The sequence below is a fragment of the Tachysurus fulvidraco genome, chromosome 17 (genome assembly GCF_022655615.1).
Source record: "Tachysurus fulvidraco isolate hzauxx_2018 chromosome 17, HZAU_PFXX_2.0, whole genome shotgun sequence".
NCBI lineage: Eukaryota > Metazoa > Chordata > Actinopteri > Siluriformes > Bagridae > Tachysurus > Tachysurus fulvidraco.
In genome coordinates, this window is record NC_062534.1 from 7,020,888 (window position 1) to 7,165,066 (window position 144,179).

The 144,179-nt window shown below is 37.8% G+C and overlaps 5 protein-coding genes across 19 annotated transcripts; 2 read left to right on the forward strand and 3 right to left on the reverse strand.

Moving 5' to 3' along the window:
• The first annotated feature begins 12,968 nt into the window (after positions 1-12,968).
• Positions 12,969-17,196, forward strand: phox2bb (paired like homeobox 2Bb). The gene is made up of 3 exons (XM_027154532.2): positions 12,969-13,883; positions 14,565-14,752; positions 15,278-17,196. Exons 1-3 carry the CDS (start codon positions 13,643-13,645, stop codon positions 15,704-15,706), a joined length of 858 nt encoding a protein of 285 aa, XP_027010333.1. The 5' UTR covers positions 12,969-13,642; the 3' UTR covers positions 15,707-17,196.
• A 202-nt stretch (positions 17,197-17,398) lies between these two features.
• limch1b (LIM and calponin homology domains 1b) lies at positions 17,399-103,356 on the reverse strand. 11 transcript variants are annotated; one of them, XM_047802395.1, is made up of 28 exons: positions 103,051-103,356; positions 72,701-72,768; positions 66,846-66,915; positions 60,117-60,214; positions 54,726-54,756; positions 51,879-51,989; positions 48,816-49,014; positions 44,366-44,618; positions 35,312-35,347; positions 33,968-34,094; positions 33,232-33,386; positions 32,183-32,603; positions 31,125-31,493; positions 30,654-30,735; positions 30,455-30,567; positions 28,359-28,464; positions 28,148-28,222; positions 26,473-26,498; positions 25,913-26,026; positions 24,175-24,267; positions 22,688-22,834; positions 22,371-22,432; positions 22,131-22,240; positions 20,475-20,589; positions 20,229-20,309; positions 19,857-19,965; positions 19,530-19,632; positions 17,399-19,427 (listed from the first exon to the last, which is right to left on the reverse strand). In XM_047802395.1, exons 1-28 carry the CDS (start codon positions 103,147-103,149, stop codon positions 19,402-19,404), a joined length of 3,399 nt encoding a protein of 1,132 aa, XP_047658351.1. In that variant the 5' UTR covers positions 103,150-103,356; the 3' UTR covers positions 17,399-19,401. The 11 variants fall into 11 exon arrangements, with proteins under 11 accessions (XP_047658351.1, XP_027010326.1, XP_047658358.1 ...); XM_027154525.2 differs by having other exon boundaries at positions 22,131-22,237; positions 103,051-103,355; XM_047802402.1 differs by lacking the exon at positions 103,051-103,356 and adding an exon at positions 83,570-83,711.
• On the forward strand, positions 94,090-108,261 carry LOC113647684 (transmembrane O-methyltransferase homolog). 4 transcript variants are annotated; one of them, XM_047802418.1, is made up of 5 exons: positions 94,090-94,611; positions 104,730-104,998; positions 105,098-105,294; positions 106,083-106,240; positions 106,421-108,260. In XM_047802418.1, the coding sequence occupies exons 2-5, from the start codon at positions 104,740-104,742 to the stop codon at positions 106,563-106,565; spliced, it is 759 nt and encodes a 252-aa protein (XP_047658374.1). In that variant the 5' UTR covers positions 94,090-94,611; positions 104,730-104,739; the 3' UTR covers positions 106,566-108,260. The 4 variants fall into 4 exon arrangements, with proteins under 4 accessions (XP_047658374.1, XP_047658376.1, XP_047658373.1 ...); XM_047802420.1 differs by lacking the exon at positions 94,090-94,611 and adding an exon at positions 103,944-104,256 and having other exon boundaries at positions 106,439-108,261; XM_047802417.1 differs by lacking the exon at positions 94,090-94,611 and adding an exon at positions 103,946-104,256 and having other exon boundaries at positions 106,421-108,259.
• Positions 107,197-111,107, reverse strand: LOC113647686 (L-selectin-like). Its single transcript, XM_047802421.1, has 3 exons — positions 110,711-111,107; positions 108,192-108,283; positions 107,197-107,860 (listed from the first exon to the last, which is right to left on the reverse strand). Exons 1-3 carry the CDS (start codon positions 111,030-111,032, stop codon positions 107,756-107,758), a joined length of 519 nt encoding a protein of 172 aa, XP_047658377.1. The 5' UTR covers positions 111,033-111,107; the 3' UTR covers positions 107,197-107,755.
• Positions 111,108-134,521: 23,414 nt separating this feature from the next.
• On the reverse strand, positions 134,522-140,040 carry LOC113647787 (macrophage mannose receptor 1-like). Of its 2 annotated transcripts, none has more exons than XM_027154718.2 (6): positions 139,940-140,040; positions 139,642-139,688; positions 137,218-137,607; positions 136,093-136,245; positions 135,547-135,641; positions 134,522-134,879 (listed from the first exon to the last, which is right to left on the reverse strand). In XM_027154718.2, exons 2-6 carry the CDS (start codon positions 139,673-139,675, stop codon positions 134,775-134,777), a joined length of 777 nt encoding a protein of 258 aa, XP_027010519.1. In that variant the 5' UTR covers positions 139,676-139,688; positions 139,940-140,040; the 3' UTR covers positions 134,522-134,774. The 2 variants fall into 2 exon arrangements, with proteins under 2 accessions (XP_027010519.1, XP_027010518.1); XM_027154717.2 differs by having other exon boundaries at positions 135,907-136,245.
• Between the last annotated feature and the right edge of the window lie 4,139 nt (positions 140,041-144,179).

A 144,179-nucleotide genomic window follows, 5' to 3' on the forward strand; every position in this document is an offset into this window, starting at 1 on the left:
GCTTTAAAAAAAAAAACAAGTGGCCTAGTAGCATTGATATTAAATATAATATCCTCAAATAATCTCATTAAAAAAATTGTTAATGCTTTTCCTACAACCAGACATGTGCAAACTAGAGATGACAAAATACCACATTTTCTTTCCTGATATTAGTAATGATGCTGAAACCTCGAGTATCAAATAATCAAGATATTCATCTGATATAGTTTTCTTTAAAAACTGCTGAGCTGTAAATGTTTTTTTAAAGTAGCACTTTACAGTTAAACTCTTTCAAATAAAAATCACTTACAGATTAAATATAATAACTGTAATAAAGTGTAAATACGATTAATTAAATTCATACAAAAGAAAAACCTTCAAGACTCTAAATGAATTGTATTTCTTCTAATAAGGATTCATTATTTTTTTTGGTGCAGGTCTAATGTTAATACTGGGTATCAGAACAGTGCCTTTATATATAAATCACAAGTGGCCTTTATACCTTTTAAATTACAAAATGTGTAATTTTTCTGCCATATTGTATACAAGTAAACACATTGTTTTGGGTCATTAGAACAAACTATACAGTATATAGTAAATTGTTTGTACTTCTGCCTATTAGATGTGTGTGATAGGGAACAAATATAATTCCTTACAGAAATTTCACACAGACTTGATGATTTGTGTGGTTTTAGACCCTTAAAATGTTATATATCACACATACTGTATGTGGTGTTATTTTTCACATGCAACTGGGTCAGGAAGTTTGTACATTATTGACATATTTTCCAAATTAATCATTCCATTTTGTGGTTTTATTTTTCACATTTGATCACATTCATATTATATCATGTGTTCAATGTGCAATGTTAGGGAATAACATGGGGAAATGCAATTTCATGTTTTTGTAAATTGTAAATACTCACCAAATCCCATGCGATAAATATGATTATGTGAAATGTATGTGATTTTCCATGTCATAGTACTTTAAGGCTGACATGTATCAAAATATTTATGGCTTAAAAAACCCAGGAAACCCATGATTTAATAATACTTTTGTTTAATGTCTACAGAATTCATGGAAAACAGTGAAAATAAAATATATGGATCAAAAATACACTATACCCTACAATCAACTTCCTGCTACTGTGAGGTAAAACAGTTTGTGTAAAAAAAGTACTGATAATACCATGCTTGAGGAAAATGGATTGTGGCACACTTTATTTTTATTTTAATATTATATTAGCGCTGTGTACTGAGGTGTAGTAAACAGTTAAACATCAAATTTCTGCAAATACTACACCTTTGGTGTTCTCTGAACTCTAAACACCAATTTGACAGAAAGCAAAGAGGGGACGATGACGGTTGTGCTTTCACCTGTTCTGTAGACTTCTTTGCTTTCTCTGGGCTCCTGATGTTCCAGCTGCAGCTCTCTCAGTCCCAAAGCCATCCATCCACTCGCCGCAGCTACTCTCTCACTTTTCATAATTATTGAATTATGCTCTGCGCCTCCCATTAAACTGGGGACATTTTCTTCTTAACCACCTGCTCTTACCCCCTCCTCCACCCAACATTTTACACCATCAATCTTTCAGCGTTAGTGTAGCCCTAAAAGCTTTCTGAGTCCCCTATAATGGCCCGGCAATGTGGGGTCAGTCTGTGAAGGGGGTGCTGGTCATTTTGTGGGTGTGTGTGTGAGTTTTGAAGCCTCAGCAATGTGTTGGGGGGCATATTGGTCATTCTATCACTAAGTGTGTATGTGTGAGGCGTTGGTGGTAATAATAGGTCACCAGCTCTGACCCCACAAAAAAAGGAGGGGGCAGCCAGAACACACAACACACCCTTTGAGTTGTTCAGTGTTCATGCCTTAAGACTTGTGTGCCTTGGGGCACGTTGGGCGAAGACATTGACCCTTGGTCAGTTAAGCTAAACAAGGCCAGAGTTAATGCAATCACCATGCAGGGGAGTATACTTCTATTTTTCTTACTTATATTATTCTAAAATGTACAGTGCAGCTGGGTGTATTCAGCATCAATTTCCATCCAGGCTACCACTGACTACAGATTCAAATTATAGATAAAATGTCAAAATGTTTTTGAAGGCAACTGGGAAGATTCACTTTTCAATGTTTTCTTTAATTATTAATATACAGGAGTTTTTTTAATAGTTTCTTTTCCTATGTGCTTGAGAGAAATCTGATGCAAGAACAAACCCAGAACTGAAAACCATTATACTAAGATACAATACTTTCAAAATAAAGCCAAAAGAAGTTTCACATAAAAAAGTCAACTTTTTTAAGTAGACTTTTTCAGTTAAAACTTTCTTAGCTCTATTTGTGCTGTAGTAAATAGTTACCTACATTGCCCACAATGCCATTTGTCTACCTGCTGATAGTGGTGTCCCTGGGATTTAGCCATTGCCATGAATAGCTCTGTTACTGAGCTAGTTATGTCCACCTGGATGTCAGTGCAGTTGATAACTTCTAATTTTACACAGAAATAACAGAAATACAGCACTAATCAACAAATTAACATCAGAATTGCTAAACACCAGAAATATGTTTCATGATGGAATTTGGAAAAAGTATCGAGCCTTGTGACCAAATGTCACAGAGTGGTTTCTAAAAAAAACAAGACATTGACGATCCACTGATCAACTTTGCCATCTTGGTAATTTATAACTTTTGAAATATTCGTCTTTGTTAGGACTGTCTCATCAGCAGTCCCATTTGGAAACCCGTTTCTGCCACTTTAAGGAAAAAAGTAAAACCTTAAACACATCTTGACTGCTTCTCTGATAGTCTTAGTATTTTTAAAATAATGACAAAAAGATGACTTAGTATTACCACAGTAAATTGGTTTTGTATTCAATATCTGCCACATTTTTGCTGCAAGGCTCCACTGCCAAAGTGCACCTTGTTAACTACATGTTATGGTGAATTTCTGATAGGATCTATTCCAATGATTTGAGCACTTGCACAGTTTGATTTGGTTAGCCCATGGTCATATTCCGATGAGTCAATATGAAACAAATAAGCCATTCATTAAAGCTGGTTTGGCATTTGCACAGAGCTTGCATTTAATGAAAAAAGAGGGTGAAAGAGTACTTTGCAGATCTTTCCTGAGACACATTGTGGCCCAGCAGAAATTGGGCTAACCTAGTCTTATTTTTCTAATTTTGTTATTTTTACATTGTCTCCCTTCATAAAACATAGGGAGAAAAGTGGGGCAGCGTTTTCAGATATTCACAACAGTGATATAATATCTTTAGAAGAATGGATATTTTAAAGGTTTTAAGGGTTTCCTACTTTTATATATACTGTAATGATGATGTAATACCCTATTATACAAATTAAAATGCTGATTATTTCATAGAAAAAATAATTTGTAATTAACTATAATGCCATGATTTTACCAAATGTCCATTACAAAGATAATGACTGCTATTTCTATTTTACCTATTAAAAACTTTACATTGTTTTATTATTTCAGCAAATAAATCACATTGTCATTCATTGTGGCTTCTTTGTGCATGAATTTATAAAGACTAGCTAGAGATTTATGTAGTTATACCATACAATACCACAACATAGAATAACAAAGGTAATAGCAAACAGCTTTATTAAATCATAATATACATTTACAGCATGTGCACATGTAAATATATAAAAAATAGTATTACCATTAAATTTACCGCAGTTTTCATTACAAAATATTCATTAGATCACTGAAAATTACAAAATTACAAAATAACAGATTATCAGAGTCCATGCTACTGGCATTCCCTTATAAGGTAGACTACTACTTTTACTATTTACTGTGAATTATTATACAGACGTACAGTATATACCAAAACACAAATGTTATTCTTTGCAATAGCTTCAGGGCACTTTCAGCAGTGTTGTAGTAACCGTTTATTTTAACTCATCAAAGTGTTCTGTAAAATTTGAAAAATTTGAAAAAAAAAAAAAAGATCTGTGAAAATTGATGTCCAAATGAAACAAATTAAAGCAATTTGTTATTTTGCTGTATTTGTTATTTGTTCATTCTTATTTTGTGTATGGGAAGCTAGTGCGTGTGTGTGTGTGTGTGTGTGTGTGTGTGTGTGTGTGTGTGTGTTGTAATCACTGTGTCAGCACAGATGGAAGACCCCTGTGCAGAGAGCTGGTGCTGATCGCACAGTTCCCAGCATGCTGCTCATTACTTAATGCTCATAAAGCCACTCATATTATTCATCTGTGACAGCAAGCCTGCTCTGCATAGCCTAAACAAATCATTCATACATGCATACACACACACACACACACACACACACACACACACACACACACACACACACACACACACACACAAACAAAATGCAGATGTACTTACAAGCAACATCAAGTCCACACAACCATGAAACTGTAACATGTAAACAGACATGTCATCGACCTGGGCATGCAGCACACTCACATAGAGGCATATTATTCAGAAACATTAAAACGGCTGCATAAACACACTGCACGGTCGTGTTTGAGAGATGAACAACCTTAATAACACCTTAAACTTTTCTCCCTTCCTCTCCTCCCTCCCCAGCCTGCCTTCACTTCCCCCTTTAACGTGCAGTAATGTGATTAGCGCGCAGCTAATGGCCTCTCCTTCTGGCGCTCGGAGACATTCTGCCCAGACCTTGGAAGGCACACCAGGCCTGCTGCAAAGAGCCTACATCTGCAGAGAGGCAGAGAGAGAGAGAGAGAGAGAGAGAGAGAGAGAGAGAGAGAGAGAGAGAGAGAGAGAGAGAGAGAGAGAGAGAGAGATCCCCTCCTCCTCTCTCAGCAAATCTATAGGGAGAGAAGGCAGAGACAGGTGCATTTCTGCACAAATCGAGTTAGCCCAGGCATGCCACATCCAATTGAGCTAAATTGATGTGAGAGTTTGTGATGTCTGCCGTGGGTTCTACAGCAAAGGTCAGTGTGCCGAGACAATGACATCAATCTGGCCTGCACGTGGCCAAGAGAAAACCCTCCTATACCCTTACTCTATCCAGCACAGACAAAAAAGCAAATTATGGAAAAAGCAGTGAGCATCAGGGGTGAAAAAAAACTAAGTACGCTACAACTCCTGGGACTATTATTATGAGCGATTAACAATAACTTTGAGTTGGAATACTTCTAAATAACTCACAGTGTTGATTTAGCCTATAAGTACTACTTTTGCATAATTTTTGTGTGGGCTGTAGTTTATACAATAATTCATACCACTACAATAAGCTTTATCTGTAGCTATTTTAACATAATTATTGATGTTTTTTTCTCTTTTTCCTGGAAAATTATGAATGCCTGGTTCCGTTGGTATACAGCACAGAAGTGGGCTATAGGTCTAAAGTTTCTTGGGTGCCCCGAGAGGACAGGCACTCTGCCGGATTGGCTTTCCGTCACTTCTATCACTTCAGGCCTCGGTCTGGAAATAGATACGAGGGGGTATCGCTTCCAGCCCACCTATATTCAGAGAACCATTTTCTTTTATCACATTAGCGTTATTGCCTCTCTCGGCTTTGCTCGGATACTGCAACTCAATACCTTACCTCAGGCCTGGCCCGAACTGCGACCTCATCCCAGCACATGTGTTCTCCAAAATTACACCATCCACATCCACAGGCTGGACAGCATCTGGGTACTTTCTCACGTTTACTAGGATCAAAAAGCGTGGAGTTGATTTGACACCTAAAGTGCACTGGAAATTTTTTCTCTTCCTTTGTTCAATTTGTGTCCAGGTGTACTCAAACAACTGCTCTAGGCTAGATGTTAAACAAACATGTGAGTTGTGATGTGCTTTTAAACTCTTTATGAGTTATGAGATACATTTCTTGTACTGCTTTCATGACAAATCAGCTGTAAACAAGCAAAGCTTTTTTGTTAAGGAAATCAGTGTATTTGTAAAATATCTAACAAGATAAGATAAGATAAGATAAGATAAGATAAGATAAGATAAGATAAGATAAGATAAGATAAGATGAGATAAGATTTGTATTTTTAAGGAATCTGAAGGATTAAAGTGTCACAGCAACATGATACGAATATAACAAATATTACACAAAACAAGTGGTAGTACTGATGTAATAGTACATAATTAACTAAGACAAAGCTATAGTAATAAGACTAAATACTTAAAAATGGTTTGAAAACCTAGCATATTATATTTATTAATTTCTAGCTCTCTTTTTTCTTTTCACATATACATAAAAAAGTGTTTCTTTCACCAGTAAACTCTACCACACAGAGTCCTGTGATCACTTATTGAATTAGTTTTAGAATTCAGTTATAGACTAGACAAACAAACAAGCAAACAAAAAAATATAATAATAATAATATCAGGAAAGAACAAATTGCCTTGCTACCGCAAAGTGAAAAAGTACTGATCTATCATGGCTCCCAAGAGAGCCACAAATAGCAATACTGCACTTTTTCAGGAAAGAGAAATGAACCAAACTGAGGTTGATTTGATGCAGTCAAACCCCAAAGCAGTATTCTAAAGTATAACACTATTCATTCTGATTTGGGGGTGTTTTGTAGTCAATACAGACCATACAGTCCTCATTTATTGGACCTGATTTATCAACTGATTTTAGGTCAGGTTTTCCACGCAATCCCTGGTTTAGTTACATCGTAATCTTGTGTGCAATGTAATGCATTAGATCTGAGCACCTGCTAAGCGCATCATGTGAATTTATCTCTGGACGGGATGGTGGAAATGGCAGGAAAATTGGACCGGTGAGTTGTCAGGTGTCACCCTGTTGCTTCCAGCTGGCAAACTACATAAAGGAGCCATTCCAGTTCACCATTACCATGATTAAAATACACTGAGCTATTGACGGGCGGTGTTTGGAGCGCATCATCTTGAAAGTAACAACTGGAAATCGAATCCTGCGAAGCCTTTAAAATCATGTAATCAGATTCAGATTGTTAATATTATAAAACTTGTATTATTTAGACAGTCGGATTGTGGATAATAGGGAAAAAAAAGAAAAAAGATGTGTTCGGGTAAAAAAAAAAAAAAAAACGCACAAAGACGTCCACAATGTAGCTGAGTGCACATTACAAAACAACGCAATAAACATACAGTTCAACTTCTCTTAAAAAGCCCAAAAAAATATTTCTGAACATTTTCCAGGCTACCAGACCTTGGGTTCAAACGGTCATGCGCGTTGTTCACTGACCCTTGATATCCGCTTTCATTCATCAGAAACATTTTCTCCATGGCTAGAAACGATGTGTTCACCAAAATATGACAGAGGTTGCACGTGATTTATCGTCCTTCATGGGTGCAGAAGAATGCCGTTCTTTATGGCGTGGCTGGGAAATTCAGTGTTCAGCTCTGGTTGGTGCAGAAGCTGAGGGTGCAGAAGCCAAGATGTCAATCCGCGTGTATTCACATGAGTAAGGAAATTAGATATAGTATACCCAATATTAACGATAATAATAAATAAGAAAATAAAAAGTTGCTTAGGAATCAAAGTCTATTCATTACGCCCCGTTCATAACAAGTTTAAAAAACTGAATGCACTAATCAAATATACAATTAAGGAACATGAGATGGTTGAAAGGTGGGCGTTATATTGGTGGCTAAGCTAATATTAAATTTCAGATAATGCCATATAAGATGGTGTTGTAATTGTTGTAATTGCTGGTGTAAATGCGTTGCAGTATTGTGAGTGGTAATGCCAGCACCTTAGGAAAAAAGCTAGGTTATAATAGGCTAGAGTTGTTATAATTTGGAGTTTTGATATGATATGATAAATGAGAGGGAGTCTACTGTAATTGCAAGTCAACTTGAAGGCCAACAACTGCGGCGCCTTGAGAGGCCATGAAGGATTTTTCTTTAAAACATTAAAAAGCGCTCAATCATTCTCGATGCGCAGCGGCGTCGCCTGTCGCAGAGCTGGTCATTAATCGCTTAATTCCAGTAAAACCTCCGTTTCCTCACAATAGCCCGCTGTCTGCCCCGCTAATGCATGTGTGATTAAGCATTTAGCCCCCCGCGCACATGCACGCCGATATTAGCCAGCAGGTCCTACAGACCCAAATGCCTTCGGGGGGCCGAACACACCAGGGCGGAGAGAGAGAGAGAGAGAGAGAGAGAGAGAGAGAGAGAGAGAGAGAGAGAGAGAGAGAGAGAGAGAGAGAGAGAGAGAGCTCTGTGGTTAATGACAGTGACCCTAGCTTCCCCGGCCACTCTATTCACCAATAATAACAGCCCCGCCGACTGATTTATGGGATCAGGCCTAATAATTGTCAATCGCTATATGCAGAGCATAACTTGCCAGTAGCCAGTGCTTAAACAAAAACAATAAAATAATAATAATAATAATAATAATGATGATGAGGGTGATAATAATAATAATAATAATAATAATAATAATAATAATAATAATAAGTATTTATATTTATAACTATTATTATTATTATTATTATTATTATTATTATTATTATTATTATTATTATTATTATTATTATTATTATTAACCCCCCTGCCCCAATTCTGGTTCGGTGTCTACTACAAAGCACTGTAATCCTCTACTGCACATTAGCCATGCACTTCCTCTCTAACATGTCTAAATTACTGTTGTAGTTTACAAAGTATGTAAAATAGCAAAGCAGCAAACAGGACATTACACTAAATTCTACTGTTTAATGAACTCCTCATATTTTCATTAGTGGTCATGGGTATAAGATTAACACTGTGTCTGTTAAATCGAAAATGTTAAAAGAGATAATATTTATTTAGCGTCAGATGATTTGTTTGCAGGCTTACATACTGCTAGGGAACACAATAAGCTGTATATAGAGTGAGCCATAGGTTCCAGTAAAAGTGGCTTATTGCCCTACGATGGAGATTTGAGAGTGAAGATGTGCCTATGCGTGAGTGCGTGTGTGTGTGTGTGTGTGTGTGTGTGTGTGTGTGTGTGTGTGTGTGTGTGTGTGTGTGTGTGTGTGTGTGTGTGTGTGTGTGTGTGTGTGTTTGTGTGTAGCAGTCTTGGCAGGATCTAATAAGGTTCATCGTTAAACCAACGTAACACAGCACGAGATGAAACGATGACAGGCGGACACCGATAAGAATTTAATTCCATCTCATTTTAGACAATTTTATGAATCAGATTCTTGAACACTGGCAAGAGATTAAATGATCGCATCTTTCCGAAATCTTATTTTGTTCCGGTCGATACGGCATTTCTTCTCCCGTTAATGTCGACTTAGAGGTTGGAGTAATTTAGTAATTGATTCCGAGCACAGTCTCTCGGCGGGGCCATGCAGAGCCGCGTTACAGAGGGTAATATGTTTGCTAATGCCGTCCGCCTGCAGAATAAGATTTTTATGCTAATCTACTTCTGTGAAGGCCAGACCTCGTGGTCACTTGGCAGGGGTTTTTGCCACACGATGGGGTCTCTGAAGAACTGCAGCCCTCAATAGGGAAAAAAGTTATAGATTTTCGTATGCCGCAGCTTTAAAATGGGTTTCATCCCCACTTATTTTTCTGCAGAGAAGTAAAAGCCGGCCTAAGAATAGACGACGTTATACAGTAGACTCACTGTAACCACGTTTAAGTGGACAGCAACCTGTATTTTTCACAGGAGGAATTATTATTATTATTATTATTATTATTATTATTATTATTATTATTATTATTACTACTACTACTACTACTACTACTACTACTACTACTACTACTACAACACGAGTACATTCTTTGGTCCACCATCAGCATCATCATTTGCTTCTTGTTCTTGTTCTTCTTCTTCTTCTTCTTCTTCTTCTTCTTCTTCTTCTTCTTCTTCTTCTTCTTCACATTGTTGTTGATTTTTATGTTTTCTGCTTTTATGTTTTGGTCTGGTACCGTCATCTTTAAGGTAAGGTACATAATTAGAAGAGGTCACTACTCGAATTAAAGGTACACCACTTTAACAATAAAATCTGCCCCATTATAGTATAGGAATTATTGGCTATAAAAAGGGAAGGGGTGTGTTATCGGGATTTCATTATTATATTCTATTTTCTCTTGTCATCTTTCACATGCACGACCCCAGAGCTTGCTATGTGTGACGCACTTGGTTCCAGAACACGTGCCAGGTTGTTATCAATTTACAATGGCACAGTAGACGGAGATTACTGTTCGTGATATCTAATGATGTCAAAATACAACTGTACAAAAACAAACAAACAAACAACAACAACAACAGCAACAACAACGGTAAGAACAAAACCCTTTTGGTGGAACATAGCTGTTGAAGATGCAGTGATTGACAGAATTGACAAGTCTTATTGGATGATTGATTATTGCAGGGTCATTGGGGAGCAACCTCGCGTCTAAAGGACACGCTTTAGCAATGTTTTCTGGTACAATCTACAATTCTGTCCAACGCAAATTCCAGCTTTAGCAACTACAGTCATGTGTCTGAAATCTGTATGCCTTGGACAGTGGTCGATTTTAATTCCTCCGGTTTATAAAACATTGTTTTTTTCAATTAGTTCTGATTTTTTTCTACACACACACACACACACACACACACACACACACACACACACACACACACACACACACACACACACACACACACACACACACACACACACACACGCCTCGTGCTTATTACAGAATTTGTTAAAACCGAAGACTTCCTAAGCATATAGTGAGACATTATGTTAAATCTGACACAGCGGTCCCTCTCCTCCGCCTTTTCTCTGTTTTTCACGCCCCTTTTCGCTTTCTGATGACTCCCATCCATCTACACACAATGGCATTTTTTTTGTTCCTCTGTTTTTCCCCTCTGCAAGCCGCATTCCGTGGAGCGACCACACGGACTTCTCCTCTGCGATTTTTTTTAACAATAATGTCCGCCCCTATTGTCAACCACTTTGGTGGCTAGAAATTTAAGGTGCACTTTCACTGATTTATTTAACTGAATCCACATGGACTCCGTTATTTATGAGTCATTAAATCACAGATGAACTTCGAAATTATATGCCTATTATTAAACCATTATCATTATCGCAGCCATAACGCGCAGTTTTTACGATTTATGGAGCAGATAAAAGTTAATTTAAAGCGCGACATGCTATTGACCTATTAGGCTTATGTGCTTCCGCACTTAATCAGTTGATTTACACACAACAACAAAAAATCATCTTGCAGGACTGTGTGTATCCTGGTGCGCGTTGTGGACAGGTGTAACGTTCAACATTAAATGTCCAATGTTCAGAGGCTGACATTTTATTCCGCCAAACAGATCATGGAACCAGTTAATGGTATAAAAGGAGATGTTGAAAATATAATAGATGGGCGTTTCAATGGTTGGTGGACTATAGAGCACGACAAGAAAGAGTCATTTGAATGGAAGAAACGGATGGCCAAAAGCTATAATTCCATTTGCCTCGGCAAAAAAATATCAGAAAAGACTTCTCGGCCCTTTGTGTGTTATTAGATTAATTCCTTGGGATGGCTGCTTTTCTCTGCCAGACGCGTGGAGGGAGGACGGTGGGCCAGTTGGTCTTTGGTTTCTGTAATCAAATTAACCATTTGGTACAACTCGGAGCCACAAGCTCGCGTGTAGAAAAGAAAAAAGAACATTTACATAAGGGCGACTGGGTTGTATCAAGAAAGAATTAACTTTAATCGTCGTTTATCTTTCTAACAATAGAAGCCGAGCAACTGAATTAAAAAAATAATTAAAAAAAGAAAATGGGCAATGAAGAAAAATCAGCAGTGAAACCTTAAATGTTTACGCATGTCTTTCTTACAAACCTCAATTCATTTTTTATTTCAGGAATAGATGGATAATCATAGATTCTCCATCATAGGTTTAAAAGAGTGCATATCACATAAAATACCTTTGTTGAGGATGAAAATCTTTCAACAGGTTGTGACCGGGTATTTATTTCTCCTGTTGAAACGAACAGAGAAAAAATGTTTATTATAAGTACTTATAATATTCCATTTATTATAAGAAAATATTCATTGCACGTTATATTAATATATGAATACTTCCATTACACGTGGTTATTCTTGCATTGTCCCAAATTTAACTGCGTGTATGTTTATTATATATATATATATATATATATATATATATATATATATATATATATATATATATATATATATATATATATATATCATGCTTTAAAGTAAGATGTAATACAACTGTGAATGGCATACCCGTTAGCAATATCTAAAATAATTGTAAAGCTCAGTATACGATAAGATACTTTGCGCAGGAATCAATAATTGTATTAAGTGAACCCAAGAAAGACACGGCGAAAACCAGCGAGCAACTTGTTACCGTAACAAAATTAAGCACTTGGGCAATAATATAAAGATAAGAGGCTTGATGATTATTTTACGAGTTTGTTACCCTCATTACCGAAATCTTATTTGCCCTTTAACGAAAATAATAGCCTAACTGCAATAAAACCAATTAGAAAATGATTCTCAAATTACTAGGCGGCATAAAACCGCAGCATGGAAATGAAAGACATTGGATGGTTTAAGAAAAAACAAAACATGGACCATCCATTTTGCCAACATCTGACCTCTTAATAATAATAGTTATGATAGTTATGGCTTCGAAAATATCAGTTAATAATAATAAAATTATTATTATTATTATTATTATTATTATTATTATTATTATTATTATTATTATTATTAACGTTAGTGCTGGGATAGCTTTCTTATCCACATCTTGATTTTATGGCTGAGTTGACATGCGAGTAGTATTAATCTTCTGGAGCCCCTACCATACCCACTGCTAAACTGAGGATGTGACATTTACACTTTAGCAACAACAGGATGCCTAACTCTAGCAAAACGACCCAAACAACTAAGTAAAATAGCAGAGATAGCGATAAGAAGCGCGGAGAGAAAGAGAGAGAGAGAGAGAGAGAGAGAGAGAGAGAGAGAGAGAGAGAGAGAGAGAGAGAGAGAGAGAGAGAGAGAGAGGGGACATGCTATCGAAAATTCAGCCCAAGGTGTACGGTCGGTTAAAAGGCTTAAAAGCTCGGGGAAAATTGGATCAGGGAGAATCGTCACCCAACTTTCATTATTTCCAAGTGGTGTGATTGAATTAAAGGGCAAGATGGCGGTTTGAGCGGAGAGGGCTGTACGCGATGGAGGGGGGGGGGGAGGCTGGCGCGTAATGGTGGGGTATTAAATTCTAATTAGAGATGCAGGGGATCAATGATAGGGAGGTTGGACAGCCCGATCCCCCCAGTGCCAGCCCAATAGACTGATGAGTTATTGTCATGTAAAAAAGCGCTAGCAATAAGACCCAAACGCTGTGCTATTGTCCAAGCGGAAAGAGCCAAGTTTATTATGAGGACTATATGCTCTAGAGACCTGGGGCTAGGCGGCTCCTTGGGAGGCTTTTCATAAAACAAGGCTCAGCTCCTATAAAGGAGGGCAGTTTTGGAGCAGGCGCCGAGCAGTGCACATCTACCACGGCACGAGTCTCCTTCAAACTAGTCAAAAAATATCAAGCTCCCCAGCTCTGCTCGCTTTTTTTTGCTTAATTTCGAACTTTTTTCTATGCATTTGCCGATTTAATTCAATTTGACGTTTGTGTGTGCGCATATATATTTTTACTCTTTCTTTTGGGAGTTCAGATTTCCTTCTACACAGAGCCTTTTCAAATGTATAAAATGGAGTATTCATACCTCAATTCCTCTGCCTACGAGTCCTGTATGGCCGGGATGGACACGTCGAGCCTGGCGTCAGCATACGCGGACTTCAGCTCGTGCAGCCAAGCCAGTGGCTTCCAGTACAACCCGATCAGGACCACGTTTGGTGCCACCTCAGGATGTCCGTCTCTGACCCCCGGCTCATGCAGCCTGGGAACGCTGCGAGATCATCAGAGCAGCCCCTACGCCGCAGGTAAGCCCGTGATCACAAGCCATACCGAGCCAGAGCGAATCTCGGCCCGGTATATAGCCTTGGACGACTTGATTGCATTTGAAAATGGAAATGTGTTTAGTATTTACCAAACGAAATCTGCTTACACAAATGAAAGAATTTATCACGTTAGAAGCGATTGCAGGCAAGCGGTAATTCGGTTACGGGGTTACACTATCCCAGTCACACCCTAACCGCCAACAGAATTATCTTAAGCTGCCAAAATGATAGGCATAATTTATTTACTTTGCGACGAGACATAAACCTTCGAAAATAATGAAATAACGAAGGACTTAAGCTCATTATTGAAACTGGATTGAAGTTACAGTGATACCAGCTGTGGAAAAGGATGCAAGTATTTATGACAAGTTTCCAATCCTGCCTCCAATAACATTCAATTAACTACATTTCACAGATAACGAGATTACAGCTGAGTCGGGATTTTCATAACATTATCTTTTATCGTGATTTGATCTTATCGCATTCCAACTATGATACAAGCATCTCTCTGCTTACATTTTCCTGCAAACTTTACTTTATGTATTCTCTTTTCACTGAAACAAGAGCTAAATAGATTCTGATTGGAATGTTGCCTAAACATTTTAACAGAATTTATGCTGTTTTGACAGTTATGTGTATTGTCTGTATTTTTATTTTTGACAGTTCCCTACAAGTTGTTTACCGATCACGGTGGCCTAAACGAGAAGAGAAAGCAGAGGCGCATCCGCACCACGTTCACCAGCGCACAGCTGAAGGAGCTGGAGCGCGTTTTTGCAGAGACCCACTACCCAGACATTTACACACGCGAAGAGCTTGCACTGAAAATCGATCTAACCGAGGCCAGAGTACAGGTACATAAACACACAACAAGTCCTGTTAGATTCATAGGCTACTATTTATCTACAAATTAGCGTTATAATTGATAACCGTTACTAGACGAATAAACAAGCTCTTAACACGGACATTTATATCATAATGTATATATATATATATATATATATATATATATATAAATATATATATATATATATATATATATATATATATATATATTAATTTATCAACATATTTAAATGTACATTAAATATATAATAATTTGATTATATTATTTTTATACATTAACTGAATTCTATTTATAAACCAAATGATTTTTTATTACTTTATAAGTCTATTTCTATTGACCGTATATAACCTAATTAATATAGGTAGAGAATAGAAACGATATAGAATTAAATTCACATGTATATATTCAACTGAATAAAATTTGGAAAAAGAAAATAATAAAAATGTACTTGCTGATTATATGTGTATAGACTTAGATGTTATTTTGATGTCATTATTAGTCTGAGTTGTTAAATATTTCTGGTTTTCCGCAGGTGTGGTTCCAAAACAGACGCGCAAAATTTCGTAAACAGGAGCGAGCGGCCGCCGCCGCTGCCGCCGCAGCCAAGAACGGCTCAGGCAAGAAATCAGACGCTCGCGAGGAGGACAGCAAAGAGGCAAAAGCCACCGACCCTGACAGCACAGGAGGCCCCGGACCCAACCCGAACCCTGCATCCACCTGTGGTGGTCCAAGCCCTACCGGTGGGTCCCAAGTCAGCGCGAGTGTAAACGGGCAGGTTGAGCAAGCTAAGACGACTGTGGGTGGAATGGGAGGCACAGCGCCCAGTCAGGGCTGGCCATCCGCCCCGGGCACCATAACCTCCATTCCGGACTCTCTCGGGGGACCGTTCGCCAGCGTTCTGTCATCTTTACAAAGACAGAACGGAGCCAAAGCCACTTTAGTAAAGACCAGCATGTTCTGAAAGAAAGGGTCGTCCGAGTAGAGGAAGAGAGAAAAAGAAATGGAAGAGAGAAATAAAGTGAACCGATCATTGACTCATCAAAGGAGGAATGCCAAAATAATGAGGGTGACCAGTTTTCCCTGCTCACTGTTGAAAAAAAAAAAATGAACACATAAAACCAGGAGATCCAGTGCAGGTCTCCATCACCTGACTTTTTCGATAGCCATTCGTTTACACAGCTGGCTGGATGATTATATTCTACAGACCTTACTTTAGCCCAAGCTATAATCATCGTTTTGGTTTTGACATCTTGCGTCTTTTCTGTTCTAGTTGAATAGCTGTGATCGTCGATACCATATATAGATATAAATAACTGATAGACTGCCTCAGAAGTATTTCATCACGGACTCGGTGCGACATGACGTCATGGCTGTTTGTTTACACCGACTTTTAAGCATTCATGTACCGTAAATTATAATATGTCTGTACACACAAATTACTGCCTCTGTTATATATTTCTAGATATGAAGTTACAAAAGCATTAGAGCCAGGGGTTCTAAAAACACTCATTTAAAAATATCTATGAATCTACGGCAAATTATACCTTAAAATGGCACAAACGTACATATTTCACTGTTGACAGGAATACTTAAACGTTTTGTGTGTCTTTCTACGGCTGTGTTTTTGTGGCTCAGATTGTATAGTGTTAATACGTATAATATCGTCCTAGATAAGCATAGACACCATATCGCCCCTCGTAGTTCAGTCTTTTTAATGTTTTACAAGAAGTTACCACTGGCAAATTCATTTCAGAAAAAGGGAATGGATGCAACGCATTGTATTTATTTCTTTTCTTCTTTTTTTGCATGTTGTCTATTTTGTTCAATTTTATAATAATTTGACCTATTTTGTGAGCATTATGTAACACGTTTTGTCTGGGATTTGAGAATTATTTATATGTAGGTAATGGATGCTTATATTTAAGAAGGAAATATTTCTACATGTGCACATAGTTTTTCAGGTGTACCATTGACATGGTTGTTGATGATAAAAACAATAATAATTATGAAACCATACTGGTCCTGATTCCTCTTCAGCGTGGATGTAAATTATAGTCAGAATATTCCTTTATATTAGGAAATATTTACGATTTGAGTAAGTTAATATGCTTTAAGCGTATATGTGGTTGGAGAATACGTTTTGATTCAATGTAACTTATCTTTACATTCATTCATACTGCAATAAGTATTTTCATTTATTTTAAATAGTACATTTATTCAAAGGGATTCATAAATAATACATGAATTTATGGTTCACAACAGATTATAAAATGTCAATATCAATGTCGCAGTCAGTTTCAGAACCTTGGACAGCAGCCGGACGGCATTTATGTGGTCCATTAACGCAAAATTTGAATGTTACATAAAGCAACCTGAGTAGTAGTTGTACATTCAAATAATTGTACTTGTACTACTACTGCTACTGCTACTACTAATAATAATAATAATACAAATCAGCAAATGGTTAATGATACGATAACCTATTTTTCTTATTCAAACATAACAAAATACTCTATTTAAATACCTGAATAACTTTTCTGATACTATAACAATCCACACGTCTATGTTTTCCATTTAATATTATAATAACACCAAACATATTTTGATAGCCTCTGCTGAACGTCTGCTGAACAAACGGACCCAGAATCAGATACTCTTTTTAAGGAGTTTTATTTAAAAACATAGAGTATACTGTAAAGCCATCGCATTGGAACAACAAAGTAATCTATGTTCGGATAGTGTACATTTGAAGATAACAATAAATATACCTTAGATTTGATTGCATTTCCAAGGTAGGTCATTCATCCTAGACCATATCAAACTGCACCTGCTTTGTATGTAGCCTCTATGCCTGTTGTGACTAATAGCTACACATCCAGAGCCAAAGCGCAGAACACCGACTATACAAGAAATTATGAGAGCATATTTAATGTTCAGTGATCAAAATTCTCAAAAGCTTAACATTAATTGATTTTTGAAGCTTTTGAGCTTTCTGCCCTTATGTTCAGGTACATATCGTGGAAAAAGCTATGCTAAGCATTGCTAGTGGAGTGGTGTCTAGGCAGATTATAAACCGTTTCTAAAATAAACATAAGCCTGGTGTTGCTATTTGTGTGCAGAAACCCTCAGGTGTTTTTTCATTCATTCATATACAGATCACCGGGTTTACAAAATACGTCTAAAGTATACTCTTAGAAATAAAGGTTCCAAACTCACTTTTCCTTGTCATTGGGTTGGAACAGTCAAAAGTACATTATTTTGTACATTAATATGTTATCTTTGAAGTGGAAAGGAGTATGAAATTTACAACAGTCAAATTATGTTTTATATGGTGTTATTAGATATTATTAAGCATAATATATTCATGTGTCCCATTGAAAGTTACTGAAGGTAAAAAAAAAAAAAAATCAGTGCTCTTTATATTACCATTCCAGACAAAGGAAAAGTACACCCTTGAAACCTTTATTTTTGAGAGAACAGGGGTTACACATTGCAATATGCAGAGAGCAGAAAAAGATATTTTGTTTTTTAAATTTCCCTCTTAAATGTTCCTTCTCTGTGGCCAAAAAATGTTACTTTGTCCTGTCTAAAGACAAAGGCCTTTGGATTTGATATCTCAAGCTGCTTTTTGTGCAATCATTCATTCTAAGGCACATTGTTTCAATGCATTAATATACCTTCCACTAATAAACCAAAATTATCTTAAAATGACCTTAAGACATATGTAATTGCTTTTGTCACCACAAAAGCAGTTGGTATACATGAGCTTTACTTAATCAGTCGAAACTACGAAACCTTTACTTGGTACATGAGGACAATTTTCCCCTTCAGCCCAGGAAATGCAAAGGGGGAAATGGATGTCTATCGATCAGGTGCAGCCACGATTATGGTCTGCTTCCCAGCTATAATTATGGCCAGCTTCCCGCCATTATGAAGACCATGATAGAAGATGAAGGAGGAGCAGCATCAGAGGTGAAGCATGATTCAGATTAGATAAACCAGCTCTAAATCCTCATTTTTTACTGACATGGAAGGATTTTAAAAAATGGTGTGCTAATGTTGGTGTTTTTTTCTTCTGTATTTTCAACAGTTTGCACTGGCTTACATTTTCTTCATGGTATTTTCCATAAATAGGCACCCAACTAGTACAGACTGGATTACCACTGCACCAAGTAAATCCTGCATAATCAAGATAAACATTGCAATCACAGAGATTTTAATGGTATACACCATATTTTCACATAGTGATGGATAAAACATTCAAAGACGTTAGATTTGTGATTCTTTTCAACATCCAAAAATGATGATAGGCATCTCATTGATTTACCAGCAGACTTTTATCTATAGTGTGCTGGTTTTAGTGTGAGCGTGAGTGGAATGTTCTGTATTAATTTAAAACCCATCTGTTTTCTAAAAGGTCTACCATTTGCAGAACTTTATTGACCAGCTGGGTGGACATTGATTATTTCTTCCTTGAAAAAAGCACCAGGCTTTTGACACACTTATCAGAAGATATATAAAATAGCAAATTAGCCTTGACTTGGAAATCTTGCATTGGTCTCAGTGAGGGTGAAGATGCGAATAGCCCAACAAGCACTGGATGATTTTTAGAAGCTGTGATGGGTTGTTTAGGTTTTCCCAAATCATAATACCTGCTCACAAGTTGGTGGGCTGACCAGCAGCTAAAAAAAGAGAATACATAATATGACAGAGATAATTTTCAGTTAAGCTATATGAAATATATAGAATATGAAAATGCCTGTTTGTGTCTAAAAGTGACTCACAGCGAGAGCGGATGTAGCACTGATGACAGTTGAGCAGACCGTTCCTGATCCTTACATCTGTTCCTGTAGAGGTGTCACCTAGCTGTCCCTTACAGACCCCACACTAAAAGTTTGTGTATGCATGTATGTGTGTGTGTGTGTGTGTGTGTGTGTGTGTGTGTGTGAATATGTGTGTTAGAGGGAAAAACAACATGACACAAAGAGTGCTTAGTGTACATAATCTATATAATATTATATAATATAATGTTATATTCATTTAAGAGTATATTAATGTAACACTATACTCTTAAAAGGAAGAACAGGAAGAGGTACACACAGTATACATACCTTAAAGCACTGGATGTGGAAGTAAAGGCTGAGAGTCTCAATAATCATTGCTGCTCCTTTACCAAGTGGATGACCACAACTTGAACACAGCTTCTTCCCACTCACAGATCTAAACACACGCACACACACACACACACACACACACACACACACACACACACACACACACACACACACTAGAATTTAACACATGAAGCAGACATCTGCAGTGGTTTCAATACTTACATGGCCGCACAGAAAAAAAAGAACGAAAAGAAAAAAGACATGGGTGTGGTTGGAGAAAAAAAATGTTAAATCTTGAGAAAGCCTGCCCCCTTGTGGTTGAGAAAAGACAAAGCGTGGCAATGAGACAAAGAGAGCGTGCCCATGTACCTGTTTGGTGATGGAGGTTGTGTGTCTGTGTGTGAGATTGACTGTGATGACTTTGCACCAGCATTTTCAATGGAACCAGACCTGAGAAGCAAAAGCCACACTCTCACTCACACTGATTTCCATGCTTACAGCTTTAGCAATGAAAATGGAATCTGAAAAGCATCCGTGGTGATGAAGGTATTTCACACGATAGTGGATGCACACATTTTAAAGACATAAAAGCCTAAATACTTCAAGCACACACACCTTCTACGACTACCAGGCGCTGGTTGGATATTTTTGTTACTGTCCTGAGGAGCAGCCTTTTGCCAGGGCTGTGATGAAGCATGCTGCTGAATCTGCTTGCTGCTCCATGAGGCATCTATTCCAAACACAGTCATGCATCATTTATAATACATACTGTAAAATATGTGAACCTTCTGTAACAACATAAAGATAATGAATACATTTTAGCATAATTCACTGAAGTCAAGAAAAATTTTAAAAATCTGTTTCATGATTTTCCTTCTCTTAAAGACACACACATTAAATTAATTTGAGCATGGACTCCACCAAGATATAATGGACTCTGTTTCTGCAGAAGCTGCAACCTTGAATTAATGCTCACTGCCCTCTAGTGTTGACAAAACTGTTCTGAATTGGTCACAAATTCATACACTACTCTAAGCATTAGTATTAAACTATACCACATAAATGAGATATACAGTATTTTATTTTGGTTGTTCCTTTGGCAGTATTTCAGCATCTTTTAAGGCTCACAAATATTAGCATAGAAAGGCCTTTAACATGTTCTGTACAAAGTTGTTTTGAAATCAGATGCTCATGAATATACACTCATTGGCTAATTGCTCATTCAAGCAAATATCCATTCATGTGGCAGCAATGCAAATCTTAAAATTATGCAACGGCTGATTTATTTGTGCTATTAACAAAGTATATGCAGGATGGCTGCTGAAGGTATCCTGCAGTCATTTGATGCATCCGTGTGGTGCCATAAATAGTGGAGGAAGTGTAGCTCCATGCAACATTATGTACATAACTGAATAAAGAATCGAACATCATCTTTTAAATAGCACACTTGCGTACTATTCTAGACTGAATCTTGAGCACTAACACTAATGATTTATCCTTCAAATCTACTGAAAGATGTCTCAGCTTGTCAGAGTTTTTAACGTAACTGATTATGAAATCACTAAACAGTTTGACCTGGAAACTAGGAATGTTTGCTCTAATAGACACTGCATTAAATCCTCCAGATAAAATGAGATACATCAGCAATTATGTGAACAATGCTGCTCAAATAGCAGCTGTGTGCGCATGTCCAAGTGGTAAAATGTGAGGTATGAGCATTTCTTGACTGCTATCTGAGCATTGTTGCTGACCATGAGTATCCCTTTATGTTCACAATGTTGACTGACCTATATTATATATTATAATGGCCACATCCAGAATGGTAATGTCTCATAATGTTGTCTCAAACTGCTTCCATAAACATGACCTTGAGCTCAATGTACTTCATTAGCTACCAGATCTGGATGCAGTAGAGCACATTTGCGATGTGGTAGAAAAGGAGATTTGAAGCACAAATCTGCAGCAATTACATGACGCAATTGTGTCAACAGGGAGTTAGAGGAACTTTGGGGAACACCTTGTGACATCTGTGCCACAATGTATCTAGGCTGTTCTGAAAGCAAAGTGGGTCCTACACCGTATTTACTGTATCTAAGTAACAAGGGGGTATACGTTTGGTACACATTTTGTGATAGTGATATTTCTACCATTTATTTGACCAATTATCTCCAGTATCATTTTCTAGAGGCCCAGAACATTTTATTGTGCAATGGTTTTTGGCTTGTTTCACACATCTTTCATGCAGCAATGAGTGCATTTTTTTGGACTTACCCTGACTGGTATAGGGGTGTTCAGGAACCTTGTTATGCCCCACTGCTCCTCCTCCACGTTGTCCATTAGTCTGGCCCAGTAACTGGTCATAGCTTGGCATTGGAGAACTGCAGTAATACAAGACCACAAGCAAAGAGACTGACCAAAATTATCAGGAAGAAACATACCAACAGATTTAATGTAGGTTCAGATCAACATCTGTTTAGCAGGACTGACTGTTTTGACACAGAGCACTCTTACTTTGTCCTTGTTGGTTCTTTCCTCCTATTTTCCATTTGCCTCCCATTCTCCAAAGTTTCCATCTAAATGGAAAATAATTAGTATGTTTAATATTCATGCATACTCTCATCTTCCTATCCTCCTTCCAGGCATCCCAAAATTAATTGCCCATACATTATCTATCATGTCCAGTCTCCTATGAATTCTTCTACACACACCCCCCACCCCTAAAGCACTTTCCATGCAATTTTGCACACACCCTCCCATACAGCCTCTCATGTATCCTTCAAAGCATCTCTACTCATCTTCCATGCACATATCTTCTCATCTTTCCTTACCATCTGTTTCTCTAACTGCATTTGCTTGTGTTCCCAGTCATGAACAATGTTTTTCTGTGTGAGAGCAGATTTCTTATAACAGGGAGAGGATGGCAGAGGAGAGTTGGGCGTCAGAGGAGCCACTGTTTCTTCAAGAATCTTACGCTCCTTCAATAGGACAATAAAGACACAAACTGTTAGAAAAAGCTCTACATGAAAAATGGTGTTGAGAAATGTTTAGTGAAGGAATGTGACATTTACAAAGTTATTACTGTATTCAGTGCCACATTCACTTCATTTTTGCTGTGCTATATTGGCTTGAGTGAGGAAAAATAAGAGCAGAGGAGTCCAGAACTACTGTCTGAGAGTTTAATGAAACTACCAAGGAGCAATTCATGTTCTGCACTGTACAGTATATACACACATATAAACTACAGAAAGCCTAACAAAAGGCCACTATTAATTCATTACTTAAGTCATTAATTATTAGTACAGCACCTTTAAAGTCAACAGAAAGTTTTCCCTAACACAAAGGACATAGGAGAAAGCGAATCGTAATGTAATATCGTTTTTATCTCAAGAACTGAATTATTATGGATAACATTATGAAAATCACTATCTTCTTTAAGCTTATTGAATATATGAATTGTTTATATTTCATTTTTAAATAGTCTCTGTTTACATTTAAGATACAACCTCACTTCATCAATCTGCATTTTCTAAAAAAAAATTTTTTTAAAAATTTCTTGTTGGAGACCTTGATGTTATTGAAACAACCCATAGCGGATGCTTTTACTGGCAGTTTCAGAAGAGTGAGCTACACACAGATGATTTCCACAGAATGTAATGGAGCCCCAAGAAAATCGACTTAGCAGCTGATTAGCCCATCTGTAAATATGAGTATATATAATACCATATACAAAGTATGTACTATATACAAGTCACCAACTCTGAATACAGCCATTACATTTACATTTACAGCATTTGGCAGATGCCCTTATCCAGAGGGACTTTGAAGACAGAAGTGCGCTGAAGTCTCGATAAATCAATACATTCTGGTAATGGTTCACTAGGTCACAGACTAAGAATATCATCAGTCTAAAAACTTTGTTAGGAGGTAATATATTAAGAAAAGCATGCAGACAATACATTTTTTTTTAAAACGTAAGTGCTAATTTAATTATTTCAGCGAGAGTTTGTTCTTTAGACGTTTGAAGACAGCAAGTGACTCAGCTGTTCGGACATCTAGTGGAAGTTCATTCCACCACCCAGGTGCCAAAACAGAGAGGAGTCTTGATGCATGTCTTCCTTTCACCCCGAAAGATGGTGGGACCAGTTAAGCAGTGCAAGAGAAATCAGATGGTGTGTAGTGCCTAAGCAATAAGTGCTTTGAGGTAAGTGGGTGAAGGTCTGTTTTTGGCTTTGTAGCCAAGCATTAGTGTTTTAAACTGATACAAGCAGCTACAGGAAGCCAGTCGCAATGGAGTGGTGTGGGAGTATGGAGTTACCTCTTCGTGGTATCTTCTCTCTTCCTCCTCCACTTCCTTCTGGGCTCTCTCCCACTCCTGCTTCAGCCTCTGCTGCTCACGCTGGTACTTCTCCTGCTCAAACAGACAAACACAAAAGGAATGAAAAACATATCTCAGTAAATAAAAATGCCTTCACATAGCCTAGTTTCCTAATGTAGAATCTCCACATAATTACTGGATAAAATATGGTTATAGCAATAATGTATTTAGAAGATTATAAAGGAAAGGGTATTGCTAGTGGTACAGCTAGAGATGCAGCAGCCCAGGGACAGTCAAGATCAGTAGATATTTTAAAGGCACAATCTTTCTGGGAACTTCTGAATCATATGTTTGATTAATTTGCAACACACTACAGGCTACATTTACTACAATATACTAGTAATATCATTTGGAAATGACACACATTACTTCTAGATTATTTCAAATTAAAACTACTCTGAACTCCGGTCTCATCCATAACAGAAAACAACTGCACATTTAATGTTGGTTGTAAATTTCAACATAATTTTAATATTATTACTTGTCACACTGTACAAAATGATCCCAATAAAATCTTAGGCTGAATTATATTATCAGACTGTGTGATAACGTGTTCTCAACATCAAATTATACAATGCAAATCCTCACCAATCAGTCATCAATCAATGTGATCTGGGCTTGTGCTAAACGGGGTTGCATAAGCAGAAACAAACTGTCTGTATAATAGTTTCAGTGTTAGGCTTATAATAAAAATATCTTTAAAGGCGAAGGAAAAAAGCTTGAAAATATTTGTAGCTGAGTAAAAGAGAACAACATGGAATGCCCTTGATGTAATGTGAGCTTTGATTAACAAGGATATTTCTTCTGTCCTGTAGTATCCACTGTACTGTAGCTCTGTAGCTGACTGTGTGAAGCTAATGTTACAATAACAGATATTTTTCTTGGACCAAACGGCTGTACATAATGTACCTGATTGTGCATTTAAATTTTGTGTCATAAGCTTTAAATGGTGCACAAACACGCACACACGCACACACACACACACACACATACACACACACACAAACCTTCTTATCTTAAGCAACATGGCCCATGAGCCAAGCAGAGTTTAAGTCAAGATATTGGAAAAAAAAAGCTCCAGCCCTGAAGGTCCCAATGTCTGGCATAATTTCCAATTTTCCAAGCTCCAAACACATCAAATCCATCACCTTAAAATTACACAGAACAGTGGGAGTAGAGCTAAGAAATCAAGGTTTTAGGTGCAGTGGCAGTGACTTTCACAGTGGTTAAGAAACTGAAACATAGCTCGGGCTCTCAAGGTTGAAACATACCATGTAGTTAGTTTAATTCTAAGATTGGTGATTAGGAACGGCTTACAAAGGTTTTAATACTTAAATTAAGACTAAATGTGATTTCTTCATACATATGACTGATGCAGGCAACAGGTAAATCCAAGTGATCAAGACATACATGCATTTTACCGTGATTAAGCAATGCTTCATGGTAGTAAGCTTGCTATGTGTTTTAAAAGTGTTAATTATAATTATACATAAAATAAATACACACAGACAAAGCATTTAAATCTATCTGAAGCACCACACAATTAAAATAATTAGTAGACTCTGGAGGAAAACATGCTTTAGCAAATGCTGCTGTTGCTTTTTGCAGCCTGCTTGCCTTCAGAGCTCCACCATGCATCTGGCCGAAGCAGGGGCTCTGGATAGCAAAGCTGTTGTACCTGAAGCATGCGTTCCTGCTCTTGCTGCCATTTTTCTTGCCGTTTTCGCTCTTCTTCGGGATCCCATGAAAAGTGCTCACCCCGCTTCACCAGATTCAAACCCATAGGAGCCACCTGATCGTACCGTGTTCACATCCACACATAATCGAGTCCACACACATGCACACACATACACACCATATGGAACGGGAAGGAATGGAGGGGACAGACAGAGTTGGTCTAAAACTACTCCCAAGCCAAGACTGTCCCTACTCTACATAAAGAAAAGAATCCACGTAAAGGAAAAAGAAATGACAGTTCAGACAGCTCCTGCTATAACCTCTTCTGGTCAGTAAGCCTAATATTTTATGGTACAGGAAATGAAAACCCATTATCCTGTTGATTATTTTATTGAATAATGCTATAGTTTATCTTCAATTTATATTCCTATTGAAAGTTTAAGTGTTTCTGTATACTGCTAATTACAAACATATTTGTTTTTTCAATACCAGAGAAGAAATAGCAAGAAAAGTCATCTACAATGAGGAAAGAGTAGAGATGGCCATCATAATGTTACTTACATTTCCATGATGTTTCTCGACAGGTTCTGCAGAAAAATAAAACAAAAGTCTTAAAATATGCAATTCATTTAAACAGAGAAAATAAAATTACTCAAAAAATAAAAAAATAAAGAATGACTTGATGAACACTGAATAATTACAGTGAGTTATTAAGTGTATCCAAATGATTTATTTAGATGGTAGTTGCGTTTGTTCACAGTTCACAGTTTGTTCACTAGTTTGTTGTCTACTGTCTGTCATCACTGGGTCTGCAGTGAGGTGAGGAGCTCCACAGACCCGTCTTAAAGACTTGCCTTAAAAAGCTGCCATAGAGACCTGCCTTGAAGACCAGCTTTAATGACCTGCCTAAAAGAGTTGCCGAAAAAGACCTGCCTTAAAGACCAGACATGAAGACCTGACTTAAAGACTTGCCTTAGAGTTGATTAAAAACCAAGAGTTGATTAAAAACCTGATTTAAAGACTAGCTTTAATGACCTGCCTTAATGACCTTTCTTAATGACCTGCCTAAAAGATCTTCCTAAAAGACCTGCCTTAAAGACCCGCCTCAAAACCCTGCCTAAAAGACCTGCCTTAAAGACCTGCCTCAAAACCCTGCCAAAAAGACCTGCCTAAAAGACCTGCCTTAAAGACCTGCCATAAAACCCTGCCAAAAAGACCTGCCTAAAAGACCTGCCTTAAAGACCTGCCTCAAAACCCTGCCAAAAAGACCTGCCTAAAAGAGTTGCAGTATAGACCAGCTTTAATGACCTGCCTTAATGACCTTTCTTAATGACCTGCCTAAAAGATCTTCCTAAAAGACCTGCCTTAAAGACCCGCCTCAAAACCCTGCCAAAAAAACCTGCCTAAAAGAGTTGCAGTAAAGACCAGCTTTAATGACATGCCTTAAAGACCCACCTTAAAGACCTGCCTAAAAGAGTTGTTTAAGAGTTGCCAAATGATCTGCCTTAATGCTGGTTTTATGCTGTCACAAATTTCTGTAGTGAAGAAAAGTCTTCAGAGCAAATAATAACAAATGGCAACAAATACAGTTTGACTGCTCCAGAAATCAGAATTTTTCCTTACCTTGCTAGATAATGTCCAAGAATGTTATAACAATTATACATAAGTAGATGGATAATGACTTAATTATACACCAGTACATGTATACTTACTTTGAATATTAAATTATTTATAAATATAAAATATTAATTTATGATTAGTATGGTGTTAAATCCTGAGTAGACATGAAACTAGCAGAAGTTCTTAAATGAATTATTTCTTCTTTTATTAGTTACATGACTGATTAAAGTTTATTTATAATCAATGATTACATTTTTGGAAAAATGTGTAGTGTGTTATTTTTAATAATATTAATTAAATAATTATTTTATTATTAATTACAACAGTAGCCCGGTCATGTTTAAGTCAGTAAATAGAAATAAAATATACATAGTATAGTTTAAATCAGTAAAATGACAAAGTTGCCAGACATTAAAATCTTGAAGGTTTGAGGAAATGTTTTGGGAACACAAAATTGTGTCTCACTCAAGACATAGACATAACAATACAGAGCGTAAAACCAACAAACAGTCAGTGTGGTTAGAGCAACAGGACATACAGTGGTTTTTAGCCAATGAAAGCCTAGTGATAAAACTCCACATCATGGGGCAGGGCAAAGCTTAGCCAATCATTTTACCTGGTGAAGTGAAGAAGTCCCAGCGTAACTTAGGGTTACTAGACAACCTTGCTAGCTGGGCACTGTTGGCCAGCTCTACACAATGAGCCAGAGTCAGGGAGAAAGGAGAGGATGTGTGAGCCACTGCTTTAAACAGTTGCAACCTTGCAACCTTTAAACAGGTGTAAAGAAAAGCAGCGGATACACGCTGTAGTCATTTGCAGCGATTTACCTGTTACAGGGAGTCCAGGGACAAATTTGGGTGTTGTGTGTTCTAGACTGGATGGGGCTGGTGGGTTTGCACTTCTATCTGAGGGTTCCAGGATTGGTTTACTGGCCTAGAACATAAAGCACATTACACAAAACATATTACTGTATATAAATAACTACTTTACATTTTACTTTTCTCATTTAGCAGACACTTTCAATCCAAAGCAACTTACAAATGAGGAAACTGAAGCAAGGCAGGGACAATACAACTAGTACAAGATTTTTAATTGAGTGCTAGATGAGTAAAGAGCAGAGGTAGAGTAAGTGCAGATTTATTTCTTTCTTTATTTCTTTCTTTATTTCTTTTTTTCTTTTGGAGTGGATACAAGGGTTCAAAGAAGAGGTTTGTTGTTTTTTTTTTAAAGATTTTTTTAAAGAGATACCCTGCAGTGATGCGTCATTAGTGACAAAGTGACGTGACATACAGCTAAGTACGGTGACCCATACTCAGAATTCGTTCTCTGCATTTAACCCATCCAAAGTGCACACACACAGCAGTGAAAACACACACAACGTGAACACACACCCGGAGCAGTGGGCAGCCATTTATGCTGCGGCGCCCGGGGAGCAGTTGGTGGGGTTTGGCGCCTTGCTCAAGGGCACCTCAGTCGTGGTATTGCCGGCCCGAGACTCGAACCCACAACCTTAGGGTTAGGAGTCAAACTCTCTAACCATTAGGCCACGACTTCCCCCAAGTAAACCTTAAGTTGACTCTTTTAGTCAAGCATGTAAGCTGACTCACATTTCATTCTTCTCCTTTTAATAACAGAACAAGTTTCTTTAATGATCTCACTGAAAATGTACCAATATTCTATACTGATATTTCTGTAATGCTGTTAAGCACACACAGAGCAACCATATTCAAAAAGTATCTAATTGAGAATCTGAGTTGTTCAGCACACTATATCAATTTAGAGGCAGTTTAAGTTCAGATGTGTAATTGACTGTCGCATGATATGGTAGTTAGCATGATATAACTTTTCACCTAAGTGAAAGTTAAGTACTAACACAGAAGGTACAGTAATATAACTGTAGACTATTTAAACATAATTATGCAGTGCGTTGCTGTTTTTAAATATATGTGTACATTTTTATAATAAAAAAACATGTCTGATTGCCTTTAATCATGATTATACTAGAGTTTAAGTTTCACTCTTCTGGGAGTCTCTCTGTAACATCCCGCAGCTCTTGAGAATAATTAGCACACACAATAACCTCATTTTTATATTGTTTCTTCCCACTGTTTTTCCTCCCACTACTTTGCATGTCATTTACCCAAGTCTTCTTTGTAAATCACCCACAAGACACCCACTAACTGCGTGCACAAATTATCAACTTATTTGCACGCGTAAATTTGTACTGGTTATTTGGGATCTTAATAAACCAAGGCCTGAAAATGTAAAAAGATATACAATGAATTAAACCAGATGTTTTAAAACTTTTCCGTCTGCAGCCTCCTTCCCAGTTTAAAAAAGCTTCTGCCCCTTAGTGTTGTCTTACAGTGCAAACAAACAGCATTTTTAATCAATGTTCAATTATCCTTAGCATTAACAGTATTTGCAAAGTGACAACTCACTTTGTTGTAGGCTTATTCCATATTTCATTTTTCAAACATTGTTGACCTTTTTCAGCTAAACACGTGTGATCTCAAAACATTCTCCATTTAACTTGAAAAAAATCAATCAGTGGATCTCTTAAGCACCACAAACACAGAATAAAAGATAACTCCTGAGATGGGAAGAAGGGGACGGAGCTTCCAGAGAATGTCAGTTAACATGGAATCATTTAAACCACAAACGTCAGTCGACTCATCTATCATCTATCTCATCTATTATTAAAAACAAGACAGCTCTTAAGGCATATTTTGTAGTATATTTTAGCATACTGGTGTTAAGATGCAGAGCTGCTAAGCTAAATATCCAAAGGCATGTTGTTGTTTAGTTTTGAAATTTTCCAACTAATCTTGCAATGTTCTTTTGCAGTTCTACCACAGCATTATACTACCAATGCTGTATCATTAATCATTCTAAACTATGTGTTTGTTATGTAGGCACAAACCTGGTTATCAGTAGTGTTTATGAGAGTTGAGGCTTGTGGGCCGAGTTGAGTTGGACTGACTGCTACGGAGTCAGTGGTCTCCACTGGAGGCTCTTCTGGACAGCTCTCATTCTCTATACATGAAAAGCAAATGAGAAAATATAAGAAAAACAATGTCGAGACAACCTGGACTAGAATATTTCCTATCACAGTAACAGACCTTCTGCTTGGTGCTCCTTTTGTTTTTGTGTTGAAGGTATACCCTCGACTAGAGGAACTGCCTCTTCTTCAGGCTGTGACTGCTAAAAATAACCAGCCAAACAATACTATTAATATTTATATGTAGAATTTAGTATTCTGTTACTAATTCTTAGTATTCAGCAAATTTAGGGCTCTAAAGTATTCACCACATACAGTATATGTGACTTCTGATGGTAACTGGCTGTAATATTTATGTGTCTTTCTTGCAAATAAGCTTGTCACTAATATTAATTTCCACATATGGTCTATTTACTGTAGATTTATGTCATACATACAAGTACAATTCTGTCCCTGATTGTAATACTATAAAACAGGGAAAAGTTCAAGTAGAATGAATACTTATCAAAGGCACTGTAATAAACTGTAGAACTCAGAAGGCCAGAAAACCCAAGCATATAGCATAAAAGACAATAACAGTGTGTGTACAGACCATAGGTAAGAAGGTGGGCCGACTAAATGTTTCTTCTTGCTGTGTGTCCTCTTTTTCCTGTCTCTCAGATCCTGGCACCAAGCTACTCTCCTCTACTGACTCGGAGTCTGCTGTGTCTACGTCCAGAGTGTGTGCGGGCGTGTGTGAGACTGCTTGTTTGTCTGAGGACAGACAGCTCGACGCCTCTATTTCTGTAATGTCAGAGTCAACGTTCTGGGAAGGAGATGGATAAAACAGCAAAGAAGACAAATCTCCAGTGTGCTCTTTTTCAGCATCATTTTTCCTTTCTGTTTTATTCCCCCATTCTTGCTTGTCTTCGGGATTGTGGTCGTTGTCCGTTTCTCCATTAACTCGCTCCATTTCATCCCGCTGGAAAAGAGAGAAAGAAACAGACTTTATAGAAAAAAAACTCAAGTACTTAGAGCGAGAGAAATATATCCATTTTAACATTCACCGTGTTCAAGTCAAACGTATTAGCCAGTCGATGTGCTTAGAACAGAAGAATGTGTTCAAATAAATTCCCGTCCTGTGTGTGGAGGTTGTAACTGTAGACATCATCAATGCTGAATGGGGTATTTCACTAGGACTGATCTACGCAAATCGTTTTTGTCCTAGTGGAGCCACTTCACACAGTGAGAGCCCACACACTTGCACACAGTCAGGCACACAACAGTGAACACTGCCAACTATTCAGTCGGCTCCCACACTATACACCATACATTCCATCCACCAGAGAGCGACGAGAGCTTGTTTATTGTCAGAAGAACTCTCCTTTAACTCTATTCAAAAACATCTTAACCTAAGCAGTCCACTTAATTTTTTAAACGCTTAAAAATTTCTGCTGCAGATAATGACAATACATCATTATTATTATATTGAGAAGAAGAAGAAGAAAAAGTAGTAGAAGGAGAAAAAAAGAAAATATACATGTACATTCATTTTATATTAGATTAAGAATTTGTTCATCCATTTATATTGATCTACTCTATTAAACATGTGATATGCTCCTTTTTCCCCCCAGGTACACAGCAATTGTTTGTAAACCTTTCTAACTGTACCTTGGCTGCTCTGTCATGGCTGAAAGTTTTGGCACTAAGTAATGGGATGTTCCTGCTTGAAAGAGTTGCCCCTGAACCTCCTCCTTCCCGTCCCACAGCCACATGATCTGCCCTGTATCCTGCCACCTGGGCCTCCACAGTTGTGGTGAACTTTTGTGCAGGCAGGGATTGCTGACGAAGGTACTGCAGTGGATTGGAGGATGAGGAGGAAGAAGAGGTGAAGACGGGGTCATTGGAGGAAGATATAGAGTGCGTGGGGTCAGCAGAGATACTACGCTCGAGAACACGGGGTAGTTTGAGGTGCTCCAGCACTGTTTCGCTGATACTGAAGCGCTGGGCGTAGTGATGTAGTACAGCAGCTGCCTCCTCTGGAGTTCGAGCTTTCAGGTAAGTCTCATGAAGTTCTCGCTCACGACGCTCCCTTACAGAGGAAGAGAGGGCGCGAGCGAGAGAGAGAGAGAGAAAGAGAGAGAGAGAGAAATAGAAAACTAGAATAAGATATAAGAAGCCAAAAAGTACCACAAGCTGGGTTTAGGGTTTTCTGCTTTATCTTCATGACTTAAATAAAACTACAATCCGTTCTACAGTCAGTTTTATACTGTTCTTTTGACCATGTCACTTCAGAGTTTGAGAGAGTTTCAGAGCTACAGTACTCTGTTTATAATCCCAATACCAGTGCATACAATTAGATCCATAAGGAGAAATCCAGAGGTGATATTGGCAAGGAAAATCTCCCTGAAATGATATCAGGAAGAAGCATTGAGAAGAAATAGTCTAAGTTTGATGAATGGATAGTCAGTATGAGCATATTGTAAATAAGTGTCCTGAGCTCGGAACAGTCTCGTTGACTACAGCAGCAGTTCTTAGGTACAAGTTTATAGTATCCAGGTGAGATTGTGTATTACTGTTTTTAGGAAGTCTAAGTCTATAAAGCATCTGTAAGTGACCATCGATAACAGCAGAATGTGAGTCACTCCATCAACAACAATGACTAAAACTACAATGACTGCAAATAAATAAATAAACAACATGCAAAAGAAAAGATGTACTTGTCTTCCACTATCTCCCTGTAGGTCTTAAAGCTCTTCCGCCTCTGCGTGCCTTCAACTCGGCCCAGCAGTCTTTCCACCGTCTTTCTCTCTTCCTCTTTCTTTATCAGGTCTTGAGACACACTTCTCCTGCGACTCTTCCACCGTGCCAGGTCCTAAATACACACAAATGCATTTACATTTTGTACTGTATATAGCTCTTATTATATCCGTATATAATTCAAGGATTCTTTTCAAATCTAGCTTTGCACACAAAACATAACAATCACTTTAATGGATCATACAATTATTGCTATTATTATTATTACTATTATTACTAATTAAAATTTTATTGTTATTACATTACTGTTATATTTCTATGTTTTGCTGGCAATATAATAGCTCATAGCTGTTTTACTTTTCATTCTGAGACCTGTAAAACCTTCGGTCTAGTATACCGGACTCCTGTGTCACTATGACTGAAGGAAATAATTTGAAATATTTCAAAATAAGTTTTTAAATCTGTATCATCTTGATTACAATGACTAAAAATTTTGTCGGATATTAGTAACGTAGCATGTGTTGATGAGGTCTTGCCAACTTCACTACTTGATGAAGCTGACAGAGGACTATAAATATGTTTGAGTCCTGATATCTATATCTTCTCTAGAAGATCTGAACAAGTTCAATCAGGTTTCTTTCTGATGTTCAGCATCTACAAAGCCATGGTCAGTCAGTTTTACTCTGGAACACTCACATCCTGCCACTGGCTGTCCTCCTCCTTTATCCTGTTATACTGGCCGTGCATCAGCTCGTGTCGAACCTGACTGTGAGGAGAGAGCAGGCCGTCATCCTCAGTCCTCACGTCAATCATACTCACACTCCTAAAATGAAGACAGAATGCGTTACAAAACGATTCATTTGTGTCTATAGAGATTCATTCCATTTTGATGAATTACGTTGACAAGCATGTGCAAGGCCATTGTGATACCCATGTGCCCAGGTCATGCAGTTTTACACATAATGCAGGAAAACAACCCAAAAGAATGCAAACGCCACAAAGATACATTCAAATGGAGAAGCAATAAAGTACGTATCATTAAAGTTAATATAAATTGTTGTCAAGTCACTCAAGCTGGAGTCAGATGCAGGAAGATCATTAGTGAGAAAAAAGCAAGCATTTACCAACCATCAGGATTTATATTGAGAAAGAGTAGAGACGTTTGTGGTTAAGAGCTTGGCACATTGAGTCTTGACTGGCCTTCAATGAGAAATATATCAGATCTTATTCTATGAGACCATGAAAACATTGGGGTATAAATGACTGGTCTCGTGGCTGAGAACGGTATTCCGACCCTGACCACGAATCGCAGGTGAGTATTGTTTTCAGGGTACTCAAACAATAAAAGTCATATTGAGCAAAACCCCAGTGCTGATTAATATTTTGAGTGGAAGCCATGAAGTATGGAAAAAAGGATCTGATTTTCATATCTACGAGGACTGATCACCATTGAAAATGTAATTAAATAATTGAATAATATTTTAAATCCTTTATGTAATTTTATTACTTAAAGTTGCAATTAGAAAAGATTAATAATAATAATAATAATAAAATATGATTATTATCATTATTATTATTATTATTATTACTACTACTACTACTACTACTAATAATGCTAGCTTCAGGCTTGTGTAAAGAAAATGAATATGGAAATAATCCCTTAGAAATACTTACTGCACCTTTACACTTTAATTGCATATCAGATTGAATCTGATTTTTGTCAGTAGTCCAGTAGAGCATTGAACATTTTGTATCATCAGAGTCATTAGCAACCCGGCCACAGTGTTAAACACTTGAATCAGTAAAAACATTAATTATACCTGTATGAAGATGTGTGCCACTGCTCTCACTGCCACACTGAAGCATTCAGAGCCCAGTGCAGTGTGTTCACAGCTCCTGTACCGTTAGCCAGTTGTGTTTATGCTGCTTTTAGTGAGCTGACTCAAGCGCATGCAAGCACAAGGCTTCAAATAAGTGAATGCACACAGATAAACGACTCAAAAGTGTGTGATAAACGACTTGGTATAAAAAACGACTTACTCAGGGTCATCAAATACACTATCACTGCAGCCAAATCTATAGCAGATAAGACATGAGGGAGAAAAAAAAAAACAAATGCAAAGTTTCATCATAAAATCAGCTCAAATATGGACACCGGTGTGTTCAACAGAAAATGAATCATGTCCTTATCAAGTCCTTATTAAACTGTCAAATCAAAATATAAACCTATTGCGTGTGTATGAGAGTATTCAGGTTATACCATCAATCAACATAATTCCCCTTTACAGACACAAGAGGGCATCCTAGGCAAAGCAGAAGCCAATGATAACATACTTTACAGTCGTGGCCTGCTTTCCTCTAAACCAGTGACATAGAGTGCGGTTCCATCATAAAATCTGCCACAAGAAACACACAACATGTATCCAAAAAAAAAAAAAAAAAGGTAAATTGTGATATATCAGCCAAATCAACATTGTAGCTAGACAGCAGTTTAACATTCTGGTATTTATGTATTCATTATTTATTCAATTTTTGGACAAATGATCACTCTGTCTGTTCTCAAAAAAGGCAGAAGCCAATGTCGACTGATTAAATGTGTTTAAATCCTTATTAAATCACCGAATTGTTGAATGTTTTTTTATAGTGTGAAAAAAATCTAGACCAAAACATAATCAACAACCAAATGAAAATTACATCAGCTTCAGCTGTTTATATGATACTGGATTAAATCAAAATAATGCTGATATTTATTTATGACGCTGAACCTAAAGTGTTTAAAACTAACACAGCAATACTCAACCACACAAACTTACCATGAACAAGAATGCTCACATTTCTCTGTATTTATCATCAAATGAAATGTAAAATCCTAAATCCAAGTCAAAGGGTAGTTACTGAATTCTATACATAACTATTTATTATATGCAGCACAGAGCAAAAATGATATCTTAGCAAATTATCATGTATGTAATCTAGTCATACGTATCCAGCTTTTCCTATGATAAGATTACAATAACCCAAATATATAATTATTAAACCTATTTCAAGACAATAGTATAAAGCAGAATGATCTACCAATAGAATAAGAAAATGTGAAACTTAAAATGTTCTAATAATATTAATAATCTAACAATATATTTCACTTATCACATGATAAGAAATATTTATGAAATATTTAGAAATAAGAATATTAATTTACCACGCATTTTATTCAAGATGATTTTACCTAGCATTCTTTGCAGCATATTTTACAATATGTTGGATTTATAATATAAAAACAAATTATTGTATCGTTTTAATGAACTTTCCAACACTAGAACATAAATACCGGTACTTGGAGGGAATTTATTTTTGATCAGTGAGAAACTGAGAAATTTGTTTGTGCTTACTTTGAACTACACTAAACGTTTTTCTTCAGAGAAATCATAAGTATTTTCAAATAACTTAAACCAAATAATTCATTGAATTGTTTCTATAAAGTTAGGAGTGTGATTTACTGATTAAGCACAACACCTGCCCTTTTTAGACTTTCATTAAAAAGCAGCACTGGGCAAACAAACATCGTCTCAATTGTGTCTTGACCTTTCTAGGGTCCACCTAATTCAACTTTTCAAAATGCTTTGACATGATAGATTTCATTGCACAACAGAGAGAGGAAGCAATAAATAAATAGCACTGGAATTTTTCATGGGATTATGGGACTATGGTCTCCAGGAAATAGATAGCATGTACACACATGTTTACAAGCTTTAACAAACCCCACAAGACATTAGAATGCCAAACTTGCTTCAGCCTTAAAAACTGCAGTACAGAGGATAAAAGGGCAAATGACAAAAAAGTTAGATATAAAGTATAACTAAAAATAGTTTAAGAGACATAGGTTTTGTAAATAATAACAATAAACATTTAAACAAAGAATGACACAGACAACTAAAAAAAAACAAATATAATAACAAACAAACAAGCAAATAAATAAACAAATTAAAATTACAATACAAAAAAAAAATCTAATTAAAGAGATAGGTAACCAGGGAGGTTAGGCACCTTTGTCCAGCTGAAAAAGGGTGACTTTTCAAAATCTCCATCTTCCCTGTATGACTCATCTAACTGGTTTATGCAAGCACTGAAAGAAAAGTAAGTAAGTAAGTAGGTCTTGGCCATGTTTATGTAAAGTTTAGTTACACCATGCTTACATATCAATCCCATGCATCTCCTTCTTTGTCTGTGATTGATAGAGAAAGCGGACCTGGCACAGCTTGTGGGACAGAGGAGGGCCGGTCACTATGATTCTCGTTGTCATAGAGTCGGTAGTCATGGATGTGTGGTGGAGTACCTCAGAGTAAGAGTGGGTTGGACTACTGCCAAGAGAATGATGGGATTATCACCCTGGACAACAGTGAGCATGATGAGTCTGTAAGCCAAGTGGTACTCATCAAAGCAGAATGAACAAAGTTGGTTGTGCACATTATGGTGTTAGCAGAAAAAGTGCACTAGTAAACACCCATTTAATCTGGCCTGTGTACTGTCTCTTGTGGATTGATGGCAAGTCCATGGGTTTAAAAGAAGTCAAAGGTATGAAGAACTACTAGTGTAGCCCTGCAAGACACTGGGGACTTTTAAAGTAAACTAAAATAAATAACACCCAATCAAACTTTTCCATTTATTCTTGCACACAAACTTATGCATATTGCCTGCAGAAGATAAAAACTAAATGCAGACATTACTGTCCAGACTTTTTAATGATCTGCGTTAGATAAATATTACAGCATTGAGCTGTGAAAATAGTGTCAATTCTGAGCAAGACACAATGCTGTGCAACAAAAACCAAGTTACAAAGCTCTAATGCTAACACACACAGTCAACTCTAAATACAACTCTAAAGACAGTTAACCCTCAATTGCTCAACTGTATAAAACTAGTTAAAAATGTATCACTGGATAACAGCATCGGCCAAAATACCATAAATGTAAATGTTAATTAGACATAGGACTATGTGAGGTCAATACAGTAGTGAGACCAGCTATGCTGTATGGTTTAGAGACTGTAGCATTGAGGAAAAGAAATGAGGCAGAGATGGAGGTAGCAGAGATGAGGATGTTGAGGTTCTCTTTAAGAGTGACGAGGATTGACAGGATTAGGAACAAGCACATCAGAGGGACAGCTCAGGTTGGCGGTTTTGGGGACGAGGTCAGAGAGGATAGACTGAGATGGTTTGGACATGTACAGAGTACGGAGATGGTTATATTGGTAGAACAATGTTGGAGATGGAGCTGCCAGGTAGGAGGTGAAGAGGAAGGCCAAAGAGGAGATATATGGATGTGTTAAATGAGGACATAAAATTAATTGGTGCAAGAGTAGAGGATGCAGAGGATAAAGTTAGGTGGAAACAGATGATTTTCTGTGGTGACCCCTAACAAGAAAAGCCAAAATTGGAAGAAGAAGACGACGACTAGGCTAGATCAATGGAGCTTGAATGTATGATTTCTCCAGCTGTGCATGAGTCTTAATTTAGCCTTAAAATATACAGTATGTGTGCACAATGATGTACAGTGATAATGAACAATTCACCACTGTAACCATTTTAGAGCCTAACTGGAAATACAAGACAATCATGCTCCCATTCACATGTATGGTCAATTTAGAATAAAGTTTTCAATCTACTTGCATGCATGTTTGTGAGAAATTCAGGCAAAAGGAAACACTTGTGAACAGATGAACTGTGGTGAAACCATGGTCTATAATTTTCTCTTTGGGTTACCTAACTGTTAAATGTTAATAACAGGATGTTAGTTGATAGTATTCTTAGACCATGACCTTTCTGCATTAGCATTAGTATATGTTGTTATTGGAGAAATCAAAGCAAGTCTCTAAAATAATTTGACTATACAGGCACCAATCTTTCTTCTCATCAAAGCTATAGTATGTTGTACACACATTTGACATATTATATGTAAGCACAGCAACACTTGAGCAATTATGATTTATAAAGCTAACAGACTAGCCTCCTTTAGGCTCCATCACCATGTCAAGAGAGAAATATAACCAGGAGAAAGCTTAATATTAAAACTGCATATGGATGATAGCAGGGATATACTGTAAATGTCTGAGAGAGAATGAAACCTTTCGTGTCTCAGTAAAAGAAGATGGTTCTTTTCTGGCCCTAGTACACAAACGATCCTCTGTAGCAATCAACTGAAACACAGCTCCAAAATCTCTCCCTAAAACCAGGATGGCATATGCCTACCACAACTGAGGCAGACCAACAAAAAAAGCCCAATGCCAGTAAGAACAGAGTAGAGGCAGGGTATCAAGGTAAATGAAATTATATCATGAGACTTAATATAAATATGATGAGACACTGGCACTACAGCATGCTAAGGATGCTGATCCACAAAGGAGGCACTCTATTCATCTTTTATATTTTTTAAAAAGTCATGTGGAGATAAAGTTTTTACATTAATCCCAGAAGAAACAAACATAGATCAGATTTCTAATACTTTTGGAGTGTTTATTTATTAATCCTTAGCTTAACTGTTTGGTCACTGTCACAGGGGATTCATTTAGGCTATTAATTCATATTTTGGGAAACAGAACCAACTAAATAGCCAAAAGAAAATAATTAATTAATAAATAAATAAATAAATAAATAAATAAATAAATAAATAAATAGTTCAGGTACAAAAAAAATTACATAATAAAAAATAATAACTACAGAAAATGGGGGAAAAAAGACCTGCATAACAAAACTGAACCAACTTCAGATTTAAATCTGAAAACGGATAGAAACATTTGAAGCACTAAACAAACATTACAATTATTTTGCATTTTTTCTGTTTGTTTTATTTCTGCCTTTTAATTTTTTAACCATGAAACGAGGTCTGCAATGATGCCTTGGTCTGATTATGAGACATTTTACTTAGACAACATTAGTTCCCAGTGATCACATTCACTATTGTATCATTCAAGTGTTTTATTGTGTTGTGTACGGAGCACAGGGTCATGTTATAATTTTCTTACATTGTCCATGCATGGGCAAGTCCAACTCAGCCTAGCAATGCAATGCCGAGGTGAAACGCAGGAAGCCTGATCGTTTCCCGTCTTCCTCTGGGTGGAGTGTGTATGTGCTTTATGTGTGTTTATTTGTGTTTGGGTGAGAGTGAGTCTGTTTTTAGAAAGGAACAGAAAAAGCACTATTAATTTTGTAATAGTCCATGGATGAAAATATAATGAGTAGGTGTGTAATAAAATGCACAGAATAACAAGCCACACTGTATGAAAGCCTAAGATTATATGACATGAATTCTGGGTCTTATATGCTAAACAGAAAAAAAAGCCTGATGTTACAATGGGTTAAAAAGATTTGCATCTAAGTGAAAAGAAATGCATTTCTTCAACTAAATTAACTCCTATGGCACCTTTGGGCATCTGTTTCATGTTTTTGGGCATCATGATTTAGAAGGGGAAATCATTTTCTGTTTTTTTTTAGTTTTAGACTGAATTTAAAACTTTTTTTGACTGAGTGTTAATGGGAAACAAGCAATTGATCTCCTCTCATCATCTTACCATGGAACTACATTTCCACAAGTGCATTTCTATGTTTCCACAAGTTCATTTCTCCCGTGTCACTCTGAAATGACCTAATTCAATTCGTCTCTTGTAAACAAAGCTGACATTTTTCTATATCCTGCTTTGAGCCCATTAGGTCAAGCGTTTTCATAAATGCCACCCCAGGGTCCCTGAATAGCCTTATCTGAGATGATGAATTCAAGAAGGCTTTTTACAGAAGCAGACCAGTTCTTCCACAACACAGTAAATTAGACTGCAAAAGTTCTTAACAACAGCAACTTGGCCAGGAGCTCCAAATAATAACATCTGGCAATGAATACTCCTGTTTGTCAGAGACCAAGAAGGAAGCCAGTACCTCAGCTTAAGGTCTCAGAACAAAGCTTTATTCCTGGAAGTTGAGAAAAAGCAAGTAAGCCTTCTTCAGTTTTGTACATCTAATCATAAAACAGCTAGCATGTGAGAAACAGAGGTACACTCCAAATAGGTTGCAAAGATAAAATCAAGCTTTTTTAAATAAATACCTGTAAAATTTGTACACACTATAAACTAATATCCAACAGAATTAATAAGGCCATCTGTAGGACATTTCTGAGATGCCAAAGCACCACCACACTGCTGCAATTGCAAGGGTAGGTAGTAATACAGCTTTAATCATTTCAATTATGTTTGACATTTCTTGAAAATAAATTTGGTGAGATGGTACATTTCAGTATGGAGCCTTTTTTAAATTTTGCGCTATAGATAGAATGTAGGGCTATAAAGCATTTATGGAGACCTTCGCCATTATTATTTGTGTTCAATTTCAAATTGTGTTGCATGATGTGATGCTTAAATGTGTGTTCTCCTTCATATCTTTTTATCATATGTGTACCTTATCTGTTGGAGATCTGGGGTTTGAGGTGAGGTCTCCAGTATGAACTATCTGAAGTAAATGTTCTGGTGCCGTGGCAAAGTTATTTTCAGAACTTGAATATGGACATCAAGGATCTGCACTGCTTACAGTAGGGTACAATCGTACAGCACAAACACAATGGTGGTCAAGACCTAAATACAGCCAACCTCAATTTATTAAGAACACCTACACAACTGCACATTCTTGCCAGTTTATATAGAATGGTGCAAAAAAAAAAACATCAAGTGAACAATTGTTCTAGAGGTGAAAACCTCATTGATGATAAAAGAAATCCAAGAAAAATGGTTAAACTAGTGTGAGTTGAAAAAAAACATTCATTCAGACTGTGGTGATCAGGGAATTCAATAAAACACAACCAATCATGAGGTAGATTGCCTACAATATCAGAAGACCACATCAGGTTCTACTAAAGGCAAGAGTAGGAATCTGAGGCTACATTGGGGAAAGGTTCACCAAAAATAGACAGCTAACACTGGAAACCAGATGATGTATTTTTTCCTAATCTGCACCTGCCCTGCACCTGCCCATCATGCACATATCATACACAAGAAAAGTAAAAATAAACACAGGGTAAAATACTGTCCTTTGTAGATTTTACATAGTAACTGGCAGAAATAATCGTCTGACTTAGCAACTAGAAAATACACACAAAATGTGCCTAAAAATGTTCTCCAAGAACATTCCAGAACAAGCTGAAACAAAGGGGATAAATAAAATCAAACACATTTAAATGTGCATTCAGAATTGTGCTGCCTGCCCTTACACTATCTGTGTTCTCCCACACAATTTCATGATCAGTTAGGGACAAATTGGAATCTTCTGGCTTTCAGCCCTTTACTCAATTACCACCCACATCTGGTCTCCATCAACTGCATGAAAAATAGGAAACGCCCATACTTTCCATTGTTAAAGTCGCCACCATAATGCCAAAAACTGACCCCCAACAATGATGCCAAACATATTCTTGAAATATTTGTCCCAAAATGAAGCAAAGTTGGCTAGTTCAAAATTGCTACAGTATGTGTAATCTGGCAGTGATTAAGGGTGCCATCATTTTGGGAGAATAGACTTATCTTCCTTAAATGTGCTGGCAGCTGATATGCTTGCTGAGTCAATATTTTGTCTAAATGTTTTTGGCAGAAGACAAAGCACTGGCAGTAGTGCACTGCTATTGCTGGGAAACATGAGCTACAGACTCATATAATAAAAAGGACAGGCTCTAATTCCTGAAGTAATAAACATTAAGAACTAATGGTGGCCTATTTCCCCTACAAACAAACAAAGAGCCAAAGTCTTGTTTAGAGTATTCACTTATCCCAGGATTCTTAGCTAACAATTATCCTCAATTCACAAATACTCCTTTGAGAACTCCTGAGCTCAATTTTACTTAATACTAAAGCCATACAGAAAGCACCCATCCTTGTGCCATTTTCTGCCAAAAGAGTGGACTAATTTTACTATAAATGGTCTTGAAAAGCCAGGGGGCTTTTTAAATTGCCATTTACCAATAGCATAGTTGTCACCTGTCTATATCATTATTAATAAAAGGTCCCCACTTTACACTTATCCTCCTTGTCATTACTGTCTCGTCCTAGGTTGGAATAAGCGTATTAAATATTTTATTATAGCACTATAATCCTTTGTTATCTTTTGCACAGCTTGGGTGATAATGATAGACAGTGATCGGTGCCCAAATTGTTGGAAAGTAGACCATTGTTAGCTTGTTCAAATGTGCATTCTGGTGGCAATGGCAAATGAATATTTGCTAAGATTGAGATAAAACTGAGATAAAAGCTACACCACTGGCTGATGAGGTCACAAAAGAACCAACATAATGGTTCATATGACCTATAATGGAATGGTGAATATGGATTACATTTCTACAGCTGAGCCTAGTCCTTCATGAAAATGCCCACTGCAGAAAAGGTAGTGCTAAAGGCAGCCTTCCAAACAAAGGAAAATGTAGCAGTAGAGAGCTTGACCATGAAAATAAATGTTGAGCAGTGGGGACCTTTTATAGATTACCCACTTGAGCTCACATTCACAAATTATTATTATATCACAAAAATAGCACACTATTGGTCAGGGGAATTATCGCATGGGAATATTCCACTAGATCTTAAGAAACACCCTTAGGCAAAGAACCATGGCTGCATCAGACATTTTATAAAAATCAATGGTTTTGAAGTAAAACCCGTGTTAATATAGGATCAGCTTTCCAGCGCTGGAGAGAACTGAATGTCTAACGCGTGAAACAGAGCTAAACCTTTCAAGGTACAACACACAGTACTACAAAAACACATTTGTATTACCATAGTATTACTCATTGAGTTCATTTATTGATAAAAATATACCCTCGTCAGGGTCCCCAAAAGGTTCTGCCATAATACTTGTCTGGGTTATCCTTGTCTAGTGTATGTGTGGGCCAGAGCTATCAAAACAGGGGTGGGACCCATTTGGGTTAGGGGCGTGTTTGTTTTGGTGATTTCAAATGTCAACATTGGCTTTCAAACAACAACAAAGACCCCACCTATAATGATCCAATAAATGTAATAATAGTTAAAAAAAAAAAAAAAAAAAAAAAAGCTTTAATCAATAACCACAGTGTTCATTACCTGAAAGATCTCTCTCCTCCTATCGGTGAGGTGGCACTGCTCCAGCTCTTGCAGCTCTCCTCGCGCTCTGTGCGCTGTCTACGCAAAGGAATGGGCACATATGATGACTGGTTGCTTTTGTTAGGCAGGTACTGATTAAAGGGCACTGCGGTACGCGGTTCACTGTATGATGTTCGCCGCATCAGCATGTCATCTCGCCGCATATCCGGTAGCTTCCTGTAAGGGATGTCACACTCCGAGTCGCTGCCACGGCCTGCATAAAGCAAACATGTATTAAAGGATGTTACCGGAAAACAAAAATGCTGCTATCAAAAAGAGCACAACTTATAAGTGAGCAGTTAGGGGCAGTTGAGGTAATCCCTCAATGTCCTGGTGGGAGACAAGATCAGTCAAGACTTCCCTGCCTCAAGTCTCAGATTGCAGTCCCTCCTGGGTTATCCCCAGACATTCCCAAGCTAATTGTGTAGTATAATGTCGCCAGAGTTCCATGGTCTCTATCCAATGAGATCGTAAATAAATACAGCTCTGCTAGCATTTGCGTGTATGGTGCTCAAGCCCCTCAATTCACCCCTCACAATTTGGACATTTAGTACTAGAGCACTTACTGCCTGGATGTAAAGCTATGTAAAACTATATCTAGATCTATATCTATATCTAAATCACAGTGACATTCTCCTTTCCATATCAACCAGAAAAGCTAAGAAGGACACCTCTAGCCCCATTCAAAGCCAAAGATTTCAGCTCCTCCTGTGAGTGGCACACATTTTCCCAAACCATCTTTGAAATATAATCTTCCCACTGATTCCGGGGTCTGCCCTTATTGTGTAGATTGTCAGTCCACATATTTCCATCTCACGCCTTACCAACTCAGGTTCTTCTTGACTCCTCTGACTACCACCCCAGCAAAGTGCTTTTCATTAAATAATTAACAAAATATGAACAACTAATAAATATTAGAAATAATTTAAAAGGTTAAAATATTTTAAAAGGTTCATGTCCAAATGATTTTTTCAATATTTTGGGTGTTGTAAGGTAGTATTTTATACCACCAGCCACAAACTGCACATCCATAAAATGGCATGAACTGTTTTACATTAAAATTGCATTAATTTAAAAACTGCATTCTCAAGAAGCACCTTGATCACCAGGTTTTAAGGGTGGTTTTAAGGTTCTTAACCTCCTTCCTTCATCTTGGTGCATTCTTTATGCTCTACACATGTGGCTTCAGCCCTATCTAAGCCTTTTGATCGTTTCCATAGTTCCGGGTAAACACACACTGTAGTTCTTCTACATTCCATATGTCTAAAACATTATTTCTTAACCAATGTGATTGACAGGTTCTTCACTGGGGAAAGTACTAGAAGATGTAGGCAATCAAACTAAAGATGACCAAATAGATATCAAAATAAATCTTATTAGATTAGAGGCCAAGGAGTGTAGGTTGTTTTTTTGACTTATACTCCTGAAGACACTTTATGGATTCTTTGAACAGTTCTTTGAACAAAGTTCGAGCCTAAATGTTCTCATCTGAATATACTGAAGCACCCTTTGGGAGGCAGATGAAACTCTCCATTCTAGGAACGTAGCATGAACTCAACTTGATGGATGATACTGGATAACTACATTCTTCCCTTAAGTCTAGCTTTGTTGTTTTTTGTTTCCAGTAATGCATTATAAATATGTTAGTTCTTTGAATAGAAAAAAGGCTTTTTTCTTCTTTGTTTTGAATTCTACTTGGAAAAGGTTACAGCCTTCTGGTCTGTTTTATAATTATTTTAGTGGACTCGACATAACTGACTCTTATACTGTTTGGATAAAAGCAGATTATATGCAGAAACACACAAGTTGAAGGTTAGCGGGCTAACAATTTTTTGGGTAGATGCTCATTCAGTTATACAGTCATATTAGACAATCTGCTGTGGAAAGCGTCAAAACTTCTCAGGCTTCTTACATAAAACCCTAACTACTCACTGGGGTGTATTCCACAGCAATCAACAGTTTCCCAAGCTCAGTAATGTGTAGCCTGGCCTTATAAAATACTCAACTGTCAGCTAATTATGTCCCAGTTTTCCTTTCAAACCTGCATATAAAAAAATACAAGTAGCTGTTTAAGATTCCACTTCACTTTTATTAAATATTTACAAAGCCAGCACATTTGAAACAGCATTTCTGTGAGCTCAAGCTTTGAACATGGACTGAGGCAATGTTTACTCAAAAAGGAATTACTGACACTCCCATCTGGAACTGTTTCAAAGGCGCTAAAATTACAGCACAAAAAGGGCATGCAAATGTTTTATTCCCACACGTAGGGGTCCTTAGAACGATATGTTTGATATTCAAACCATACTTTGATGTCATTGAATGTCAACAGCACTAAAATGAGCAGAATTCTTTGTGACAGTTAAAGCATCGTCTTGAAAACTTTGGGGTTATAGTGTATGGTCTCTTTGATGTGCTTCATTTTACTCTTCATCCAAGTACAGTACATGAGCTTCAAGAACTTTGTTGTAAGCTTCTGTCTGACTTGTCTGGTGTTGATCAGCTGATTCAAAATGACACTGAAAGGCCAATGCATTAGGTATCATCCACAGAAAAAAAAGAGGTGATAGTCCATTAGTAGATAGAAGCTGGTGTCTCTGTGTGTGTGTGTGTGTGTGTGTGTGTGTGTGTGTGTGTGTGTGTGTGTGTGTGTGTGTGTGTGTGTGTGTGTGTGTGTGTGTGTGTGTGTGTAGCCAAGCCTCATTGGCTTTAACAGATCTGACTCAGCAATTAAATTTCCTGCTTCATTCACAGGCCTGCTTTTTACTTGGTCTTTAAAACCAACAATAGATGAAAAGTAAGTAGTTTGTGTGGGCATGTTGTTGTTTTTTTTTTACTTTAATTAAAAAAATAAAATCTTGTATTACATGGCTACATCAATAAATTTGTCACTGTACGGTCCTTACAAAGATAGTAAAACAAACATGTTAAGAAGGATTCTCGCCATCCACTACTAAAGATCGCTGCAGAAGTATTTCCTCCATCTTTCTTTCTTGCCTTTCAAATTTATTTCTTGAAGAAATAAGAAATTGCCACACATAGAACCGGCTGCAAGTTTCTCAGATAAAGAAAACATTTGGTATTAAGCTTAGATTCAGAGCTACCAGAAATACAGCACAGATATCAATAACAGATACCAGTACTTATCCATGCCTGGCTATAGAGGATGATATCTTATCCACCATGGGGACATATAACTTGTGTGCTAAGGGCTGTGTAAAAAGCTAATAAAAAGAACATCCAAATTAAAATCACAGCCCTTAAATGAATAAGCAAATTGGGAAGAATGACATGCACCAGTTTAAAAAGTCTTGAGTTACGATTTTGTTGATAAAGAAGGTTGTAATGGACTACCATTGTCATATGATATGGAGTAATTTATCCTGAGCTAAAAAATAATCTCTATGGTGTACATGCTTACATCAACATATTAGGGCATTTACTTCTTGATGAAAATTATACTCTCGCCTCAAAGACTCCCCCTGGAGCTGTTCATCCTTACAGACTCAGAAATCAATCATTTCTATGGCAACGCACAAACGCCGAAATGAATACACAGCATGCTGTGAATAGCTGTCATATCCAAATCATGTTTTAACATCCATGCTCACTATATCATAACAACTACACTGTACATTTATTACGAGGTTATTATAAGACATGTCTGGGGAATGTGTGATGGATGTAGAGGCAACATTTGCACACAAGTGATCATTTAGTATGTTGTTTCATAGATGCTTAATCATCATCAAAAGAAAACAAAAAAATGTGGTAAAATAGTGCACAATAAGATATCAATTCTAATTTCTTCCCTTTTTGTAGTGTGATATAAATATCATTCTAATGATATTTATATCACACTACAAAAATATCATTCTAATGAACTGTATGCATACTCTTTGCTTCCATCCTCTTTTTTATCCTCTGAACGATCCATCTTCTTATGTTCTGACATATCTGCTCTAACATATCAGTTTACTTGACAAACATTTGTCCATCCTTCCTGACAAATCAGCAAGTCATGTCTCAAGATTGCAGATATGTTTTTTAGAAGGAATATGTTTTTTTGGAGACTGGACTCACAATTGAACTGGGGACCGTGGTCGCAACACTACCCACTACAGTGCCATAATGTCTTAACAAAAAGCAACATCCCTATGAGCCCCTAATGACAGTATCCTCAACTGACCTTCAAATGCTTCGAATCCAGAAAATATCCTCGGAATAATGAGGAAAAGCAGGAATATACTCTACATAAAAATCCAGTCTATTTTTACCAACTTTATTCATTTCTATGCTTCATTCTTCCAGGCTTTCAATACTGGAGACATGTGCCAAATCGACTAACACAAAGATGTAATGTTCTGTCTGAGACATTCAGTGTGCACAAGCATGCGTATGGGGGGCTCACCATCGCTGGAGCTGCGAGCAAACAGGCCATCCGGAGAGGGCGTGTGGCGTGAGCGAGAGCCGATGGAGTCCAGACTGTCAAAAGAGTCGTCTCTGGTGTGCCTGGGCGGCGACAGAGAGTCACTGCGCTCTGACTCCCAGCAATCGATGTAACCACTATCCCTAATGCTGCGCTTTGGGCTGTCCCAGTCCTCTACCTCCTGAAAAACAGACACACACACACACACAAAGTTTAAATATTTGTAGTTTCCCTTAAGGAGAGCTAAAAAGTCTAATATCTGGGCAGAAGTAAAAGCTGTTATGACCATTCCTAAAAGCCCAGCTAGCTGTTTCCCCATCACTCGACACTCATCCTCTTTCCAAGTTTCACTCTGTCGTTCACTCTTTTCAGTTCAGTGCTTGTGGCTTCCTGTTTCTGACTTGCTCCCATTGTTCATTCCATCATTTTGCAAATCTTCTTACCCCTGCATAAGTATGTAGGTAACCCCATAAATAATTTTCTAATCACCTTACACTTACAAAAATATAAGTCAGGAATTTAAGTCATTATCGGCATATTTTTTGTCTTTTTTCCTTGTTGCAATCATACCCAGATTATATTGGGGCTTTGTGAGCTCATGTCTGCAGAGAAGGGCAGACAGTGCTTCCTTTTGATTGTCATTTAATTGAAAAATTAGCTGGCTTCACCTCTTTTGTTGGGGGCGTGAGTTCGCCATCCCACGTCCTGGTCAGTAGCTGTTGTACCTTCCACCCAGCTCTCCTCTCCTATCATATTGTATTATGGGCAAAGCTGGCTGGAGGCTGGGAATTGGCAGGTGACCAAATTGGCAGGTAACCAAATTGGGGAGAAAATGGGGGAAACACTGGAAGCATATCATTTATCGATTTTTTGATTTTCAAAATCAAATGATTTATAGAAAACTACTTTTACTTTAACCTTGTCTTTAAAATTTGCATTTTGCATTTCTTGATGGCATTTTTACTGGTATTTCTCAACTTGTTCCTTCAAGCTACAAACAAGAAATTACGAATACGAAATGACAAAATGTACCTGGTTATTTTTAGTGGTAACTGTGACAATAAAAGGGTAGCTGAGATGTGCCAGTGTTGAGCAAGGGAGCTTTGTGCAAGACAGGGGTACTTCAGTAGCAGGGCTTAAAAACAAACGCTCTAGGAGATCATGTTAAAGAGGATGTGACGTCTGATTTGGCTGAAACTCATGCAGTATGTCCCTGGGTACAATGGCTCACTTTGATGACTCTCACTGCAAGACACATTCCTAACTGCGACTAAATCTTCTCTCCAGCAGCACTCGTGCACACACACACGCACACGCGTACATGCACACCCGCACGCACAACAAGTTAATTTGCTGGTGTTCTACCCTGACAAAACAGACACACTATATTGAAGCAGTCACAGAAGTGAAGTGTGGGGAGTCAGCATTTTTCCAAACTAATTTCTGCCATGTCAACAAAATGTAGACGGCTTTTCCATTAAAGCTGTGCACCAAGTTGGCATGTCCTGTGAAAGGAGGTCCAGTTCATAAAACTGAGAGAAGACTCCATACCACTCGTTGAGAGAGTGGCAGTGACCTATTAAACAGGCACATGTCATGGAGGAGAAATAAATCATTCCTCGCTGACATCATTTCCCTTCTTATGATTGCAGCTTCACTCTGTGTATGCGTGTGCATGACTGCATCTATACTATATAAAGATCTGTGCCTGTTCCCTTAGTAACTGAGCAAACCTCAGCACTATTTAGATGTGTGTTAACCAGCATTTTTTAAATAGCAGTTGGGCTCAAATTCACAATGTATATGGGCAAAGCTCAAATCAGCTCTTCTGCAACATTCTGCAATATTCAGCATTAGAACAAAAATGTATAAAGATCCAATTTAGTAAAATTTCTAGTAACATTTCTAAGCAGCTAACATAACTGACATAAGACATCAGTTAACCTTTAAAGCTTAACCATTTATTAAGACTTTTTCCACTAATCTGCCTATTCCTAAGGGTTATATTAATGGTAAGTTGTTTGTTTCATACTTTCACTTCACATTACATATTTGATTTAACATACAAAGCATTTTGAATCTGTCCAATCTGTTCTTATTATTGACTTTTATTTAAAAGCATGCTATCAGTTCATTAAACGCTAAAAGAGTGGGCAAAATCTATTAAAGTCTGCCAAAATTGTCTCCTTACTGATCTTATGTCTTTAGCCCTGCATCTGGTCTCTCTTACGATGAACTTACTGCATCAATACAAGTCATGTACGCAATCAGAATGAAAGCAATAACAACCACATCTGCATATGCCTGTGTGCATTTCATCAGTGTCCTCACAAAAGTTTAACTTTACTGCCCAGGCCTGACTGCTAAGGCCAGCGGTGTGAGCTCATCTCTGGAGAGCATAAGCCTTATAGAGCTCTCTGACCCATCTCTATAAAATCACATGCCCTCATAAGCACATTCTCAGGAAAAAGTAACTCAGGGTCCTATAAACATCCATCCTAAAAAGTCATAAAATAGCTGAAATTATGCCAAGTGATGATGACACTATAAAAAAAATGTCTGTTTTCCAGATGAGAAATGGTTCAATACAGCGACTGTAATGCTAATCATTATTTGTGTCGTGTTAGTATTAGAATAAGTAGAATAAAAAAACTGAAAGAGCTACAGTATTGTGTATGATACATGGTTGAGGGATAGTTTGGTGTATAACTGATAGAGTGGTAATATAAAAGACATAATGGTACTACAAGAATTGGGAAGTAATATTAATTGTACTCCCTTTTTATTTCAATAGTACATTTCTTTGAAGGAAGCCTGAAGCTTCTTAGACAGCAATTTGAGAAAGTGCCTTGACTCACCATGCTAAGAATGCTAAAATATAATGTGCTAACAGTGTTGTCCAGGCTGAAAGCACCATTTTCAACTTTGCCAGAAGTGTGGGGTGTGAAATTGATCAGATTTATACTATACTGTAGTGTATGAGACTGATAGAGATGTATGATAATGATGTACAGTGGTGCATATGTTATACAGTACTGTGTTTACCTTTCGCATCTGTGAGAGCAGCCCTTCAAACTCACTTAGATCCAGAGTGGGCCCGTTATATGTGGCACTGCTATTGGCTGCCCGGCCCAGCCAATAGATTGTAATCAGAACCTAGAAATAGAACAAAATCAATACACTATAAAATTATAATCCACTGCTTTTTATTTTGCTTAAATCAACTATCTATCAAGATGTTTTGCAACACGTTATTAAATGCCAAATAAAGACAATAAATGTATGTATTCAAATGAACAATGTTGAGAAAATCAGACACCCATTTTCACAGTAGAATATCAGATATGACAGCTTATCTAAAGATCGATAACCTGACGGGCAAAGCAAACAACCTTTGTTTTTATTTCTCACCCATTCATCCTACAACAAAAGAGTGTTTCTTCCATGGTAATGTGGAACGCAGTTTGGGCTGTTCAAGTACTTAACACAAATAAATACACACAAACACAGCCAGCACATAGACCGCACAAAAAACCCAGTGGTGATTGTACAATGCTACCAATGTGTTACTACAATACACAACACTGTATGTAGCATGTGTTTGGTGGCCTTCTGTACAAACAAGACAACGGCTGCCTTATGGAGGCACCATAAATAATCAGGAAAGTGGAATGTCTTCTAAGAGATAGAAAACGATCTGCACAATCATTAGCCATAGTTTCAGACACAAAAAAAAAAACACAAAAAAAATCCTAAATCTTTATTCAAAAGGCTGTTTGTAATACAACTTGTACTCATGATGTATCAGGATCCTGAATTAGAAATTTCAGCAATGCAACCCTATAAAGTCCCAGTGAGCTTGTGATTTATGCTTAAATCAGCATCCTTGGCTGAGGGCCACTTGAAAGCACTAGTCACCAGACAGGACACAACCATAAATAAACTTTTCTAGTTCTTGGAGCTGTACATTCAGGATGTGGGCCTTCAGCTATTTTCCACAAAAATCTATTTAAAACAACCTTCTCTTTGATCAATGTCAAATAACTGACAGATTGTAATATAACGTACTGTTAATATTCAATCAAAACACATTACCTCTTGTTCAACAATACAGCCACATAATCCTCATTTCAACCAAAAAACTAAAAGCAAAAGGGAGGCAAGAAGTGGTGTAAACTAGAGATATTTATCTACACAGTCAGAGATTATTTCTGTTGACAAAACATGCCAAGCAGGAATGAGCGTGTTCGTATGCAGTATGCATGTGTGTGTAGTTGCTATCATTCTGCAAAGTTGCAAAAGACAGAAAGATGCATGCTTACATACTGTAGTTTCAACCAGTTCCGTAAGCACTGAATGGAGACTTAGTAATGAAACTGATCACATTTAAGGCTTTATTACCAAACTTCATTAGCCGTCTACACAGAACAAGCAGTTTACTTCAATATATAATGGTATATGGTAGTGTAATGCAGCCAAGCCCAACATTGTTTTTTTTTTCCACCTACAGCTAACAGCATTCCCAAAGTGGAAGATCCATATTTCTATAGTGTTATTTATAGTGTCCCTCACTCACAAGTCTGTTTTTCTCTCTCCTGAAGTTAATAAAACAACAGCTTGTGATCTTATCAAGAAACCGCAGAGACTTTTCTTAGAATGCGACAACTTTCTCATATCAGAACATAATTACAGTACTACCTCTGACTGTTACTAGGCACCAACAGAATAATAAGTAAATAAACGTCTCCTCAAGTAAACGTTACCATATCGAAGAAAACGCGATTTTATAGGGAGCCTCCGTGATACATGCCAAAGTGTGTATTCTTATTATAGAACTGCTCACATATCAGAAAGAACATATTGATATAAACCTTGCAGCTGGGAATACTGTCAAAGCTGCTGGTATAGGAAAATTAATCACCTTCTGGATCAACATTCAACAGTGCTGTGGAAAAAAAAACAATATGACACTATTTATAATACACAGCACCTGAATTCTCGATTCAGAAGGTGTTGATTCATGTTCTATGTTCTATAACAGCAGCTCTGACAATAATTCCAACTTAACAGCAACGATTAAAGGTTAATATCGATGAGCTTGCTGTAATATTTTATCGTTTCCATGCAACACGTCATATTCAAGGCTCCGCTTAATGAGAGACTAATAATTTATGAATTCAAATAAAAATACATAGATTCAAATATTTTTTATTTAACAAACTTAAACTATTGTTGATACAGTAAGGATTTCTGTAAGGAGACATTAAAATTTAAGAAAGGTGTTATTGCTCTAAAGGGGGGTTTTCCGCCATGGCAAAGTCTTAAAGGAAAAGGAGTTTGCATTTTGTTTTTCTTTATCAATTTTTAGTTTAATATAAAAACATGATGTGATGTGTCATTTTTTAATTAACTAAAAAGTGTAATCTTTACCTGTGGAAAAAAGTGGAACAACCACTGTTATTATAGGAAAATAATTTACTCTGCGGTGGTAACGGCTGGTATCGCACTAACACAGAGTAGATTATTTAGTAACCATAATTATTGCTCTATAAAAGTATAACCAATAATCTCTTATTCTTTATTTAATATACCATAATGCATAATGAGATCATGCATCAATAACTCTACTCTGAGATCTCTCTTCATTATGCGCTCAGTCTAATCCAGCTAATCCAGTACGCTGAATATATGTGTGACTGCGGGCAGAACTGAATTTTGTACTCTGTAAAAGAGACCTACAGGAAGAGATCTGGAGTTCACTGTGTTAAAGAGGGCTTGCAATAGAGCAAAGCAACGTTCACTTAAAATCTTAAAGAACATTTCAATTTGAAAATATAGACTTATGGGTAGAATTCGATATAATTGAATATTGAAACAAAAATTTACACTTACATTTTTCAGCCTCTTGTTGCAGTCTGAGCCTCTGTGTGGGGAGAGGGAGAGAGGGAGGGGGGGAGAGAGAGAGAGAGAGAGAGGGAGGGGGGAGAGAGAGAGGGAGGGGGGGAGAGAGATTGAGAGAGAGAGAGAGAGAGAGAGAGAGAGAGAGAGAGAGAGAGAGAGAGAGAGAGAGAGAGAGAGGGAGAATAAATACCACTTTTAGATACAAACATTGATATATACACTTTGGTATCTAAAAAATTAGTAAAAAAATGCTTATGCTCTGCGTTTGTTTCTATTTTGATATGACAAGTTTCATCACAAATAATACTGCTTTGACAACTTGGGCGAAAAGTTGATTGTTTAATAGAGTTTCTTAGAGTACACTTGAGCTGGTATGGGCTCCATACGTTTATTTAAAACCTTAAGATCCATTTTAGATCAAATTCAGCTAGTCATCTGAACACAGGCTTCAGAAGACAAGATTAGGCATGAAAAAAAAAATCAGATCTTTTGTGCAAATAAGTTAACTTAATATACATCACACATCTACTTTTTTCAAAATTTGAAAAGCTTTAATTTGTTTCTACTTTTGAATGGAAACACATATCTAGCTTTCTTGAATTTGTAACAAACATACAGCCATTAACATCCTTCTGAAAGAACCTTATTTATACTGATAATTGGCTTAAAGCAATGATCAGTGCTACTTCTAACTACTTACACATCTGTAATGTTCATTTGCAGCAGCACAACATGTTTTCAGAGAGCTCTATCTACACAATCTTGCCTATATATTCAATTACACCGTTGAAGAACAGGAAGATTGTAGTGAATTGTCCCTGCCATCAAGTAGCCAAGCAAGTATGTAGGAATATTCCACTGGGAATGGGATGGAAAATGTTATTTGTTTTCAGGTGCTAAGCATGGGAAGCAAATGAGAGAGTTCTCTTCATTCCCCACAAAAGTTAGGAAATACCCAGGATTCTTTATTTTCAGGATTTCAGGGTTTTTTATTTTCAAACTGCATGATAAACTCCACCTCTTGCTATTATTTGTATTCAGTCTGAAAACAAAACCAAATATCATTCGAAGAACAAAGAGCTAAAGAGGAGATGATGGGCATCTAAAAAAGGAAACAGTCATGCTTTGTATCTTCAGGATGTCATGATACTGGTTAGGAAATATCAGAACAAGACAAATTATTCGTCTTCATCCTGAAATAACAGCTACAGCTTTTGAGATTCCTAATTTAACTGTCAATAATAAGAAGTGGCACCAAGAGGCATGGTCAGGAAAGAGAGGGAAAGAGGAGGAGGAGGAGGAGGAGAGGAAGAGGAATAGATGGAATGTTCTGATAAACAGTTTTGCTCCAAAAGCTCAAAAATATTTCAAACTTTCCAATATTGTGTCTAATAAAAAAAAAAAACAGCCATTGTATACAGTCATACATTCATTCATCTCTGTGATTTTAACTCTGGCATGGTTGTTGGTCCCAGACAGACTGCTTTTAGTATTTAGGTAACAATGTTTTGATGAAAGAGGTCAGAGGAGGAAGTTTGCAGTTTATCTAGATAGTTTACAAGACAAAAACATCTGGCAGATCTGGCAACGTTGTCCTCTTTTTTCTCCACCTGACTGCAAGTAGCAGGAACATTTTTATTTGCTAAAGTAAGCCAGCGGTGACAAATTCCAAAGCGTATTAGATCACAAGTCCCGTTAACACAGATAACCATCCTCTCTCCCCCTCTCTCTCAATACCTGTCAGAATCTGCTCTGTGTTTCCATCATCACACTGCCAGGCTGCATAGTTTCTCTCTGTGTTCACTTTATTGACAGCACCACCAGTCATTTCAGTGGAAAGACTGATGCTAAGGAAAAGATATGAGAAAGACAAGGTAATAGGGAAAAAGATTTGCATTGCATTTTAATACTATTTGCATTAAAAGATATCGCAAGTAACTCCAGCCCACTCCTAAAGAAACCCCAGCCAACTCATAAAGACATTCCGGCCAGCACCTATAGAAACCCCAGCCTGCTCTTAAAGAAGCACCAACCCGCTCCTAAAGAAGCCCCAGCCCGCTCCTAAAGAAACCCCGGCCCGCTCCTAAAGAAGCCGCAGCCTGCAATTACTTGCTAACTAATATTGAGGACATAAAATTGCGTGCTATTCAATGCTAAAAGACATTTTCAAATTGAAACAAAATAGATGCATGTTTAAATTACTTGTGGACTTGTGAAAATGAAAAAAAAAAGATCTAACAGAGAAGTGTCCATATAGTCTATGACACAACCAGCCTCTAGCTACTGCTAATTAGCTGTTTAAAAAAAACAGATGAGTGTAGGCTAGTACATGTAAAACCTTATAGTAAAAACCAAGCCAAAATAAAATCAAACACGGTAAACATGTCAAACCTCGAAGATGACACATACCATCACTTATCCAGAAATTAGCTAGTCAACATTTTATTTGAGCTACAAGTTAAATAGTAGAACCTCACTAAATGAAAACAGAATAAAGGGCTAAAATCAAATTAGTGTTTTTTTAGGAATTTTACTAGTACATTGAACCCATTTTTTCATCTATTTCCTCATTTTCCACCCCATTTCCAGTGGAATATTCCTACATACATGCTGGGCTACTTGATGGCTCAGGGTAATTAAGCTAGTGTGTGTTTCATTTTTAACAAGCAAACAAACGTGACTGTCTCTGTTTGCACTGTCGCAGTCTCTTAAAAAACTGTGCTGAACTGCAAGAAGTGTTCCTGCAATTCAACACAAAAAATATGCACAAATGCACACATTCAAAAGTGTACAGAAACCAATAAAAGCCTGAAACTCTATCTTTCCACCTCGGCCTTTTCAGAGTGAACAAACCAGTCTTGTAAGCAGCACAATCTTCCCTTTCTTTTCTGTATGTAGCTCCACGATACACACAGGACACACCCCCTCATGACTGACTGATCTATCACCGGACAAAACACAATCACTATGACAACAACTCTAATCCTGAGCCATGTGTTCACACACAAACACCCCGACATTTGTGAAGTCAAAGAATGAAAACAATAATTCCTATAGCTTATTAATTCTACACCTAAAAAAAGATTTGTTTAAGGACAGGTGATTGTGAGGACATGTGTCCTATAATTGTGAGGGAATTTGGTCCTTTTTGGCCCTCACGAAAGACTAAAAACGTATATTCTGTTGGTTTTTAAATAAGACCTGCATAAAGCTGCAATAAGAGCTGCACACACACACACACACACACATTTTTTTTATTAATTAAAAAAAAAACGATATTTTTGTGAGAACCTGCACTTTTGACACTTTCCAATACTTGTCATGACAATTTTTGGCCCATTTTTGGTCAAACACACGGACACACACGCTTGGACAAGCACGCACAGACACACACACACACACACACACACACACACACACACACACACACACACACACACACACACACACACACACACACACACACACACTCACGGATACAGATGGTGTACAAATGTAGGAAATAAAGGAAACGTAGGTCAGAGCACATACTTTGAGGATGTGGATGATAAGTTAAAGTTAAAATCTGAAAGGTAATATTTAGAGTGGGAGAAAAAGCCCTAGTGGACATAAGGGTATACTGTAGAAACAAAACTGAAACATGAGAATAGAAATGCACAGATCATGTGCCCTTCCACCAGTGACCAGATAATTCAGGAAGGAGAATTAGATATTATCAATTTGCCACAAAATAACTAAAAGAAATTTCCCAATGTACTTTAACAAACATAGTAAATCAGTCGAGACATGTTCAGTGTCTGATGTCTCTTTGTTTTGCATCCGAGCCACACAACTACTGCAGCTACAGTAACAAGTACAGGAAGTCTCTAACCTGAAACACTTTACATAATGACACTGTAAAATCAGTGGAAACCTTAAAGCACAATCCTTACCTTATGAAATCTAACTGACATCTTCACAATGTTTATGTGGCAATTAAAAATATATAAATATGTACAATGTTCATGCTACATTCACAAATCACCGGCTGTGAAAGTAAATGATCAAGTTCACTATTATACAAATTAAATATACTTATACAGCACCTAAACTGAAACCAAATACCTTACAAGCTGTTGCATGTTATTAAAAAAGCTGTAAATGAATTTTGACCTGAAAAGATCTCACATTTTTTAACTATGTCATTGCTAAGATACCTATGATTTGTATATATATATATATATATATATAAAATTTTGAAAACAAGCTGCTTCAAATGAGATGTTTGCACGACAGCACTGCTATTAGTCTCGATTCAGAAGGTGTTGATTCATTTTCTATAGCAGACACTCGGACGTTAGTGCCAGTAATGTGTTAATTGTTGGGTAACAGATCGTTCATAGAGACTTGAATGGTGGATTCACCACAGAATTTATATTTAAAAAGTTTACTGATATATAGATTAAAATTAGGTTGTCATTTAACAAAGAAAAAATATAAAATCATTGAGCTCTTTAAGGAGATTTGTAAGAATTTTTTTTAAAGAATTTGCAATGCAATTTGAATCTTTTGTGCTTAGATATTTTTTATTTTCAGATAATCAACTGAATTGGTGAAATTGCAAGTACAGGAACCTTCTTTCAAACTTTGTTTTATGATACTTGTGCTGTTCTTGTATTTGACACACATGAATCTCAGAGAGCTTACATATACGTTTACATTTATGGCATTTGGCAGATGAGAGTTAATGATGAAAACAATTGGGGGTTAAGGGCCTTCTTCAGGTGCCCAGGATTAGCAGCTTGGTGACTGGGATTCGAACTCACAACCTTCTGGTTAGCAGTCCAACACCTTAACCACTGAGATAGCGCTGCCCCTACAGGCTCCCATGCTCCCCCTGCTCCCACTGCCCCGGGGTTTGGCTGTGTGTGTACTTTGTTGACATCACACACCATGTCTTTGCCATATTGTTGATTATTTTCGGCTTTTAACTGCACACATCTCTGTGTTTTACTCCTTATATAGCATCCACAACAATATAATTCATAACACTGCAACTGTACGCTACACAATAATGTACCTTTACCAGATTAGAGGTTACAGTAAGATGCTATGCCCTAAACCTCAGCATGCTGGATTCTGTTTACAGATTTTGGGGACTTTACTCGAACTTTACAGTGTTACTCATTAGCTACATTAGTCTTTTAGATCACTTCTAAATATGGACAACAAGCATGTAGCTGATCAATAGGATTTGATATAAAGGAAATGATTATGTGCATTTTTTCAACAAATTCTACTAGCTTTCAACAAATTCTACTAGCTTATACTAACTAAGAGGAACAGATTAGAAACCACCTGAGCAGGTCCACAGATACTGTATGATGCTGAAATGGCTCTTACCGGGTGGTGCGTGTGTCCTGTAGATCTCCTGGGTCAAACAGCTGAGAGCCTTTCAATCCCAACTCCTCACAGCCTTTCAAAAAGAGTGCCAAGTTGTCCTAGACACACACACACACACACAGAGAGAAAACTTGTGGATCAAGTACAAGCTCGGATCTCAAAGTAAATGCTGAGACACTTACAACGAGCTGAAATGAAGCAATGTGACGGTACAACCCCAGAGTACTCTCGCTCTCTCTCTTGCTCTCTCTCTCTCTTTCTCTCTCCTCCCAGTTGTTTAGATGCTGAGCTTATGCACCTCCTCCTCTCATTTTAAGAAATTCTATCTAGACTATTACTTAACATGCTTCTCAGGTGCTGTAAATGTGTCCTTTCTCTCAATTTCTTACTGTGTTTGCTACCTTTCTCTTTTTCTCTCTCACTCGCTCTTTCTCACACAAACATGCACACACACACCAGGTGCCTTTTGTTCCAATGTGCAACCTGAGCTGTGTTTCCTCCACTACTCTCCTTTGCTCCTCTCTGGTTCCCAGCTCCTCTGAAAAGCTCCTGACTCCCCCTCTCCCTCTCTCTCTCTCTCCCTCCCTCAGTCCTTCTCTCCAAGATGTGGAAGGGTGGCACAATTTCCTTTCCCTCATGATTGTTATCACACTGTTGTTTTGGAATGACAGGAGGGTGTTTGTTAGAGAGAGCGAGAGCGAGAGAGAGGGAGAGAGAGAGAGATGACCATCCCCTCTGGACTGAACCCAGGCTGTCTTCCTGTCCGTTAGTGAGAGTTAAGTTACATTTTCCCAGGAGAAGGAACTCTACCCAGCATGACCACCTCGAGGACAAATCCCAATAAGCCCGAGGTGACAGTCTCTGTCTATTAACACCTGAACATATAAAAAAGTGCATTAGATCAATTCTACCACTTGAAAAGCTGATCACATCAGATCCTCTGTTCAGGATTATTCCCTGACTACTAACAGCTACACATTAACACTTAGCCTGCTTAAAGAAAGTGAGCCTTCTAATTTTTAAGCCTTCTAGAAACAATTCCACAGAGTTTAGTTCTCATATTATAGTTTCCCCTGATAGTCTGGCACAAATTTTGCATAGATTTTTTTTTCTGAATCCTAAATGCAGGTGTTCAGCTAAACAGATGAAGGGCAAGGATGAAATTTGCATTAGCTCCTTCTGTAATTTGTATAGAAAAATAACGAATAATTTATTACGTTTTCCAAAATTATATAGAAAACAGAAAAGAAAAAAAAAGAGTGGTAGAGTTAACTTCATATTACATACTATATTTCTAGCCATTTATTTAACTGTTAACTTGTAGCTAACAGTAATAAGTGAATTGAAATAGAAGAGGAAAGTATAAACATAAAGAAATTCAGTCTTTGTTAGCAGGACCAGATCTAAAAGAGAAAAGGAGGGCACCTGTTTTTTTTTTAAGGAAACTGCTCACACAATGCTGTTTTCTGTTAATCTTTCTCCTACTTTGATAATTAGCATTCTATCCATCAACTCTATAACTGCAGTTATATAACAGTTTTTTGTCGTTATATTCTAACTCTATTCATCAACTCTATAACAGCAGTTATGTTTTAAAACAATTTTATCAGCATCTTTAAAGTTTCATAATTTGTCCTCTCATTTATACACAGATCAGAGATTCTTACTGCACAAAGGATTGTGGGTAATCCTTTAACAGCACTTCATTACAATTAAGTTCTCTAAATATGGTTATTTTTTCTATCTTCAGCCACGGAGAAGACAGACGTGAGAGGCAGATCTTAGAGATCTCAGTTCTCATTGTGTAATAAGAAAATGTGGTGTTATTGTAGTCAAGGGAATTAAATGTGTGTGTGTGTGTGTGTGTGTGTGTGTGTGTGTGTGTGTGTGTGTGTGTGTGTGTGTGTGTGTGTGTGTGTAATTATCCTCGCTGTGAAAGGCCTAAGGAGGGGTAGCAGTGCTGATTAGTGTACGAGGAAAGATAAGGCGGCTGGACCAGAAGGGAGGATAAAGCTACCCAGCCAAACTAAACTTCCTTCAAAACACTTTTACTGCAGCCTCAATCTTCAACATTCAGCCTGTTATTTTCAGTTTTCTCTCCCTCTTTTGAACTTTCTTTTTCTCTCTCTTGTCCTTTCTTAACTGTTGGTTGTTTTTCTGTCCCTCACCCTCTTCTTGGCCTTGCCAGTGCACTTCACTCTTCTTCTATCCAATGAAAAGCACATGCACCCCCTTTCCCTCTCCCTCGGTCTCCTCTGATGCTTTTAACACTCACTTGTGTTCATTCACTCAAAGCAAAAACAGACCAGAGCAAGGATTTCTGGGTAAACCACCCTATGACAAATGCACCATTGACGTGAGCTTAAAAAAAAAAAGGCAACCTGAGGTGGATTCAACAAGGCTCAAGAATAAGTCTTAAATATCACCCACTGACATTATATAGTCAACCAGCCATAATCTTAATTATACTCAGATTACATGCAAAACAAAAACAGTGAATACTGTAAATAATATGCACTTCCTTCTAGAGAACAGAGGGCTGCCTGCTTCCTCTTTACGTTCTGTTTCCATACTGCTCATCCAGCTCCACCTTCAACACCTGACTCTCAGAGCTGACAGATCTCAAGCTTCTTTCCAGATCGCTGACTTATTTCTGACTGTCCACTGCATGACCTCGTCAACTGTCAGGAGTCCAAATAAAGACACCCAGCATCCTGAATGTTCTTTTCTAATTTGCAAAGCCCACTTTAGATTACAGAGCGTAGAAACCCTGAGCACTCAATAGCAACCAATGATGTCATACAAAATAAAACATATATCCAGAATGGTTGTAAAGTCTGTATAACTAAAATAAAAATGAACGTGTTGAAAAAATCAATTAATAAACGATAAGGTGGTTATTTTAATGTGGTGACGAATCACTGACGATGCTGATTCCCAAATTTCTAACTAGTCTAATCCAAACCATTAGGGATGAAGGATAACACGTCATTCCTGAAGCTAGCCAATTGCATCTTTATAATTCCTCTAGTAGTTAAATAGTTCTATTTTACTTCTATCACTGATTTAAAAAACAACAGTTAGCAAGCAGCATGAATATGAGCAATATAAATATTTAGAAAGGAAAGCAGGATTTCAGTGGAGGTTAAATTAAAAATAGCTAAGGAGTCGCTCGTCCAAATGACTCCCCTGTAAGGATAATGTTTTCTTTGTTCCTCCATTTTTATTTTCTGTTGACTTTTGTCGCAATAATGCAATAAAAATGATTTGTCACTAAGCTTTTCTAATAGGAGAAAGGCAGATCAGAAAATACAGATAAAGTCTGCTAACATGGTGGGTTTCTTCATTAGCTATTTAAATATCCAGCAACACACACACACACACACACACACACACACACACACACACACACACACACACACACACACACACACACACACACACACACAATTGCAGCATTAATTTTAATAAAATGTCTTAACTTACAATATGTGTAATATTTTGTTTTGTTTCCTTAAAATGAGTAGCTTTCCATTGTTAGAGCCCCCTACTGCCTATAGTGAAAACTGCACCGTCACTAGATAAGCTTTTCACTTCCTGCTCTCTATCACCACCCTGTTTGGTTCAAGCTACACAGGCTTATGAGTGTCATCAGAATATGTAAACAGAAGCCTGTAATACTAGTGAAACCCTTCGCATGGCATTTCACAGTTAGATTTTCAGTAAAACAGCAATGTTCTGTTGGCACATCGCACCCTCAGAGCTACCAGGTCTCACCATCTCTCAAGCAAGAGGTAAATATACTACAAGACTCTTTTCTGTTCTGGCACAGAGGTGGTGGAATGAACTTTCCCTATGGGTCCAGACAGCTGAGTCACTGGCTATTTTCAAACGACTTCAATCTTCTTCATAAAATCTAGCACTTTCTTCCCTGTTTGTTGTATAAAAAAAAACTTTGAACAGTGATTAAGGTTCATGGTATCTTAAGTCTGTAACCTAATGAACCAGAGTTAATGTATAGAGACTTAAAAGCACTTTTGTACCTCGCTCTGGATAAGGGAGTCTGCCAAATGCTGTAAATGTAAATATATAGAACTTTACAAAACTACAGCTCTCAGTAATTTTTTTGAGTCCTGGCTTTGTGTTCTCTTTGCATCACCCTGTTTCTGACCAAAGACTGAAGGTTTTTTCCACCCAACACACCCCGAGACAATTGTTTTTAGTTTGTTTCATTGTTCATAATAGTAAAACAAAACAAATGTATGAACTAAAACGTCTGAAAGCACGGCCAAGTTTTCTTGCTTTCTGGTTCAATAAGTTGCATACGGTGTGAAACTAAACCAAACAATACATTAAATAAAAAAGTAACAATTTTGCTAAGATTTGGACTTGGAGGTGTGAAAATTCCCTAACTGGGCTGACAGCAACAATTAGAAAAAGATTAGTGGTTATGTTTAAAGACCTGCATGTACATTTCCAACATTTCTACATTTTAGCTAATTTTTTATACTGAGCAATTGAGGGTTAATTGCATCCTGGTGGACATGGGATTCAAACTCACAACCTTCCAACACCTCGACCACTAGGCTACCACATCTCCAAAAGCTCTTTACACTTACCTGCTCAGCTATAGTTGGACTTGATTCTGATTCACTTGGAAGGTGCACGGGATAAAATAAATAAAAATGTTAAACCTCAGTAATAACAGTCACAGCTGGTCTGCAGATTCATTATGAATGTGTGGCTCACCTACTGAGTTATTCCAGGTTCAGAAAAAGGGTCAGGGCTTGCATTTCTTTCTGATTACGAACAGTATGTGTTCCATATTGTGTTTCACCAGACCACATACTGGTTTCAGTATACAGTATAGCGCAGGAAAAATAGTGGCAGAAGTATATCAACATACATAATTCCCAGGGTATAATATAATACATATTGTAGTGGCTTGATGCTGTGATTAAGGTTTTTTGATTTATTTCAGTTAAACAATGGACCATACCTTATCTTATTTTCTAAACTGTGTCAATTTCCATTGCCAAATGTCAAGCTGCATTCTACTGGCCATTTAGTGATGTACAGTATGAAGGTTAAACAGTAGCATTATGGCCCTTCATATATTACAGTATTATAAACTGAGCATAAGAGAAAAGTCTGGTTGGCAGCAGTTGTGAGCTTTTATCCCCAGCCAAAGAGAAAAGGGTGAAGAATGAGAATTCAGGAAAGTGGGAAATGAGAGAAAAACCAAGAAACAGATCCTTTGAGATGGAAAGAGCAAATACAATGATGGAAAACATATGTGAGGACAAAAATGTGACAACAAAAATGAGACTGTAACAGGCGACTGAAACTGGAGATAAGAACAAGCTCCAACCTCATTCAATTTCTACCTCCTCCTTTCCTTTGATATGGGATATTTTACAATGACAATGAGACAATGAGAGAGACGGGGGAGGGGGGGGAGAGAAAACCAGTGTTTCTGATTCTATAGATGATAACTTGGATAACTTTAAAAATAGCATTTTCTTTCAATTTAATTGATCAAATTGACATTAGAGTGCTTTTGAATATTCGAATCTGATTCGTTAGGAGGTTTACTGACAGTAGTGCTGACTGTAATTCAAATCACAGGTTTCTATTAACACAAGTTGTGCTCCACATATAGAGATGAAAATCATTTTTTAGAAACGTTGTTATAAACGTGTGTGTGTGTGTGTGTGTGTGTGTGTGGTAAAGCACAAGCCATCAAAATGAATTTAACTGTTACACTAGCTAAATGTATAAATTTTCTGCTTTAGAAATCCCCATATGTTTTTTGAGTTCACTACAGTTGAGCGTGAAGAAAATAATAGGTCAAGATAAATTAAAATATCACACCCACCACCTAGTGTCAAAACAGAATCTGGGGTATTTAAGAAAAAAAAAATTGCTAAAAAAAAATAGGTCCTAATTGTTTTTAGGTGGACTAGATAAGCAGAAAAGCAGCACTAGATAAGCAGAAAAAATGTGCAAGCACTTAATAATGCCAATGAAATGAAAACTGATATTAAAAAAAGAAAAGAAAAAAGAGAATTTTTATTTCTCGTAACGGATTAGATTAAAAAGAAAGCCAAGTCTCGAACACATCCGGTTTAGGCCATGGCTACTAAGACTTTATTTATACTTGAATTTGCATGCACGTGCAGAAGCTGCAGCAGCAATGCAAGTACCACTGTTCACATAAGAGTATGTGTATTTCACATCCAATATTACCCCCCACCACCCTCAAGGTGAACATGGCGATTATTTCCTCTATCCATGAACCCATCCTTGACTCTCTAGTCTCTCTGTCCTTCTGAGGCTTTCCTGTAGACAGAAAATTCTCTCCTGGGATCTCTGTGTGTTCCTGTAAATGGTACCACAACCCCTTTTGAGCCCTTGGATCAGGCCTTTCCCCTTGTGTGGTGATGTTGGTATTGAAGTTCCCAGAGTCATGACGCAGCTTTGGAGTTCCCTTGAAAGGCAACGTCTCAGGTTAGGTAAGTAACCCAGTTCTCTGAGAACGGAACGAGACTCTGTGTCGCCTGCCACACATGGAGCATGTCTGACAACTTGTTTACACCTTTAATACAGTAGATTCTTTAGCTCTCTCATACTGATAAAAATATATCTGTGGAGAGGAAACATGCAGATTCCAGACCTAATGCTTTCGTCAACAAACAAACAAACAAACAAACAAATAGGGTCACTTACTTGCCCAGCTAGAGGAGTAGGCAACCTGTTGATCTTCTTTACAAGGACAGGCTTAATCGAACTGAGCAACCTGGGGGGGAGTGAGAGAGAGAGAGAGAGAGAGAGAGAGAGAGAGAGAGAGAGAGAGAGAGAGAGAGATGAGAATGTCTCGTCATCTTGACAACTAATGTCAATCTCTGTTAATAAAAGGCGACACAGTACCTGAAGCCTTGAGACATAACACTTCAACAGCTTTCATGCACACACATAATGACTACATAATATTTGAAGGGATAATAGGAATGCACTTGTACAATATGGCCTGAATACATGTGTGAATAACATGTAAGGATGCACCTGGGTGCGCATCTGTGTTTATGTGCACCCTCTTTTTTTATCATTTGTCTGTCTGCATGTCTGAGTGTGATGAATGAATAATATTTAGATGCAACTGTCTAGTGTCCAGACGTGACCAGACGTGAGGAAGCAAAGTACACAGAAAAAGTCACATATCTTCCTGTAACCAAGAAACTCTACTCTGTAAATTTTCCAGAATTCAAACCATGTGTCTATGTGTGTGAGTGAATGAATGAGAGAGTGAGTGAGTGAGGTAGAGAAATAAGAGGAGAGAGAGAGAGAGAGAGAGAGAGAGAGAGAGAGAGAGAGAGAGAGAGAGACAGACAGACAGACACACAGGCTGTGCTAATGTTTATGAAGGAATTCTCTCTTCCTTTCTGGAATTCCATTTGCTCCTCTAATATAGGTCATATCAATTAGATGAGACCACACACACACACACACACACACACACACACACACACACACACACACACACACACACACACACACACACACACACACACACACTAATCACAGCAGTACGTCCTTTTATCTAATAGGCAAAAAAATATTTAAAGTTTAATAAGCAAGAATTAAAAATAAGTCAACGGAAATATTTTACATAAATAATAATACCTCTGTGTGTGTGTGTGTGTGTGTGTGTGTGTGTGTGTGTGTGTGTGTGTGTGTGTGTGTGTGTGTGTGTGTGTGTGTGTAAAACACCACAGTTATAACCAGTGTGTTTTTTCTGCAGATGGTATGATGTGTGTTTAGTTGTGCTCTGAACTTCGCACACACACACACACACACACACGCACACACACACATTTTAGAAAGTGTAGATCATTATCACAATGTGCTATGAATGATAAACTGCCTTCAGATCTGTAGTTAAAAGCACTTCATAATCTCTTTATCTGTTAATTTAAAAAGGAATGATAACAGGTATACTGCAAACCAGTTTTTATCTGTGTACATGTGTGTGACCCTTCACTCACACTCTCTCACACACACACACACACACACACACACACACACACACACACACCCATGACATGCTAGCTGCTGACAGAAAATAAAATTTTTTTTAAAAAAAACTGCACAAACTGCTCTCACTACTTTAACAGATGCAAGACGTAATGCACACATGCACCCACATTGTACTGTATAATAATATTTGTGGCAATGGCAGCTGGTTAAAATTGCTTTAATTCCCATCATATTTGACAGTGTTATTTTAAAATAGTTATCTTCAAAGGCTCATTCTGATAAAACTGGTGTTTGGGGCAACACGGTGCATTGTGGTACAAAAATCACTTCATATGGGTTCTCAGGTTTCCCAAAAACATGTGAGTGGACAGAATGTGTGAATTGGTGTCTGAAGGGACTGGTCTCTGATCCAGTGTGTATTCCTGCCTTGTGTAACCATTATAGAAATTATACTGTTAAATATGTATAGAATCCACACAGATTTGTACCTAAGTGGTGTTTGAATGAGTGTTTTCCCCTTAAAACCCCAGAAACAGGGGTTGCAAATTAGTCATGGCTATAAACCTGTATGCATGGCATTTACTTTGTATTTTATAAAGCAATGTTTTATGCATTTGTCCCTGTCAAATAAACATCAATTAAAAAAATAATAATAAAATAAATAAATAAAATTGTCATGGCTCTATGTAATTTCCTGTTCCTGCTCCACCGTTTCCCTTGCTATTGTGTGACTGTATGAGAGAGGAAGGTGCAATTTGTGCTCTTGATAATCCTATTTCATCTTTAAATTATTCACCACTTATTTATTTATTTTCATCTTAGCTTATGTAGTGAACTGTGATATTTTTGATGGTCGAGGCGACCAAATAGTCGAGTGCATTCTGATCGTCTACATTTCTTCAACACATCGCAGAAGGAATAGTTTTTAACTGGTGGTTCGAAGCAGTCTACAACTGTGTGCATCACCGGTTACACTCGCTTCCAGCATTACCTGAATAAACTGTGGATCCACCACGACCCTGCTCAGGATAAAGAGGTTACTGGTAAATCATCGGGGAAGCTTTATGTACTGTATGTCTTCCATTTGTGAGGTCACAATATAGCCACAATCACTCACTGAGAATCCAAGAAAGTAAATCGAGACTTAATTCCATTTGTAGGTTATATTCTAGTAGCACTTAACTATTTGGAGAGATAGTTGCTAGAATTAGTTGTGAACACTAGCACTGGATCTCAAAATGGGATCTTTTTTTTACATTCTGCTACAATGGCAGAAATAACCATAACCCACAATAAAAAATCATTATAAATAGGGGTCCAGGAGCAAAAGTCAGCTCAGACCTGTGTTCATTCAGTTTCAAGAAGAGAAATGTGTATGGCTTCGAACAAATTATCTAAAGAATACAGATTTTGAAAGTTTTTAACAAGGCGTTTTTCCATCGCTAAGATATATACACATGTATGTGTATATATCTACATAAATGTATATGTACACATTTAAGGTTAAAAAGCATTAAACATAAAAGTCCAATGCTAGCTTTTTGTACTCATTGTCTCATACTTCTGGTAGATTGTTTCAAGTGTTTATTTCTAGAAATCAGAAAGCTTATCTGCAAAAAGAATAACACAACTTTAGCTTGCTTTTTCTTTACTCAAGATTTAAACTGCAGAATTTGTGAGCCGTAGGTCTTTAAGCTTCTACACGTTTTTTTCCTCTTGATAAGTGTAGCTAAAGAGCCTAACTACAAATGTACAAATAGAAAATATTTTCTTTCCATGTAAAATGTCTATTCATTGATTCATTCATTCATTTTCTACCACTTATCCGATCTACCTCAGGCGTCATTGGGCATCGAGGCAGGATACACCCTGGACGGAGTGCCAACCCATCGCAGGGCACACACACACACTCTCATTCACTCACGCAATCACACACTACAGACAATTTCCCAGAGATGCCAATCAACCTACCGTGCATGTCTTTGGACCAGGGGAGGAAACCGGAGTACCCGGAGGAAACCCCTGAGGCACGGGAGAACATGCAAACTCCACACACACAAGACGGAGGCGGGAATCGAACCCCCAACCCTGGAGGTGTGAGGTGAACGTGCTAACCACTAAGCCAGTATGGTTGCACAGGTTACTAAACAAAACAATTATCATTTACTCTAATAGATAAATGTGTAGAAAGCAAATTTCTAAACACATAATTTAGGTATTACGGAAGAAACAAAGAGCAAAAAAACTAAAATAAAACTTAAATGAATTGGAATACTGTAGTTAATTTTGTCATATAAATGCTAAAAATGACCTAAAAATATATGTAATTAATTTTTATAAAACACAAATAATGTTGGTCAGTGACTCATTTCGGTAGGAAGTAGCACCATTCTCATTTTCTGTTGGATTCTTTGAAAGGTTTTTTGTTTGGTTTCATTTTTTAAAAATGCACTCACACTTTTTTAAATAATCCGAGCACATTTTATGACAAACAAAAGTCTCCAGTTATTATGTCTTATTTTTACCCATCTCTGGAGTAGGTACAGTATCACACTGGCTATCACAATGTCAGGTCAGATAAATCAAAAATGTTTTCGTTTTGAATACTGATTCATTATAAATCCATATTCAAAAACTCATCATAGAAGAAAAGTCATAGATGATGCCATTGCTGATCAATAACAGTACTGAGTAAATGGGCTGAACAACCTTTAAACAACCTAAATCTTAAACGTGGTGTTTGTCGTGCCACTTGGTGGTCTAGGGACAAGATCCTATGCTCTCATTGCTGTGGCCCAGGTTCGATTACCAGGCAGGGAGATAACCTTAGTGCCGGCCCAAGCCCAGATAAAACGGGAGGGTCGTGTCAGGAAGCTCATCCGGTGTAAAACCTGTGCCAAATCTAACTTGCTGACCATGTGATCCGCTGTGGCATCCCCATACAGGAAGCAGTCAAAAGAACAACAGCAGCAACAACATTTAAATGGTTTTTAATGTATAATGGAAAAGGCAAGAAAAGACTTGCCTTTTGCACCATGGCTCTTTTAACTTCTGTACAAAGCATCATGTCTTAAAACACGTACTAAACCTTTAGTAACTACCTGCAAATTGCTGAAAATTTTATTACACAACTGTTATGTTACAACACTGCTTTTGTACTGGGAAGTTCTTGAGCATTAACAATCAAATTTATGACGAAGCAGTATCATTCTTTTGTCATTATTTTTTTTCATAAACTTTCAAAAAGACCTTTAGAATGATTCCTTTTTATGTTGCCCATGTCAGATTATACAGAGAAGATCCTCTAACAATAGTCCTGTGATTAAATAAAAGCTTAAATTACATACTAAATCAATGTGACTATGGGTCAGGCAAAACCAGGGCTGTGTAAACAGGTAAACATGCTCGGTATAAAAAATGGATAGAATAGTTTGGATTATAAAAGGACAAAGAAATGAGACAGTCCATTCTTAAAAGTCAGCTGAAGAAAATGAGGATACTGTATGTTCTCTGTTCATTAGAATGAGTGACAGCTTTGCAACTCACTATATGAGGAATGAGTAGGCTGGTAATGTATTATTTAATATAAGCAAATGAATATTTTAAATAAATCACTTGCTTAAACAAACAATTCAAGTTACATAAAAATTTGCATTCTGACTCCTAACATCTGTCTTCTGTACATTTACTTATCCTTTATGCTACCTACAGTAGGGTTTGAGGGAACCTGGAGTCTTTTATTGGACTCATGGCACACAATAGGGGACAACCTAGACAGAGTGCCAACCCATCGCAGGGCACACACACATTCAATACCCATTCACAAACTAAAGACAATTTAGAGATCCCAATCAGCCTTCAAGCAATATCTTTGGACTGAGAAGGAAACCAGAGTACCCAAAGGAAGCCCTTGAAGCATAAAGATCCAACCCTCATCGGTATCCAACCCTCAGCCCTGAAACTGTTTCATCTATGCCATCCTCTTACTCTTTAGAAGAATATAAGCAAAAATTACTGGCTAAACGTGCAGAAAAAAATCCAGAAGTGTCCTATTGCTTCTTGGAGACTGTGTATATATAAAGTACACACATACCATACAGTACATGCAGGTTTAGACACACAGGTGCTCTCTGCTAGAAATATGCAGACAGTTATAGTTAGTGATGTCACACTAAGCATCAGTAAATTATACAGGACAGGAAAATGAAATACAGATGGGAAGAACTCACTGCCAGGAATTTCGCATCTCACCCTATTCATCTCTCTCATCACCTTCTTGTTATGGTTAAAATAAGTCACTTCTGCGACTGCTCCCGATGCTAACGTTTAACTTTTGAACATTCGAGTTCTCATGTTTGATGCATTGTTAATGAATCCATTCTCGAGCGTTCATCATACAGTCAACTTCGTAAAAAAAGGCTCAAAAGTACACATTCATGTTGTGCCAAAACCTCTTGCTCACATGTTTAACAGTTGTTCAGTGGACAGTCCTGTAGTTGATAGATGTGTGCAAACAAGAGTGTACTTGTGAACAGAAGTGTACTCACTCGCACAACAGGATTCCGTTGTCCAGGCTGCCTCTGAAGTCCTCACCGAAACTTCTGCCAGTGACTGCCTAACACACAAACACACAAGAATACACATCGATGAGTTCCTTACAAAACTTAAATACATCTGAATATTCCCATACATGTTTAGTATTTTCTACATATTTATTTATTTCCTATGGTGACATTATAGCCGGACTCTGTCCTGATGCATACTGGGATTTAAGTGTTACATGAACAAATAATTGTCCTGTTCTTGTCAATACACCACTGAATACACCACTGAACATTCAGTGACAGTGTAGGTTTAGGATTCCAGTAATTGAGATGAGATTAAAAGGTGTGAACTAGAGAGATGCCCTGGCCTGTACTGAAAATATTCCAAAGACACAAACACTGATAAAATCTCTTTTCAAGAAAGAGCTGTTTATGCAACCATGCTCAATCGAGACTTATTTCCTTAGAAATGACGATATGCTTGAAGCTTAAAATGGCAGAAAAGTATGTCTAAAGATCTTGCAGTTCACCAGTCCACAAAAAGATCAACAGAAAAGTGAAAAGGAGATTGCAAGTCCCGACAATGCCACAGGAATCTGTGGTCAGGATCCAAGGAAGCAAAACTAGCCATACTCTGTGGGTGGGAGGAATGGCATACTTTTTCACTCTCTCTCCTGTCAATCACAGTAGCACTGCCCAGTTATGGTGAGCTCATGCATGCAGAAGAGGGTCAATATCTAGAACAGAGCAAATGGTAGAAATGTAAGTTACACCAAATCTAATCCTAACTGTGAATTGGCTTCAATGTTTGGAGTAGATATCCTGGAAATTTTACAAACAATCAGTGAGCAAATTCAAAGTTTATTGCCTCAAACCACAAAGTAAATATCGTATCAAATTACTACACTGTCAATAGTGACATTAGTGTAGTAAACATACCAGTTAATACTTTCGATTTATTACGGTAGGGTTTGTGATAAACAGGTAAGCACTTAAATATACATCGTACAGTATCCACTGGCTAGTTTACAGACAAGAAACCTGATTGGTACTGTATATGATACGTGTCATTTATCTTGTCTTGTTTTCATCATTATTTCATCATGTAGTAGTAGTACCACAATGTGCTCTCACCATGTACAGCTGCCCTGTGGACAATAAAATAGATGATCTAATCATGTTTTAAATGGTGAACAATGAATACACGTAAGAATGCAAAACACTCTCGAATTCTGCAACCTCCCTTTCAACAATTCCCAACCTGAAAGTTTTAAAAAAAGCTGAAATTTGGCAACGCAAGAAAAAGTTGGACAGTGGCTCACTCTGCAAACCAGGTATTTAGCAGAAATTTACTTCAGACATAACAATAATAAAGAGACAAAACCTCCAAGCAAGTGTGCAATACAGTAAATGGGTCTGAATGCTTATTTTTGTGAGTGTGGGGAAATGCACTATTTAACTACTGGAATACTTAAACACTGGCATCACAACAAAGATATTTTAAATGCAGAGCCAAGAACTCAAAAGAGAAAAAAGATCTGACTTCTCTTGTGCAAGTTTCACACAGCTACTTCAGAGATTAGGGAGTGTCACCACTATCTCTGTCAACACAAAGCTGACAAGCTTGCTCTAAACTGGCATACTCTTAAGTAAATCTCTGTCGTGTGCTAGGAGCTAATAACGATGGGATTTTCCCTTCAGGAAAAGTCTCCTGTCAGCATAAGAGGTTGTAAGAGGGTTATACAGGATTTCACAATGGTGTTAGTATGACAATTAAATATGGGTCATTAATCTCTGGGACAAAATCTTCTGATCAGATTTTTCTCTCAAAAGAACTTGTTTAATAAATAAACGATAATCTGGCAACCTTGTATCTTGTAATCACAATCTCCTGAGGCATAGCACAATGGCTTTAAACCCTAACGTGTTCTGTAAATATCCATTTTAAGCCATCTTAATCTTTGAAAACATGTATGTTTTCCAAATCTTTGAATCAATGAGTATCTCATATATCGTAAAATATGCTGCTCTCACAAACACATATGCATGCACACAGCCACAGCCACACACACACACACACTCACACAGTGTAGCTCTCACAAACACATATGCATACACACAGCCACACACACACACACACACACACACACACACACACAAACACACACACACACACACAGTGTAGCTCTCACAAACACATATGCATGCACACAGCCACACACACACACACACACACACACACACACACACACACACACACACACACACACACACACACACACAGTGTAGTGTAGCTCTCACAAACACATATGCATGCACACACCCACACACCCACACACACACAATGTAGCTCTCACAAACCCATATGCATGCACACAGCCACACACACACACAGCGTAGCTCTGACAAACACATATGCATGCACAAAGCCACAGCCACAGCCACAGCCACACACACACACACACACACACACACACACACACACAGTGTAGTGTAGCTCTCACAAACACATATGCATGCACACAGCCACACAGCCACACAGCCACACACAGTATAGAGTAGTAATGCTCTCACAAACACATATGCATGCACACACCCACACCCACACCCGCACTCACAAACACACACCCACACACACCCACACCCACATCTCTTAAGAGCACGGTAAGTGGGAAAACGATTTAAAACTGTTTAGTTCTGCACTGAGAGATGAGATTAATAACACACAGCTCGCCAGCCTGAAATAATCACAGTCCCAGACACACAGCAGTGTGTATTTGTATTTTCTCATTCTCTTGGCTGTTGTTCCTCAGTGTCTGGAAGTCACACAAAAGAAACAGACTGCTACATGTTCGCAAAAACACTAGACAACCTCAGCCGGGTTCCCAGAGGAACCAGAGGCCTCCTGCTCAGCATTAGCGACTGAAAAAAGAAAGCGTGTGTGAGGGGGTTATGCAAAACTACTAGCTGCTGTTAAACTACAGCAGAGGGGTTACATCACCACTGTTGTTTAAGATAAATTTGATGATTACCGATGATTTTGTGATCAATTCACAGTTTCTCATTTCAGAAATTTCTCATGCTTATGTCTGCATTATGAGCTTTGTAATGAACTGTTCAAAAGTCTCTCAAAAGTTTCACAATTTTTGGGGGGATTGCAGAAATGAACACAACATTAAACCACCCCACAATATTTGGAGGAGCTCGCAATTTTTCCAAACTGCCAATGATTGTTTACAGATTAGTCCAAATACATTGTTGTGTGACATCATCAGCCAAAGCCCTCTTCAATTCATGTGCATCATACATGAGTACAACTATCACAGAAAGTAATAATATACAGTATATGTTTTCACTTTCAGCAGTTTAAAAAAGAATCATGTGCTTGCAATTTCACCAATTCATGAAGTTCATTCATTCATTCATTCATTCATTCACTTTCTACCGCTTATCTAAACTTCTCGGGTCACGGGGAGCCTGTGCCTAACTCAGGCATCATCAGGCATCAAGGCAGGATACACCCTGGACGGAGTGCCAACCCATCGCAGGGCACACACACACTCTCATTCACTCACACACTCACACACTGCAGACAATTTTCCAGTGATGCCAATCAACCTACCATGCATGTCTTTGGACCGGGGGAGGAAACTGGAGTACCCGGAGGAAACCCCCGAGGCACGGGGAGAACATGCAAACTCCACACACACAAGGCGGAGGCGGGAATCGAACCCCCAACCCTGGAGGTGTGAGGCGAACGTGCTAACCACTAAGCCACCATGCCCCCCAATTCATGAAGTTTTTACCCCAAAAAAACACAAAATCTCTGCAGTAAAAATAAATAAATAAATAAATAAATAATGCTGCAGCAAAAGCAATAATTTCTCGAAGAACAATAAGAAAAAAAAATTGAAGGGACACATCAACATATTAAATATACATTTTTAAAAATGATCTGTTGTTCAGTTATATATTACAAATTGGAATGGTTGGCAAGTGCTGTGTTAGGAGGAATACAATTTTTTTTCAGGATGTTGATTGTATGGATAGATGGATGGAGGGTTGTATGGCTGGCTGGATGAATATTGAATTATTATGGCCCTGAAAATCACCTAAACCCAGAGATCAGATGTCATGAGAGAGAGAAAGAGATGGTGTGTGCCTGCCTGTGTGTGTGGGAGAGAGAAAGAGAGGGGGGGAGAGAGAGAGAGAGAGAGAGAGAGAGAGAGAGAGAGAGAGAGAGAGAGAGAGAGAGAGAGAGAGATTGGAGGCTGTAGCTGCATGAGTGCAGATGTAAAAACGGCTGAGTCATACTGTTTCCATCACACACTTTCCATGCTCACTCACGCAAACACACTCTCTAGTCCTGCGGCACTATATACTTGTGCCTCCTTTGGTTAATATCTAAAAGTACACCATCATCAAAGCACAGATGTTTGTCAAAAACACTGTCCATGTCAAAAATACAATAATAATAAAATAAAAAATAAAAATTCAATTGTAAATAAAGATGGATTGAACAAGCAAATGAAAAGATGTGTGTAACAGAATGAGGATCAGAATGGCCTTCAGGGAGCAAAAGCACATACAGTACTGATGCCAGTCTGTTGTTTTTTAATGCCTTGTTCCAGCACCTTAATATTTTGTACTATTTCAGAATATTATTGAAGTCATTCACGCTATGAAAGAACACATCTGGAATAATGAACAAGACGGGAAAAGCGTTAGAAATCTAGAATCTGTTTACAGTTAACATTTTTAATGCTTTCTTTATGTTGTTTTCTATGTGATTGGCATCCTCTCTTCTTCACACAAGAGGCTTTACTTAAACTCCCCTAATAGGCCTAGCATCTGATGGCCGCTTCCTCTAGCAGATTCTACCTGTTTAACGTTAGACATAATTCCCCCTCAGTTTGTGCTGGATGTGAGGCGCTAATAAGAAAGGTGTTTAATTTTTAACACCATGTCAGGATCAAGTGCCATACACATGGCAGGAGCAGGTTATAAATAATAAATTACTACAAATGTATAAATGAGTACATGGGGAGATAAACAGACACACAAAACTAAACAAAGAAATTAATAATTCAATTTTAAAAATATATCCTGCCCACTGCTTCAGAAATTCAATTTACATTATCGTTACCTTCATTTGGATTAGTTTACTTTATTAATTTATTGTGAAATATGATCATTTTTGTAAATGAAAAATGAAAAATCTCCAAACCTACAGTTTGTGTTTTGTACATAATATTGTACAACAATATTGTAAAACACACAAAACCTGTAAGATTTTATATGGCCGTTTAGTATGGATCAATTCTGTTCAGTTCCTCCCTCTGTATTACCCTGAATTTGTGCATAGGCATCAAAAAACAAACCAGAAGAAGCTGCATCTGCAAACATGCACAACAGCAATATAATATGAAGGATCTAAATGAGTGGCACATGCACCCACAGAGGGCAACGACAGGGAGTATCTACATCTATATTTGTCTAAAATCAGTGGTCATAGCAGCAGAAGTGAACGTTCCAAGAAAGGACATTTATCTCAAATCTTAAAATTCCTCTCTTAATGAAGTACTGTCAACATCTATGTAGCTACAGTATTAGTGAAGTAGGACACAGAGCAAAAGGCCCACCCTCGCATTCCAGCACCTCAGAAAAAAAACTTAAAACATTCACAGTAGCTTATGACTCATGTGCTGCATCTCCATGTAGCCTAACAGTTCAGGTCACTCCAGGTCGCTCGTTTAGACTCTGGAATTTGTCGCCTTTGTTGTCCGAGTTGGAACACAGCCCCCGTGCACGTCTGATGCGATTGCTGTTGCCACAAACAATTGAAAGATGTTTCCTTTTTTTCCGCACAAGCTTGCCAGCAGGATATTTTAATTACATAACAGAGGCCATTCTCATGCCTCTGTGTCCGAGTTTACCGCTTTCACATCTTTGTTGTGTTATTTGAGCAGGGCTCCGATTGAGCACATTAGCAGGAACACTACGAAGCAGACGTGAGCAGCGGATGTTTTCTTGTGAGAGAGTCTTGTTTTGTTAGTCTGAGAAGGACCTGAAAGCTAGGTCTGATACAGTTTTCAAACAATCCTGGAATGTGCAAAACAAATCCACTTTTATAAAAAATGCAATTAATCTTAGACGTTATATGTGCCAGGTCCTGGCCAAGAGGAAAAGGAAGTCTGGTTTAGTTTGGGCTTCAATTGTTTTGGCGCTACTCTGATAAATTATGGCTGAGTGGCACATTCAGTACAGGGAATGTGCTGAACGTGCCATGTGGGACAGTGTATACTGTAGCGACGGTGTCAGAGTCCAGCACTGGTAGTATGGATGATTAAGAGGCTTGTGTGTCAGAGAGCAGGTTGCTGCTCTTATTGAAAATGAGCTTATGGCCTTGGCCAATGAAAACAGCTCCTGCCCACTGCTTATCTCGAAAGCCTTACCTCTAAGCACAACAAATGTCTAAAACCAAAAAACGCTGTACTGCGAGATTCTAGGACAAGGCTATACACGAATAAATAAGGAAAGTGCGTTATCCACAAAACTAAGGGTTGCTGAGTTCAGGAGTACAAAGCAGTTTCTCCTGGCCACAAGAGAATATCAAGACAACCAAAACTATGGTTAACGTTTTCATATGTTAACAGTAGACTTATATAGTAGCAATATAACCTTTTCTTTATAAGGACAGCTAAAAGTGGACAGTGGACATGGATAGCACAGTGTGCTAAGAGAATAGTTATATCACAGCTAATTTAACATTTAAGAGGGAGGTAAAAATACACTGCTCACTATACTGTACATCTATATCCACTGGATACATAAAGTCATGACGTTACAATACAAAGCATAGCTAGTTCATACCTGAAATGGATCATTATATAAATATGATGTAAATAATGATTTATTCATCACCATTAACCATTGTTTATTCATAAATTTGAACTGTACTAGTACTGTTTTTTCATATTTTTTGCTACTAGCTTTCAGTCTGAACAGAATCAGTAACACCAACATGGCCCATTACACACTACATTATAACACAACACTGCTGGATACTCTATTCTGATTGGTCAGAATGTTTGAACCTTTATGGCAGATTCTGCACAATTTTTTAGAATGTCATTGTTAAAACATTTGAATTATGTTCATTTTTATTACTATTCACTATCCACGTGTGTTTTGACTGTTTACTGGCACTTACAGAACAGATTTTATTGAAACTGTCAAGTTGACATTTGTTTTAGAATGATTGTGGTTTGGATTAAACCAATTCATTTCCATTCGCATTTGGAAGACAAACTTATCCAGTGCAAATGACTTTTTTTATCTCATTTTATACAACTGAGCAAAATCACCTCATCTTATTCAACAAAATCAAATAGCCAGAACAAGCACATAAAAGAGCACTTCACTATTCATATACAGTATGTAACATACCACTGAACATACTAACTCAATTAATAAAGCTTAAAACAATGCACTTTAGGCCTATACACGTATACATTCTTTCCACAAGTCTTAATAACTGAACTGAACTATACTGAGCACAAAATACACAAGCACATCAACTGTATGGACTGCCTAGACCTACACCAAATACACACACTTCCAATGTATATCCATCAATCTGTTTACATGCTGTTTTGCACACTGTTTTTGCTCTTTGCACATGCTGTCTCACATTTCAGTCGTTTGCTGTTTTGCCCAATACATATAAAATATATCTCAGGGACCTGCTGCTATAACACCGTGTTCATTCTAGTATTTCTGCACACGCAATATTGTTTGAACATACAGTATTTACACTGGTCAGTGCTGTTTCTGTTTATTGTCTTTTTTTGTATTGTCTTAATTTTTTGTCTGTCTGTCTTTTGTCCTACACTGCCTTGTCTGTCTTGTTTGTCTTGTCTTGCACTGTTTGCACCAGGTTGCACAGTTGCACTATACAGTATGTGGCTAGGACTAACTTACTAAGTCCTTAGTTAGTCTTTGTTTTTATGTAACACCCTGGTCCTGGAGAAACATTGTCTGATTTCACCGTGTACTGCAACAGCTATATATGGTTGAAATGACAATAAAAGCTTCTTGACTTGTGTTAATAGTAAAAGTGACTTTTTCCCCCACACTGTGCCACTGTGATGTGATCACTGGGAATAAGTGACGGTAGAGGCGAGCCTATTCTTTTCTATGAGTGGCTCGAGGCCAATACTTGGCAAAGTAGTGAGATTAAATGTAACAATGGGAATTAACCATAAAAGAATATATCGTAACATTAAATCAGTAGCTACTTCATCTGGTGCTAAACACAAAGTGATCCCTCTGGAGCCATTAACTTCTGCTACTCGTTCCTTTCTCAGACCAGACACAAAATGTTCAAAGGGTTTTACCATACATTTCTTTAAACTACCATTATGCCATTTTACTTGCTAGACTAGGTTTTGTTCCACTGTAACTGAATAACTGATATCGAGGGACTCTTACTATGAAAGCTGCAGTTTAATAGAAGCCAGAGCTCAAGTCTCTAACCTGATGGGAGAAAGGCAGGAGATAGCAAGGGAGACATCACTAAAAGCAAGAAAGAAAAGTTTATTTGAAGGTAAAAGAGCTCTCAAATACCAATACATGTTTTCTTGCTTTAACCCAGGGAGTAGAGAGACTAGACTCTCTAGGTTGAGGGGAATACCTTGAGACTTGACTCTCTAGGTTGATGCGATTCTTAAATATTACACACACTTTATTATTATTTAAAAAAAAAAAAAAAAAAAAAAAAAAGATTTTCTGCAGAATTGGTCCAAGATGAGTCAAGTGACATCTTTACAATATGCATTCAGCTAAAATACACTTCAATTCAAAACAGACTGTGTATCTTCAGTTGTTTAATAGTTTAAAAGAAAAATTACGCACTTGAAATTTTAATGCAAGTCATTTTAATGAAGGAGGTCCTAAAGGGTTAAAATACCATACAATAACAACTCATTATTACATTATTCATTCTTTATAATGTGAGTAACAGAATATCATTTTTCACAATTTTTTTTACATTTAAGAACTAATTACAACTCACGTTTTCAATCCTCCAAAAGTCTAACAATAATAATAAAAAAATTAATTATGAATTTGTTTAATGTCAACTTCATTCCAGATTCACTAGAGAATTTCCTCACTTTCTGAAGAAAAAAAAATAGCTTGATCTTCCATCTGGTTTCATCTAGTCCATTTTGCAACATTTAGACTAATAGTCTCGAAAAAAAATAGTAAATATGCAAAGTTCTTCAATTGCTGTAATTCAAAAGAAGGTATGAAGAGTGCAGATTGTGTGCATTGGTGATTCACACAAGAACAAAGACACAACAAGATGCATGTTCAGACATACTCGTGTGATGCAGGCATGTGCTAGCTTGGGCAAGTTTTTCAACATGACAGAATAACATTGTTGGAATGGAAACTATGGAAGTCCTTCAAAGACAAAAACATCAAACTTTACAGCTCGTTTTTTTTTTTGGATAGTACTAGATAATGATGGCAGGCATGGAACCATTAATTATGCTACAGCTTGAGGATAAATGCAAGCTGCAATCTGCAATACTGACATGATGAGCAGACAGAAGCTGTTTAGATTTAGAAACTAAAGGTTACAACTAGAAGATACGATTTAAAAGTCCCTCAACTCCTTAACTGCTTCGGTATTCAGATTCGGCTATGGATAATTGTTGCTAATTTTTGCTGATAAATTGACTGCAATTAACTGTGACGTGAAAGTGAAGAGCAGAACGTGACAGCACTTGAATGAGAAACAAACACTTCCTTTCAGCAGTGTCTACTGCTTGCTCATGGTGCTCGCTACTCAGGCTGGCATCTTCTTGCTCTCTGTAAAAATCATGTTTCAACAGCACAACCTACTAGACATAAATCTCAGTACGATCGGTTCATTGCTAGCAGCATTGATGCCCCCTGTCATATTAAGCAGGTTACTCATTTCACATCTCACCATCAGTGTCGCTACCAAAAACATGTACTCAGTCTAAATAAATAAATAAATAAAAATTAAAAATTAAAAAATGCACCCATACATAATTATATCGAATAATAAAACGTAACAGAAATTCAGTTAAAATTGTCATGTTTTAGTGAATCGGTAATTCATCATAATCCTGAACACACATTTTAACATGTACTTCAGGCTTCACATACTGAAAATATGCAAAACATTCAGATCTAGTTTTTTGATTCCAGATATTTTCACAACAGCTTTGAATGCGGCTTAATGATTGCGCAACATCGTGGCACCACAACCAACAGGCATTGTGCCACAACTCATACACACACAGAGCTGTCTTTACAAAGAGTTTGCATGTACCAGCTATCCTCATTACACAAGTCCATAACTGCACGATTATTACAAATCACTTTTCTTTTATATCAAATTTGGTAATACAAACAGACTATTATTATTATTTTTTTTTTTAAACTACCATTGCTTTTTGCTACGTAAACATACGCTGGGCTGTTATGTAAGTCCACATCCTTGTAATCACAACAAAGAACACTGCCTACGGTATTTTTTTATTTTACAACAAAGTTCAACGTTCTAACAAGACACCACAGCTACCTGCTTGACTGGTTTCCAATCCTAAATGTATGCTCACATATTACACACACACACACACACACACACACACACACACACACACACACACACACACACACACACAAAAAAAAAATAAAAAAATGAATATAACACTCATTAAACTCAAGACTGCAAATCAGGGTATGATTTAAGAGCTTCAATCTTAAAAGTGGCTTATTTACATAAATCACTCACACTCACTTCATACTCATACTTACTCATGCATCGCTTACCTATGGGATGTCTAGGGTGCATTGGGAATAATTGCAGAAGGACCAGAAATGCATTTTAAACATCCGTAAGAGAATCTGCCTAGATTTACATCAACCATAAATCAAGAGCTGCTGATGAGAAATGCAGACACCAACGTGTGTGGTGGGAGAAGTCAGAGAGTGAGAGGATGAGAGAGAGAGAGTGAGTGAGAGAGTGAGAGAGAGAGAGAGAGAGAGAGAGAGAGAGAGAGAGACAGAGAGAGAGAGACAGAGAGAAAGATAGAGCACTCCATAAATAATATAACACAATGCCGTTCATAGATGTTAAGAAGCAGAAGACCGCATTTCACTTTCCACATTTCTGTGGGCTTTCTTCTAAAACTCCACATTTTCTCTTGCCGCCAATTCTTACTCCTCCGCACTAACAAGTCCTCTAATGTGACTGACCATATTTAGAAGGGAAGAAGGAAAGGAAGAAGGGTTTATGTAATTGATATGGAATTATGAAAGAAAGAAGGGTTTATGTAATTGAGCTTTTATATAAGTTTTTTAGAGGATTGTTCTTTGCAGCCTCTGCTATGTCACACACACTGTGCTCTGTCTGTGTGTATTACTATTGGTTATTAGGGAACCACCTCACACTGCAGGGAGGTATGATACGAAGGTGAATGCATGAGTGGGACGGCACTGCGGTTCTTAGACAGGGTTGTCTCCCTTATTCAGCTGAGACACACACTAGGGATTTCATATAGTTTGTCTATTGGTAGATAAATTCTAGTCATGTGGATGCGGACTAGTCGCAGCAGTGGAAAAAACAAGAAGGCAGAGGGTAAAGAAATGCAGACAGTTGGTAGTGAATGTAGCCATCTATACTTTGTTAACACACACACAATGAAGCCTAAGAATAAATGGTATGCATCACATGACATCATCTGAATGACAACACTGACATACACAACCGTTACAGAAAAAGTCCACCATGCACCACCACCACGTTCTCAGAGACTGCTCATGCATTATATAAAACCACACTCACAGCTTACTCAGTCTCATAGCAATTCAAAGATCTGCAGTCCAAATAAAACAGAGCTACAGAACACAAGGCATCTCAGAGAGACTTGTCTCAAGCATAAGCTCCATTGAGATACATACAAAAACTGTTTCTAAACGATATCCCCAAATTGGTCAAACCACCCCCCCCCTCCCACCTGCCCTTTCTTCCCTATAATACAGGAATAGTTAAGTCTAACACATGCTTTGTCTCGGACAGGCCTCTGCATTATCTGCTGCTCATACAGTTCCACAGGGCAGCATAACACACGAGATGGAAAACGCAATCCATCCTCCACCACAACAGTTGTACTTTGGCAGCATCAGGATTCAAGCACATTCTCCCTGAAACAACAGTCAGGAGCCAGAGATGCTTCTCTTAATGACAGAAACTTAGTGTTTTTAGTACTTTAGCAATCATTAATCTGAATTTTAATTACTTAAAATATTTCGTTTTTAAATGCATCCAAATATTTCATCCTCTAAACATCCACTTTCTGCATTACTTGTCCTCCACAGGGTTACAAGGACCCTGGAGTCTACTCCAGTGGGCTCAGGGTACAAGGAGGGGGACACCCTGGATGAGATGACAGCCCATCAGAGGGCACAATCACACACACTATGGACAGATTAGAGATGCCAGTCAAGCTACAACACATGTATTTGGATTGAGGGACTAAACCACAGAACCCAGACAAAACCCCTGAAGAACAGGATGAACATGCTGCACACACAGAGGAGGGAACCGATCTGAAAACCCCAGAGGTATGAGGCAAATGTGCTAACCACCAGGCCACAGTGATCTCCACATCTAAATATTACTAAGCCTAGAATTCTTATACTGCCAAAGACAGAGCAAATATCATCTGCAGTGCTTCACACTACCATGCATGGACAAATCACCAAGGCAACAAGCTTGATTTCATGTGCAGTTTATTATTATTTTTAATTCACATTTGGCATGCAGACTAGTACTTTAACTAGAAAGAGAGAAAAACTTCTGAGTGGTGGTATTATATGTAAGGAGTATGCAGCATGTAAAAAAGTCAGAGAAACAGGGAAAATCCTCAGAGGCCAATGCAGGTGCTTGCTAACATGACAAGCTACAAATTATTTTGACTATCAACACGCAGAAAAAACAGATACATGATCTGAGAGAGACCACAGATCACATGTGTTTTGCTCTACAACAGTTCTGTTTAATTCCAGAAGAAAAATCTACTGTAGCTAAAAACTAGCTTTCAAAAAAGGTACAAATCCGGTGTGTGTGAGTGAGTGAGTGAGTGAGTGAGTGTGTGTGTGTATGTGTAAGATTGGTTTCCAGTTATGTCTATCCACACACTGTTTGGTAATTCAGACTAAATACCTGTATTTTTTTTTCCAATCGGGGATAGATCGATTGATTGATTGATAGTTAAATAAAGGAAATAAAGGGTGGACGGAAAGATAAATTCAGAGATGGCTTTGGATGGATTGGGTTATGGGAATAAACATTGAGTGGATATATGGATGGATGGATAAAAATTGTGTTTGTGGGTGGGTGGCTGAATGATTGTGTGCATAAATGGTATTGTGGGTGGATAGATGAATAAATGGAGGGATGGTTTAATACTTGGGTGGGTGGATAGAGAGATGAATGGATGGGTAAATGAATACGTAAATGGTTTTGTGTGAATCTATGAATGGATATTGGGATGTTTGTTTAATTAGATGTGTGAAGTGGGGGGTAAATGAATGAATGAATAAACAAATAAACAAACAAATAAATAAAAATTAAGAACTTCACAGAAAGAAAAGTCATGCGAACAGGATCACAGAGTCATCCTCGAACACTTCACACGTCATACACATCTTAAAGGGTAGCACTATATACACAGCTGAAGTGACCTCTGTTTTGAATATTCCTGTACCATGTGGAGTTCATTTGGATTCAATTATATGCTTGGCAGAATAGCTCCAGGATCAGTAGTGAGTCCCTCCACTTTGAGGGGAAGAATCAAAAGTCTTCCTTTATCTTTTGGTTACTGAGGTTAAAGTTAGGGTGAGATTTATCTTACATTGTATAGAAATCTTGGTTAGAAATTAAATCATGCTTTCATACTCGGATTATATTTCTAAAATTGAGTCTCCATGAAACTGAAGTACACAAAGCTTAGCACAGAGCTCCATGAAGACATAATGTCATGGTTCAAGGTATAGAACTCTAGTGCACTGCATAGAGACCCTCCCTCAACCCCATTTAACACCTTTGTGATGAACTAAAACACCGACAGCAGCCCAGATCTTCTTTTCCAACATCTGCGTTTGACATAACTAATGGTTTTTGTATTCTAAATAGACAAACTATCACAAGTCCAAAAAGTCTGTGGCAGTTATTATAACAGAAATAAGGGTCTAATTCCGAAGTAGTAAATAATCGTTGAGTTCTCTAATATTCCTCAGCCCATTAAAAAGTGCTGAGTAAGTATCGAACAGATAGCACATGCACAAATTCTGCCATTGCACTTCCAAGACAGCTTCACAGTTACAGACTGCATTCTAGCAGTTCCATACCTCCTACTGTGTGATCTGTTTAGTTTTGTCAAAATAAACCCTTCCATCAACACACAAACACAAGCCCCAATAGATGGAAAATCAGGTTATGGGTTGTGTGACCCAGCTCTAAAACAAAATTGTTTAGCACCTTTGCTACTGCAACAAAACCAAAAATGGCCAAATCTTCAAAAATCAATAAAATTTAAACAAGTTCTCTCTATATAATGCGATTTGTTTGTGCTGAAGAATAAGAGCTAAAAATGCTAGAGGCAAATGTAGGTGGCAGATGGTATTATCTAACCATCTTCAGAAGGACATCTGGCTCACAGTATCTGTAGTTCATTGACCGCTAATGACTCATGACACAAACCCAATGACTTAACAACCCGGATGAATAACTACAAAATGGTGTGTAAGCCATTATCCCATCTGTCCAGAGTGTCGTAACTGATGAAACTCTGAAAATCATGTTCATCTGTTAAACAACAGAGCAAAGGCCAAAAGTGACTATAGCCAGAGTGAAGTCCTTAACTGCTTAATGCTTACATGTTTAACAATAAATTAAACACAGATATTAATGACTGTTGACAACACACAGCTTATTATATTTCATTTGCAAAAAGTTAATTACTTATAAAAGGTATTGTCAAACACTAATTATTACCAACACTACTCTATTTGAGTTAGATAGTTGAGAATGCTTAAACGATGATACTGGGTAGATTCTCCTATGAAATCATAATCGCAAAGGCAAGGCACACCCATAAGGGCTTCTGAAATTTCAGTAAAGTGAAACTGAATCTGATGGTAAGTTTGTTTACCTTTTATTTCATGGAATTATTTGGTTGTAGATTTGCTGTAAATTTAGGAAAATAATTGAGATAATAAGCAATCTACAATCAGGGCCAACAACCCACTGGGGGTTACAAATGGCATTGCATGTTTATATTTTGTTGCTTACACACCTTTGTTGCTTATACTTTTTTTTTAAGAATGCAATCAGCAGTGTTGCTTGCTAGGTGTGTTGAACAGTGGCTGACATCCTTACAGTTTAGTTCAACTGGTGTTGAATTGTTTGCCGTTCATGATTATGCTAAAGGCCAACATTATTATTATTATTATTTTTTTTTTTTATTCAGTTATGTGTATGATGTTCACACTGTGAATCTCTCACTGCCAAGAATGACAAAGCAAAAAAGACCTTGACCCAAAAACCTATTGCTTGTCATTACAGATGCCAGAAAACATGTTTGTAGTTAATCATTTGGACATATCTCTTGTTGACAAGAACCTTTTGTGAAGTTTTGCACTGACCTTCCACCAGCTAAGTAAGAAATAACTACAGAAGACTCTTACTTAAGAAAGCTGTGGTATTTTGATAGACTAGTGTGATAGTAACTTATTAAAAACAAACATGCACTGTCTCAGGCTTATACAGAATAGGCAAGGCACAATCATATTACTGGTACTTATACACAATATTGAAGACTTGATTTCGTCGTTCCACGGACATAAGAATCCTTTACAGCCAAAGTGTAAATTTGTTTTAAACCTAAAAATGGTAGATTTGTAGCTGATTCTGAAGTAATGCACAGTAAACTGTAAATAAAGGATAACAGGACATTTTTATATTGTCCTTTTATATACAAATTGCCTAATGTCCACATGGCTGATTCACATGGAGGAATCGCTGTCTAATCATCACCATTAACATTAAATGTAAATTGTTTATATGTCAATTTGTTCTATGCTTGCTTGATCAAAATTTCCATTCTTTTTTAAACATTTTTGGTTGAAATTCTTCAATGATATCCCTAATAAACATGTTATTAAATGACGTTAACTACAGTACTTGTAGTACAGGGTTTAAGTCAAAAGTAATATCCTATATTAATGCCCTGTGAGGCTTCCAGACAGTGTCAGTTATGCCACATTTATGTGATTTTGTGGAACTTTGCAAGCTGTAATAAGCTCAGGATGTAAAGTGGAAAATAATGCAAGTGCCACTCTGAAAGTATATATTTTATTTATTCTGCCAGTAAAGCTCATAAAAAGATACTTAAGTGCACCTTCACAGTTATTAACTTTTATATGTATGCAACATTTTAGATCAAAATTAGCAACAAGCTAGCTAATACCTCTAATAGTAAAGAAAACCTTCTCAAAACAGTGATAAGTAAAGTCAGTTTAGCTTTAACCAAGAACTGTGTCTGTACATTAATTAATGTAAAGCCAGTACGGTTATAAACTTATTTGAAAGTACTAAATACACTAACATTGACATTCTGTAAAAGTAGAAGGAAAGGTTGACAAGTTAGCGAAAGGGTTTTAACCAGTTCTTGGCAGGTAATTAGGAACTTCCCCTCAAAAGCAGCATAAATATTAATACCCATATAGAACCGTCAGTCATCCAAGATTAATTTTGTCAGCTAGCTCATCTCTGCTAAGACAGGCTCTTTTACCATTGAGTAACTCAAACTAGCATACTCTAATGTTTAAAATCTTAGCTCCTACTCAAAATGCATATCTAATCAGAGTAAATACCTCTGGATATTGTTGCTGTGTAAGGTCATGTAGAGATGATTCAAGTATTATCGTTTACAAGTCTAAACAAGGGGTTCAAGCAATACAATTTGTAAGAATTAAGTGGAGATTTGAGTAAGCAAAGTGTACAGACTGTAAACCTCTGTACAAACTGAAGACACTGAAGCCATTAAGAGGATAAGGTTATCACTATTCCCCACAACATATTAATCACAAACCCACAGAAAAGCTTAAGAGCCAAAACATCCATTTGGAGTCATAAGAACTAAAAGTGCTAGACAAAAGATGATTTGGTTTCTAATGTCCCAGTGCTTGTCCTTCTTAGGGACAAACACATTGCCATTTTAGAACAGTGTGAGGTCTAGAAGCAAAGCTTGCCTGTTTATGTGGGGATAGTTAGCTCATTTCCATTGATACTTCACTTTCTGGTTATTATGAATGCAACATGTGCTGAAAAAAAAACACAGACAGACAGACAGGCAGACAGAGTGGCAGAAAGCTACACACATGCCCACATATACATACACACACATACAGACACACACTCTTACACACACTCTCTCGCACACACACATACATACACATACATACACACTCTCTCTCTCTCTCTCTCTCTCTCTCTCTCTCTCTCTCTCTCACACACACACACACACACACACACACACACACACACACACACACGCACATACACACACGCCTGCAGGCTGTTATGATTGCACCCCCTGTGTTAAGAATAGGGCTTTGAGAGGAAGAAAGGGAGTGGCATGACCTAGAAGAAAAGAATGAAAGCTCACTTTCATATAGAGGAAAAAAGAAAGGCGAGAAAGCGAGAGAGTGACAATGAAATGACAATAATGGCAAGATTAATGAAGAGGGATCAGCATCTAATTCATGAGGGTTGCAAGTAGCAACTCTGTGTCAAATCAAAAGGGGTATATTATACACACACACATGCACACACACACACACACACACACACAGACACACTCCCATGTGTTGTATAAATTCAGCAAAATGTATCAGTAATATACAAATATCTCATCCCCCTTGACCACTCTTTTAGTACACAAATCCCCTGCAACCCTAAACGAAAGCATTAAACTGGTTTCAGTGAAGATGGTCGTGAACTCTACACTATGTATGAGTGTGTGGAGTGACTGAAAATAATTCCATCCACTGATCCACACTTATATTTCATACCCCACTCTGTGAGCCCTTACTCAGGATCATTATGAGACCCAGGAGTCCTGCTCTGCCAAGAAAACAATACAGGATTATTTGAAAAAGGCATCTCATAAATGCTTGGGTTTTCATAAAGTCTGTAAACAGACCTTTATAGTCAAAAGTAAACTTCAGAAGTTATCGGGATCAGTCAAGTAACTGATTATATCCATCATCTACAGTGCCTAGTTTTCTTCTTGGTCAATGAATGCATATGATTTTCATATAGTGCAAGTTAGATCTTTGAGATGTTTTCACAAATTGTCATTGTGGAAATGTCCAAGTGCATGAGTTACTCAGAAAGCCAGAAAGCAATGAAGTAAACCTAATGACAGCCCATTTATCAATTAAAAAACCTAAACAGAAACAGTAGCAAAGAACTCTGTAACGGCTTTTATTATTTCATCACCCATATAAGTCTCCTGAGTTTTGATAACAAAGCATTTTCAAATAGATTTCTCATAATATGGGTTAGAGAAACAATTAACCTGACTCTGGTGTGTCCATTGTATGCTATGGTTGCTTGGTAATAATGATCAGCTTAACACATGGAGTCTGTCACTCTGCAGTTAAAAAAAAACCCAGTATGCTTTGTCTTTTTATCATAGGAAATATTAAAACAATATCGCATAGTGGGCTCTCATTTGCCTATCCATTAGCCCCTAAAACCGCCCATTATGGTGGAAGTCAATGTCTTTGCTTAAATACAATAAGTGTTTGATTATTATGGGTTATGTATTTACTGTACAGGTTGTATAGGCTAGCAGGTGTTCGCCAGCATCAGCATGTCCATGCCTACAATGCCTACAAAGTTTTCTCTATTGTTGCCAGTTTTGTGGATAACCACCAAGCTTGAATTGGGATGCAAGTGTGTGTTTACCAATTAGAGAGCAAAAGTACAGTTCTTATCGTGCATTCTGGTCAAGCTGCCTCCTCACCAATGTCACACTGGTGTCAGATAAAAAAAACTGGTCACTAGTGAAACAACTAAGACAGATTAACGATATGTTTTCCAACAACAGAGAGAAGAGGATGGCAGCATGGCATCTTGTGGTCTGTGTATCTGGGTATTTATGCATACCTACTGTACTTTCCTAGCCACAATGGCATCCGAGCTGGACCAGAAGTCAACAGAACCCATACTCAGATCTCAGGAGACCACTGGTCCAGCTCAGATGCCACAAAACCCAGCATTAGAAGTAAAGATAATCTCTGAAACAGTTCATGGACGGTTGATCAAACTCAGAACAGCCTTACACCAGTGCTTTGGCCAGGTTAACCACCCACACAGCTACCGTTCATGAAGAGGTACAGCACAAGCCTGCCTAGCTGACATCTATCCGACTTTACTTTTGAGATTTTACCCCACAGGGAAGGTCTCCTGTTCTATAAAACGCCTCAGTCTGTCTTTATTCAGACTTTAGCACAGTGAGTCTAAAGACACCAAAGGCAAATAGTGCAAACTAGGCTTAATCTTGTATTCTATTTCCCATAATCCAATCCAATTATATGCTGAGTGCACTAGAACTGCTGGACTGCATAGTCTTTTTCATAGAGAAGTTGCCTGGCTTCCATGGGCACTATCCCAGAATCCTTAGAGATGTTCAAACACACACACAATATATCATGAAATAGATTAAAGTGTAAGGCTTGACAAAGCCACTGAAAGAGAGAGAAAGAGACAAAGAAAGAGAACTTTTCATTTGCATACTAATGGGCATAATATATGTGACAGAATGCAAGATCAGCAGATGAAAGATGTTAAAGAGATCACTGGAGAGGCATCAGGTTTTCTTCCTCCTGCATCTGGTGTACATACCATTCCACTGAATGTCCATGGGAAATTATTTTGTTTGCCGGAGTCTGAACTGTCACAAGTGTAATCAACAAAAGACAGATGTCTAGAAACACATAAGATATGAAGAACACACTTTGAATGTACTGCTGGGGTTTATCTTGATGTTGATCAATCGGATCAAGGCCGTCAATCTGGGTTGAAGGGAGTTGTTGGATTTTTAAGAACATAGAATATGGTTCTAATAACAGTTGCGATGCATTTTGCTACTAAACAACATTATGGCAACAAATAAAAAAAAATTTTTTTTATTAACACTTGCAATATAGAACAATATAGATGAATCAAAAGTCTTAACTTTTCTTTGTGTTACTATATCACAACTTCAGTTACATACACTAAAACATGGCTAAATTCTTGAATCAGAAGGTGTAGATTACTTTCTATAAAAACACTGCTATGAAAAGTGCCAGCTGTAACATAAATGCTAGCAAATACTCTATATAATCTAAGCAGAAGAAGAAAAAGATTTTTTTATTGTTTTTAATTAACAAAGAAAAAATTCTAATTATTAATATGGTAACACTTTTTGTTAGAGCTTTGTAACATTGAGTAAGATTTCTTGAGGATAAACAAAACATGTGAACGTAAGAAAGTACAGACAATTATTCAGAGGATTGCAGAGCCGCCTGTGGCAGCAAAGCATTTTCATTGACTTGAATTTTGAAGGAAATTTTACTCGCTCTATTAAGCATCTAAATGAGAGTGAAGTCAGAACTTTGCTTCGCCAGCCCAAAAACGTGATCTACTCCTTTGTCAGTCATTCGGTTTATTTTTTTTTTTGTTGTTGGCATGCTTGAGTTCCTCATCCTGTGTCATGGCTCAGCTCCAGTTAGACTGCACTGATATAAAGAGTTCATGGTCAACTCGATCACTGCAAGGTGCCAAAGTCCTGTGGCGGCCATACATACCCAACATTCCCGAATCATAGCAGCAATTACTACAGCAAATTCTTATTTAGCGACTGGAAAATTGTAGAGATTTAAAACTCTGTACAACATATGAATTATGTAAAGAAAATAATCAAATTTGAGAAAATAATAAATAATCTTTTTTGGAAAATACAGTACTGAGCCACTGTGCCCCATGCTGGATTATTCTATATGGAAATGTCATCTAAAATGTCTTTTCAGCTTGACACGATGTTTATACAAACCCGAATGCAGTAGACCACGAAAATGTCCTGCTTTTAATCACTAGCTTCCTGATCACCAGGTAATATAGTGCTTGAATTTGCAGCTTTTGGTTGCAACTTTATTAATCACATATTTTTTCACCCTCATGGTATATTATAATCTGCATAATAGACGACTTCTCTGTAAATAAATAACAAGAGGGACATAATCTGTTATGAGATGTTATGTGGTGTAAGATTTCTTTAATGTTATTTGGATTTGAGTTTTGTTTTGTTATTCATTGAAAGAGGGTTTATACTACATAGACATACAACCATGAATGTGGAACATTTAAAAGTAACTTCCCCCCAAACAAAGAGAAATAGCTGATGCCTGTGGTGAAGGGACAGGTTGGAACACAACATAGAAAGGGTCCACGCCTGTGTGTTAGTGAGGATTATGCAATCATGTATACCATTGTGCTTGAAAGGCTAAATAAAATATCTATGAGACATGAGCGTATTTGAACCTGCTGTAAGAAAACAACTCCTAAACTACTCCTCCTCAATTTCTGAGTGGTGAAAGAAATGTCTCACTTTGTGATGAAGCAAGTAAAGGAGACTGGCCACAGCAGCAAACTGTGTTTTAAGCATTTGGAAGACTTTTCACATGCATAATATACAAAAAGAAAAAGATAATAAAAGAGGTGGCTGATGGACGAGGACACTACAAGACATTACCAGGTACAGTACCAACCAAACAGCTGAGCTTTTGTTTTTTTTTGTTGTTGTTGTTTTTTTTTTTTTTTTTTTTTTTTGGGGGGGGGGGGGGGGTTGAATTTGGAAAATACTCTGAATTTATTTCAGATTTAATTTAAAGAGAGCATGTGTTTGTGTTTTGTAATTAGTATGTAACTGATCAGTCTGCATGTGTGTACGTGTTTCTGTGTCTGTCTGCCCGGCTGTCTGTCTGTCTGTCTTGGTAAATACCATCTGGCTAGAAACCGTGTAGGCCTACTGTGTGTGTGTGTGTGTGTGTGTGTGTGTGTGTGTGTGTGTGTGTGTGTGTGTGTGTGTGTGTGTGTGTGTGTGTGTGTGTGTGTGTGTGTGTGTGTACATGTGTGTGTGTGTGTGTGTGTGTGTGTGTGTGTGTGTGTGCGCGTGCATGTGTGTGTGTGTGTGTGCATGTGTGTGTGTGTGTGTGTGTCTGCATGTGTGTGTGTGTGTGCATGTGTGTGCATGTGTGTGTGTTAATGTGTGTGTGCGTGTGTGTGTGTGTGTGTGTGTGCGCGTGCGTGTGTGTGTGTGTGAGAGAGAGACAGAGAGACAGAGAGACAGAGAGTGAGTGAGTGAGTGAGTATCTGTGCCTCTTTCTGAATGGCTCCATTCATTCACCATTGTTCCTGATATGGGCTCAGCATAGAACAATCCTGAAACTCAAATTTGTGTGTGTAAAAATTAATGTGTGTGTGGGGGGGTGGTGTTCTCTCTGATAGAAACGTCAGGATCGGTAATCTGATGACAGCCCTTATCTTACTGAACTGAAAATTTAAAACCATGAGAACATTCCTCAAAGACAGCTAATCTCAGTCATGAGTTTTAGGATATTTAACAGAGTCATTTCCACACACACACCTTCAAAATGTAAAGGAAATTGATAAAACCACATTGTGTGTGGTGTTTAGCTTCAAGCAACTGATTATGCCGTAACATCAGTGTCAATAATGATTCAATACAACAACTAGTAGAACTCAGTACAATACTCCTTCAACTGGACAAATGACCCAACTTGCATGAATTTCGTAAATCAGTATTGTGTATGGCCCCCACATGCCTGTACGCACTCCAGACAGCGTCTGGGCATGCTCCTGATGAGATGGTGGATGGATCCTAAGGGATCTCCTCCTAGACCTTGATCAGTGCATCAGTGAGCTCCTGGACAGTCTGTGGTGCAACTCGGCAGCTTCAGATGCTCCGATAATTAATGTTCCAGGTTCTCAACTGGATTTCAGTGTGGGAAATGTAAGGGCCAGTCAACAGCCAACAGTGTTTTCAGTGCATATAAACAGGGCAGCAAACCTACTGTATATACTATTACATCATTCTTATTAGTGTCATATGGCCCAGTCCTACTCTGTACATTACAAATCAGATGCTAGTTGTTAGTCCTCAACTCTGTATGCCATGTGTTCCCAGCTCTAAAAGATACAGCATGTACAGTACTGCTCTGGTTCGTATTTAGGGCCTTACTTTTAACTCTCTGACTTCTCATTTTCCAGTCAAATGCAGAGCTATGCAAACTGGGTTAGGCAGTCAATAGGAAGTAAAGTAACTGTAGGCAGAGCGTTAGAAGGCTGTTGATAGGCAAGTGTGTGTGGCAGGCATGTAGCCACCAGTATCCCCTGATAAGCAAAAGGAGTCCAGCTCCCAAGAGACCATTGCTGACCCTGAACACACTTTCAGAAAATTTCAGAGATGGAAAAACGTCCTAGTTCTACTCCTCATGACCCACTTACAGAATTAGCAAGGGATGGTGGAGTCTGTAACACGAGGCTGAGAGTGTGTACTGAGCTAAATACACCAACTGACAAAAGAAGGATAGCATGAAAGATACTAGCTCTAGTAATTCAATCTTTTCACAAGCAGCATAACATACTGTACATGTACTGTACTGTTCCTGCACGTTTTTCACTCATAGTTTAATTCACAAATTATAAGTTTACTATTAATGAACAAAATGTTTTTGAACAGCTTGAATGCCTCATGTAATTTCAGTCAGAGTTAGGTCACTAGCTCACACACACACACACACACTGTACTAAAATGTTACATGGCTTCATATTTCCTCAACAGAAAGTCTAATTGAATAAAGTGACACTTAGCTGCTTTAGACAGACACACAGGACTGTTGTTGTTCTGAGCTAGCTACCTCAGATTACCCATGGGATTTGAGCCAGCTAGCAAGCAATTTGCTATATATTTTGAAAAACAGGGAAATTGCTTACTCTATTGACAAAGTGTAACTCTGAATCTGTCTTTTTTTAAATCAAAATAGACAACCTCAAATTATTATGAGTTAATTCTTACTTTTAGAAACCAAAAGCTTCCATAGACTCTGTAATGTGTGTGTCTGGTAAGCTATTAGCATGTTTTTTATGAATAGAATACAACACTATTGCTGATAATTACACCTAATAGCATTCCCAACCAAGTATTTTATTATTTTAGGCCTAAATACGGGATTATGTGAAAACTTCTAGCATTAACTGTTTTTTATTTTGTTTTGTTTTTTGGAGTTGGAATACAAGAACAGAAAAAGTTAAAGTATTGGTTTTGCTCAAACTGGTTTTGCGTTGGGTTTTTGTTTTGTTTTTTCAAAATTTCTGAACCCATAAAACAGACTTTGGGGTAGAATGGAATTAAACCCAGGTGAAATAGGCCATCTGGACTTGTTTTGATTTGGCAGGTCAGAGACCTGAAGAGTCTTCAGTACAGTGTACTATGTCAGAGTCCCATGCTTTTTAACACTGGAAGGAAATTTTAAAAAAAATCTATTAAAAAGTGAGCCTAGTTCACCTGTGGGTGCTTCATAATGTATCATTCTGCTCTCAGACATAAATACCTACTGGCTTCTTCTACTGTGTGTTTGACAAAATCCTAAATATGTCCTCCGTTTTAAGAAAAGTATTTACACAGGCACATTCAGGAGGTTCTGTCAAGTGGAGAATGTGTAAACTGGACTTAATCCTCAAGAGCTGTAGGAGTTTCCACTGAAACCACAACAGTTGTCCAAATTCTCAATTCAGGGCCCTGTACAAACTATTACAATGTGTAAGGAACATGAAGGGAAGTATTTGTTTCAATTATTAGAGAAAAAAACCACACTTAATCCTTTACTTTTCCATTAGCTATAACAGACTTGAGATTATGCAAACAAAATTATATACAGATGAACAATACTGTTTTACTCTAAGAGTGAATATAATGAATTCACTAGATAATAAATAAATAAATAAAAATTCTACAGGGGCATGTTTCGATTGTCTAATACACAAGACTTATATGGTAACTAATATAATGTGCGATTAGGTAGTTAATACAGACCAAGGGAAGTGAAGGAGTATTATGTAGCATGTCATGTGTGCCTTTGACAAAATTATTGTTAGGCATAAGCTGTGCTGTTCTGTCAGCATGTTGTACATAAAACATGTTGTACATAAAACAAGTCTGGTAAAAGTGTATTTACTTTCTCTAGATAAACATGACTGCATGCAGTCATAGCAGGAGAGTTACAGTACATGGTGGATTTGAGCTGGACACATCAGCGTGTATGATAATTGAGCTGCCTAGTAAAACGTGTTGCACTGACAGCTAGATCAGACCTCTGCTGATGTGTATAATTAAGTAGTGGTAAGTGGTTTCGGAAGTATACAGTACATGTACTCTAGCATTGTGTTTAAATATGTCAGTAAATAGTAATCCTTTCTTTCTCTGTCCAACTTGTCCAAACCTACTTGTCCAATAGGGAACTACAAATTAAAACCTAATAACTCGACCTGAAATCTGTCCCAGGCACCCGAGCTACTGAGCTGTCCCTGAAGGAAAATGATGACATGAAGTGTATCAACAATTGGGGAAAATACTGCTCTTGATTTCCACAACCAGTGCAGGGGAAGCCTTTATTCTCACTAATGAAAATTTCACCACCTTCCAACTCCCATATAAAGTGAGATTACAATAACTGCTTTGCTCTTAAACAATATTAAACTATAGTTCTGATTGCAGTTGCTATGTGCAGAGAGATCCATCCAAGCCTGAATGAACAACTGGGCAAGCATGAACATCATGTGCTAATTAAATGTATTCCTAACAAACAAAACACTCCCCAAGCACTAAGCACTGAGCTGTGGAACAATGGGAGCAAATAAGCAGATGTAAATCCTAACCAGGCTTTGAGTTTGTCTCAAGTGATTCTTGCTGAAGTGATCCACAAATTTCAGCACAGATCAGCCAAGCACAATGCCTTATAAACTTCATTCCCACTGGGATACACTTGCATTACTTGCAAATCAGGCATATTCTGCACATGAAAGGGTTGTTCTGTTATTTATGATCTACAAGAATAAGTTGTGTGATAAACAAACTAATTGAGACGGTCAGCGATTTGATCCTGCAATTAGAAATCATGAGCTTATGGTAACTAGCTCTGACCCATAATTCGGAGTTTCAGCTGTTGCATTAATCTCTTGAAAATACTTACTGTGCAAGTTGATACTGCAAATTGTAATTCAACTTTTCACTTAGTGGTAAACTATTAGTTACTTCCCTGTTTAATCAAAGCACCATCAAATCATACAAACTATAAACACTGCGAAGCCCCTATTCTCTTTTGTATGAGTTTATAGCAGTACTGGCTTTGGATCAATAACTATTCAGCACAGTAGCTGGTTAAATCTATACCACTGGCCATACTAAGCACTGTTTTGAGAAGGTAAATCACCAATGCTAGAGTTATCACTCATATCTAATGAAATAAAACAGAATTGTAAAATCAGGGTATCCGTTCTTTCAAAAATAAAGACCACCTTTCATGAAGGCATCGTTAACAATAGAAGAGACATTGTGGACTCATGGCCACAACTGACTCTCTTGAAGTCTCTCCGAAGTAAAATGAACACAAAAGCAAAAGCTATTTAATATATCTGTCAGGCTGGACTAATGAGGGCTAAATCTGTGTTTACACCCAGTCATTTTCAACTTTATTTTAAAGTTTCAGACAGAAATTGTACTTTATAAATGAATTCCTTGGTCACGAGTAGCAATCGGTGGTCTTAGATTGCAAATGACGTGCTCACCAGCGACCGATTTAGTGTGTCTGTGCCCAAAGACAGCAGTGTGAGCACTGCTATGACGCTGGTCCAAAGGCCACCAAAAGGAGGGCAGCATAGGATTACAGGAAACTCTTGAAACAGCTAGTCATGATACTGCCAAGGGTGAAACTCACCAAAAACACACTAATGGACAGAATAAAATAGCCTTATTTAATCATGTGTCACTAAAGTATGTTTCTGTTAATACAACCCTGTTCGGATCTTGCTGACTGATCATGTAAGCAGAACATAGCAGAAGACGTGTCCAAATCTCATATTTATACAATATCTTTCTTCCGAAGATCTTCCTCCTCGTTTTATCTGACACAGAGAACATGCTATTGCTCAGAATGCTATAGAATTCAGCATTTTTATTAAGATCATCTTATACATTATTTTTTACCAAATAATATTGGTAGGAAAATAAAAATGAAAAAAAAAACTCCTACAATCATGGTTTGTATAAAAACAAACAAACAAACAAACAAACAAATAAATAAATAAAAAAGGCTTAACCCACTCTTCATTCAAGACTGAAGCTGTTAATTATGCAAAATCATATAACAGCTCAACATTCTTAGAGGAGACCCCCACTGTGCAATAAAACACCATCAGTTACGCTCCCCATCAATAAGGATATAAAGCAAAGCTACATTCAAAGCCCTGAGAACATATCCAAATAGTCTCATGAACTCTCAGACACAAATTCCCATGCCTATGCAGACTCATGAATCACTATAACTTTGGTCATGGCATTTGTTTAAAATGTATTGAAACTGGCAAAGATACTCCTAGTATACAGATATAGCAGAATATAGTTAATATGAATTTATTCCACAATGCTGTTGAATTCTTGATTCTGATCGATTAGATGTATGCGTAACCTCTTATGCGTAACCTTTGCTATGGTCTGAGTTATTTTTATTATAGGTTTTAACATTTTTGGAAGGAGTCTCCAGTATCAGTGCTTTTGTTACAGTCTGAAGTAAAGCTGTAACTTTTAGACACAAGAAGGAAGGAGTGCTTTACTGTTTTTTTCTGCAGCTTTATTGTTTCTCAATAAACTGGACACATTCTTATTAACTTCAAGAGAGACAAAAAGAATGAAAGAATGACTAAAGCTGTTATAACATTTATTACAGAAAGTATCTTGGTTTCATTGGCATTCCACAATAACAAAAGTTACGATACATGGATAAAAAAATTTGCTGTTTACTATAAAAAATATTATTCTTACTTAAACAACAACAAAAAAATTTATTTGCCTGTGTTCCAAAAACAACATTTCAAGTTTTTATTTTTTGCTCTATTAAGGATTGCATAATTGTGGAATAGATTTGCCCAGGGTCCTGTGTGGACTTCAGAGACATATCCTGTGAAACTTTTCTGAAGCCTTTAAGTAAGAGAATCACTCTCATATAAGCATAACCTCTGCAGAAGCATATACACGCAGAGACAGTAAACAAATCGAGGCGTACAATTCCTTACAACAGTGTAAAAGCCATGCTAGGTTCAAGCCAAAACCACAATAGTTAGGCACAATAAACACAAAACAACTGGCTTTGTAACAATAAACCATCCATGCAAAAGCTTTGAAACTGGTCTTAAAATGAGGCCTCGATACACAGCTGTTTGAGGTATTTGGCAAAGGATGGCTACCTGAATTCATCAATTTTATAAGTGTAGCAAAAGAGCTGGCAAACATGTGACACAGCTAGAACTGTGACTGTATGCATGTAAATGCATAACTGATCGAGAGCGAATGAGTAGAGCCATATGGGACAATATATCAGTAACATCCAGTGTTTAAAACTTTAGAGATTATAGCCAGCACGGTCAGATATAAATTGAGGAGATGGCTTTGGACCTTTGGGACATTTGTCAAGTTCCCTAGCCTTTTGGCCATTTTTCAGAATAATGAGGTCACCTCAAATACTGTACATCTCAACTTGCAAAAGAAACTGAGTAATTATACTCTTATGGATAACTAGGTGTATCGAGACAGTTGTCCAGTCTGACCTGATCAACCTGGTGCACTATAGTCTTGTTGATAAGTGACATATTTTAGATTAAACATCACATTAGTGACAATTGTTCTGAGAATGAACCTTCAAACATGAAAGATTCACGTGCTAATAAATGAAAAGAGTTCATTAGCAAACAAATGAAAAAAGTCAAACACATTAAACATGAACACTATCATTCATCTCCTGCACATGTTAAGACACTTTGGTGTCCATTTGTTCAACAGGTGACTAGTGAATCTTGTTAGAATTGCCGTGACTGTAATTTGGGCGTAATTGTGCACCCAGTTTTAACACACACATACACACACACAGACACCGTCACTCTCACTCTCGCACACACAGACAGACACTCTCTCACACACAGACACACTCACTCTCTCACACACACAGACACACTCACTCTCTCACACACGCACACACGCACACACACACACACACACACACACACACACACACACACAGTCACTCTCACTCTCACACACACTTACACACACACACACAGACACTTACACACACACACACACACACACACACACACACACACACACACAGACACTTACACACACACAGACACACAGACACTCACACACACAAACAAACACATAGACACTCTCTCACACACAGACACACTCACTCTCTCTCACACACTCACACACACATACACACACTCTCTCTCTCTCTCACACACACACACACACACACACACACACAGTCACTCTCACTCTCACACACAGACACACTCACTCTCTCTCACACACTCACACACACATACACACACTCTCTCTCTCTCTCACACACACACACACACACACACACACACAGTCACTCTCACTCTCACACACAGACACACTCACTCTCTCACACACACACACACACACACACACACAGTCACTCTCACTCTCACACACACAGACACTTACACACACACACAGACACTTACACACACACACAGACACACACACACAGACACTTACACACACACAGACACACAGACACTCACACACACAAACAAACACATAGACACTCTCTCACACACAGACACACTCACTCTCTCTCACACACTCACACACACATACACACACTCTCTCTCTCTCTCACACACACACACACACACACACACACACACACACACACACACATACACACACTCTCTCTCACACACACACACACACACACACTCACACACACTGACTCTCTCTCTCACATACACACTCACACACGTGTTAAGTGAAACAGGATGACTGGGATAACTTGCCAGCTGACGTTGAAAGGTAAACAGAACGTACCTCTATCCATTTCCGGGCCTCGCGCACAGCCGGTTCGGGGGCGGCCTCGCTGTGCGGATGATGTTGCTGCCGTCTAGCATCCGAACCAGGGCTGGCCATTTGGGGAGCAAGACAGCTTTTAATTCAGGCGATAAAAGAGGTGAGAGAGCTGGCACCGGTGTGACGCCGTTCTGGCTGCTGCTGTTGCGTAAAATAAAAGTTTTATCGGTTTGTTTGTTGTTGTTTTTTTGCCTTGAGAGTTGACGCCCCCTTCGGTTCCTGCGCTCGTGCCGCAGACCTGCACCGCTTTCTCAGTGATCCCCGCCCACCTGCACGCGCTACTGTGCCAATCCGTTACATGACAGAGTCAGACAACCAATCACAGACTCTCTGGTGGTCGCAGTCCCGCCCTACTCAACACACCCACTGCATGGGTTTAGAAAGCTGCTGAAGATTTTGGACAGTCATGGTATACACATGGATAGTTATTTTTTACATTTCTAGCTTGACAAATGTTTTTTAAGATTAATTTTATCAAGGTTATTTAATCTTTAAAGATCACTTTTTCCTGTACAGAAAAATGGTTCATAACATAAAGAAATGATTTTAATTAAAAGGATAAAGACCTACAACACAAATCTAAGAATAGAGTCAGGGCTATAAAGTGTCTTGTATTGGGCTTCTGCGGTGTTTTTTATAGTTCAGATGTCAAAGCTACAATTCTCTCGTGTCCCTTTAATTACCTGCATCGTTTTGAAGTATAGTACAATTAGTGCACTTGACTGCCCTCTTGTGGTGAATATCGACACTTCACTTGTCTTCTGAAAGTATTCGATTCCTTCTCATTGCACACAATACCTGACTGTTTTGCACTACACTGTACCTTTAAGGTTGCCATGAGAACCGATTGCGTGCACTTTAGAACTTCCTTGATTTGTTAAGATGCGCATTTGTTTTTAGTCGCATTTAATCCAAACAAATACAGAGGTCAGGAACAGGTGACGTACAACTAACAGCTGGGCCTGACAACTCAGGCTTTTGTATCTACAAAATCATTATAAACACACACACAAACAATGCACTGTGTATACATAACCACTGACACACACACACACACACACACACATACACACACACACACACACACACACACACACACACACTGCACTTTGTATATATAGCCACTGACACACACACATTTTCTGGTCCTTTCTGTTCTTTAGCCTGGTAAGTTATGATGTTTTTTAAAGGAACTATTTTTTGGGTAAATTGTTTATTTATTTTTGTTGTTTTATTTAGATAAATGTTAAGAAAAGCTCTAAGGTAAATGATATCGAACTACTACTGTATATCTAAGGCATTAGCAGTAGTAATAGATTTATTATCTTTTTATTTCATTTAAATGTTGGTGCTATGCAATGGTCATGCAAAGTCAAAAGCAAATGTTTTATTGTTTTCTGTAAACAAAATCAAGAATGACATGTTATCATTGCTAAAATGCACTAGCTTCTACAGATAACACTTCATCTTTCCTTTAGGTATGGGACAGTGTTGGCTTTCATATTCGTTCTGTAGTTACAGAAAGATTACAGATGCACTTATTGTTATAATCCTTTCTGCCTTATTCCCACAATACATCTTTAAAAGTATGGTGAAGTTAGCTATTAAGTTCTAATAGCTATTTATCTACTTTGTATCAGGTCTGAAGTCATGGAGACACTGCTCCTGCTGTCCCTGCCTCTGCTTTCTGTGATCATTACACTTTGCCACTCACCACTGCGAGCACTTTATCGATGTGTGTGTGAGAAAGTGCTGAAGATCCTCTGTGGAAAAGTCTGTGTCAGACGCACACATGCCTACATCTTCTCTGAGTGTACCCATGGCCAAGCTGAAAGTGTGCTGGCCACGTTCGACCTTTACAGTAAAAAACATGCTTCAGCCAGCATCGGGCCAGAAAAAGGTTACAAATGTAGTCACCCTCTGTGTTTGTGTGTACACTATATTTTAAATGTTATTCTTAAAAATGACCCATTTGTGTCTCTAACCTTTCTTTATCCTGCCTTACAAGGTGTGTTTCTGGATGAAGTGATACAACGCAAAGCTCCTCTCAGGGTGCTGGAGTTGGGAATGCACTGTGGCTACACTTCTGTCCGAATACTGCGTATGCTTCCCACCTTTGGAAAATTGTTCACAGTGGAGATGGACCCACTTACTGCCGAAAAAGGCGAGGAGATCATACTTGTTGCAGGGTTTAAAAATTCACAGGTGTGTGGAACCAAAAAAAGTGCAATTGAGACAACAATTTTCAGCTTTGCATTGCAAGCCTGCTCTTTTTTTCCCCCTTGGGTAAATCCATGTCATCTGCATAAGGTTATATTTTTAAATGTATACAGTATCACCTTATTTCTTCATTTAGCTTAAGATTATTTTTATCTTTATTTTTCATTCTGACTGCTGCCTTGTGATCTAATCCGGTATTCAATTTGATCTTGATATTTCTTTAATATTTAATATTTTTATATTCCCATTTAATATCATAACTATGCATTATTAAATTTCAGAATTTAGTTTAAAATTCTAGGGGGGCACGGTTGTTTAGTGGTTAAGACATTTGCCTCACACCTCCAGGGTCAGGGTTCGATTCCAGCCTCCACCTTGTGTGTGTGGAGTTTGCATGTTCTCCCTGTGCCTTGGGGGTTTCCTCCGGGTACTCTGGTTTCCTCCCCCGGTCCAAAGACATGCATGGTAGGTTGATTGGCATCTCTGGAAAAATTGTCCGTAGTGTGTGAGTGTGCCCTGCGATGGGTTGGCACTCCGTCCAGGGTGTATCCTGCATTGATGCCCGATGACGCCTGAGATAGGCACAGGCTCCCCGTGACCCGAGGTAGTTCGGATAAGTGGTAGAAAATGAATGAGGGTGAGTGAGTGAGTTTAAAATTCTTACATTATTTTCTTATTCTGAGCTCACCTGTGTCTAAAACATCACATGGAACTTTACTACTGTATGTATATAATCTCCATTACAATTAACATCTGTCCATCGTCTACCTCAGTTCCAGGTTTTACCCTGTTCCTCAGCTGAAGCCATCTCCAACTTAGCCTCCCACCTAGGTGAGGAACGTTTGGATCTAGTGGTGATGGACCATGACCCTGAGCAATATCTTCCAGACTTTCTGGCCCTTCAAAGATTTAATCTGCTCTCTAAACACAGGTCAGTAACGGAAACTGAACTTATAATGGGCATTCTATCACATTTTATGTCAAGTCTTGCCCTCAGATGTGCATTACAGGACATTTATTACAGCTATGCAGGCAGACATTATGAATGACAGTGTTTCAGATTCATAAATGAATACATGTACATTTTTCAACATTGTCTTTCTTTTACTAGTGTCCTCATATTAAACAGAGTTGTGACAGCTGGAGCTCAGGCTGTGATGGAGTACCTCAGTACCAAGCCACACAACTACAGTATGTGCCAACAGGTTAAAGACATGCTGGAGATCCGCTGTCATATGGAGAGAGAAGACAATTAACACTATGCAAGCTAAGAATTTTGGATGTAAAATATAGACTGCTCAACACTTACAGCACCAATCATGAAAATAAGCATAATAACACAAGAAATGGATGATATTCTTAGGTGATTTGTGAGGTGATCTGTAAAAAAAAAAAAAAATAATAATAATAATAATAATAATAATAATAATAATAATAAAAAACAGGTTTTAAGTACTTCTTCAAAATGACAAAAGAAGAAACAAGTACAAGAGACAAAAAATAGAGAGTAGGCAATTTATTTAAAACTGCATTCAAACTCAAACAGGCCGGTCATCTGCTGATTAACAGTTTAAGACCATCGCCTTAAAAAGTTCAAATCTGCAAAAATATGGCTTCAATGTCATTTTTCTTCAGACAGTCACAATGTCATGATCTCCTGATGGCAAAAGCAAAAAGGCTTTCTGTTTTTGTACATGGCAGGATTATTGAGCTGCACAAGCAAGGGCTTTCGCAACGTGCCATTGCTGGAGAGGCTGGACGCAGTAAGACAGTCATTTAATTTTCTTAAAAGATCCCGAAAGTTATGGGACAAAAAAAATCACCTGCACCGAGCAAGAAATGTCCAGCTCAGGCAGCCTTTTCCACCCACAAGTGTGTGTGTGTGTGTGTGTGTGTGTGTGTGTGTGTGTGTGTGTGTGTGTGTGTGTGTGTGTGTGTGTGTGTGTGTGTGTGTGTGTGTGTGTTTTGTGTGTCATTCACTGTAAACTCTGTAGAGTCTGAAAACTGAAGCTCTTGACCTCTATCTGCATTATTTTCAGTGCTGCCACAGGTTTGGCCAATACATTAGAAGATATAGAGGTGTTCCTAATAAAGTGGTAATCATGATCATAATCTGAATTGGATAGAATCAAGTATTAGATGCTTTATTAATTGGCTACAGTATGTTACCCATCAATAAGTTCACGAGTCTGTGTATGTGTGATGCCTTCCGGTGCCCTGGTGTCCCATTCAGGGTGTATTCCTGTCTGAGTGAATGAATTAATTCATTTTTTTGCATTTTATTGTTGTTGCTCTTTATATGTATAATTTGTTGTATTTTTATAAAGATTCAGAATATAACAGGATGATAAAAAGTGACAGTTTGAAATTAAATATCCAATTGTATAAGAAGCTAACCAACAGGAGATAAACTATAGAACATATCAAGAGACAACACTGATGGCATCTAGAGATATGGCTTTTTCTTGTGAAAAATCTGTCCATCTGACTGCACTCTCCAGGTCACTGTGGTGCTCTCCAGCATGCCATATTCACCCAGCTTCTGCTTGACCTACAAAACAGGAAAATCACTTATAAGTTTGTTTTGCAATCTTTATTGATATTCTTTTAACCCAGAGTAACTCAAGGGCACCTCAGTCGTGGCCGGCCCGAGACTGGAACCCACAACCTTAGGATTACGAGTCAGACTCTCTAACCATTAGGCCACGACTTGAACTTATAAACATTAATAAAATGTTAACAGCGTAACATTTTAGAATTGAAATAATAATCGTTAGTAATCCTCCTGTTCAATATATTTTATTCATTAATGATCTGTTAATCGCTATAATTAGCTATAAAATGATTTGGGTGTAATCTGTAATAATAAAGGTGTGACTCACCAGCTCTAAGATGGCTTTCTGCACATCAGAACCAAACATGCTTGAGCCAGACTTCACTTGGAGTCTCATAAATTGCTTTTCCCTCACTTCATCTATCAGAAAATGGGGGGTGGGGGTGGGTGGGTGGGTGTGTTTGTCTTCGTGATACATTTCAGACCCAACATGATTTATTAAGCATAACACAAAAACTGAGAAACACACTGGGAGAAAGAAACAGAGTCCACGAAAAACAATACAAAAATGAGTATTAGGGAGACAAATAAGGGGCTTTTTACACCTGGTCACTTCATGCGTTTTCTGTGATCCGATAGCTATCCGATCATAAAAAGACCAGGTGTAAATGCCATCCGAAACGGTTTTTAGACGGATATAAATCCGATCGCTCAAACCACTTCAGGAGGTGGTCTGGGACGCATGTCAGATGAAACTGGACAGGTGTAAATGCATTTGGTTATTCAAGCCACATACGTCAGCACTATACTCCTCCCAAACAGAAGTACGTCACTCGCAGGTGACTCGAGTTACCTCGAGCCTACAATTACCCCGGAAATGAGGTAAAATATATTTGCATTTTGGGCGGGAGTAGAAAGATCGGATTGATATCCGATTCGCCAAGACGCATTCATGTGGCCTAATGTAAATGGAACAGTTTTTACAAATCAGATAGCTATTGGATCAGAGAAAACACATGAAGTGACCAGGTGTAAAAAGGCCCTTAGACACATGAGGAACAGATGTGCTGAGAAGGGAAGGAATTAGACAGGGTTGATAAGTGAAAAAATAACACTACTAGCACAAGTCACTTGTATTTATGAATTAACGAACTAATGGACCAGATGGTACAAGGCTTCTAAAACTGAACTGTTTATGTAATTTCTTTACTTCATTATGAGGTTAAATAATAAGCAAATAGAGAGAAAATAGACTGCTGTAGAAATCATTTCACACAAATACTTCTTATCAATCTGATTTTCAGAAGCACATGAAAAAAACAACTCACTGGTTTCACAAATGAAATAGTGAAGCTCCGTACACTGTGTGTCATTGAACATTCCTTTATCAATTAAAGCACAGTTCTCGTTAGAATTTAAATTATCAGGTTGTCCAGGAAACCATAAGAGGTTTGATGTGTTTGTTCCATCTGACCACTTCCAAGAGTCCCTGAATGCACCAATCCAAGATCCACCCAGACTGGCTGCTATGCTCTTTATTGCACTGTTATCTGATGCAGTTATTGCAAAAGCCAAATCTGTGTGAAACTTTCTGCAGTAAGCCAGAGCTCCATTCCAGTTCACTTTAGTGCTGACACCAACATATCTGTTAGCATAACTGTTATTAGCTGTGAAATAGCAATAAGTATTATTAGTATAGTAGAATTTTTTTTAACTTGTTGTATGAAGTGACACAATCAGGGCAACATGTTTTGTACCCTTTTACCGAGAAAAGTGCATGCAATGTTTTTCAAGGTCCAGTTATGTACATTATATCTTAAATATTTCCTATTAAAATATACATAATAAAGGCACAAAACATTTTCCCTAATAGTACTAAAACAACAACATGAAAAAGTACAGTTTAAAAGGATTTAATGCTCACACTCTAAGAACTCTACTCTGACCATGAGGTTGCACACAGTCACTTTTTTATCCATCAAAAATCATCATTTTTAAAGAGACAATCCTTGACAATCTGGGCTCCACATGCACAGTAGTAGATATAAAATGTAAACTTAAAATGTATTGTATGAATATAGACAACAGGAAAAACCTGTTGTTTGTGTTTCACATACGTAGACATCAGCTTAGTAAATACTTAATATAAATAATGTATAGTGCAGTATATATTGATCCAATTAAAAATTGCACCTGATGGATTTTGCTTTTCTATAAAAAATAATAGAACACTATCATAGAACAGCTTGGTCATAAGTGTTTAGGAGTTTCCAATAATTAAAATCTTTTTTCTTTACAAATATTCTGTAGTATTTGCTGGCGCTATCCTTTAGACATTAAAATTCAAGAATCAAATTCTTAAGGAAGCTTTTAATTAGTTTAAAATACTTTTTTCAAGTTAGTTCACATTTTCTATGGAATTGAGTTCTTGTGGAATGCATAGTATCATTGTCACGTTGTAACACCTATTTATGACCAGGTTTTAACTTCCTGGTTGAAATAACCTTGGTGTATGTAAACTTTTAATCTACTGGAATTTTGATGTTAATTAAAGCTGAAATAAGTTTGTCTCTATTAGATTGTGTTAAGCTGACCTCTTATGTGAACAAAGTTACAATTGATTGTGAAAAAACTTAACTTTTTTTGTTTCATTACATATTTTTTTTGTATTTTTGAAGGTCCCCTGGGAACATGTTTGAACTCTGATCTGTGAACAATAAACTGACCTCATGGTATAAAGTGTCAGTTTTAAATGTGACTAATTACCTTATTTCTCTCCTTTATATCAAAAATTCTTTTAAGACAGAAACAGAAACCAAGCAAAAAAATTTTTAAATACAAACTCACCATTGTAGCATATAAATGTATACAGGCTTTCACAGTTGAAATCCCACCAGACTCCAACCGGTCCAGTTTCACCACATGATTCATTTCCCTGAAAATTATTCGGCTGTCCCGTGCCCCAATTGGTAAAAGTATTTTTCAGGGAAACACCATTAAAGGACCAGCGCCATGAGCTGACATCATTGTACAAGCCAACCCAGACAGCGTCTGTCAGACTTTCCCTTGCCAGTATTTCCTTTAGCAAAATCCAGTCAAGATCACTTTCAACTGTAGCCAAATCACCATATGTTTCTCTGCAGTAATTCTGAGCTACTGGCCATGACATGCTTGTCTTGATCAGATAATACTGGTGACCAACAGCTTGCAGAAGAGATAGGGTGGTTGGGACTACACCTGCAGAAAATCAGTTATTTATTGATTCGCACAGTAATTACATTTTTAATCAAAGACAACATCAGTGTTTGGTCTGAGATTCAGATGCTGCCAGAAAAGCATTTGCCTTATCACTGGATGAAGGCAAATTCAAATTCCAACAATGCCACCACTGTCTCTGGTTGAGTGTCTAAGAGAGCTGTGCTCTCTGGGTGGTACAGAGGGCATGACAATTGCAACATTTAATAAACAAAGCAATGTTAGATTTTCCTTGAATTTGACTGCACGGTTCGGCATCTAGTACTTGGCAAACAAGTATTTAGTAATTTCTCAAGACCACCAGCTGTTTAGACAACCCTGGGAAGATCATTTCCCATATATTTCTCATATTTTAAGGGGATGGTGGATTAAGCTAGTTTATGTTACGTTTGTAAAGGGAGTGCAGTGCAAAATAGTGTGTGATAAGTACCTTCAGGTACTGTATATGGTCAATATTTGGCTTTGTAGGCAAGCATTAAAGGTTTAAATCTGATGCTGGGTGATACAGAAAGACAGTGGTTTAAATTCAGCATTATATAGGAGAATTTGGTTGAAAAGTTATACATTTACAAAAGGGGTGTGGTGTTGAGTTGTAGTTACTGTAGTAGAATCTCAAGCAACCAGAGGAATGAACAAACCTCTCAGTGGCCTTTGTAGGTCTAGATGCTCATGATATTGTAATGAGAAATTTGCTTGACCAATTCAGGCTAGCACTGTAGGACAAGGCAGATATTTGGTTGTCCAGAATTGTCATGAGGCTACATACACTTTTAAATGTGGGATATAAATATTTGGCTGAGAAATCATAAGATCTTGACATGAAGTTGGATGTACAGGTAGTTACCACAGAAGATTCTTGCTAGGATTTAGTTTTTAGCTAGCATCAATAATGAGATGTCTGTCAGACAAACTGAGATCTATGTGGAGATGTCTGAGGGTGTAAAGTAGAGGAGTTAAGTGTCTTCAGCATAGAAGTGGTATAAATATCTATGTAAGTAAATGACCTCACTGAGAGAGCAGATTATATAGAGGGGGAACAAAACATAGATCTTCATGGGTGCATCTTTCGAGAATCTGGGTGGAAAAGATGTGATGTGATGACCATGCCTTCAGTAAGAATCAAACTTCTCTAATTCTGTGCCATAAATTCCAAGACTGAATAGGATAAACAGGAGAGGCTTGTAATTGTGGTTGATCAAATGCTAATAAAAAGTAGATAAAGACTGATATTACTTACATAGATATAGGCTGTCCTAGTGGTATGAATTGTCTTAGTAACAGTTTCTGTGAGGTATGCTATCTAAAGCTGGTTAGTATTCTCAAGTTAGACCTGGGTAAAACAGTGTTACAATTAATTGTTTATGGTATGATGTAAACCCTTTGAAAGAAAAAGAAAAATGTGATACCAAGTAGTAGTGTGAGAGTGAGCTTCTTTAGAATGAGAAAGCCCATGCAGGCAGTCAGTACATGACCAAATGTTATATAATCATTAGTAATGTTATTGATTTAGATGGTCTGGAGCTGCATGGGATCCTGCAAGGAAGTGGTGGGATTAAGGCTGCTGAACGTTTGTGGTGTGAATTTTGCCCAACATTAGTGCCTGACACCACCAAAACTCTTATGACTGAAATCAATCCAGTGAAAAGCCTTCAAGAAAAGTGGAGTTTACAAAAAAGCTATCAGGAATAAGGTGATGGGTCTTTCAGAAATTGTCTTAATATGAGTGAGTTCAGAAGAGTTAAAAAAAAATCATTTGAGGTTTACAATGTTTAGTGACTCCGTTTAGTGTACACTGGGGAGAAAAAACGGTGGCAATCATCAGGAGTCAGGGAGGAATCTCTCTCGTGTTCTTCACATATCACAGGAAGCCTTTCCTCACAAAAAAAAAATTTAAGATAAACTAAATCATCCCAAAGCATGTGGGAAAATGTATTGTGGTATGATTCCATAATTCCAAAAAAAGCACATCAGCAAATGAAATTATACCCTCAGAGCAGCAGAGTGGTGAAAAAGCCAATTTTTCTTGAATTTTATTCCTCTTCTTCGGGAGTCGTTTTTTTTTTTTCGTGTCTACAAACAGCTAGCTGAGGAAAGTTATTCTAATCTTTTTAATATTCCGATCTGATTCAAGCCAAAGGTATGTAATGTTTAAGTATGGTAAACTTTCAGCTTGTGCAGTGTGTGAGCTGCAGGATGTTTAGTAATTCTTCCTCCATTAGCGTTATTTCTACTTGTGATAAGTGTATTTTTGTTAGCTCTCTGATGGAGAAGATTTCAGCTCATCCAGATACTAGAGAGAATTAACGATCACAATAGTAGTGTAGTTTCTGTAGAGGAAATGCCTTAGGCAGAGTTAGTAACCCTCCAACTCTGGCTTTAGAGCCGTCAGAGTAGTGCAAATGGGTGACGACTCTGGGGCATGGTCGCAAAGTCAAAGATCATGCTAAGGCTTGCCATGGGAGCACCAATCCTCACCGCTTCACATGTCTACACACATTTGCTCTCCTCAGTGAAGCACCTGCTGAGAAACATGAAAGAGCTCTGTTTATAGGAGACTTTATCTTAAGGCATGTGAAATTAGCTAGGCCTTTAGGGTCTCCAGCAACACTGGTTAGGTGTATTCCAGAAGCCAGGGCAATGGACATAGTAGGTAATCTTAGGGTCTTAAGCAAGCATAGGTACTCAAAGTTAGTTATAAACTTTGCAGCTAACAATATATATGCCTTCATCAGTCAGAGATTACCAAGAGTAATATTGTAATAAAATCCGATGCTGTAGTATGCCCTGGCCTCATCCCAATGTGGTGTTGCGATGTAGCTTAGAGCAGGTTATATCTACTTCGTCAATCCTGATGTTCTACCCCTGGTTGGAGTCTCGTTTCACGGTGGTCACCCAGCCAGGAATTGATCTGCATGGTCAGCCAGTGACTCATGGGATTGTTGTGAATGGGGCTGCCCGGAAACTGTCATGCCTTCTTTGAACCAATGCATCATGCATCAGTTAGCTGTATGGTCAGAAATCATTTGAAGATTTTAACAAGAAGGGATTAGTGTTGAGTCAACTGTTGAGTCCATGGGAGTTCGCTGTTGCACTATTATAAACTTTTGTGGAAATCAAGCATGGCGTTAGTTCTGGCAGGCTACGTCGTCAAGCGTGCATCAGCTGGTAATCAGCTGTCCAGGACAATCCGGTTACGACATCCTATTACCCGACCATTTAAATTCCCATTCATCGAGCCTCTTTCTCGCACGTTGCTGCTGCTGCGACTTAAACTCCATTGATGCTGCCCTGTGATTTAAACTCCATTACACTCCATATATTCGAGCCAAAATGAAAGTCTGAATATGCTTTATACTTACAGTTAATCGATATGGCATGCATGTTCGTGTATAACGGTCTGTTTTGAGTCGGAAGTGACCTTAGGGCTGGCGTGTTGTACATTCTGTTATGCTATGCTATGCTACGCTACATTACGCTATGCTATGCTACACTATGCTACACTACGCGATGTTATGTTATGCTAGGTTATGTTATGTTACATTACACTATGGTATAAGACAAGATATACCTTTATTAAAATTCTCTGTTACAGCAGCAAGAGAGAGAAATATTGCACACAGGCACTTTTCCCCAAAAAAAAAAAATCTTTTTGCACGTGTAGTGAAAATATTTGTTATCATTACTTTAAACAGTTCTCCAAAGTGTAATTACGGTGACTGGTTCACCGGAGCAGCTTTGATTGTAATTTATGCTATGCTACGTAATGCTTGCTACGTAATGCTATGCTAGGCTATGATATTTCATGCTAGGCATGCATGTCACGCTAGACTACGCTATGCCTCGTGACGGTAAGCTACGTCATGCCATGTTACGCTATGCTATGCATGTCACGATGGATCATGCTATGCTTCGCTATGCCATGCTAGGTCATGTTACGTTATCACGTTACGGTTATGCTACGTCTTGATATGCCTTGCTATGCTAGGTTATACTATGCTATGCCGCGTCCTGGTATGTTACGTTTTGCTATGCCTCGCTAGGCTATGCCTTGCTAGGCTACGTCATGTTATGCTAGGTCATGCTATGCCAGGTCATGCTATGCCTCGCTAGGCTATGTAATGTTATGCCAGGTTAGTCTATGCCTTGCCAGGATACGTTATGTTACGTTATGTTACGTTATGTTACGTTATGTTACGCTATGCCGTGCTAGGCATGTTATGCTACGTTATGTTATGCTAGGTTATGCTATGCCTTGCTAGGCTATGTAACATCACACCAACTTATGCTATGCTGCAAGGCTGTGTTACATTACATAATGTCATGCTAGTTATGTTATGTTATTTTAGGCATGCCTTGCGAGGCTACGTTATGTCATGCCATGTTTGCCAGGCTATGTCAAGTTATGCTACGTTATGTTAGGCTATGTTATGTACGCTATGTTAGGCATGCTATGTTACATTAGGCTATGTTATGTTACATTATGTTAGGCTATGTTATGTTACCTTATGCTTAGCCGTGTCATGCTATATCATGCTAGGTATGTTATTTCTTGCGACGTTGCGCTACGTGGACCTACACACTGACGCAGTGCTGAAGAAGGCACATCAATGCCTCTTCTTCCAAAGACGGCTAGGAAAATAGGAATGAGCCCCAGCATCCCCAGAACATTCTACACCTGCACTATAGAGAGTATCCTGTCTGGCTGCATCGTGCCGGTTCGGAAACAGCACCGGTGGCAACTGTAAGCTCCGAAAAGGGTTGTGCGTACTGCCAGCCATATCGTTGGAGGTGAGCTTCCCTCCCTCCAGGTCATTTGCATCAGGTGGATTTTATGAAGCCTGGAGGATCATCAATGACTCCACCCACCCATCCCACAGACTGCTTCTGCTTCCCTCGGGAAGACGTAACCGCAGCATTCGATCCCGAACCCCAGCATTCTAGCCGACCGAGGGATAGCTACCCTCAGGCTGTCAGTCTAATTAACAGTCAAAACTAATACAACCTACAACATACTCCACTACATGGTATGCCACACACTGCTCTTTAACGTCAACATTCTATATCATCATGATCTGTCATTCCTCGACGTGTGCTAGTTCAAGCTTCGCGAGTCTTCTACAGGGTGCTTGCTTCCCCTACATGTTATCACTATAGTTTGGTGGATATACAACAGGCTCGTTCTTACATTGCTGCCACAGGGGTGTATTATGCTTCCCAATCTATGAGGCCAAGTGTGCAGCGACTTACTACAGCAACATGCTTGTTGCAAATATGGCGCCATCTGCTCAGCTCAGGGTGATGCTTCCCATGATTAGTGATTAGCATGCTTATATATATATATATATATATATATATATATATATATATATATATATATATATATATATATATATATATATATATATTACTGCTGTGGGGCGTATTCTGCTTCCCCCCATTACGTTGCTCACTCGGCCTCAAAAAAATATGCTGCCATCTGCTCAGCCCAAGGTGATGCTTTCCCTGATTGTTGATTAGCCCCGGACGTACTAGCTTTCAAAAATGTGTTTGAATACCAAGCTTCACGAGCAACCAGAGTCTTCTTTGGGGGTCTATTCTATTTTCTAGTTGCTGCTCTCCCCGCTCGGTCCATGCATGCGCACAGACGGGCACGTGGATTCCTGCCCAGAACAGAACCATACCGCCAACACTAACTGTATGCTATCATCTAACAAATTATCATTTGACAAAGTGGTCCTGACAGAAATCAAGCATCATGTTAGTTCTGGCAGGCTACATCATCAGCTGGTAATCAGCTGTCCAGGACATGCACCAATCCGGTTACAACATTCTATTACCATTTAAATTCCCATTCTTCGAGCCGCTTTCTAGCGCGTCGCTGCTGCTGCAACTTAAACTCCCTCCTCCAACCCCAAATCCACCATGCCGGAACCTGTGTTCATTGTACCAGTTACGTCTTAAATCTCCACATATTTTTCTCTCTCTCTCTCCCTCTCTTTATTTATTTATTTATTTATTTATTTATTTATTTATTTATCCATTTATCTGCCAAAAAAAACCTCTATGCATGATTAATGGTTCGGGGGGTGTCTATTCTATTTTCTAGTTGCTGCTCTCCCCGCCCGGTCCATGAATGCGCACAGACAGGCACATGGATTCCTGCCCAGAACAGAACCACAGAAATGACATTATTTTCATTTACATTATTTACTGTCCAATGTCAACAAAATGAGGATGGGTTCCCTTCTGAGTCTGGTATGTCAGGGAGTTTTTCCTTGCTGTCGCCTCCAGCATGCTCATTAGGGATAGATAGATATATATAGTATTTGAAATTTTAAATTCATATTTTTTTTAACTTTAAATGTATGTATTCACTTATTTATTTTTATTCTTATTTTTCTCTTCTGTTTCTATACTTCTGTAATGCTGTGAATTGTTAAAAGTGCTATGCAAATAAATTGAATTGAATTAAAATTAAAAGCATCAAATAAACATTTAAAAAAAAACTTCAGGTGTCTGATGGTAAACTGAATATGAAAATGAATTTCACCTTTGGTAGTAAACCAAAGTGAATATCCAAATGAGCAAAGGAATGGATTAACCAAAAGAGGATAATTCAAATCCAACTAAAAACCTTTGCGGTGACCTTAAGTAGGCTGTGCACAGATTAGAGATTATGATTTATAGGATCTAGAATGTTTTCGCAAGAAAGATTTGGAAAATACTATCAATTTAAGATGTGCCATACTCAGAGATACCACAGTGAATTAGTTGGTCCTCACATTTTTTAGATTTGGCACTTTTTATGCTGGATGCCCTTTCTGATGCAACCATCCCATTTTATCTGGGCACTGAGAGTTAACCCTGCAGTGGCTTTATCATCTCCCTGCCCAGGAATCAAACATGGACCATGTTGCAGGATTCCCCACTCTCAGCCCAGGTTCAAATCCCAGGCAGGGCACTAACCCAGCCACTGAAGAGTTAACTATCGGTGCTGGTCCTGAGCCTGGGGAGCGTTGCATCGGGAAGGGCATCCAGCATAATCTAAAAAAAAAAAACATGTGGACCAACTAATTCACTGAGGTGTCCCTGAATTATTATCTCTTAACTGACCAGTTGTATAAATGTACTGTAAGTCACTGTGGATGTGGGTGTCTAACAAATGCTGTAAATGTATTTGTGTTTTTATTTGTAATTATTTTCACTTGAAACCATTTTAATGTTTTAGAATTTTTTTAAGGGATATGATTTAGATAATCCATATTGAAGAGTTAAATTTCACTCTATATGTTTGTAGAATTTTAACTCCTGAAAAGAGCTGAAAAATCAACTACCAGAAAAGAGTTGATTTAACTTTGTCTTAGAGTATATTCAAAAGTTACACATGTACACTCAGTGTAGTTGGAATAAGCTCACAGAGAGTTTATTCCAAAAGCCAGAATTTGCTGTGTATGTACACTTATTTATTTAGGTTAATAAGATTAATAAGGTGATTGTATTTATTTTCGTGATTTAGATGTATTTTCTTTTTATATGTAGTATTGACATTGAGAGTACTTCGAGTGTAGAAAAAGTTCTGACATGATTAATTTTCATTTCATAAAAAAAATATATTTTAACATGAATGTTTAGACTGTTTATATGCATTGAACTGTCAGATGTATACTGTATATTGATATAAAATTACTAGAAACCATCAAAACACAATAGTTTACTGAGTACAGCAATATTTGTTTTTAATATTATACTTTATAGAAATAATTTATGAATACATACTCACCTATGAAAAATAGGAGAAAGAGATATGCCTTCATAATTGACAAGTAGCTAGAGAGATGTGATAAAAAGCACATTGTACGTGACCAGTTTATATCTTTGTTTATTTTGCTTTGTTAATCTGCTTACAACTTAAAAAAAAATGATCAAGCTTTTTAACATCTTTTATAAAAATAGTTAAAGTAGACATCATACTATAACCAGAAAAGCTATGTAAATATTAAAGATCAGCATGAAAGTATACCTGAAATCAATGAAAATCGTGTAATTCAATTAAAAGTATACTGCTGTAGTAGCTCTGTGTTTCTTCACTGCCCACATCTGAGTTTCTGAGAAGTTTGCCTGAAGACTGAGCCCTTAAATACTAAGACATTTATGTAAATCATTCTCAAGTATTAACAAGGATCAACAAAAAACCTCTGGTTTCATTTCGTGTTTACGTGTCTGCCCCGCCCTTGTTTAATTCCTTCCCACCTCAGGTGTGCTAGGGCGGGAAGGAATTAAACAAGCTGGGGAATCTGCAAATTTTAAGCTATCCCTGCATTTGGGACTGAATTTTATAATGAAGACACTCCCATATCCATATTCCATATCATCTAGCTTAACAACGTATAATCAGGGGAGCATTTTTTGGATTATTCATTCAGCCCTTTTTAAACTTTTTTCTCCCTGGCCTTTGGTATATCTTTTGTTTTTTTGGTGGTCATTGTTCCGCATCTGTTCCTGTGGGGAATCCGTTTCTGGTTTCCTGAGGAGGACACCACCTCACTTCTTGCCTGCGGAGGATGTCACTAACCTGAGTTGCTTTTTTGGTTTTCTTCGGTGCCCTGCAACATCATTTCACACCTGTTCCTGTTAGGTACGTTGCTTCATGTCCTGTTTTCCTATTGAGGATGCCGCCTTACTTCTTATCCACGGGGGATGTTGCAGGCCCGTATAGGTTTGCCTTTCTTTTTATTTGTAGACATTTAATTTTTTTGCTTCTGTGGTGGAGATGGTGAAGGATTTTTTTTTTGCCCTCCCTCTTTTTCTGGACGTGGGTCAAGCCGCGGCTTCGCCGAGGTTGTCATGCGGACCTCTGCTCGGCTGTGGACCTTGCTCGGCCCTTCCACTTGGCTTAGGATTTCGCTCAGCCCCCTCTGGCTACACCACCTTCTACTCAGCTCAGTGAGATAATCACTAAGGATAGTGGCGACACCACCTCCACGACCAGTCAGACGAGGCTCGTGCTTATAGATATATCTTTTTGCCACGTGTTTTTATGTTTTCGTGTTCGTGCGTCTGCCCTGTGTTGCCTTTGGCAGTGTGGAATCCTCGTCTTTGTGTTGTCTTCATGGTCCCTGTTTGGTTAGCCTTGTTTCTCTGAATTTTAGTTTTCTTTTCTTTCTCCTATTGTTTTCCAGTGTTCTGTGTTATGTTTTATTTAATAAATCACTAACTTTCACTACCTGTACACAGGAAGTCTAAGTCTTTCAGTCTCAGTCTCTCAGTCTCCATCAGTCTCTCTCTCAGTCTCTCCTTTTCTGTCTCTCTCAGTCTCTCTCTCTGCACAAGCCTGAGTGGTGCGAGTGATAGCATGGTGAGTGTGAGTGTCCTCATGCCTGTCGCAGCTTATTCATTTATTTATTATATCTTTTTCATTTTACTACTTTTTTCAAAATATATTTTTCGTGTTAAAATATTAAATGACTATTGAAGGGTTAAGGTGCACCATGGCGGCCCAACATTGCCTGAAATTTACCAGGATTGTTCCAAATTATGAACTTTGCAAGTAAAATTAATTTTGTCAATTTTTGTTGAACTATGTGTTCATAAAATAAATACATTCCTCCTCAAGTCCTCCCGAGTCAATTTGACCCGGCCACATTTAGTGGGGCAATAGGTCACACTTTTGCCCTTTTCAGTGCAATGAACATACATACAGACACAAAAATGCACACATAAAATGTCCACTAACACACGCACCCAAAACACACACTCAGACACCACACACACACACACACACACACACACATGCACACACATGCACACACACACAAATTGGGCATTGCATGTCATTAGGCCTCCAGAAAAAAAAAGGCCACACATTTGTAAATATTTCACACTTTTGATATGCCTTTGCCTAGCAGAGGAGTGTGTATGAGACATGAGGAGTGTGTTTGGAACAGTGAGGGTGTGTATGAGACATGAGGAGTGTGTATGAGACATGAAGAGTGTGTATGAGACATGAGGAGTGTGTATGAGATATGAGGAGTGTGTATGAGACATGAGGAGTGTGTATGGAACAGTAAGAGTGTGTATGAGACATGAGGAGTGTGTTTGGAACAGTGAGGGTGTGTATGAGACATGAGGAGTGTGTATGAGACATGAAGAGTGTGTATGAGACATGAGGAGTGTGTATGGAACAGTAAGAGTGTGTATGAGACATGAGGAGTGTGTTTGGAACAGTGAGGGTGTGTATGAGACATGAGGAGTGTGTATGAGACATGAAGAGTGTGTATGAGACATGAGGAGTGTGTATGAGATATGAGGAGTGTGTATGAGACATGAGGAGTGTGTATGGAACAGTAAGAGTGTGTATGAGACATGAGGAGTGTGTTTGGAACAGTGGGGGTGTGTATGAGACATGAGGAGTGTGTATGAGACATGAAGAGTGTGTATGAGACATGAGGAGTGTGTATGAGATATGAGGAGCGTGTATGAGACATGAGGAGTGTGTTTGGAACAGTAAGAGTGTGTATGAGACATGAGGAGTGTGCATGAAATAGTAAGAGTGTGTATGAGATATGAGGAGTGTGTCTGAGACATGAGGAAATACCCCCTTTGTCTGTCAGCCTATGCTGACTATATTGTAATAATGGATGATTAGCTGAGAGATGTAGACACATTAAAAAGCGTATCTATAGACTTTGGAACAATATCTTCAGCTAAAATCAACTGGAACAAAACAAGATTATTTTAGTTGGTCATTGGTCAAGTGATATGCCCAAACTCCCAGGAGGACTGTTTTGGAAAAGAGAAGGTTTTAAGTATCTAGTAAGTTTACCTGGGAGAGAAAGACTGTCTTTCACACATTTATGCAATGTTCCAGATACAGCCTCTTTTTACTTTTTTACAAACGATTTTTAGCTGTTTTAACACATTTGTCATAGGAAAGCAAAAATGGGCATATACATCAGCATGAAAATATACAGCAAGATATATGTGATATACAATACACAAAATACTTAATAAAACAGTTTTATTACCAATAAAGGTCAAAGGTCATGTCAAGGTATCAAATTTTAAAGTCATAAAAGTTAATGTTTATTACTTGTTTGTACAGGTGTACATTAATAATTGTATGTGTAGAGGTCAGGTGTAAACAGGTGAAAAAGTCTTCAGGAATAATGTTCTAGATGTTTTCAATTTTTATGTGATACAAACACACACATGTATTAAATGGCAATAAGTTGATTATTTCCCCCACATACACCTACACAGGTGTAGGTAAAAAGTTTACTTTTCCCAGGTAATAAATGTTAATAATACTAAATGTTAACTACTTCCTCCACATACACATAAGATTAAGTTGCATACACAAGGGTCATTAAGAGTTTTATTCTCATTTGTTTGTACAGGTGTATGTTAAAAGTTAAATAAATGTTCTAGATGTTTTACAATTCTTATGTAACACAAACACACACTCTCAGGTTATAAATGGCAGTAAGACTAAATGTTAATTACTTTCCCCACACACCTAGTTAATGGATTGTTAAGAGCAGTGTAATTTTTATATGTTTGTACAGGTTTAAGTTAAGTTGCTCATGTTTAGGTCATAAAAAAAGTAATTGTCTCTTATTTATTTACACAAGTGTATGTTTAAAAGTTAAAGAATGTTCTAGAAGTTTTTAAAAAAAAAGTCTTATGTGACAAACACATACTTAGGAAATGAATGTAAATAAAACTAGATGTTAATTACTCCCCCAAATATGCACAGACACACACAGTTATTTACACTCACATCATTAGACAGAGGTCTCTGTCCAGAGCGTCATACAAAAAAGCTTTGAAGTCTTTATCAAAGTATACCCTGATTCACTAGGTTAAGACTAAGTATATCATCAACTTAAAACTCTGTTCAAGGGTTTTTTTTTTTTTTTTTATATACACATGAAATGAACAGAGAATATAAGCTTTAGCTTATTCAATTATTCACACACACAGATTTTTTTCATTTTGTCACGCAGGTGTTGGCTTTTTTTTCATGTTATGGTTTTCAGGTCTTTTATTTTGTAACCTGTCTTGTATTGTTTGTGTCTTGCTTTTCTTGCCCTCATGTTCTCTGGCCTAGTGTATGTCATGTTCTGATTGGTTGTTGTTAGTCCTGTGTTCGTGGTTCTAGTCCTGTTTGTCATTGCCCTTCCCTGGATTACTTTGTGTTTTTGTTTACTAAATCTTCTGCTTACATTTGGTTCCTCTGCCTCATCGTTCAATGCACGTAACACTTTCTTTACATACACATTAAAATATTAATTTGTGTAAAGATAAACAACAAAAATAAGCTAATTTGTGAACGTTAATATGGAACAAATCCTTTAATATTTAAGCCCCATGAACAATCATCATTGAAAATTTTAAGAAAAATCTATTTAACTTGTTTGTCTGCTTTCTTTGTTAAATCACTTAATAAAAGATATCTATTTTGTAAAATACACGATTAGAAAAAAAGAAAAAGAAAAATTTTTTGAGGTTAAAATACCCCCCAGGAAAAAAACCTGCCAAAAGACACACAAATCCTCTCAGGAGATAAAATGGTGATAAGACAAATGTTATATATTAACTAGATTTGTAAAGTTTGCCATGACAAACTTTTATGTTGGCTTGTCGGAGCAAGTATTCCCAAAAGCCGGTATGCAAGAGTTTTGATATGTCACGTCAACATTGTGGAAAGTTTTCAGATTTTGCATATTTTGGGGGTGGGGCTTCAGGAACCAAAAGGCCAGTCAGTACACCAATTTAAAACATTGTCCAGAGTATCACCATAAAGAAGCTGGCCGAGTTTGGTGTAGATAGCTCGAAAGCTTGCCACTTTGAAAAGGGCATTTTCAGACCCGGTACAATGAGTACCGGTACTCTGATCGCTTAGAAATAGCCTTTTTTAATAGCAACAAACTTCAGACCAGGGTCTACAACATACAGTATCCAATTTTAGTGCATGTGGCTCCCTAGGAGGAGTAGCAATTAACTTGATTTGTAAAGTTCATCATGACAAACTTTGATGTTGGCTTGTTGGAACAAGTATTCCCAAAGGCCAGTATGCTACAGTAGGGTGTCAATACTTTTGGAGGCATGTGAATCTATGGTAATACTATTAATGGATACAGAACTATCTTTGTGTTGGTTCTTTCCAACAGATGCTGAGAGAGAAACATATCAACAATCCACTGTTTCATTTTGTGCTTAGAGGCAATTGAAAAACTACATGTTTTATTGTATTATTGTTAAACAGCATGGACAAAAAGTTTTCCATCATCACTGATGACATCCACAACATCAGAATCACAACCTGAACTGTTTGAACTATCCATAAAAACATGCATAACTCTCAGTATTATACAATGAGTAAAACAAAACTAGTATGCATATAATAAAAGATGTGCCTTATATTCTCTAAATATTATTCACCGAAGCTCTTTCAATGAGATTTTCTTGCCACCATTGTTACTCTACAACCAGCAAGGCCAGACAGGAAGCTCATTCACAACCCTAAGCTAATATTATTATCCTCCTCAATAGAAAGTCCTGAGTAACACTCAAATTGCAACATCCACTAAGTTATCTGTACTGACATTATAAAGCCTTATATTCTGTGCTGACTGACCAGTGTGACCTAGTGTGTCCTGTGTTTTGCCTAGCCTTATTTACACTGTTTTATGATCTCATAACCTGTGCCTGTTTTGCCTGACATTTAGGATGCGTCTGCCTTACCCTCATTAAAACTGCTTTACCTGCATTTGCATCCTCTCAGCCCTTTTATCTTACTGCCTGCAGCCTAGATGGAAAAAAAAACATCCTGTCTTGACGTGTCACTAAGCATGCTGTTTGGAATCTTTAAAAATGTTGTTATTTTAATAAATTTATATTTTCACTGTTGATAATTGTTTTTTGTTATGTGAAGTCTGGTCAGTGTACTGATTGTTGCACTCACATAGGAACTTCCATTTAATACATCAGAAACAGATATAAATAAAACATTTTTTTTTTATGTTTTTAAAGGCAGGTCATGTTATGAGTCCCAAGAAGGGTACTAGAGCAACAAAAATAAAATTCTGTAAAGTTACAAAAGTTGAGCAGCAGTGAAGGTACATAGCGTTCAGTTCAACTTCCAGATTGCATATTTTTAATTCGCTTCCAATTGTCAAGAACGGCTTGGATTATTCCCTGCCTGAACACTTCCTTATATCCTTAATCCGTTAAAGCATCTGCACACCTGTTCTTTGCATCTCTATTTTTCCTCCCCCATTTAATCCTGTTGTCTTGTGCCTGTTTTCTGTCCTCATCTTTAGTTTGCTGTCATTGGTTTTTTGTTGTTTTGTGTTTTGTACCAAGTGTTTGTTGCCTTTTTTATTTTCTCTTATTAAACCCCCTTTTTATGTTATCCCTGCACTTGGGTCTGTATTTCATCTGTTAAGACACCCGCTTTTTCTGACACAAATAAACTAAATATATATATTATGTATGTATAATCCCCCCCATCCAAGTGTTTTTTAAATGCATATGCATGTCTATCACAATTACATTCCTACAGTTCTTCCCAATAAACATTCATATTGTCAACATTTTCATACTCTTAAGTGAGGCTCTCTATTTCATTTAGGATTACACTAAACATATTCACCTGCACAAGAGATTCAAGGCAGCTATGGCTATATAGTGCAATAAACATAGTATTCACCTAAGTAAATCTATGGTCTTGCCTGTGAGGTTTCATATATGCAATGATAGCAATGAACCTTTTTACCACAAAATGGTAATCACCCTACCTGCCACTTTTACCCTTAAATGCTTAAAATATCATCACAGTTGCTTCCAAAATTAACATCAAAGTTTAAGATCAAGAGATTTAAGATCATGTTTTACTACAAAACCTGTAAAATACAACAAAGTTGAGCAGCAGAGAAGACACAAAGCTTTTGGTTCAACTTCCACAGGGGCAAGCAGGAGTTCTTTCCCTAAGACAAGCAGGGTGCAACAGCTCTGGGGTCAAAAGTCGCTATTGCGTGCTTGTCTGCTCTACCATCTTTATTTACAGTCTACATAAAAAAATAGCCATTCTTGATTAGTCTGTAATTATTAGGGCTATTTTTATTGCCCTTTTTTAAGTTTAATTTTTTTTAAAGTACATTTGTGAAATTAAGTCAAAATTATGAACAATGTAGTCACTTGTTCTGGACCACACACTCCCCAACAACAAAAGTGGCTCCCAATACCTTGTACTAATAATTCATATCACCCTTAGACAAAATACAGTTAATAAATTATTAACCTAACAGATGCAATGCTAAACACCTTTGAACTAAAAGTATAATATATAATTGTATACCTTATACTATCAACTCATGTATATCTATATCTTATATTATCAACTTCTTTTTTGCTGACAAAGTGGGTGTTCTGCTCTCTTTACCCAATGTCATTACTTCTCAAGTGCAATTAAATCCCTTTCATGTCCTACGGGCTGTAGGAAACTTTCTAGAAAAGCACTAGTACCTCTAATAAGAATGGCAAACCTTGCTCTGGGTGTTAGAATCTTGGAAGGGCTTAATACTGGTTTTGTTAGTGTTTCTTTTAATCTTCCTTAACACTGCATTCACATTAACTAGCAAGAAATTGACAAGCTACTGTCCCAGTGTGCCTTAGCTATTTATTTTTAATATATTGTCTTCTGGTAAGGTGGGATTCTCATTTTTGTGTACAATACGGTTAACTCTGTTTGTTCTAGAGTGGTGTTATTTTAATTTTGTTATATAGTATAGCATTGTTGATCCTAGGGTTGGTCAATGCTTATTAGTTCTCTCAGCTGATTAATCAAGAGTAGTTTCAGTCTCCCTTAAAGAGTGATTTATGGACAAGGCTTACATATATATGTTACAGACACTAGTGTTAATAAGTCTCTGTTTTCCAAAATTATATTTTAATCTCAGTTTTGGTTGACCCCAGACATATGCCTCAAACCCATCTCTGGAGTCACCTCTCTCAGATGTAGGCACTCTCATCCACAGAGCAGATGTCACATTTCATCTACCCTCCTCTACTGTCTCTTGAATTGTCAATCTACCATGAGGATTTTTTTAAGGAGCTGATTTTATCTAGGATTTAACCTCCCACTGCTCCTTCTAACTGAGACCTACATATCCCCACAGAACATGGCTACACTGGCTGCTCTATGCTCTACCTATGGTTTCTCTCATTCAACATGAGAATCATTAAATTTATAAGCAAAGACAACAGAAGTGTGTGGTCTGAGATTCAACTTATTATTGTTAAAATAAAACATTTTTTGTAATGCTAATGTTAACAAATCTACACGAGTCATGTATACATTCTAAATCTGGTCTGAGATTCAGGGGCTGCCAGAAAAGCATTTGCCCTATCACTGAATTAAGGCAAATTCAAATTCCAACAATGCCACCACTGTCTCTGGCCAAGTGTCTAAGACAGCTGTGCTCTCTGGGTTGTACAGAGGGCATTATAATTACAACAATTAGCAAACAATCTTATTCAGAGCAACTTAAAGAACTGCTTAGTAGTCTCTTTCAAAAACATCCTCATGATAGTTTAATAAGTCAGGGACTAAGAATACCATCATGCTAACACTATTGGATGAGGTTGGTGCAACATAAAATAAAATTGACACGGGATATTTTAAACTTGTTAATCCAGGTGCTTGGTGAACAAGTATTTAGTCATATTTCATTTCTCATATCTTTCTCATACTTTGAGGGATGGTCTATTAAGCTAGTTTATGTTAGGGGTGTGAATCGATAGACAAGTTGACAAGGTTGAAAAGTTATAAATTTACATAAATGGTGTGGTGTTGAGTTGTAGTTGCTATAGTCCCTAATAAACCTTTGTAGATCTAGATCCTCATGATTTTTTAATGAGAAATCTGCTTGACCAAGTCAGACTAGCACTGTAAGACAAAGCAGATATTTGCTTGTCCAGAATAATCCTGAGGCTACATACACTGTCAAAATGTGGAATCTAAATATTTGGCAAAGAAATCAGAAGATCTTGACATGAAGTTGGATCTCCAGGTAGAAGGGCAATAAAGTGGGGTAGAGTGCAGAGGGAAGGTATATAATTAGTTGTCCAGAGCTAACCTGGGGCTATATACACTGTTAAATGGTTGGATCTAAATCCGCATGGATTTATAGCAGCAGAGCCTTGGATGAGTTTAGTTTTTAATCTAGTGAACTACCATCATGAACAATATGTCTGCCAGAACAGGTGAGGCCTGTTATTGTGATTGATCAAGGGCTGATGAAAAGTAGATTAAGACTGACAATAGTTTGTCTGACCTAGTGGTATGAATTGTCTAAGTAACAGGAAAAAGGCAGTTTCTGTGAAGTATGCTATCTGAAGCTGGTTAGTATTCTCAAGTTAGATCTGGGTAAAATAATGATACAACTGAATGTATATGCAATGTTCCAAAGCCTTAGAAAGAGGCTAAGTAGGTACATTAAACATAGGTGGTAGTTGAGCATCTAGAGTGGGCTTCTTTAAAATGAGAGTAACCCTTGCAAGCAGTCAGTACATGACCACATGTTATATAATCATTAGTAATTTAATTGAATAGATGGTCTGTAGCTGCATGGGATCCTGCAAGGAAGTGGTGGGACTGAGCCCACTGAACACTTTTATTGCGCAACATTAATGCCTGACATCACCAAAATGCTTATGACTGAAACCAATCCAGTGAAAAGCCTTCAAGAAAAGTGGAGTTTATAAAAAGAGGAATCAGGTGATGGTCTTTCAGAAACTGTCTCTTAATATGAATCAGTTCAAAAGAATTCCCTAAATCTTTTGAGATTTACATGTTTATTGGCTGATCTGGCATTATACTAGAGAGAAAAGACTAATATAAGTATATAGACTAGTATTTATATACTAGTCTATATACTTATTTAAAGTTATTTTATAACTTAGAGAGCATTTTGCTACAGTGGAGAAATTTTCATTTATTTCACTATTCATTTATTCCTTCATGCTTTTGTATATACATGTTTTGCTGAGCAAAATGCATAATGATTAGAAGGTCTGGTAATATAATATAACTAGTAACAAATGTCATTGTATGTCATGACAATGTAATATATGATATAGATAAGATACTGTGTTTATATCACACATGGCTAATTGGTAGATATGGGGTATTATCTCTCTTATGTTCTTCACATATCTGGCCCATAAGGTAGGTTGGCTACAAGGAAGCTCTTCCTCATAAAAATAAATAAATAAATAATCAAAGCTAAACTAAATCATCCCAAACCAAGTGGGAAATTGTATTGTGGTTTGATTCAACAATTCCATAAAAGCACATCATCATACCCACAGTGCAGCATGTTGGTGGAAGCATCATAATTTATGGCTGCTTTTCTTCAGCCAGAACCACCTGGGATTTTTATCAAGTAACCTTTTGAAAAAAATATTTTATTTCAGGTGACCTGAAATGGGCTTTGTACAGATTAGATATTACAATTTAATAGATATATAATGTTTTTGCAAGAAAGATTTGGAAAATACTTTCAAGTCAAGATGTGCTATACTGATAAACCCATGCCCAAAAAGACTGAGTGGTTTAATAAAATCAAATGGTGCTTTAACAAAGTAGTAGTTTATGGGTATGTACACTTGTGCAATTAGGTTATTAATAAGGTAATTGTATTTCTTTTTCTGATTCTGGTTGTGATTCTTTTAAATTTTATTTTGTATGTTGTAATTTGACATTGAGGGTACACTGAGGGTAGAAAAAGTTCTGATATGATTAATTCTGGCTTCATCAAAATAAACCTGACATTTTAACTGTAATGTGTCTGTCTGTGTTTTCCCCTTGTTTCTGTCTGCCGTCTCTCCCTGGTGTTAATTGTTGACCCCGCCCACCTATCTGTTACCATGGACACTAATTACATTCAATCTCTTCCCCATGTGTTTTGTCTTAGTCCTTGTCTGTCTCTGTTTTGTGATTGGTTCTCGTTCACCATATATACTCTGTCTGTTCACTTCAATGTTGTTGGTCGTTGTTGGTGTTGGTATGTAGTGTGTTTCTGTTCGATGTTCCCATTGCCTGTTCGTTCTGTGTTCTGCCTTGTGTTGCCTGCCTGACTGTTTTTCTGTTTCGTGTATTGGCCGATTAAAACTCTAAAAACTGCATTTGGATCCTCACTCGCCTGTTGTCTCACCGTGTCACGACGTGACAGAACGACCAACCACCAATGGATACAGCAGAACTCCTGTTTTGCCTACGTCAGGAGGACGCCCCAGTTGAGGAGTACACGGAGGTATTCTTGGACCTGTGCAGCGAGGTCAACTTCGATGAGAAGGCGCTCAAAGACATTTTTAAGCACGGACTAAGGGAGATCCTGCGGTATTTGATGCCGTCTACCAGAGAAATAAAGACATTCTCGGAGTTCGTCAACTTGGCGTTGCTCCTGGACGGGTCCACGCTGAGCGTGAACACTGTAGAGACGGAAGCCGGCCGTAAGTATTTTTTGGGGGGGGGCAGCAAGCATCGGGATCCGTGGGCCACAGAGTGGAATCAGCCACGGACGCCCGAATGCTCCACAGTGCCTCCGCCCAGACCAGTCCCGTGCACATCCGTGATGGAGCCAGTTCCCATGGCTACCGTACCGGCGAGCTCGGCTGAGGTCCGTGCTAACCGGCTGGTCTCCAAACTGGCGGATACCCCGATGAGGTCGGCTCGGGCGGCCGGCATCCCTAAGCCGCCAGCTGGACCAGCCGGGTTGCCGGAACCAGCCGGGTCGCCGGAACCGACCGGGTCGACAGAACCGACCGGGTCGATGGAACCTGCCGAACCTGCCAAGCCGACCAGGTCGACGGAACCGACCGGGTCGACGGAACCTGCTGAGCCGACCGGGTCGACGGAACCGACCGGGTCGACGGAACCTGCCGAACCGACCGGGTCGACGGAACCGACCGGGTCGATGGAACCTGCCGTACCGACCGGGTCGACGGAACCGACCGGGTCGATGGGACCTGCCGAACCTGCCGAGCCGACCGGGTCGACGGAACCGACCGGGTCGATGGAACCTGCCATACCTACCGGGTCGACGGAACCGACCGGGTCGATGGAACCTGCCGGACCGACCGGGTCGCCGGAACCGACCGGGTCGATGGAACCTGCCGAACCGACCGGGTCGACGGAACCGACCGGGTCGACAGAACCTGCCGGGTCGATGGAACCTGCCGGACCGACCGGACCGACCGGGTCGATGGAACCGACCGGGTCGATGGAACCGACCGGGTCGAAGGAACCTGCAGTACCGTCCGGGTCGACGGAACCGACCGGGCCGAAGGAACCTGCCGAACCGACCGGGTCGACGGAACCGGCCGAGCTGACGGAACCAGCCGAATCGGCCGGGTCGACCGAAATGACTGAGTCAGAGGACGCGGTCGACGTCATGACACCCAAACTACCTGAACTCTCTGCCTGGCCTGAACCTATGCATGTTTCTGTTTTCCTGTGTTTTGCTTCGCTGGACTTGCCAGCCCTTCTTCCTCCTGTCCCTGTTCATAGGCCCAAAGCACCACCCTGGCTGCCAACTCCATTCTGGTCTCTGGCTCAGCCTCCAGCACCACCCTGGTCTCCGGTCTTGCTCTGGTCTCTGGCTCCGCCTCCAGCACCGCCCTGGTCGCCGGTCCTGCTCTGGTCTCTGGCTCCGCCTCCAGCACCACCCTGGGCTCTGGTCCTGCTCTGGCCTCCGGCTCCGCCTCCAGCACCACCCTGGTCTCCGGTCCTGCTCTGGTCTCTGGCTCCGCCTCCAGCACCGCCCTGGTCTCCGGTCCTGCTCTGGTCTCTGGCTCCGCCTCCAGCACCGCCCTGGTCTCCGGTCCTGCTCTGGTCTCTGGCTCCGCCTCCAGCACCGCCCTGGTCTCCGGTCCTGCTCTGGTCTCTGGCTCCGCCTCCAGCACCGCCCTGGTCTCCGGTCCTGCTCTGGTCTCTGGCTCCGCCTCCGGCACCGCCCTGGTCTCCGGTCCTGCTCTGGTCTCTGGCTCTGCCTCCGGCGCCGCCCTGGCCTCCTGTTCTCCCGGCGCCGCCCTGGCCTCCTGCTCTGCCGGCGCCGCCCTGGCCTCCTGCTCTGCCGGCGCCGCCCTGGCCTCCTGCTCTACCGGCGCCGCCCTGGCCTCCGGCTCTGCCCTGGCCTCCTGCTCTGCCGGCGCCGCCCTGGCCTCCTGCTCAGCGGGCGCCACCACTACACGAACCCGACCCGCCCTCCCACCCTGGTTGCACCTTCGCTCCACCCGCCTGAACTGGGTTTTATGGACTTGGGAGCGTCTGGAAGCCGCTCGTAGGGGGGGGGCTCTGTAATGTGTCTGTCTGTGTTTTCCCCTTGTTTCTGTCTGCCGTCTCTCCCTGGTGTTAATTGTTGACCCCGCCCACCTATCTGTTACCATGGACACTAATTACATTCAATCTCTTCCCCATGTGTTTTGTCTTAGTCCTTGTCTGTCTCTGTTTTGTGATTGGTTCTCGTTCACCATATATACTCTGTCTGTTCACTTCAATGTTGTTGGTCGTTGTTGGTGTTGGTATGTAGTGTGTTTCTGTTCGATGTTCCCATTGCCTGTTCGTTCTGTGTTCTGCCTTGTGTTGCCTGCCTGACTGTTTTTCTGTTTCGTGTATTGGCCGATTAAAACTCTAAAAACTGCATTTGGATCCTCACTCGCCTGTTGTCTCACCGTGTCACGACGTGACATTAACAGGGCTGTGTAGACTGTGTATATCCATTGTACTGTCAGACCTATATATTGATTTCAAATCGCTGTAAACATTCAAAAGACAACAAGTAAGTGAAAACAGCAATAGTTCTTTTTAAGATTATATTTTATAAGCATTATTTATAAAAAAAATTGTGAGGTAAAACATTATGGAATACACACTCACCTATGAAATTTATATGCATGTGTTTTCAGGAAGCTTTTCAATATCCATATAAAAATAGTTAAAGTAAATAGAGACATCACACTATAACCAGAAAAGCTATGCAAATATTAAAGATCGGCATAAGAGTATACCTGAAATCCAGTCAATTAAATCCACTACTTTAGTATATTGTGTTTCTTCCCTACCCATATCTGAGTTTCTGAAAAGTTTGCCTAAAGACTAAGCCTTTAAATACTACTAACTGTAACACAGGGGAAAGAAATAAACATGATAATGAGTCCAATTACAACCTGGGGCCCGTTTCAATAAGGAGGTTAAACCAACTCTGAGTTTAAACTTGAACTCTGAGTTGATTTACCCTGAGATGGGAAACTCTGAGTTTTAGGTTACAGAACAGCTGAAATTATTTATTTATTTATTTATTTATTTTTGATATAGACAAAAAGAATTTCCATCATCACTGATGATATTCACAACAATACCATCACAACCAGAACTGTTTGAACTACCCTTAAAAACATGTATTGCTCAATATTAAATAGCTAGTGAAACAAAATTAGTACACCTATAATAAAAGCTGTGCATTATATTCTCTCATTATTATTCAACCAAGCCCTTTCACTTAGTCTTCCTTGCCACCTTGTCTCAAGGTGTCTGCTGAGTCAATGCACCAGGACAGACCATGGGCAGGGTGGCATGTCAGTCCCAGTCACTGTCACAATGAGTATTCACATAACTCAGTGCACCATTCACAACAATCAGGCACCATTTCTGTCTATACAGAGCTGATCAACCTGAGGAAAAAGCCCTGTTAGCCACCCCACTGTCCCACTGCCTCAGCCTCTATGCATTCAAGCCATCAATGGGGTTCTATCACCAGCCAAGCAACTCAGCCAAGCATCTGGTGATCTATTGATTGATCTCCTCAACCATCAGCTGTCATGGCTAGACATGCAGATCACCTGCTGGTCAGAGTAATGCTTTTATCGTTGCATACACAAGCCTGAGCTAATGTTAGTATCCTCCTCAAAAGAAGGTCCTGGGACACACCCCCAGTGCAAAATCCCACACACATGTGGCAAGTCAGTCCCAGTCACTGTCACAATGAGTATTCACATAACTCAGTGCAATTAATTCATAAAAATGTTTTTGTTCTATATAGATTACATTATTTGTTATTGTTATATTTAGAAGAACTCCAGTATGTATAATAATTGTGAATAATCAAGTATTTAGGCCTTTGCAGGCTTGATTTGTTCTTCATTTCAGATTGCTAAATGTTGATTGCTTTAAATTAACATTTTCAGATGGGACAGAGCTACTCTTGTCTGATTAATAGCCAAATTTGTGAAAAAACCAATACACCTTGCTGAAATGAAAGACAAAATGTGAGGCTTCAAAGATGATGTATAACATTGTTTATTTGTCCTAATTCTTATTCATTCTAAGAACAGGGAACTTTTAACAAAATGCTAGATACAACTCATATATATCAAATATATCAGGATGTTTAAAAACATGACAGTCTGAAATTAAATATGCAATTATACATGCATGGGGAATGTGAAGTAGCTACTATAAATAGAAAGTAATCAACAAGACATAACTGTAGCCAATAATATTATCAAGAGACATTTCAGTAATGAAAAAAATCTACATCATTCTTTTTAATTGCATTTCTATAATTAACAGAGCTTAAACTCTGGTTAGCATCTAGAGGTCTCGTTTTTTCTGCTTAAAAATTTGTCCATCTGACTGCACTCTCCAGGACACTGTGGTGTTTTCCAGCATGCCATTTTCATCCAGCTTCTGCTTGATCTACAGAACAGAAACAGAATCTTTAAACCTGTTTTGCAATCTTTATTTAAAAAATACTCAGATCAAGAGCTGAATATTGATTCAATGGACTTCCACCATGAGTGGGAATAAAAACATTCCCATGTGCAGCTCTATTAAAGATTGTTAAAAATATTTCAGCATATTTAGTACACACATTAGATAGGCCAAATCTTTGTAACCGAAATAGTGTAAACATGAACAAATGTTTACAGCTCATTTAGAAAGGGAACAAATATTTACATTTATGACAGGCTTATGCAGAGCAAATTTCATTGATGTCATTTATACAACTGAGTAGTTGAGCATTATGGGCCATGCTCAAGGGATCATCAATAATAGCTTAGTGGTCCTGGAATGTGAACTCACAATCTTCTAACTTATTGGCTGACTAATGATCATGGTTATTTATAAACATTTATTAATATTAAGATATGACCATTTATTATAATTTAAATAAAACATTGTTAGTAATGCTAACATTTGCAAATGTACAAATGATTAGTTTGTAGTTTATCATACACATCTGAGCAAATATGTGCTGAGTCATGTGTACATTTTTAATTTTGAATCATATAAGGTTTGCTAGTGATGCTTCAATATTTATTATATGTTACATGCCAAATTTTAGTAATTTTGTGTGACTCACCAGCTCTAAGATGGCCGACTGCACATCAGAATCAAATATGCTCAAGCCAGACTTCACTTCGAGTCTCAAGATCTGTTTTTCCCTCACTGGATGAGCTACATAACCCACATACACAGAGACAAACACATTAAGAAAGAGAGTTAAGTGACAAAATTAATTCCCCCTTCCAGAAGTCAATGTTTAAATAAATCTTACAATTTTTGGGTCAGTTGTGGGTACAATGTTTATATAATTTACTTTATTGTATTTATGAGCTTAGATAATTAGCAAAGTAGAGAGGAAACAGACTGATATAATTTGCATACTTCTTATTATCAAGTGCTTTTGGATTTTTAGAAACAGATGAAAGAAATAACTCACTGATATGACAGATGAAATAGTTGAGCGCAGTACATTTTATGTCACTGAACAGTCCTTGATCAAGAATGGCACAGTTTTCATTTGTATTATAATTATCAGGCTGTCCAGAAAGCCATAGTAGATTCGATGTGTTAGTTCCGTCCGACCACTTCCATGTGTCTCTGTATAGGCCAAACCAAGACTTACCCTGAAGGTATGATATGCTCTGTAATGCGTTGTTATCTGCATCATTTGTTGCAAAAGCCAAATCTGTGTGAAACTCTCTGCAGTAAGCCAGAGCCCCATTCCAGTTAAAGTTAGTATTGACACCAACATATCTGCCATCATAGCTGTTATTAGCTGTGAAATAGCAATGAATATGATTAGTATAGTTGAAAAATCCTTGATGAAATAAGGCTTCCACTTCCGCTTGTCGTGAAGTGATTTAATTAAAACAACATTTTTTTTTGTACATCTTTTGCTTAAGGTTCAGCTATGAACATTATATTGTTTCTAAACATTTCTTATTAAATAATAAAGATACAAATCATTTTGCCATTGATAGTACCAGCACAACAACATGGAAAATGTTTGATGACCCATTTGTGTTTGAAGACCCATTTTTGACCAGGTTTTTCACTTTCAAGCTAAAGTCTCCTTGGTGTATGTAAATTTTTTGGAAATATACTGTAATTCTGATAAAGTGGATTAAAGCTGAAATAAGTCTGCCTCTATTTGATTGTTTTAAAATGGCCTCTTATCTGAACAAAATATAATTGACATATCCCTAGCATGAATTGTGTGATGTTGTGAAAAACTGAGTTGAATATTTTAGACTATGTGTATGTAAACTTTCAGTCTTAAATGTAGTTACATTTGATGTGACAAGGTAATTTATTATAGCTTATTATACTGTAGTTTACATCATAGCAGTGAGAAACAGGCTTTCCTCTTCTACTCAGCATAAACATACAATTTTGAACATAATGTTTTATTACATAATATGTGAATTTACATTTTTTTGTACTTTTTACCAAAAGAGTTTGAATAGACACGAGTTTCAACTTTGTTTTGCCTTTTACCTTTGTGAATAAGAAACTGACCTCATAAAATAAAGTCACAAAAATAGTTTCAGTTTTTAATGCAATTTAACTTAGCCTCCTAACATACTACCTCATTTCTCTCCTATATGTTAGGTATTCTGTCAACAAGAATTTACTATTAAAATTAAAATATCAATATCACAATTCGTAGATTTGTTGGAACAGTATTTAATATATAGTCTGCAAACAGCCAAATAGAAACAAAGCAAAATATAAATTCTTTACTCACCATTGTAGCATATAATTGGAAACAGGCTTTCACATTCATAATCCCACCAGCCTCCGTATGGGCCTATAAGAGAACATGATTGGTGGCCACCAAGGTTATCAGGCTGTGGCGAGTACCACTGTTGATAATTATTTATCAGTGACACGCCATTAATAGACCAGCGCCAACTGTTAATATCATTGTACAAACCAACCCAGGCAACGCCAGTCAGACCTTCCCTTGCCAATGTAACTTTTAGTCTTAACCAGTCAAGGTCACTTTCAACTGTAGCCAAGTCAGCATATGTTTCTCTGCAGTAATTCTGAGCTACTCTCCATGTCACTTTTGTCTTGATCAGAAAATACTTATGACCAACAGGTCGCAGAAGAGATGAGGTGGCTGGGACGACACCTGCAGAAAATCATTGATTTAGTGAGCCATGCAGTAAACAAATAAAACATCAGTGTCTGAGATTCAGGGGGTGCCAGAAAAGCATTTGCCCTATCACTGGAAGAAGGCAAATCCAAATCCCAACAATGCCAAAACAACCTTTTCAAAACAGTGTTTTCTGGGTGGTGGGGCGGGCATGACAATTACAACATTTATTAGACAACCTTGTCCAGAGAAACATACAGAACTGCTTAGCAGTCTTTTCAAAAACATACTTATGCTAGTTCAGTAGGTCAAAGACTAAGAATATTATCATGCTAACACTACAGGATGTAGTACAAAATAAAATATAACAACTGAAATTTATATATTTTTTGAATCGAGAACTTATTTTGAGCATTTAGTTCTCTTTTGAAGACCTCTAATTGGTTAGACAATCATGAGAATTGTATTTCTCATATTTTTCATATCATTGTGAAGGGAGTGCATTGCAAAATAGGTTGTGATAAGTGTCTTCATGTAGGTGGGGTCTGGTGGATATTTTGCTTTGTAGGCAAGAGTATTAAATCTGATATTGGCAGATACAGGAAGGCAGTACTGGCAATGCAGTGTGGTATGGGAGACGATGACAAAGTTAAAAGGTCTTGCATTTTAAAAAATTGGGGTAGTGTGCATAGGCAAGGTGGATAATTAGTTGTCCAAAGCTAACCTGAGACTACATACACTGCCAAAAGATATATGCATTTAGCTAATGAAATCATGACTTCATGGACACCCGTGGAGAGTCTGGGTGGAGATGATCATGTCCATAGATTTGGCCATCCCTCCAATAAGAATGGAAACCTGTGTCATGATGGGTCATGAATTTCTAGACTCAATAGGATGGCTTGTGATTATTATTGATCAAAGACACTGAAAGGTGGATAAAGACATGATATGAAGAGAATGAGATTTAAAATTTTAGATACTCTGGAGCTGCTTAAGGTCCCTATAGCCACACTCCAAATCTAGTGGAAAGCCTTCCCAGAAAATTAGAGGTTATTAAAAGAGCAATGAGACTGGGCTAAGGGGATAGGACTTGTGCCCAGAAAGTGTATCTTAATATACTGTAAGAGAGTTCAGAGTTCAGAGTAGTTCCCTATTATTTCCATCATTACAGATTTACATGTTCATTGGCTGATCTGTCATTATACTGAGGGAAAACCTGCATGTTTATTTATTTATTTATTTATTTTTATTATAAACTTTCAGCAGTTTAATTTCTCCTGATTTCCAGGGCATGTTTGGGAGGCTTAAGGTGGCCTATGCTCTTAGAAAGCTATAGACTGGAGGATGCCACCGTCTTGGTTGGTAAGGTCTGGTAATATATTATAATTGGCAATAAACATCATTGCATGTCATGACAATATATTTTAAGATATAGAGAATATGCTATGTTTATTAACTGGTAGGTATGGTTCATTTACTCATTGAATAAGGTGGCAAAGTCATTAGCAGTTAGTAAGGACTCTTCCTATGACAAAATGTTGTTCAAAAAGTTTTTGAATGACGAAGCTATTGACCAGACATAATCTAAAATCTGTGGGGATGCTGATAGAGCCATATCCAAAAAGATCGATAGGTTTACTAAAATCATGAAATGTGATTCAACAAAGTATCAATTCAGGGATGTGCAAAATTATGCTTAAGTTACTGATAAGGTTATTTAAACCCCCCCCCCCCCCCCCCCCCAAAAAAAAAAACCCAAAAAGAAATGATTATCTTTGGCTTAGATTTGTTATATTTTTACATTGAGTGTGGAAACAGTTCTGACAAGATTAATCTAGAACCTACACAATGGTCTGTAGACTTTTATATCCATTTTACCAACACTACATATTTTGAGATCCATAAATCAAAACTATTACTTATTTTACTTTTAGTTATAAATGAATAGTAACCAGAAAAGGCCAACAATTAAGTAAAAAAGCAATAATAGTTATTTTTAACATCATATTTTAATGACATTATTAATACTTAATTAGTGAGATGAAACTTTTAAAAACACGCACTCACCTATGAAAGTTAGGAGAAAGAGATATCCCTTCATAATGGACTAGCAGCTAGTGAGTAAGAAAAATATTCACATTTTAAGTGATCAGTTTAAACTGTCAGGTTTACTGTAAAAGAATGCAGTTAAATGCCATATAATTCTACAGTATAATTTCAGTATGAATTATTCTGAACCTTTAAAATACTGATCTTTCAAAGCTTTGTAACATACATTTAAACTGTTAAAGAAAATAGAGACATCAGAGAATAATCAGAAAAGCTATGCAAATATGAAAGATCATCATGAAACAATGAAGCTTACCATTAATCCAATCACTGAAGTCCAAATCCACTGTTGTTGTAGTTCTGTGTTTCTTCAATGCCAGCAACAGTTTCTAAAAGATTTACCTGGAGACTGAATTCTTAAATACTAACACACTTATGTAAATCAGCCTTGAATAAACAAAAACACTTTACAACAACGCCCACAGAGGCTTATAAGGAATTTTATTTGTGATAAACCACGTCTGATTATCTAAACAAAGCAAGATTTTTGTTTCTGAGCACCATCTCTCAATTTTTATATTAAGTCACATTTTACTATGAAAATTGGATGAAAACAATCTACTTCTTGTATGAGAGTAAAATTTATGTTGAATATTACAGAGCCACTGCATTGTCACCATCTGGGACTGTGAAACTGGAATACAATATTTGAGGTAATATTCTCCAGATAAGTCTTTCTATAGTTGTTGAATATATCAGTGCATGTGATTGCATTTCACTTTGAGAATGACATAGATATACAAGTATATATTCAATACTAAGCATAAATCAGCACTTCATTTAGGAATTTTTATCTAATTCTCAGTGAACACCATAACAATTAGCAGAATTTTGAGAATTTTGAGTTTTATTGAAATTTATAGTTTTATTTGTTTTTAAACACCTTCAGTATAAGAAAAAATTACAATAATTAAAATGATTCCACACTCATAGAGTGAACATGTTGGTGACATACCGCCATGTCTTTCGTTTTGTCACTTATGGAGTGTGAGCTTTTTCAGAGTCTGGATGCTGGATGGAGAATTATGCTGGAGTGGCCCTGGATGTATGATTTGGGTTATTATCATGTTGAAGGAGTGCCTGGCAAGGGCAGCCTCTTTTATTTTAATATTTTGTATTCCAGAATTTAAGTATTAGTTATGAATTCATACAATTTCTTTCATACAACCACGCTCAACTGTGGTCTTATGCATCATAATGCAAAAGAATTATTGAAAAAATGTTATTTAATTCTGATAATTATTCAAACCAGTTTCTGTAAAGAACAAGTTTCATAAACAACTTGTCATTTGATTAATATAAACAAACATTCAAAATATTTGAATACATTTTACTAACAAACAAATCCTACAGCTACCGGTTGGCTTATTACTAGTTCAAGATCAAGTTCAAGTTCAAATTAGTTTTTATGTTTTCATAACACAGGGTACACAAAAACAACGAAATACTGATTTTAGGTTTGTGTGCTGTTAAAGCTAAAATAGCATGCAATTGTGTGGAGGCAACATACAAGGCAGTAATATAGCAATCATTCTGTTTACTGAATGGTTAGGTGTAAATCAAAGTTGTAGTGTATAATGTTCACAAGAATACACAGCCTCTATAATGACATTTACAGTCAAGATGTATTTTACCTGAAGTAGATAAAAGAGAAAAAGTGCTAAATCGACATGAGAAAATTCAGAATTATGACGTTATTACCTGACCTTGGGCTACGCAGAGACAGAATTATGCAAATCATAACGTAAATTCATTAAAATGCTAAACAAATGTAACTTGCTCAGGGTTAAAAAAGATTAGTTGAAGTAAGTACACTGTTTCATTGGATGCACATCACTGCCACTATTTTTGTAAAAGAAAGGTTTGAAAAAATAATAAATATGAAATTGTATGTATATTGTAACTAAGCTAATACATTTAATTGTGAATTTTGTGCACTTTTTGTTAAACAACTTAATAATACATATGTAGATTTAAACATTGTATTTGTACATATAGTTGTAAGTTCACTTGAAGTGCATAAATCTGGTTAAACAGCGATTGTCTAAAATGGGAAGAAAATGTAGGTGGAGTTTCAAAAACATCAATGAATCATAAGCAGTCCTGTTAGTGTTACTGTTATAAAACATTGTCTACCTTTAAAAGTAAGACTGTTGTTCTCTCAACAGTCGTGATGAATTCTGAAAATCTTGGTGTAGGACCACGATAGGTGCTTTTTCTTTTTTATTAGGAGGCAGGGCTGAGAGGTCACATACTTAAGTCTCCAGGCTCAAATGTCTTGTTGCATGGATGCAAGTACCATACTCAGTATGCACTGGAACTGGTTGAAGGAGGCAAGTGGATCATACTCTGGATAAATAGTAGAAGTCACAACAGATAGGATGCTTGAATGTGTGTGGGACTTTCTGCTGGGTTGGCAGTTCAACCTGTTTATGGTTCTCATCACTCGAAGCTCACTGAGCATCTTACCCAGGAAATCCACCAGTACATGATCTCTTAGTGCTGAGCAGGCTGCCTTGGAGTAGTACAGGCAGAATTTCCCTCCTAAGCCTGGTGGTAGTATCCAATATACACTATGTATACTAACTTACATGACTGGAAGATGTCAGATAGTGAGGAAGAAATTATGGCAGCATCACATAGATCTGAAGCCTCATCTGCAGCCTGAAGCATCCTTGACTGACTGGCATGTTTACGTCACGTTGCTGATAGATCATAGTCATTAAGGTAGGCAGGAGGGTAGTGCCTGAGGTCTGCCACCCTCTGTTTCTACTCTTTGGTTGATAGATTTTCTTTATACAAGAGCAATGACTGAGATCCAAGTTTACTGTTTAGTGTTTATTGTTAAAAGGATCCCCATTAGCTGTCTTCCTAGTCTTCCTGGGGTCCACAAAATAAATAAATCACATACAATAATAATCTAACAGCAGTAAAACATTGTAGACAATTATGAGGCTAAACAGTAAGCAAATAGAGAGATAATAGACTGCTGTAGAAATCATTTCACATGAATACTTCTTATCAAGCTGCAATCTGATTTTCAGAAGCACATGAAAAAAACAACTCACTGGTTTCACGGATGAAATAGTGAAGCCCCATACAGCATGTGTGTCATTGAACATTCCTTTATCAATCAAAGCACAGTTCTTGTTAGATTTTAAATTATCAGGTTGTCCAGGAAACCATAAGAGGTTTGATGTGTTTGTTACGTCTGACCACTTCCAAGAGTCCCTGAATGCACCAATCCAAGATCCACCCAGACTGGCTGCTATGCTCTTTATTGCACTGTTATCTGATGCAGTTATTGCAAAAGCCAAATCTGTGTGAAACTTTCTGCAGTAAGCCAGAGCTCCATTTGAGTTCAATTTAGTGCTGACACCAACATATCTGTTAGCATAACTGTTATTAGCTGTGAAATAGCAATAAGTATTATTAGTATGGTACATGTTTTCTTTTACTTGTTCTATGAAGAGATACAATCAGGGCAACGTTTTGTACCTTTTTACCCAGGAAAGTGCATGTACTGTTTGCAAGGTCCAGTTATGTGCATTATATTAATTTTAAATATTTCCTTATATACATAATATACAAAATATTTCCTAATATACATAATAAAGGCACAAAAGTTTTCCCTAATAGTACAAGAACAACAAAATCAAAATGTACAGTTTAAAGGGATTTAATGCCCACACACTCTACTCCACAGAGCTCTACTCATTTACACACATTTACAAAAATCTAATCACTTTTAAAGAGACCTCTGAGCTCCACATTCCCAATAGTAGATATAAAATATAAACTTAAAATGTTTTGTATGAAGGTGGTCAACAGGAAGAGGCTGTTTTTTGTGTTTCACCTGTTATGTGTTTTACCTACGTATACATCAGCTTAGTAAATACTTAATGTAATATAAATAATATATAGTGCAGTATATATTGATCCAATTAAAAATTGCCTCTGATGAATTTTGCTGTTCTATAAAAAACAACACTCTCATACAACAGCTTGGTCAGAAGTTTTGTTTTTTTTTTGTTTTGTTTTTTTACAAATATTCTGTAGTATTTGGCAGTGCTGTTCTTTAGATATTTAAATTCAAGAACCAAATTCTTAAGGAAGCTTTTAGTTAGTTTAAATACTTTCTCATGTCAGTTCACAAATTTTCTATGGAATTGAGGTCTTGTGGAATGCACAGTCTCTATTAGATTGTGTTAAGCTAACATCTTATGTGAACAAAGTAGATGGAGACGTATTTATTTTTATTACATAAAATTTAAAATGTGATTTTTTTTTGTATTTTTTTTTGTTTTTTTTTTTGTATTTTTGAAGGTCCTCTGAGAACATATTTGAACTCTAATCTGTGAACAATAAACTGACCTCATGGTATAAAGTTTCAGTTTTTAATGTGACAACTTACCCTATATCTCTCCTATATATTTAAAATTCTGTTAATCCACATTTGGCAAACATTAAATTACAAAAACAAGCCATCGATATCA

Bases quoted from the DNA above. Each gene is read 5' to 3' on its own strand.
- phox2bb (XM_027154532.2), top strand. From the start codon at position 13,643: ATGTATAAAATGGAGTATTCATACCTCAATTCCTCTGCCTACGAGTCC. The intron at 13,884-14,564 runs GTAAGCCCGTGA...TATTTTTGACAG, and splicing joins GAGCAGCCCCTACGCCGCAG to TTCCCTACAAGTTGTTTACC. The intron at 14,753-15,277 runs GTACATAAACAC...GGTTTTCCGCAG, and splicing joins TAACCGAGGCCAGAGTACAG to GTGTGGTTCCAAAACAGACG.
- limch1b (XM_047802395.1), bottom strand. From the start codon at position 103,149: ATGGCCAGCCCTGGTTCGGATGCTAGACGGCAGCAACATCATCCGCAC. The intron at 31,494-32,182 runs GTACAGTTAGAA...TCTCTTTTCCAG, and splicing joins GCCATGACAGAGCAGCCAAG to CGGGATGAAATGGAGCGAGT. The intron at 28,465-30,454 runs GTTTGTGCCTAC...TTTATGTTCTAG, and splicing joins TAAACACTACTGATAACCAG to GCCAGTAAACCAATCCTGGA.
- LOC113647684 (XM_047802418.1), top strand. From the start codon at position 104,740: ATGGAGACACTGCTCCTGCTGTCCCTGCCTCTGCTTTCTGTGATCATT. The intron at 105,295-106,082 runs GTGTGTGGAACC...CGTCTACCTCAG, and splicing joins CAGGGTTTAAAAATTCACAG to TTCCAGGTTTTACCCTGTTC. The intron at 106,241-106,420 runs GTCAGTAACGGA...TTCTTTTACTAG, and splicing joins AATCTGCTCTCTAAACACAG to TGTCCTCATATTAAACAGAG.
- LOC113647686 (XM_047802421.1), bottom strand. From the start codon at position 111,032: ATGTCATGGCCAGTAGCTCAGAATTACTGCAGAGAAACATATGGTGAT. The intron at 108,284-110,710 runs GTGAGTTTGTAT...ATTTTCTGATAG, and splicing joins TACATTTATATGCTACAATG to ATGAAGTGAGGGAAAAGCAA. The intron at 107,861-108,191 runs GTGAGTCACACC...CCTGTTTTGTAG, and splicing joins AGAAAGCCATCTTAGAGCTG to GTCAAGCAGAAGCTGGGTGA.
- LOC113647787 (XM_027154717.2), bottom strand. From the start codon at position 139,675: ATGAAGGGATATCTCTTTCTCCTAACTTTCATAG. The intron at 137,608-139,641 runs GTGAGTGCGTGT...GATTTTCTGCAG, and splicing joins CTTTCTCCTAACTTTCATAG to GTGTCGTCCCAGCCACCTCA. The intron at 135,642-135,906 runs GTGAGTTATTTC...TGGGTTATGTAG, and splicing joins CTATTTCATCTGTCATATCA to CTCATCCAGTGAGGGAAAAA.